The sequence below is a fragment of the Zosterops lateralis genome (assembly GCF_965231275.1).
Source record: "Zosterops lateralis genome assembly, chromosome: 33".
NCBI classification, from domain to species: Eukaryota; Metazoa; Chordata; class Aves; order Passeriformes; family Zosteropidae; genus Zosterops; species Zosterops lateralis.
In genome coordinates, this window is record NC_139793.1 from 2,710,073 (window position 1) to 2,850,953 (window position 140,881).

Sequence of the window (140,881 nt, forward strand, 5' to 3'; positions counted from 1 at the left end):
ATCAACATTTTTGGGGGAAGATCCACTTTTTTGGAGGGAAAATCTGTATTTTTGCAGGAAAAATGAGAATTTTGGGGGTAAAATAGAGATTTTTTGGGAGGAAAATGGGACATTTTAGGGGAGACTCGGGAATTTGGGGGAGAAATTCAACCATTTGGGGGGATAAATCACCAGTTTGGAGAGAAAATAGTCATTTTTCCCTCAGAAAAAGTATTTTTATGAGGGAAATTAAACTTTGGGGAGGGAAATATTAATTTTTTTCAGGAATAAAAAGAGTTTGGGGTGGAATCAGGAATTTCCAGGGGAAAGGAGCCGTTTTGGGGCAAAAAAAGGAATTTTTGGGGAAAAATTCAGGACAAAGTTTTGCTGTTTTGAGGGAAATATAAAAACACATCAAAATTTATGGAAGATTTAATTGTCTATAGAGGAAAAAAATTAAAGAGCAGATCCTTGTGAGGATGGAGAAACCTGGAGAAGGAAAAAATCCAATTTATGGCAAAAAAATGGGGTGGAAAAAGTCCCATTTTAGGGGAGGACTGACTGGATTGGGACAGAAATCTTTATTTTGGGGGCCAAATTCATCATTTTGGGGTTTTTTTGATGGGGAAAAAATGAATTGAGGGGGCAGAAATTACAAATTCTGAAGGGGGAAAATGAATTCTGGGGAAAATTCTCAGCTGGGTGGGAAAAATGGAGAGTTTTGGGGGGAAAAATGGGGAATTTTGAGGGGAAAATGGGAAATTTTGGGGGAAATTGGAATATTTTTAGCCCCACTAAAATCCCTATTTGGAGCCATTTCCCCTTTATTGGAGCAAAACTCCCATTTTTGGGGTCAAATTCTCCTTTTTTTGGGGTCAAATTCTCCTTTTTTGAGACAAATCTCCTCATTTTGGGACCAAAATCTCATTTTTGAGGCCAATCGGCCCCTTTTGGGCACCAAATTCCCCCTTTTGGAGGCCAAACTGCACCTTTTACACACAAACTCCCCCTTTTTGGTGTCAAATCCCCCATTTTTGGGTTAAAACTCCCCCACTTTTAAACCCACCCCTCCCTTATGGCCCAAATTGTCACTTTTGGGAGCCAAATCCACATTTTTAGAGACAAATTCCCTCTTTTTGGGGCTAAATTTCCCCTTTTTGGGACCAAAATCTCCATTTCGGGACCACATTTAGTGTCAAACTCCCCCTTTTTGGGCTCCAAACTCTTTTTTTTTAGTTCAAATTTCCCTTTTTGGACCCCAACCCTCCCTCCTGTCACAACCCTTCCACTTTCCGGGGCCAACTCCCCTTTTCTTTATGCCAAATTCTCCTTTTTTGGGCCAAATTCTCATTTTTTAAGGCCAACCCCACACTTTTTACCCGACCCTACCTTTTTTTTTGCCCCAAAATTCACTTTTCCAGGGGCCGACCCCTCCCTTTTTCTGCCTCCATCTCCCCTCCCTCCATCCCGCCCCATTTAGGGGGTGAAAACCCCCCAATTTCGGGTTTTAATCCCCCAATTTTGTGATAAAATCCCCCGATTTTGTGATAAAATCCCCCAGTTTGGGGGATCCCCTCCCCCCCCCCCGTTCCCGCCTGAGGTACCTGAGGGGGGGGCGCGGGGGCGGGGCCGGCGCGCGCGCGCTGCCGCAGGGGGCGGGGCCGACGCAGGGGCGTGGCCAATGAGAGGGTGCGGTTTGATTAAGGGGCGTGGCCTTAAGGGCGCGCGGGTGTGTGGGGCGCGGTTTGATTGACAAGTCGGCGTGGCATGTGTAGGGGCGGGACAGACACAGGGGCGTGGCCAATGGGAGGGCGCGATTTGGTTAAGGGGCGTGGCCTTAAGGGCGTTCCTGTGGGAGCGGTTTGAATGACAAGTGGGCGTGGCTTGTGCAGGGGCGGGACAGACGCAGAGGCGTGGCCAATGAGAGGGCGCGGTTTGATTGAGGGGCGTGGTCTTAAGGGCGCGCGGTCACTGTTTGATTGACAAGTGGGCGTGGCTTTTGCAGGGGGCGGGGCTTTGACCTCCTTTCCCTCACGCAAACCCAGAGGCGGGAACACCCAGTTCCCCCCGGATTTAAAGGAAAAATCAAAAATATTACAGGAAAAATCCATGGTTTTAGTGAGAAAATCGATATTTCTGCAGCGAAAATGTGAGTTTTGGGGCTGAAACCGTCCAGATTTTGAGGAAAAAATCAAAAATTTTTAAAGGTGAAAATCCATATTTTTAGCGGGAAAAAAAAAATCAAAACTATTTGAGGGAAGATGCGGATTTTTGGATCCGCAAATGGAGCTCCTGAGGGTGATGGGGGTGAAATGGCGCCTGTGAGGTGACATTCTCATCCAGGTGAAAACACAAAAAGAATATTTGGATAAGAATGAACTATTAACAAGAGCACTCGGATAATAAACTGTTAGTAATATTTATGTGATATCTAGAAGTAAATGAGAGTAAATTATGGTAAATTACTTTAAGTGTCACGAATACTCAGCCTATTATTCGGTTTGGCATCAATAGAATACAGTAATGTAAAAACGCTATACTACAAATACAGTAAGGCGGTGCACGATCATCTTTATCATTTATTATTCCAAGTTAAGTTATAGTTTTAGGAAGATAGAATAATTCTGATTTGAAAGAACCTCGATCAATAAATCTCGCCTCAAGGTTTTTGCTCCCGATCACCAAGGAACCCGATTTTTACCGAAAATTATTGAAAATCCCCGAAAATGCCCCAATTTGGCGTTCCCCGTTGCCATAGCGACGGGCCGGCCCATTCCGCCCCTCCCCTGCCCCCCCCTCCCTCCCCGCACACTTGGTACATTCCATGCAAATGAGCCCGCTCGCGCCACCAATCCCGCCTTCAAAACGGCGGCCAATGAGAAGCGAGAAGGCGGGATTATGGCGATGATTGACAGCGTTCAGAACCTATCGTGAAGCGTGGCGCCACAAAGCCGCCGCTGGAAACCGCCGGCCTATCAGAAGCGAGAAGGGCGGGGTTAAGGCGAAGATTGACAGCGGACAGAGCCAATCGCAGAGCGCAGCGCCCCGTCCCTCAGCGGCCGCCGCAGCAGCCGCTTTTCCCGCCCTCCGGCCGCGGCCCCGGCCCGAGACCCCCGAGAGCCCCCTCAGAGCCGGGACCCTCCCGGGACCGCCCCGGGCCCACCATGGGCTTCCTCAAGCTCATCGAGATCGAGAACTTCAAGTCGTACAAGGGCCGGCAGATCATCGGGCCCTTCCGCCGCTTCACCGCCATCATCGGCCCCAATGGCTCCGGTGAGTCCCGGGGGGGCTCCCGGGATGGTCTGAGGGGTGACCCCCGGTTCTTTACACCGCCCCGCTCCCGGTTCCTCCTCCCGCCCTGCCCGGGGGGATTCCCCGTTCCCTGGGGCTCCTCCTGAGCTTTGGGGTCCTCATCCGTTCTCTACAGCCCCCCGTTCCCTGGGGTCCCCCTGAGCTTTGGGGTCCTCATCCGTTCTCTACAGCCCCCCGTTCCCTGGGGTCCCCCTGAGCTTTGGGGTCCCCCCCATTCCCTACAGCCCCCCGTTCCCTGGGATCCTCCCTAAGCTTTGGGGTCTCCCCCCATTCCCTACAGCCCCCCGTTCCCTGGGGTCCCCCCTGAGCTTTGGGGTCCCCCCGCATTCCCTACAGCCCCCCGTTCCCTGGGATCCCCATCAATTCTCTACAGCCCCCCGTTCCCTGGGATCCCCATCAATTCTCTACAGCCCCCCGTTCCCTGGGGTCCCCCTGAGCTTTGGGGTCCCCCCCATTCCCTACAGCCCCCCGTTCCCTGAGGTCCCCCTGAGCTTTGGGGTCCCCCCCATTCCCTACAGCCCCCCATTCGCTTCCCCCACACACCCTGAGGTCCCGCCTTAGCTCTTCCCCCTCCATTCCCTGGACTCCTCCTTCACCTCCCTCCTCTTTTCCTGGGGTCTCCCCTCAATCCCCGGGGCTCCCTCTAAGCCTCCCATTCCCTGATTTCCCCCTAAACTCTCAATTATCTGGACTTTTCCCTCTTTCCCTGGGTTCCCCCCATTTCCTGGACTCCCTTCTCTTTCCCTGGGGTCCCCCTTCAATTCCCAAGATTTCTCCCAAGCCCCCCATTCCATGGGATCCCCCAATAATTCCCTGAACTCTCTCCTCTTTCCCCTGGAGTCCCTCCTCAATTCCCAGGGCTCTCGCCAAGCTCTCAATTCCCTGATTTCCCCCTAAAACCCTCCATTCCCTGAAATCCCCTCTCTTTCCTTGGTGTCCCTCCTCAATTCCCTGGGCACCCTCCAAGTCTCCCTTTCCAGGGGGTCCCCCAATAATTCCCTGGGCTCCCCCAACTCCCTGAACTCCTTCCTCTTTCCCCGGGGTCCCCCATCCCCTGGGGTCCCTCCTGTTTCCCCGGGGTCTCCCCTCAATTCCCAAAGCTCCTTCCATCCCCTGGGGTCCCCCCTCAATTCCCAGGGCTCCATCCAAGCCCCCATTCCGTGATTTCCCCTTAAAACAACTCTCCATTCCCTCAACTCCCCCCTCTTTCCTTGGGGTTCCCCCTCAACTCTTTGAACTCTCCCCATCCCATGGGACCCCCCTATAATTCCCTGGGCTCCCCCAATTCCCTGAACTCCTCCCTCTTTCCCCGGGGTCCCCCCATTCCCTGGACTCCCTCCTCTTTCCCCGGGGTCCCCCTTCAGTTCCCAAAGCTCCCCCCATTCCATGGGATCTCCCTTCAATTCCCAAGCCTCCCTCCAAGCCCTCAATTCCCTAATTTCCCCCTAAAACTCTCCATTCCCTCAACTCTCCCCTTTTCCCCTGGGGTCCCCCCATTCCCTGAACTCCCCTCTCTTTCCTTGGGGTCCTCCCAAAATTCCCAAGGCTCCCTCCAAGCCCCCCATTCCATGGGGTCCCCCAATAATTCCCTGGGCTCCCCCAACTCCCTGAACTCCTTCCTCATTTCCTGGGGTCCCCTCAATTCCCAAGGCTCCCTCCAACCCCTCAATTCCCTAATTTCCCCCTAAAACCCTCCATTCCCTGAAATCCCTCCTCTTTTCCTTGGAGTCTCCCCTCAACTCTTTGAGCTCCTCCCATCCCATGGGACCCCCCCAATAACTCCCGAGGCTCTCCCACCCCCCTAAAAAAAACCCCTAAAAACCCCCCTTTCTCAGGCAAATCCAACCTGATGGACGCCATCAGCTTCGTGCTGGGGGAGAAGACGAGCAACCTGCGGGTGAAAACGCTGCGGGACCTGATCCACGGCGCCCCCGTGGGGAAACCCGCGGCCAGCCGCGCCTTCGTCAGCATGGTCTACTCGGAGGAGGGCGCCGAGGACCGCACCTTCGCCCGCGTCATCGTCGGTGCGGCTTTGGGGCGGCTTTGGGGTGTTTTTGGGGGTTTTTTTGGGGTGTTTTGGGGTTGTTTGGGGGGCGGAGTTACAGGGGAAAGGGTGGGGTTTGTGTCGGGTGGGGTCGGTGGGTTTGGAAGGGGGATTTGGAGGGTTTAGGGGGGGTTTGGAACCCCCAAAATTTGCCTCAAAATCGGCAGGCAGCTCTCCTGTGAGGAGGAGGGTGTGAGGATACCTTTATCTGCTTCAGTGTGGGGGCATTTTTGGGGGTCCCAGAGTTTGGGGAGCACAGTTTAAGGGGTTTAGGGTTTGAGGGGCACAGTTTAGGGTGTGGGGAGCACATTTTGGGGAGTTTAGGGTTTGGGAGAGCCCCTGTGACCCCCCAAACCCCCCAGCACAGGCAGCTCCAAGGAGCACACCTTTACCTGTGTCAGTGTGGGGGCAAAGAGGACACATTTTGAAGGTGTTTAGGATTTGGGGAGCGCAGTTTAAGGGGTTTAGGGTTTGGGGGAGCCCCTCTGACCCCCCAAACCCCCCAGCACAGGCAGCTCTGAGGAGGGGATAATGAGCACACCTTTACCTGTGTCAGTGTGGGTGCAAAGAGGGTGCATTTTGGGGGTGTTTAGGATTTGGGGGGCACATTTGGGGAGTTTAGGGTTTGGGGGAGCCCCCTGACCCCCCAAAATCCCCCAAATTCCCCCCAGCACAGGCAGCTCTGAGGAGGGGCCATGAGCACACCTTTACCTGTGTCAGTGTGGGGGCAAAGGGGGCACATTTTGGGGGTCACAGAGTTTAGGGGGCACAGTTTCGAGTTTGAGGAGCACATTTTAGGGCTGTTTAGGGTTTTGGGGAACCCCCTGACCCCCCAAAATCCCCCAAACCCCCCCAGCACAGGTAGGTCTGAGGAAGAAGCCACGAGCACACCTTTACCTGTGTCAGTGTGGGTGCATTTTGGGGATCACAGAGTTTGGGGGGCACAGTTTAGGCTTTGGGGGGCACATTTTGGGGAGTTTAGGGTTTGAGGGAGCCCCTCTGACCCTCAAAATCCCCCCCAAACCCCCCAGCACAGGCAGCTCTGAGGAGGGGCCATGAGCACACCTTTACCTGTGTCAGTGTGGGTGCCAAGGGGGCACATTTTGGGGGTGTTTAGGATTTGGGGAGCGCAGTTTAAGGGGTTTAGGGTGTTGGGGGAACCCCTCTGACCCCCCAAACCCCCCAGCACAGGCAGCTCTGAGGAGGGGACAATGAGCACGCCTTTACCTGCTTCAGTGTGGGTGCATTTTTGGGGTCACAGAGTTGGGGGGGCACAGTTTAGGGTTTAGGGGACACATTTTGGGGAGTTTAGGATTTGGGGGAACCCCCTGACCCCCCAAAATCCCCCCCAAACCCCCCAGCACAGGCAGCTCCAAGGAGCACACCTGTATTTGTGTCAGTGTGGGTGCCAAGGGGACACATTTTGGGGGTGTTTAGGATTTGGGGAGCGCAGTTTAAGGGGTTTAGGGTTTGGGGGAGCCCCTGTGACCCCCCAAACCCCCCAGCACAGGCAGGTCTGAGGAAGAAGCCACAAGCACATCTTTACCTGCTTCAGTGTGGGGGCATTTTGGGGGTCACAGAGTTAGGACAAGGCACAATTGAGGGAGTTTAGGGTTTGGAGGGCACATTTTGGGGGTGTTTAGGATTTGGGGGAACCCCCTGACCCCCCAAAATCCCCCCCCAAATCCCAGGCAGCTCCTCAGAGTACAAGATCAACAACCGCGTGGTGCAGCTGAGCGAGTACAGCGAGGAGCTGGAGAAGCTGGGCATCCTCATCAAGGCCAGGAACTTCCTGGTCTTCCAGGTGAGGAGGGGGCCTGGAGAGGGGATTTGGGGAGGATTTGGGAGGTTTTGGGGAAGTTTTGAGGGGATTTTGGGGGGCTTTGTGTAACTTCAGGGGGGATTTTGTGAGGGTTTTGCGCTCTCTGCCATTGAGGGCTCCTGTGATGATTTGAGGAGAGGGGTCAAAAAAGGATCCCCCAGACCCCTGTGGGGATTTAGGGACTCCCAAGAGGATTTAGGGACCCCCCCAAGAGGATTTAGGGACTCCCAAGAGGATTTAGGGACTCCCAAGAGGATTTAGGGACCCCCCCCAAGAGGATTTAGGGACCCCCAAAAGGATTTAGGGACCCCCAAGAGGATTTAGGGACTCCCAAGAGGATTTAGGGACCCCCAAAAGGATTTAGGGACTCCCAAGAGGATTTAGGGACCCCCAAAAGGATTTAGGGACCCCCAAGAGGATTTAGGGACTCCCAAGAGGATTTAGGGACCCCCAAAAGGATTTAGGGACCCCCCAAGAGGATTTAGGGACTCCCAAGAGGATTTAGGGACCCCCAAGAGGATTTAGGGACCCCCCCAAGAGGATTTAGGGACTCCCAAAAGGATTTAGGAACCCCCCCAAGAGGATTTAGGGACTCCCAAGAGGATTTAGGGACCCCCAAAAGGATTTAGGAACCCCCCCAAGAGGATTTAGGGACTCCCAAGAGGATTTAGGGACCCCCAAGAGGATTTAGGGACCCCCCCAAGAGGATTTAGGGACTCCCAAGAGGATTTAGGGACCCCCAAGAGGATTTAGGGACCCCCCAAGAGGATTTAGGGACCCCCAAGAGGATTTAGGGACCCCCCCAAGAGGATTTAGGGACTCCCAAGAGGATTTAGGGACCCCCAAGAGGATTTAGGGACCCCCCAAGAGGATTTAGGGACTCCCAAGAGGATTTAGGGACCCCCCCAAGAGGATTTAGGGACTCCCAAGAGGATTTAGGGACCCCCCCAAGAGGATTTAGGGACTCCCAAGAGGATTTAGGGACCCCCCCCAAGAGGATTTAGGGACCCCCAAGAGGATTGAGGGACCCACAGCAGCCCCTGGTGCTGTTTGGGATCAGCTATTTCTGGGAACTGTTTTTCTCCTTTAAGATCTCCCACTCCTGGCAGGATTTGGGGATCCTCCTGGCAGGTTTTGGGGTCCAACCTTGAGGATTTTGGGTCTCTCTGATTCCCCTTTTTCCATAAAACTCATCGCCATGAGGAACCTGAAGGAGCACACGGCGCTGTTGGAGATCAGCCGTTCCCAACTGGGATTCCCCCTGACCCTACAGGGATTTAGGGATCCCTAACTCAGGTTTAATCGGTTTTTTCTCACCCGAGATTCCAAAGCTGGTGGTTCGTGTGGGCTTGAGGGAGTGATTTTCCCTCTTGACCTCTGAAGGATTTAGAGTTTGCTGTCTGATCTGTGTCTCTGTATCTGTGCTGAGCTCGGTGTTCAGTGTGAGAATGATGAGGAGTCTCAAGGTCTTGGTTTTCTGGTTTCTCGTGTTGTTTATTAGTTTTTATCTTACAATTCTCTCTGTCCAGCCAAGGTGTTCACAGCAGCCTGGACACGAGGTGACTGCCCTGTGATGGGAGGTCACTGTGCCTTTATACAGATAATTACATGCCCATTGTTTACAATTCTATTCCAGTGTCTATCACCTGCACTAACAGAGTCATTTCTATTTTGATCCAATCCACTGAAACTCCCCTGTGCCCACGTCACTGCAGACAATGGAGGCCAAGGGAGAAGGAGAAGAACCCAAGGCAGCCCCCTAAAATCACCACCTTGTCCCTTTGCATCTACATTCTAAAAACCCAAACTACAAAATCTTCTACACGGTGATAACTGCACTGCTCTCAGTAACACCTTTGTGACTTGTAATTCTTCTCTCTGTTGGATGTTTTTCTCATGGACCAAAATCAGAGCCTGTGTCCTCCTGGGCTCTGTGCCAGGGAAACCCCCCTGGGCAGACCCCAGACCCTCCTGGACAGACCCCAGACCCTCCTGCACAGACCCCAGACCCCCCTGGACAGACCCCAGACCCTCCTGCACAGACCCCAGACCCTCCTGGAGAGACCCCAGACCCCCTGGACAGACCCCAGACCCCCTGCACAGACCCCAGACCCCCTGGACAGACCCCAGACCCCCCTGCACAGACCCCACACCTCCTGCACAGACCCCCCTGCACAGACCCCAGACCCCCCTGCACAGACCCCAGACCCCCCGGACAGACCCCAGACCCTCCTGCACAGACCCCAGACCCCCCTGGACAGACCCCAGACCCTCCTGCACAGACCCCAGACCCCCTGCACAGACCCCAGACCCTCCTGCACAGACCCCAGACCCCCTGGACAGACCCTAGACCCCCCTGGACAGACCCCAAACCCCCCTGCACAGACCCCAGACCCCCCTGCACAGACCCCACACCTCCTGCACAGACCCCAGACCCCCCTGGACAGACCCCAAACCCCCTGCACAGACTCCCCTGCACAGACCCCAAACCCCCCTGCACAGACCCCACACCTCCTGCACAGACCCCCCTGCACAGACCCCAGACCCCCTGGACAGACCCCAGACCCCCCTGCACAGACCCCACACCTCCTGCACAGACCCCCCTGCACAGACCCCAGACCCCCCTGCACAGACCCCAGACCCCCCTGGACAGACCCCAGACCCCCTGCACAGACCCCACACCTCCTGCACAGACCCCAGACCCCCCTGGACAGACCCCAGACCCCCTGCACAGACCCCAAACCCCCCTGCACAGACCCCAGACCCCCCTGCACAGACCCCAAACCCCCCTGCACAGACCCCAGACCCCCTGGACAGACCCCAGACCCCCTGCACAGACCCCAGACCCTCCTGGACAGACCCCAGACCCCCTGGACAGACCCCAGACCCCCTGCACAGACCCCACACCTCCTGCACAGACCCCAGACCCCCTGCACAGACCCCAGACCCCCTGGACAGACCCCAAACCCCCCTGCACAGACCCCCCTGCACAGACCCCAGACCCCCCTGGACAGACCCCAAACCCCCCTGGGCAGACCCCAAACCCCCCTGCACAGACCCCCCTGCACAGACCCCAGACCCCCCTGGACAGACCCCAAACCCCCTGCACAGACCCCACACCTCCTGCACAGACCCCCCTGCACAGACCCCAGACCCCCTGCACAGACCCCAAACCCCCCTGCACAGACCCCAGACCCCCCTGGACAGACCCCAGACCCCCCTGCACAGACCCCAGACCCTCTTTTTCAGGTCCCAGGCCTCTCTACCAAGGTCTGTTACTTCCCAGGGCGCCCAGAGGGATCCCCTGGACTCCAACACCTAACAGGGATTTAGAGGTTTTTGGATCTCTTACAGGGATGTGGGGATTCCATTTTAGGATTTAAGGACATTTTTAATCCCGTTTTCTCAGGGAGCAGTGGAGTCCATCGCCATGAAGAACCCCAAGGAGAGAACGGCCCTGTTTGAGGAGATCAGCAGGGACTGAGGGATCCCTGTGACCCTGCAGGGATTCCCTTTTAGGATTTAAGGACATTTTTAATCCCATTTTCCCAGGGAGCAGTGGAGTCTGTAGCCTGTTTGAGGAGATCAGCAGGGACTGAGGGATCCCTGACAGGGACTGAGGGATCTCAGGGATTTAGGATTCTCTCTCAGGGATTTAAGGACATTTATGATCCCATTTTCTCAGGGAGCAGCAGAATCCATTGCCATGAAGAACCCCAAGGAGCGCACAGCCCTGTTTGAGGAGATCAGCAGGGACTGAGGGATCCCTGACAGGGATTTAGGATTCTCTCTCAGGGATGTTTTTAACCCCATTTTCTCAGGGAGCAGTGGAGTCCATAGCCATGAAGAACCCCAAGGAGAGGACGGCCCTGTTTGAGGAGATCAGCAGGGACTGAGGGATCCCTGACAGGGATTCAGGGATATTTTTGATCCTGTTTTCCAGGGAGCAGTGGAATCCATAGCCATGAAGAACCCCAAGGAGAGGACGGCCCTGTTTGAGGAGATCAGCAGGGACTGAGGGATCCCTGACAGGGATTCAGGGATATTTTTAATCCTGTTTTTTAGGGAGCAGTGGAGTCCATAGCCATGAAGAACCCCAAGGAGCGCACGGCCCTGTTTGAGGAGATCAGTGGGGACTGAGGGATCTCAGGGATTTAGGATTCTCTCTCAGGGATTTAAGGACATTTATGATCCCATTTTCTCAGGGAGCAGCAGAATCCATCGCCATGAAGAACCCCAAGGAGAGGAGGCCCCTGTTTGAGGAGATCAGCGGGGACTGAGGGATATTTTTAATCCTGTTTTCCAGGGAGCAGTGGAGTCCATCGCCATGAAGAACCCCAAGGAGAGGACAGCCCTGTTTGAGGAGATCAGCCGCTCGGGGGAACTGGCCCCCGAGTACGACAAGCGCAAGAAGGAGATGGTCAAGGCCGAGGAGGACACGCAGTTCAATTACCACCGCAAGAAAAACATCGCGGCCGAGCGCAAGGAGGCCAAGCAGGAGAAGGAGGAGGTGTGGGCAGGGCTGGGAATCACGGGAGAAATGGGGGTTTGGGGGTGAGCAGAGTCCTGGGAAAAATGGGGTTTGGGGGTGAGCAGAGTCCTGGGAAAAATGGGGTTTGGGAATGGTCAGTTCTGGGAAAAATGGGGTTTGGGGATGCTCAGAAATTGAGGAAAAGAGGGTTTCAGGAATGCTTGAAATTCTAGAAAAAGAGGGGTTTTGGAAGCCTCAAGATCCTGGGAAAAAAGGGGTTTGGGAAGGATCAGAAATCTGGGGAAATAGTTTTGGAATGATCAGGATCACAGGAAAAGAGAGAGTGCTCAGAATCCTGGGAGAAAAGGGGTTTGGGAAGGATCAGAATCCTGGGAAAAAAAGGGGGTTGGGAATGCTTGGATTCCAGGGAAAGGAGGGATTTGGGAAGGCTCAAGATCCTGGAAAAAAAAGGGGTTTGGGAAGGATCAGAATCCTGGGAAAAGAGAGAGTTGGGAAGGATCAGGATCCTGGGAAAAGAGGGGTTCGGGGAGGATCAGAAATCTGGGAAAAGAGGGGTTCGGGGAGGATCAGAAATCTGGGAAAAGAGGGGTTCGGGGAGGATCAGAAATCTGGGAAAAGAGGGGTTCGGGGAGGATCAGAATCCCAGGAAAAAAAGGGGGTTGGGAGTGCTTGGAATCCAGGGAAAAGAGAGCTTTGGGAAGGATCAGAAATCTGGGAAAAGAGAGTTTTGGAATGATCAGGATCACAGGAAAAGAGAGTTTGGGGAGTGCTCAGAATCCTTGGAAAAAAAAAGGGTTTGGGAAAAATCAGAAATTTGGGAAAAGAGGGGTTTGGGAATGCTCAGAATCCCGGGAAAAGAAGGGTTTGGGAAGGATCAGAATTGGGGGAAAAAAAAGGGGTTTGGGAAGGAGGGAGATGTCCCTGGAAAATCTTGGAGAAAGATGTGAAAAAAGTGAGGGAAATCCTTTGACTGAGTGATGAAAAAAGGGTCGGGATGGGGAAGGGGAGAAGGAAAGACAGAGACACTCACCTTGTCGTGGGGTAAAGGGAAGGATGGAAAGGGAAAGAGAGACTCAAATTAAGTCACAGAACAAAGAGAAGGATGTGAAGGAATGAGGGAAACTCATTCAACTCAAATGAGGGAGAAGAAAGATGGGAAGGAGAAAAAGGAATGAGGGAGACACTGGTGTTGAGTCACAGGAAAAGGGAAAGGGGAATGAGGCAGGTCCAGGCCTGGCTTTAGGAACCCCCAGGACAGACCCAGGGCCCAAACTGTGGCTTTTGGAATCCCCAAGGCTCAAACTCTGGCTTTGGGAATCCCCAGGGCTCAAACTCTGGCTTTAGGAATCCCCAGAGCTCAAACTCTGGCTTTGGGAATCCCCAGAGCTCAAACTCTGGCTTTGGGAATCCCCAGGACAGACCCAGGGCTCAAACCCTGGCTTTAGGAATCCCCAGTACAGAACCAAACTGGTTTAGGAACCCCCAGGACAGAGCCAGGTCTAAACTCTGGCTTTAGGAATCCCCAGGACAGACCCAGGTCTGAATTCTGGCTTTAGGAATCCCCAGGGCCCAAACTGTGGCTTTAGGAACCCCCAGGACAGACCCAGGTCTGAATTCTGGCTTTAGGAATCCCCAGGGCCCAAACTCTGGCCTTAGGAAGCCCCAGGACAGAGCCAGGTCTAAACTCTGCCTTTAGGAATCCCCAGGGCTCAAACCCTGGCTTTAGGAACCCCCAGGACAGACCCAAACTGGCTTTAGGAACCCCCAGGGCTCAAACCCTGGCTTTAGAAATCCCCAGGACAGAGCCAGGGCTCAAACCCTGGCTTTAGGAATCCCCAGTACAGAACCAAACTGGTTTAGGAATCCCCAGGACTGAACCAGGGCCAAACTCTGGCTTTAGGAATCCCCAGGACAGACCCAGGGCCCAAACTCTGGCTTTGGGAATCCCCAGAGCTCAAACTGTGGCTTTAGGAACCCCCAGGGCCCAAACTCTGGCTTTGGGAACCCCCAGGGCCCAAACTCTGGCTTTAGGAACCCCCAGGACAGACCCAAACTGGTTTTAGGAATCCCCAGAGCTCAAACCCTGGCTTTAGGAATCCCCAGGGCAGAGCCAGGGCCCAAACTCTGGCTTTAGGAATCCCCAGGGCCCAAACTCTGGCTTTGGGAATCCCCAGGGCCCAAACTCTGGCTTTGGGAATCCCCAGGGCCCAAACTCTGGCTTTAGGAATCCCCAGGGCCCAAACTCTGGCTTTGGGAATCCCCAGGGCCCAAACTCTGGCTTTGGGAATCCCCAGGGCCCAAACTCTGGCTTTGGGAATCCCCAGGGCCCAAACTCTGGCTTTGGGAATCCCCAGGGCCCAAACTCTGGCTTTGGGAATCCCCAGGGCCCAAACTGTGGCTTTAGGAATCCCCAGGGCCCAAACTCTGGCTTTGGGAATCCCCAGGGCCCAAACTGTGGCTTTGGGAATCCCCAGGGCCCAAACTCTGGCTTTGGGAATCCCCAGGGCCCAAACTCTGGCTTTGGGAATCCCCAGGGCCCAAACTCTGGCTTTGGGAATCCCCAGGGCTCAGACTCTGGCTTTAGGAACCCCCAGGGCCCAAACTCTGCCTTTAGGAACCCCCAGGACAGAACCAGGGCTCAAACCCTGGCTTTAGGAAGGGTTTAGGAATCCCCAGGACAGACCCAGAGCTCAAACTCTGCCTTTAGGAATCCCCAGGGCTCAGACTGTGGCTTTAGGAATCCCCAGGACAGACCCAAACTGGCTTTAGGAACCCCCAGGACAGACCCAAGCCTAAACTCTGGCTTTGGGAATCCCAAAGACTGAACCAAAGTGGCTTTAGGAGCCCCCAGGACAAACACAGATCCCTCCCTCCCCAGGCCGACAGGTACCAGCGCCTCAAGGACGAGGTGGTTCGGGCCCAGGTGCAGCTGCAGCTTTTCAAACTCTTCCACAACGAGGCCGAGATCGAGAAGCTGAACAAGGAGCTGGGGCTGAAGAACAGGGAGATCGACAAGGACAAGAAGAGGATGGACAGGGTGGAGGACGAGCTCAAGGACCGCAAGAAGGAGCTGGGCAAGATGATGAGGGAGCAGCAGCAGATTGAGAAGGAGATCAAGTGAGCCTGGGGGTGCTGTGGGGTTTGGAGGGGAGAATTTGTCTGGTTTCAGTCAAAAATCCCCTCTGACCTGGCCCCAGTGAGCCTGGGGGTGCTGTGGGGTTTGGGGAGTGCTGGGGTGGAGAATTTGTCTGGTTTCAATCAAAAATCCCCTCTGGCCTGGGCCAAGTGAGCCTGGGGGTCCTGGGGTGGGAAATCTGGCTGGTTCCAATCAATTCCTGATTCCAATCAATCCCTGTCCGGTTCTAATCAATCCTTGTCTGGTTCTAATCAATCCCTGTGTGGTTTTAATCAATTCTCTCTGTCCTGGGCCAAGTGAGCCTGGGGGTCCTGGGGTGGGGATGAGTCTGAGTCCAGTCAATTCCTGGTTCCAAAAGCAAAGAGGAGAAGGATTCTCCAAACCCCAAAACTGGGGAAGGCAAAGATTCACCAAACCCCAAAACTGAGGAAGGGAAGGATTCCCCAAACCCCCGAACAAGGGAAGAATTCCAAAAACCCCAAAACTGGGGAAGGATTCACTAAATCCCAAACCCAGGGAAGGAAAGATTCCCCAAGCCCCAAAACAACTCAAAGATTCACCAAACCCCAAAAGTGGGGAAGGGAAGGATTCCATAAACCCCAAACTGGGGAAGGATTCACCAAACCCTAAAACTGAGGAAGGGAAGGATTCCCCAGACCCCAAAATCAGGAAAGGAAGCATTCCAGACCCCAAAACTGGGGAAGGATTCGCCAAACCTGGGGAAGGAAAGATTCCCCAAGCTCCAAATCAAGGAAAAGATTCATCAAACCCCCAAAATAAGGGAAGAATTCAAAAAAACCCCAAACTGGGGAAGGATTCCCCAAACCCCAAAAACAAGGAAAGGATTCACCAAACCCCCAAACAAGGGAAGGATTCCCCAAACCCCAAAAACAAGGAAAGGATTCACCAAACCCCCAAACAAGGGAAGGATTCCCCAAACCCCAAAACTGAGGAAGGGAAGGTTTCCCCAAACCTGGGGAAAGAAAGATTCCCCAAGCTCCAAAACAAGGAAAGCATTCACCAAATCCCCAAACAAGGGAAGAATTCAAAAAAACTGGGTAAGTATTCCCCAAACCCCAAAACAATGAAAGGATTCCCCAAACCCCAAAACAATGAAAGGATTCCCCAAACCCCAAAAACAGGGAAGGATTCCAGACCCCAAAACCAGGGAAGGGAAGGATTCACCAAACCCCAAAACAAGGGAAGGGAAGGATTCCCCAAACCCCAAAACCAGGGAAGAATTCCATCAACCCCAAACTGGGGAAGAGAAAGATTCCCCAAAACCAGGGAAGGGAAGGATTCACCAAACCCCAAAACCAGGGAAGAATTCCATCAACCCCAAACTGGGGAAGAGAAAGATTCCCCAAAACCAGGGAAGGGAAGGATTCACCAAACCCCAAAACCAGGGAAGAATTCCATAAACCCCAAACTGGGGAAGGATTCCCCAAACCCCAAAACTGAGGAGGATTCACCAAACCCCAAAACCAGAAAGGGAAGGATTCACCAAACCCCAAACAAGGGAAGAATTCCATAAACTCCAAACTGAGGAAAGATTCCCCAAACCAAAGAAACGATCCCCCAAACCCCACCCTGCTGTTTTTGTGGTGTTTCCCCCCAGGGAGAAGGACTCGGAGCTGAACCAGAAGCGGCCCCAGTACATCAAGGCCAAGGAGAACACGTCCCACAAGATCAAGAAGCTGGAGGCAGCCAGGAAGTCCCTGCAGAACGCCCAGAAACAGTACAAGAAACGCAAGGCCGACATGGACGAGCTGGAGAAGGAAATGCTCTCCGTGGAGAAATCCCGGCAGGAGTTCGAGGAGCGCATGGAGGAGGAGAGCCAGAGCCAGGGCAGGGACCTCACCCTGGAGGAGAACCAGGTGTGGGGTGGGATTTGGGGTTTGGGGAGGGAAAAACCAGAGCCAGAGCCAGGGCAGGGACCTCACCCTGGAGGAGAACCAGGTGTGGGGGGAGATTTGGGGTTTGGGGATGGGGAAAACAGGGCCAGAGCCAGGGGAGGGACCTCACCCTGGAGGAGAACCAGGTGTAGGGGGAGATTTGGGGTTTGGGGATGGGGAAAACAGGGCCAGAGGCAGGGGAGGGACCTCACCCTGGAGGAGAACCAGGTGTGGGGTGGGATTTGGGGTTTGGGGATGGGGAAAACAGAGCCAGAGCCAGGGGAGGGACCTCACCCTGGAGGAGAACCAGGTGTGGGGTGGGATTTGGGGTTTGGGGAGGGAAAAACAGAGCCAGAGCCAGGGCAGGGACTTCGCCCTGGAGGAGAATCAGGTGTGGGGTCATTCTGTGGGATTTGGGGTTTGGAGATGGGAAAACAGGGCCAGAGCCAGGGCAGGGACCTCACCCTTGAGGAGAACCAGGTGTGGGGTCATTCTGTGGGGTTTGGGGAGGGAAAACCAGAGCCAGGGTGATCCTGTGGGGTTTTGGGGATGAAAAAACCAGAGCCAGAGCCAGGGGAGGGACCTGACCCTGGAGGAGAACCAGGTGTGGGGTCACTCTGTGGGGTTTGGGGAGGGAAAACCAGAGCCAGAGCCAGGGGAGGGACCTGACCCTGGAGGAGAACCAGGTGTGGGGTCATTCTGTGGGGTTTGGGGAGGGAAAACCAGAGCCAGGGTGATCCTGTGGGGTTTGGGGATTTGGGGAGGGACCTGACTCTCGAGGAGAACCAGGTTTGGGGTCATTCTGTGGGGTTTGGGGAGGGAAAACAGGGCCAGAGCCAGGGGAGAGATCTGGCCCTGGAGGAGAACCAGGTGTGGGGTGGGATTTGGGGTTTGGGGAGGGAAACCAGAGCCAGGGTGATCCTGTGGGGTTTGGGGATGGAAAAACAGCCAGGGGAGAGATCTCACCTTGGAGAATCAGGTGTGGGGTGGGACAGGTGGGGTTTGGGGTTTTGGGGATGGAAAAACAGAGCCAGATCAGGGATCTCACCCTCGAGGAGAACCAGGTGTGGGGTGATCTGTGGGGTTTGGGGAGGGAAAACCAGAGCCAGAGCCAGGGGAGGGACCTGACCCTCGAGGAGAACCAGGTGTGGGGTGGGATTTGGGGTTTGGGGAGGGAAAAACAGAGCCAAGGGACAGATCTCACCTTGGAGAACCAGGTATGGGGTGGGATTTGGGGTTTGGGGATGAGAAAACCAGAGCCAGGGGAGAGATCTCACCCTGGAGGAGAATCAGGTGTGGGGTGGGACAGGGGGAATTTGGGGTTTTGGGGATTTTGGGAAGATTCCCTGTCCCCCAGGTGCCCCCCAGGCTCCCTGACCCCCTGTGCCGCCCAGGTGCTCTGACCCCCCCAGGTGCCCCCCAGGTGCTGTGACCCCCTCAGGTGCCCCCCAGGTGCTCTGACCCCCCCAGGTGCTGTGACCCCCCCAGGTGCCCCCCAGGCGTGCTGACCCCCCGTTTCCCCCCAGGTGAAGAAGTACCACCGGCTGAAGGAGGAGGCCAGCAAACGCGCCGCCACGCTGGCCCAGGAGCTCGAGAAGTTCAACCGCGACCAAAAGGCCGACCAGGACCGCCTGGACCTGGAGGAGAGGAAGAAAGTGGAGACTGAGGTGGGCCACGGTGTCCCCAGGGTGTCCCCAGGGTGTCCCCAGAGCCCTGGGGGGCCCAGCTGAGGCCTGTGTCCCCTCTGTCCCCGCTGTCCCCAGGCCAAGATCAAGCAGAAGCTGCGGGAGATCGAGGAGAACCAGAAACGAATCGAGAAACTCGAGGAGTACATCGCCACCAGCAAGTGGGTGACCTGTCCCCACCGTGTCCCCAAGGGGGCTGGAGTGTCCCCAAGGGTCCCCAGAGTGTGCCCAAGGGGGCTGGAGTGTCCCTGGGGGATTGGAGTGTCCCCAAGGGGGATTGGAGTATCCCCAAGGGGGGCTGCAGTGTCCCCACAGTGTCCCCAGGGGGGCTGGAGTGTCCCCAGGGGGACTGCCATGTCCCCAAGGTGGGGTGGAATGTCCCCGAGGGTCCCCACGGTATCCCCAGGGGGGCTGCAGTGTCTCCAAGGGTCCTTAGGGTGTGCCCAAGGGGGCTGGAGTGTCCCCAAGGGTCCTTAGGGTGTCCCCAGAGGGGCTGGAGTGTCCCCAAGGGTCCCCAGGGGGCCTGCAGTGTCCCCATTCCTATCCCCAGGGTGTCCCCAAAGGGGGCTGGAGTGTCCCCAGGGTGTCCCCAAAGGTCCCTAGGGTGTCCCCAGTGTCCCCAGGGGGGTCTAGAGTGTTCCCAAGGGTCCTCAGGGTGTCCCCAAGGGGGCTGGAGTGTCCCCAAGGGTCCCCAGGGTGTCCCCAAGGTGGACGGAGTGTCCCCAGGGTGTCCCCAAGGGTCCCCAAGGGGGCTGGAGTGTCCCCAGAGTGTCCCCAGAGTGTCCCCAAAGGTCCCCAAGGGGGCTGGAGTGTCCCCAGGGTGTCCCCAAGGGGTCCCCATTCCTGTCCCCAAAGGGTCCCTGAGGGCTCCCATGTCCCGTCCCTGTCCCCACGGTGTCCCCATTCCCACAATCCATTTTTGTGCCCCCAAACAATCCCTGGAGGAGCAGGAGGGGCTGGGATTGACCCCTAAACCACACCAAAATCCCCCCAAATCCCCCTTTTTCCCCCCCAAATCACCCTTAATCCCCCCCAAACCCCCATTTCCCCCCCCCCAAACAATCCCTGGAGGAGCAGGAGGGGCTGGGATTGGCCCCTAAACCACCCCAAAATCCCCCTAAATCCCCCTTTTTCCCCCCCAAATCACCCTTAATCCCCCCCAAACCCCCATTTCCCCCCCCCAGACAATCCCTGGAGGAGCAGAAGAGGCTGGAGGGGGTGGGATTGACCCCCCAAACCCCCCAAAATCACCTCTTTTCCCTCCCAAATCCCCTCTATCCTCCCCCACGCAGTCCCTGGAGTAGGAGAAGTGACCAGAGAGTGTGGGATCAGCTCCCCAAATCCCCCCAAAATCCCCTTTCCCCCCCAAATCACCCTAAACCCCCCCCAAGTCCCCTTTTTTTTTCCCCCAAATCCCCTTTTTTCTCCCCCCAAATCACCCTTAAACCCCCCCCAAATCCTCATTTTCCCCCCCAGGCAGTCCCTGGAGGAGCAGAAGAGGCTGGAGGGGGTGGGACTGACCCCCCAAACCCCCTTTTTTCCCCCCAAATCACCCTTAAACCCCCCCCAAACCCCCATTTTCCCCCCCAGACAATCCCTGGAGGAGCAGAAGAGGCTGGAGGGGGTGGGATTGACCCCCCAAACCCCCCCCAAACCCCCATTTTTCCCCCAGGCAGTCCCTGGAGGAGCAGAAGAGGCTGGAGGGCGAGCTGACCGAGGAGGTGGAACTGGCCAAGCGCCGCATCGACGAGATCAACAAAGAGCTGAACCAGGTGAGGGTGGGACACCTCGGGGACACTGAGAGGACAGAGCCCGGGGAAAGGGACATGGGGACACTGCTGACAGCAGCTCTGTCCAGCTCAGGGTGGACACTGAGTGCTGTGTCCAGTTCTGGATGGACACTGAGTGCTGTGTCCAGTTTGGGATGGACACTGAGTGCTGTGTCCAGTTTGGGGTGGACACTGAGTGCTGTGTCCAGTTCAGGGTGGACACTGAGTGCTGTGTCCAGTTCTGGATGGACACTGAGTGCTGTGTCCAGTTCAGGGTGGACACTGAGTGCTGTGTCCAGTTCTGGATGGACACTGAGTGCTGTGTCCAGTTCTGGATGGACACTGAGTGCTGTGTCCAGCTCTGGATGGACACTGAGTGCTGTGTCCAGTTCTGGATGGACACTGAGTGCTGTGTCCAGTTTAGGGTGGACACTGAGTGCTGTGTCCAGTTTGAGATGGACACTGAGTGCTGTGTCCAGTTCAGGGTGGACACTGAGTGCTGTGTCCAGTTTGGGATGGACACTGAGTGCTGTGTCCAGTTTGGGATGGACATTGAGTGCTGTGTCCAGTTCAGGATGGACACTGAGTGCTGTGTCCAGTTTGGGATGGACACTGAGTGCTGTGTCCAGTTCAGGATGGACATTGAGTGCTGTGTCCAGTTCAGGATGGACACTGAGTGCTGTGTCCAGTTTGGGATGGACACTGAGTGCTGTGTCCAGTTCAGGATGGACATTGAGTGCTGTGTCCAGTTCAGGGTGGACACTGAGTGCTGTGTCCAGTTCAGGATGGACATTCAGTGCTCTGTCCAGTTCAGGATGGACACTGAGTGCTGTGTCCAGTTCGGGATGGACACTGAGTGCTGTGTCCAGTTCAGGATGGACACTGAGTGCTGTGTCCAGTTCAGGATGGACATTCAGTGCTCTGTCCAGTTCAGGATGGACACTGAGTGCTGTGTCCAGTTCGGGATGGACACTGAGTGCTGTGTCCAGTCTAGAATGGACACTGAGTGCTGTGTCCAGTTCAGGGTGGACACTGAGTGCTGTGTCCAGTTCAGGGTGGACACTGAGTGCTGTGTCCAGTTCAGGGTGGACACTGAGTGCTGTGTCCAGTTCAGGATGGACATTCAGTGCTGTGTCCAGTTCAGGGTGGACACTGAGTGCTGTGTCCAGTTCAGGGTGGACACTGAGTGCTGTGTCCAGTTTGGGATGGACACTGAGTGCTGTGTCCAGTTCAGGGTGGACACTGAGTGCTGTGTCCAGTTTGGGATGGACACTGAGTGCTGTGTCCAGTTCAGGATGGACACTGAGTGCTGTGTCCAGTTTGGGATGGACACTGAGTGCTGTGTCCAGTTCAGGATGGACACTGAGTGCTGTGTCCAGTTTAGAGTGGACACTGAGTGCTGTGTCCAGTGCAGGATGGACACTGAGTGCTGTGTCCAGTGCAGGATGGACACTGAGTGCTGTGTCCAGTTCAGGATGGACACTGAGTGCTGTGTCCAGTTCTGGGTGGACACTGAGTGCTGTGTCCAGTTCAGGATGGACACTGAGTGCTCTGTCCAGTTCAGGATGGACACTGAGTGCTGTGTCCAGTTTGGGATGGACACTGAGTGCTGTGTCCAGTTCAGGGTGGACACTGAGTGCTGTGTCCAGTTCAGGGTGGACACTGAGTGCTGTGTCCAGTTCAGGATGGACACTGAGTGCTGTGTCCAGTTCAGGATGGACACTGAGTGCTGTGTCCAGTTCAGGATGGACACTGAGTGCTGTGTCCAGTTCAGGGTGGACACTGAGTGCTCTGTCCAGTTCAGGATGGACACTGAGTGCTGTGTCCAGTTCAGGATGGACACTGAGTGCTGTGTCCAGTTCAGGGTGGACACTGAGTGCTCTGTCCAGTTCAGGATGGACACTCAGTGCTGTGTCCAGTTCAGGATGGACATTGAGTGCTGTGTCCAGTTCAGGATGGACACTGAGTGCTGTGTCCAGTTCAGGATGGACACTGAGTGCTGTGTCCAGTTCAGGATGGACACTGAGTGCTGTGTCCAGTTCAGGATGGACATTCAGTGCTCTGTCCAGTTCAGGATGGACACTGAGTGCTGTGTCCAGTTCGGGATGGACACTGAGTGCTGTGTCCAGTCTAGAATGGACACTGAGTGCTGTGTCCAGTTCAGGGTGGACACTGAGTGCTGTGTCCAGTTCAGGGTGGACACTGAGTGCTGTGTCCAGTTCAGGATGGACACTGAGTGCTGTGTCCAGTTCGGGATGGACACTGAGTGCTGTGTCCAGTTCAGGATGGACACTGAGTGCTGTGTCCAGTTCAGGGTGGACACTGAGTGCTGTGTCCAGTTCAGGGTGGACACTGAGTGCTGTGTCCAGTTCAGGGTGGACACTGAGTGCTGTGTCCAGTTCAGGGTGGACACTGAGTGCTGTGTCCAGTTTAGAGTGGACACTGAGTGCTGTGTCCAGTTCAGAGTGGACACTGAGTGCTGTGTCCAGTTCGGGATGGACACTGAGTGCTGTGTCCAGTTCGGGGTGGACACTGAGTGCTGTGTCCAGTTCAGGATGGACACTGAGTGCTGTGTCCAGTTCAGGGTGGACACTGAGTGCTGTGTCCAGTTCAGGGTGGACACTGAGTGCTGTGTCCAGTTCGGGATGGACATTGAGTGCTGTGTCCAGTTCTGGATGGACACTGAGTGCTGTGTCCAGTTTGGGATGGACACTGAGTGCTGTGTCCAGTTCAGGGTGGACACTGAGTGCTGTGTCCAGTTCTGGATGGACACTGAGTGCTGTGTCCAGTTCAGGATGGACACTGAGTGCTGTGTCCAGTTCGGGATGGACACTGAGTGCTGTGTCCAGTTCGGGATGGACACTGAGTGCTGTGTCCAGTTCAGGATGGACACTGAGTGCTGTGTCCAGTTCAGGATGGACACTGAGTGCTCTGTCCAGTTCAGGATGGACACTCAGTGCTGTGTCCAGTTCAGGATGGACATTGAGTGCTGTGTCCAGTTCAGGGTGGACACTGAGTGCTGTGTCCAGTTCAGGGTGGACACTGAGTGCTGTGTCCAGTTCAGGATGGACACTGAGTGCTGTGTCCAGTTCAGGATGGACACTGAGTGCTGTGTCCAGTGCAGGATGGACACTGAGTGCTGTGTCCAGTTCAGGGTGGACACTGAGTGCTGTGTCCAGTTCAGGGTGGACACTGAGTGCTGTGTCCAGTTCAGGATGGACACTGAGTGCTGTGTCCAGTTCAGGGTGGACACTCAGTGCTGTGTCCAGTTCTGGATGGACACTGAGTGCTGTGTCCAGTTTGGGATGGACACTGAGTGCTGTGTCCAGTTTAGAGTGGACACTCAGTGCTGTGTCCAGTTCGGGATGGACACTCAGTGCTGTGTCCAGTTTAGAGTGGACACTCAGTGCTGTGTCCAGTTCAGGATGGACACTGAGTGCTGTGTCCAGTTTAGAGTGGACACTGAGTGCTGTGTCCAGTTTGGGATGGACACTGAGTGCTGTGTCCAGTTCAGGATGGACACTGAGTGCTGTGTCCAGTTCAGGATGGACACTGAGTGCTGTGTCCAGTTCAGGGTGGACACTGAGTGCTGTGTCCAGTTTGGGATGGACACTGAGTGCTGTGTCCAGTTTAGAGTGGACACTGAGTGCTGTGTCCAGTTTAGGATGGACACTGAGGCTGCACTAAGGGAAATACAAGTTGGACATTAAGTTTTTCACAGAAAGATGATGAAATACTGGCGCACTCAGCCCGGGGAGGTGGTGCAGTCACATCCCTGGGGGTGTTTAAACCAGACTGGATGTGGCACTCGGGGCTGGGGTTGTGTTGAGGTGTCAGGGCTGGGCTGGACTCGAGGATTTTGAAGGTTTTTTTCAACCTGAACATTCTGTGATTGCGTGAATTGTGTGAATTCTGTGATTGCGTGAATTGTGTTATGCAGGTGATTGTGTGGATTGTATAAATTGTGTGGATTGTGTGATTGTGTGACTGAATTGTGTGGATTGTGTGAATTATGTGGATTGTGTGAATTGTGTGATTGTGTGAATTTATGAATTGTGTGATTGTGTGAATTGTGTGATTGTGTGAATTTATGAATTGTGTGATTGTGTGAATTGTGTGATTGTGTGGATTGAATTGTGTGGATTGTGTGAATTGTGTGATTGTGTGAATTTATGAATTGTGTGACTGTGTGAATTGTGTGTGTGATTGTGTGAATTGTATTAATTCTGTGACTCTGTGGATTGTGTGACCGTGGATTGTGTGGATTGTGTGATTTCTGTGATTACGTGAATTGCGTGAATTGTGTGGATTGTATGAATTGTATAAATTGTGTAATTGTGTGGATTGTGTGACTGTGTGGATTGTTGTGTGATTGTGTGGATTGTGTGATTTGTGTAAATTGTGTGACTGTGTGGATTGTGTGACCGTGAATTGTGTGGATTGTGTGACCGTGAATTGTGTGGATTGTGTGACCGTGAATTGTGTGGATTGTGTGGATTGTGTGAATTGTATGGATTGTATGAATTGTATAAATTGTGTGATTGTGTGAATTGTGTGGATTGTGTGATTTGTGTAAATTGTGTGACTGTGTGGATTGTGTGACTGTGAATTGTGTGGATTGTGTGACTGTGATTTGTGTGATTGTATGAATTGTGTGACTATGTGGATTGTGTGAATTCTGTGATTGTATGAATTGTGTGACTGTATGAATTGTATAAATTGTGTGGATTGTGTGACTGTGTGAATTGTGTGACTGTGAATTGTATGAATTGTGTGACTGTGTGCTTGTGTGGATTGTGTGACTGTGAATTGTGTGAATTGTGTGACTGTGAATTGTGTGAATTGTGTGAATTGTGTGATTGTTTGGATTGTGTGAATTGTGTGAATTGTGTGATTGTGTGGATTGTGTGATTGATTGTGTGGATTGTGTGAATTCTGTGATTGTATGAATTGTATAAATTGTGTGGATTGTGTGATTGTGTGGATTCTGTGATTGTTTGGATCGTGTGATTGTGTGACTGAATTGTGTGGATTGTGTGAATTGTGTGACTGTGGATTGTGTGAATTGTGTGAATTGTGTGGATTGTGTGAATTGTGTGGATTGTGTGAATTGTGTGACTGTGGATTGTGTGGATTGTGTGAATTGTGTGGATTGTGTGATTGATTGTGTGGATTGTGTGACTGAATTATGTGATTGTGTGAATTGTGTGATTGTATAAATTGTATGATTTCTGTGATTACGTGAATTGTGTGGATTGTGTGAATTGTATGAATTGTATGGATTGTATGAATTGTATAAATTGTGTGATTTGTGTAAATTGTGTGACTGTGTGGATTGTATGACTGTGGATTATGTGATTTGTGTGAATTGTGTGACTGTGTGGATTGTGTGAATTGTGTGAACTGTGTGATTGTATGAATTCTGTGATTGTTTGGATTGTGTGATTGTGTGACTGAATTGTGTGGATTATGTGAATTGTGTGGATTGAATTGTGTAATTGTGTGGATTATGTGATTTGTGAGATTTGTGTGATTGTGTGGGTTGTGTGATTGTGTGGATTGTGTGATTGTGTGGATTGTGTGACTGTGGATTATGTGATTTGTGTGGATTGTGTGAATTCTGTGATTGTATGAATTGTATAAATTGTGTGGATTGTGTGATTGTATGAATTCTGTGATTGTTTGGATCGTGTGATTGTGTGACTGAATTGTGTGGATTGTGTGAATTGTGTGGATTGAATTGTGTGATTGTGTGGATTGTGTGGATTGTGTGCATTGTGTGCATTGTGTGCATTGTGTGCATTGTGTGAATTGTGTGATTGTGTGATTGTGTGATTGTGTGATTGTGTGATTGTGTGAATTGTGTGATTGTGTGATTGTGTGGATTGTGTGATTGTGTGGATTGTGTGATTGTGTGGATTGTGTGATTGATTGTGTGACTGAATTATGTGATTGTGTGAATTGTGTGATGGTGTGGGTTGTGTGAATTGTGTAATTGTGTGGATCATGTGGATTGAATTATATGGTTGTGTGGATTGTGTGACTGAATTGTGTGGATTGTGTGAATTGTATGAACGGTATAAATTGTGTTATGCAAGTGATTGTGTGATTGTATAAATTGTGTGCATTGTGTGAATTGTGTGAATTATGTGACTGTGTGAATTTTGTTAATTGTGTGGAAGGTATAAATGGTGTAAATGGTGTTCCCCAGGTGATGGAGCAGCTGGGGGACGCGCGCATCGACCGCCAGGAGAGCAGCCGGCAGCAGCGCAAGGCCGAGATCATGGACAGCATCAAACGCCTCTACCCCGGCTCTGTGGTGAGGGGGGACCCCTAAACTGACCCTAAACTGACCCAAAACTGACCCCAAAACTGCCCCAAACTGACCCCAAACCCCTCAGCTCAACCCCGGATCTGTGGTGAGGGGGGACCCCAAACTGACCCTAAACTGACCCCAAACTGACCCCAAACCCCTCAGCTGAACCCCGGCTCTGTGGTGAGGGGGCACCCCAAAACTGATCCTAAAACTGACCCCAAAACTGACTCCAAACCTGCCCTGAAACCCTCAGCTCAAGCCCGGATCTGTGGTGAGAGAGCACCCCAAAACTCACCCCAAACTAACCCCAAAACTGCCCCAAAACTGACCCCAAAACTGACCCCAAACCCCTCAGCTCTACCCCGGCTCTGTGGTGAGAGAGCGCCCCAAAACTGACCCCAAAACTGACCCCAAAACTGACCCCAAAACTGACCCCAAAACTGACCCCAAAACTGACCCCAAACCCCTCAGCTCTACCCCGGATCTGTGGTGAGAGAGCGCCCCAAAACTGCCCCAAAACTGCCCCAAAACTGACCCCAAACTGACCCCAAAACTGCCCCAAACCCTCAGCTGAACCCGGATCTGTGGTGAGAGAGCACCCCAGAACTGCCCCAAAACTGCCCCCAAAACTGCCCCCAAAACTGCCCCCAAAACTGCCCCCAAAACTGCCCCCAAAACTGACCCGAAAACTGACCCCAAAACTGACCCCAAACCTCTCAGCTCTACCCCGGCTCTGTGGTGAGAGAGCACCCCAAAACTGACCCTAAACTGACCCTAAACTGACCCCAAACCTTCCCCAAAACCCTCAGCTCAACCCCGGCTCTGTGGTGAGGGGGCACCCCAAAACTGACCCCAAACTGACCCTAAACTGACCCTAAACTGACCCCAAAACTGACCTGAAACCTTCAACTGAACCCCGGCTCTGTGGTGAGAGAGCACCCCAAAACTGCCCCAGAACTGCCCCCAAAACTGCCCCAAAACTGCCCCTAAAACTGACCCCAAAACTGCCCCAAACTGACCCCAAAACTGACCCCAAAACTGACCCCAGAACTGACCCCAAAACTGCTCCAAAACTGACCCTTAACTGCCCCAAAACCCTCAGCTCTACCCCGGATCTGTGGTGAGGGGGCACCCCAAACCTGACCCCAAAACTGCCCCAAAACTGCCCCGAAACCCTCTCCTGAACCCCGGATCTGTGGTGAGAGAGCGCCCCAAAACTGCCCCAAAACTGCCCCAAAACTGCCCCAAACTGATCCTAAAACTGACCCCAAAACTGCCCCAAAACCCTCAGCTGAACCCGGATCTGTGGTGAGAGGGCACCCCAAACCTGACCCCAGAACTGCCCCCAAAACTGCCCCAAACCTTCCCCAAAACTGCCCCCAAAACTGCCCCCAAAACTGCCCCAAAACTGACCCCAGAACTGCCCCAAAACTGCCCCCAAAACTGACCCTAAAACTGACCCCAAACTGACCCCAAAACTGCCCCAAAACTGACCCCAAAACTGCCCCAAAACTGACCCCAAAACTGACCCTAAAACTGACCCCAAACTGACCCCAAAACCCTCAGTTCAACCCCGGCTCTGTGGTGAGACAGCACCCCAAAACTGATCCTAAAACTGACCCCAAAACTGACCCTAAACTGACCCCAAAACTGCCCCAAACCCCTCACCTGAACCCCAGATCTTTGGTGAGGGGAACACCCCAAAAAAGTGACACAAAACACCTGAATGTGTGACTCAAAAACTGATCCAAAACCCCAAATGTGTGTCCCAAAATCTGACCCAAAACCCCAAATGTGTGCCCCAAAAACTGACCCAAAAACTGATCCCAAAATCTAAAAATGTAAGACCCAAAAACTGCCCCAAAACCCGACCTCGAATCTAAAAATGTGTGACTCAAAATCTGACCCAAACACCGGAATATGTGACCCAAAAATTGACCTAAAAACTGCCCCAAACCCCCAAATGTGTGCCCCAAAAACTGACCCAAAAACCTGGGAATGTGTGACCACAAAACTGCCCATTTTTTGTGTCCCTGACCCCATTTATGGTGTCCCCAATCCCATTTCTGGTGTCCCTGACCCTATTTTTGATGTCCTCAGTCTCATTTCTGGTGTCCCTGACCCCATTTATGGTGTCCCCAATCCCATTTCTGGTGTCCCTGACCCCGTTTCTGGTGTCCCCGATCCCATTTTTGGTGTCCCCCACACTATGGTCACCTCACTGACCTGTCCCAGCCCACGCAGAAGAGCCCAACCCCATTTCTGGTGTCCCCAACCCCATTTTTGTTGTCCCCAAACCCATTTTTTGTGTCCCCAATCCCATTTTTGATGTCCTCTGTGCAGTATGGTCACCTCACTGACCTGTGCCAGCCCACGCAGGAGAACCCAACCCCATTTCTGGTGTCCCTGACCCCACATCTCCCGTCCCTGACCCCTTATCTCCCGTCCCTGACCCCATATCTCCTGTCCCTGACCCCATATCTCCTGTTCCTCACCCCACATCTCCCGTCCCTGACCCCTTATCTCCCGTCCCTGACCCCATATCTCCTGTCCCTGACCCCATATCTCCTGTTCCTCACCCCACATCTCCTGTCCCTGACCCCATATCTCCTGTTCCTCACCCCACATCTCCTGTCCCTGACCCCTTATCTCCCGTCCCTGACCCCATATCTCCTGTCCCTGACCCCATATCTCCTGTTCCTCACCCCACATCTCCCGTCCCTGACCCCTTATCTCCCGTCCCTGACCCCATATCTCCTGTTCCTCACCCCACATCTCCTGTCCCTGACCCCTTATCTCCCGTCCCTGACCCCATATCTCCTGTCCCTGACCCCACATCTCCTGTCCCTGACCCCATAACTCCTATCCCTGACCCCATATCTCCTGTCCCTGACCCCATGTCTCCTGTCCCTGACCCCATATCTCCCGTCCCTGACCCCATATCTCCTGTCCCTGACCCCATAACCCCTGTCCCTGACCCCACATCTCCTGTCCCTGACCCCACATCTCCTGTCCCTGACCCCATATCTCCTGTCCCTGACCCCATATCTCCCGTCCCTGACCCCACATCTCCTGTCCCTGACCCCATATCTCCTGTCCCTGACCCCATATCTCCTATCCCTGACCCCATGTCTCCTGTCCCTGACCCCATAACTCCTGTCCCTGACCCCATAACTCCTGTCCCCCACACTATGGTCGCCTCACTGACCTGTGCCAGCCCACAGAGAAGAGCCCAACCCCATTTCTGGTGTCCCCAGTCCCATTTCTGGTGTCCCTGACCCCATATCTCCTCTCCCTGACCCCATATCTGCTGTCCCTGACCCCATATCTCCTCTCCCTGACCCCATATCTCCTGTCCCTGACCCCACATCTCCTGTCCCTGACCCCATATCTCCTGTCCCTGACCCCATATCTCCTATCCCTGACCCCACATCTCCTGTCCCTGACCCCATAACTCCTGTCCCTGACCCCATAACTCCTGTCCCTGACCCCACATCTCCTGTCCCTGACCCCATAACTCCTGTCCCTGACCCCATATCTCCTGTCCCTGACCCCACATCTCCTGTCCCTGACCCCATAACTCCTGTCCCTGACCCCACATCTCCTGTCCCTGACCCCACATCTCCTGTCCCTGACCCCATATCTCCTACACCTGACCCCATAACTCCTGTCCCTGACCCCACATCTCCTGTCCCTGACCCCATAACTCCTGTCCCTGACCCCATATCTCCTACACCTGACCCCATAACTCCTGTCCCTGACCCCACATCTCCTGTCCCTGACCCCATAACCCCTGTCCCTGACCCCACATCTCCTGTCCCTGACCCCACATCTCCTGTCCCTGACCCCATAACTCCTGTCCCTGACCCCATAACTCCTGTCCCTGACCCCATATCTGCTGTCCCTGACCCCACATCTCCTGTCCCTGACCCCATAACCCCTGTCCCTGACCCCACATCTCCTGTCCCCCGCAGTATGGCAGGCTGATAGACCTGTGCCAGCCCACGCAGAAGAAGTACCAGATCGCGGTGACGAAGGTGCTGGGGAAGAACATGGACGCCATCATCGTGGACTCGGAGAAGACGGGCCGGGACTGCATCCAGTACATCAAAGAGCAGCGCGGGGAGCCCGAGACCTTCCTGCCCCTCGACTACCTCGAGGTGGGGCCTGAGTGGGGTTTGGGGTCACTGAGAACCCTAAATGGGGGGTTTGAGGTCATTGGAAACCCTACAGTGGGGTTTGGGGTCACTGAAAACCCTAAATGGGGAGTTTGAGGTCATTGGAAACCCTACAGTGGGGTTTGGGGTCACTGAAAACCCTAAATGGGGAGTTTGAGGTCATTGGAAACCCTACAGTGGGGTTTGGGGTCACTGAAAACCCTAAATGGGGAGTTTGAGGTCATTGGAAACCCTACAGTGAGGTTTGGGGTCACTGAAAACCCTAAATGGGGTTTGGGGAGCCCGAGACCTTCCTGCCCCTGGATTACCTCGAGGTGGGGTCTGAACGGGGTTTGGGGTCAACAAAAACCCTATAATGGGGTTTGGGGTCATTGGAAACCCTACAGTGGGGTTTGGGGTCACTGAAAACCCTAAATGGGGTTTGGGGAGCCCGAGACCTTCCTGCCCCTGGATTATCTCAAGGTGGGGCCTCAATGGGGTTTGGGGTCAGCAAAAACCCTACAATGGGGTTTGGGGGTCAGTAAAAACCCTACAGTGGGGTTTGGGGGGCCCGAGACCTTCCTGCCCCTGGACTACCTCGAGGTGGGGCCTTTAATGGGGTTTGGGGTCATTGAGAACCCTAAATGGGGTCACTGAAAGCCCTACAATGGGGTTTGGGGTCACTGAGAACTCTGAAATGGGGTTTGGGGAGCCCCAGACCTTCCTGCCCCTGGACTACCTCGAGGTGGGGCCTTTAATGGGGTTTGGGGTCACTGAGGAACCTAAATGGGATCAGCAAAAACCCTGAAATGGGCTTTGGGGTCACTGAGAACCCTAAAATGGGGTTTGGGGTCATTTAAAACCCTAAAATGGGGTTTGAGGTCAGCAGGAACCCTAAAATGGGGGTTGGGGTCAGTAAAAACCCTGAAACCTGAAATGAGATCAGCAACAACCCTAAAATGGGGTCATTGGAGACCCTGAAATGGGGTTTGGGGAACCCCAGACCTTCCTGCCCCTGGACTACCTCGAGGTGGGGCCTGAGTGGGGTTTGGGGTCACTGAGAACCCTAAAATGGGGTTTGGGGTCATTGAAAACCCTAAAATGGGGTCACTGAAAACCCTACAGTGGGGTCTGGGGAGCCCGAGACCTTCCTGCCCCTCGACTACTTCAAGGTGGGCCCTGAAAGGGGTTTGGGGTCATTGAGAACCCTAAATGGGGTCACTGAAAACCCTACAGTGGGGTTTGGGGTCATTGGAAACCCTAAAAGGGGGTTTGGGGTCAGCAAAAACCCTAAATGGGGTTTGGGGTCATTGAAAACCCTAAAATGGGGTTTGGGGTCAGCAGAATCCCTACAGTGGGGTTTGGGGAGCCCCAGACCTTCCTGCCCCTGGACTACCTCAAGGTGGGGCCTGAGTGGGGTTTGGGGTCACTGAGAACCCTAAATGGGGTCACTGAAAACCCTGAAATGGGGGTTGGGGTCATTGAAAACCCTACAATGGGGTTTGGGGTCATTGGAAACCCTAAAAGGGGGTTTGGGGTCATTGAAAACCCTAAATGGGGTCACTGAAAACCCTAAAAGGGGCTTTGGGGTCAGCAGGGAGCCCATGAGGGGTTTGGGGGTCCCAGTCCTGACCCCAATTTTGGGGTTTCAGGTTAAACCCACAGACAAGAAGCTGCAGGGTAGTTTGGGTGCCCATTTTTGGGGTTTTAACCCCATTTTTGGGTTTATAATCTCCTGATTTGGGATCATGACCCCTAATTTTGTGGTTTTAACCCCCAATTTTGAGTTTTTAACCCCCAATTTTGTGTTTTTAACCCCCCAGTTTTGGGTTTCTGACCCTGATTTGGGATTGTGACCCCAGTTTTGTGATTTAGGTGAAATCCAGAGACGAGAAGCTGTGGGGATGAATTCAGATACCAAATTTTGGGGTTTTAACCTCCTGATTTTGGGATTCAGATGAAACCCCCAGACGAGAAGCTGCGGGAGATGCGGGGGGTGAATTCAGTTGTTAATTTTTGTGGTTTTAACCCCCCAGTTTTAGGATTTCTGATCCCAGTTTGAGATTCTGTGCCCATTTTTGTGTTTCTAACCCCCAGTTTTAGGTTTTTAACCCCCCAAATTTGGGGTTAACCCCAATTTTGTGTTTCTAAACCCAAATTTCCTGCTTTCAGGTAAAAACCCTGGACGAGAAGCTGCAGGGGGAACTCGAGGGCCCATTTTTGGGTTTTTACCTCCGATTTTGGGATTTAACCTCATGTTTCTGGGTTTCTGACCCTAGTTTGGGATTGTGACCCCAATTTTGGCTTTCTAACCCCCAATTTTGGTTTTTAACTCCCCAATTTGGTGCTTCCAGGTCAAACCCATGGACAAGAAGCTGCGGGGAGCGATTTGGGTTCCCATTTTTGGGATTTAACCCCCCAATTTTGTGTTTCTAACCCCCAATTTTGAGATTTAATCCCCCAGTTTTGGTTTTTAACCCCCAATTTTGTGGTTCCAGGTCAAACCCACGGACAAGAAGCTGCGGGGAGCGATTTGGGTTCCCATTTTTGGGATTTAACCCCCAATTTTGTGTTTCTAACCCCCAATTTTGAGATTTAATCCCCCAGTTTTGGTTTTTAACCCCCAATTTTGTGGTTCCAGGTCAAACCCACGGACGAGAAGCTGCGGGAGCTGCGGGGGGCGTTTTTAACCCTCAATTTTGGGTTTCTAAGCCCCAATTTTGGGATTTAAACCCTCAATTCTGTGTTTCTAACCCCCTATTTTGTGACTCAGGTCAAACCCACAGACGAGAAGCTGTGGGAGCTGCGGGGGGCGCTTTTAACCCCCAATTTTGGTTTTTAACCCCCAATTTTGGGATTTAACCCCTGATTTTGTGCTTCCAGGTCAAACCCACGGACAAGAAGCTGCGGGGAGCGATTTGAGTTCCCATTTTTGGGATTTAACCCCCAATTTTATGTTTCTAACCCCCAATTTTGTGATTTAGGTGAAGCCCAGGGACGAGAAGCTGCGGGAGCTGCGGGGGGCAGTTTTAACCCCCAATTTGGGTTTTTAATGCCTGATTTTCTGTTTCCAGGTCAAACACATGGACGAGAAGCTGCAGGAGCTGCTGTGAGCGGCAGTTTGGGTGCCCAATTCTGGATTTCTAACCCGTAATTTTGGGATTTAAGACCCCAGTTTTAGGATTTAACCCAAATTCTAGGTTTCTAACCCCCATTTTTGTGTTTCTAACCCCTGTTTTTGTGATTTGAGGTCAAACCCACGGACGAGAAGCTGCGGGAGCTGCGGGGGGCCAAGCTGGTGATCGACGTGATCCGCTACGAGCCCCCGCACATCAAGAAGGCGCTGCAGTTCGCCTGCGGGAACGCCCTGGTCTGCGACAACGTGGAGGACGCGCGCAGGATCGCCTTCGGGGGCCACCAGAGGCACAAGGTCAGCCAAAAACAGCCTGAAATCACCCCAAAATACCCCCCAGGGCCTTCGGGGGCCACCAGAGACACAAGGTCAGCCAAAAACAGCCTGAAATCACCCCAAAATACCCCCCAGGGCCTTCGGGGGCCACCAGAGACACAAGGTCAGCCTGAAATATCCCCCAAAAACAGCCCTAAATACCCCCCAGAGCCTTCGGGGGCCACCAGAGGCACAAAGTGAGCCTGAAATCACCCCAAAACAGCCCCAAATCACCCCAAAATACCCCCCAGGGCCTTCGGGGGCCACCAGAGACACAAGGTGAGCCCTAAAATACCCCAAAATACCCCCCAGGGCCTTCGGGGGCCACCAGAGGCACAAAGTGAGCCTGAAATCACCCCAAAACAGCCCCAAATCACCCCAAAATACTCCCCAGAGCCTTCGGGGGCCACCAGAGGCACAAGGTGAGCCCAAAAATACCCCAAAATACCCCCCAGAGCCTTCGGGGGCCACCAGAGGCACAAGGTGAGCCCAAAAATACCCCCCAGAGCCTTCGGGGGCCACCAGAGACACAAGGTCAGCCTGAAATCAGCCCCAAAATAGCCCAAAAATGGTCTGAAATCAGACCCAAAACCACTCCAGAAATGGCCTGAAATCACTGCAAAAATACCCCAAAAATCACCCCCAGAAATGGACTGGAATCAGCCCCAAACAGCCTGAAATCACCCCAGAAATAAACCAAAACCAGCCTGAAATCACCCAAAAATACCCCAAAATACCCCCAGTGCCTTCAGGGGACACCAGAGACACAAGGTGACCCCAAAAAATGGACTGGGGTCAACCCAGAAATGACCTGAAATTGCCCCCCAAAATGGCCTGAAATCATCCCAAAAAACGTCCCAAACCAGTCCAGAAATGGCCTGAAAACACCCCAGAAATAGCCCCAAAAATGGCCTGAAATCACCCCCAAAAATGGTCTGGGATCACCCCAAAAATACCCCCACTGCCAGGGGGGCACCAGAGGCACAAGGTACCCCCAAAAACGGGCTGGGATCAACTCAAAAACAGCCCAGAAAGGGCCTGAAATCATCCCAGAAACAGACTGAAATCACTGCAAAAATACCGCAGGAAAGGCCTGGAGTCAACCCAGAAATGATCTGGAATAGGCCCCAAAACCGCCTCAGAAACAGTCTGAAATCACCCCAGAAATACCCCAGAATTTCCTGGGATCAGCCCAAAATAGCCCCAGTCACCACCCAATGCATTTGGGGGACACCAGAGGCACAAGGTGAGCCCAAAAACGGCCTGAAATCAGCCCAAAAATCACCCCCGTTTCCCCCCCGACAGTGGCTCTGGATGGGACGCTGTCCCAGCAGTCAGGGGTGACTCTGGGTGTCCCTTGGCTGTCCCCTGATGTCCCCAATGTCCCCTGTGTGTCCCCTGGCAGACCATGGCCCTGGACAGGACGCTGTTCCAGCAGTCGGGGGTGACTCTGGGTGTCCCCTGAGTGTCCCCAATGTCCCCTGGCTGTCCCTGAGTGTCCCCAATGTCCCCTGAGTGTCCCTGATGTCCCCATGTCCCCCAGACGGTGGCCCTGGACAGGACACTGTTCCATGTCCCCAGTGGATCCACTGTATGTCTCTGATGTCCCCACTGTCCCCCATGTGTCCCACAGATGGTGGTCCTGGACAGGTCCCTATTCCAGAAATCTGGGGTGGCTCTGGGTGTCCCCAATGTCCCCTGGATGTCCCCTGATGTCCCCAATGTCCCCCAGAGGGTGGCCCTGGACGGGACACTGACTCAGCAGTCTGGGGTGACCCTGGCTGTCCCCAATGGATGTCCCTGATGTCCCTAATGTCCCCTGAATGTCCCCAATGTCCCCTGTGTCCCCCCAGACAGTGGCCCTGGACAGGACACTGTTCCAGAAGTCAGGGGTGACTCTGGCTGTCCTCAATGTCCCCTGAGTGTCCCCTGTGTCCCCAATGTCCCTCTGTGTGTCCCCGCAGACGGTGGCCCTGGACGGGACGCTGTTCCAGAAGTCGGGGGTGATCTCTGGCGGGGCCAGTGACCTCAAGGCCAAGGCGCGGCGCTGGGACGAGAAGGCCGTGGACAAGCTCAAGGAGAAGAAGGAGCGGCTCACCGAGGAGCTCAAGGTGGGACCCTGAAAATCACCCCTAAAATCACCCCAAAACCGGCCCTAAAACTGACCCCAGAACCCAAAACCAACCCCAGCACAGACCTCAGAACCCAAAACAACCTAAAAACCCAAAACTGACCCCAAATTGGGCCCAAAACTGACCCCAGACAAGCTCAAGGAGGAGAAGGAGCAGCTCATCAAGGAGCTCAAGGTGGGACCCCAAAAATCGCCCTAAAAATGATGCCAAAACTGGCCCTAAAAACCCAGAACTGACCCCAAAACCCAGAACAACCTAAAAACCCAAAACTGACCCCAAATTGGCCCCAAAACTGACCCCAAAGTGACCCCAGACAAGCTCAAGGAGAAGAAGGAGCGGCTCATTGAGGAGCTCAAGGTGGGACCCCAAAAATCGCCCTAAAAATGACCCCAAAACTGGCCCTAAAAACCCAGAACCCAAAACGGACCCCAGAACTGACCCCAGAACCCAGAACAACCTGAAAACCCAAACCTGACCCCAAATTGGGCCCAAAAGTGACCTCAAAGTGACCCCAGACAAGCTCAAGGAGAAGAAGGAGCGGCTCACCGAGGAGCTCAAGGTGGGACCCCAGAAATCACCCCAAAACCAGCCCTAAAACTGGCCCTAAAAACCCAAAACGGACCCCAGAACTGACCCCAGAACCCAGAACAACCTAAAAACCCAAAACTGGCCCTAAAAACCCCAAACTGACACCAAAACTGACCCCAGACAAGCTGAAGGATAAGGAGGAGCTGCTCACCAAGGAACTCAAGGTGAGACCCTGAAAATCACCCCAAAACTGACCCCAAAACTGGCCCTAAAATCCCAAATGGCCACCAAAAATCCCAAATGGACCCCAAAACCCCAAAGAAGGAGCAGCTCACTGAGGAGCTCAACGTGAGGTCCCAAAACTGACCCCAAAACTGACCCTTAAACCCCATAACTGACCTCAGAACCCACAAGTGAACCTAAAATCCCAAACCTGGCCCTAAAAACCCTAAAACTGACCCCAGAACCCAAAACTGACCCAAAACTGATCCCAAAGTGACCCCAGACAAGCTCAAGGAGGAGAAGGAGCGGCTCATTGAGGAGCTCAAGGTGGGACCCCAAAAATCACCCTAAAAATGAGCCCAAAACTGGCCCTAAAAACCCAGAACTGACCCCAGAACCCAAAACGGACCCCAGAACTGACCCCAGAACCCAGAACAACCTGAAAACCCAAAACTGGCCCCAAATTGGGCCCAAAACTGACCCCAAAGTGACCCCAGACAAGCCCAAGGAGAAGGAGGAGCAGCTCATCGAGGAGCTCAAAATGGGACCCCAAAAATCACCCCAAAACCAGCCCATTTTTTCCCCATTTTTCCCCCAATTTTTCCCCCAATTTTTCCCCCATTTTTTCCCAATTTTTCCCCCATTTTTTCCCCCATTTTTCCCCATTTCTTTCCCTTTTCCTCCAAAAAATCCCCTTTTTTTCTGTTTTTTTTCCCCCCATTTTTCCCCATTTTTTCCCCATTTTTTCCCCCAATTTTTTCCCGTTTTCCCCCATTTCTTTCCCTTTTTCCCCCAAAAAATTCCCATTTTCCCCCCAATTTTTCCCCATTTTTCCCTGTTTTTCCCCCATTTTTTTGCATTTTTTCCCCCAATTTTTTTCCCTTTTCCCCCATTTTTTCCCCAATTTTTTCCCCCAAACCCCCATTTTTCCCCCAAATTTCCCCAAATTTGTTTTTTCCCCTTGAATCCCAGGAGCAGATGAAGGCGAAGCGGAAGGAGGCCGAGCTGCGGCAGGTGCAGTCCCAGGCCCACGGGCTCCAAATGCGCCTCAAATACTCCCAGAGTGACCTGGAACAGACCAAGACACGGCACCTCGCCCTCAACCTGCAGGTGCGACACGGATTTGGGGTGAAATCCTGAAATTTTGGGAAAAAAAAACGGGATTTTGGGAAGAAAAATAGCGATTTTTGGGGAAAAAATCTGATTTTTGGGGAAAAATCGCAGAATTTTGGGGAAATTTCCCCATTAAATGTTCCCAAAGTGACTCAAGACAGGACCTGGATCTGAACCTGCAGGTGGGACACAGATTTGGGAGAAAAACTTGGGATTTTGGGCAAAAATTGTGAATTTTGGGAGAAAAAATCCGATTTTTTGGGGAAAAATCGCGGAATTTTGGGGAAATTCCCCCATCAAATATTCCCAAAGTGACCTGGAACAGACCAAGACACGGCACCTGGCACTGAACCTGCAGGTGAATTGGGATTTTGGGGCAAAAATCTTGAAATTTTGGGCAAAAATAGCCATTTTTGGGAGAAAAAATCTGATTTTTTGGGAAAAATCGGGGTTTTTTGGGGAAATTCCCCCATCAAATATTCCCAGAGTGACCTGGAACAGACCAAGACACGGCACCTGGCACTGAACCTGCAGGTGGGACACGGATTTGGGGTGAAATCCTGAAATTTTGGGAAAAAAAACGGGATTTTGGGAAGAAAAATAGCGATTTTTGGGGAAAAAATCTGATTTTTGGGGAAAAATCGCAGAATTTTGGGGAAATTTCCCCATCAAATGTTCCCAAAGTGACTTAAAATTCAGCACCTGGCACTGAACCTGCAGGTGAATTGGGATTTTGGGGAAAAATCCCAGGATTTTGGGCAAAAATAGCGAATTTTGGGAGAAAAAATCCGATTTTTGGGCAAAAATCGCGGAATTTTGGGGAAATTCCCCCATCAAATGTTCCCAAAGTGACCTGGAACAGACCAAGATTCAGCACCTGGCACTGAACCTGCAGGTGAATTGGGATTTTGGGGTGAAATCCTGAAATTTTGGGAAAAAAATTTGATTTTTGGGAGAAAAAATCTGATTTTTGGGGAAAAAATCGGGGTTTTGAAGACAAAAATCTGGATTTTTTTTTGGAAATTCCCCATCAAATGTTCCCAAAGTGACTTAAAATTCAGCACCTGGCACTGAACCTGCAGGTGAATTGGGATTTTGGGGAAAAATCCCAGGATTTTGGGCAAAAATAGCGAATTTTGGGAGAAAAAATCCGATTTTTGGGCAAAAATCGCGGAATTTTGGGGAAATTTCCCCATTAAATGTTCCCAAAGTGACCTGGAACAGACCAAGATTCAACATCTGGATCTGAACCTGCAGGTGGGACACAGATTTGGGGTAAAATCCTGGGAATTTGGGAAAAAAATGGGATTTTGGGAAGAAAAAATGGGATTTTTGGGGAAAAAATCTGATTTTTTTGGGAAAAATCGCGGAATTTTTGGGCAAAATCTGAGAATTTTGGGGAAATTTCCCCATTAAATATTCCCAAAGTGATTTAAGTTTCATCACCTCCAGGTGAGTTGGGATTTTGGGGTGAAATCCTGAAATTTTGGCTAAAAATAGTGAATTTTGGGAGAAAAAATCTGATTTTTTTGGAAAAAATCGTGGAATTTTTGGGCAAAATCGCAAAATTTTGGGGAAATTTCCCATTAAATGTTCCCAAAGTGATTTAAGATCCAACACCTGCAGGTGGGACACGGATTTGGGGAAAAATCCTGAAATTTTGGGAAAAAAATTTGATTTTTGGGAGAAAAAATCTGATTTTTTTGAGAAAAATCGCGGAATTTTTGGGCAAAATCGCGGAATTTTGGGGAAATTTCCCCATCAAATGTTCCCAAAGTGACCTGGAAATTTCAGGAATCAAATTTTGGGGTTTAAAAATCAGATTTTGGGGTTTAAAAATCAGATTTTGGGGTTCAAATATTTATTTTTAGGTTCACTGAAGGATTTTTCTGGCTTATTTTCTGTGAATTTTGTGGATTTTAATCCAAATTTTTTCCATTTTTCCAGGAAAAATCCAAACTTGGGAATGAACTGGTCAATTTTGGGGTCCAAAAATCAGATTTTGGGGTTCAGGGATAAAATTTTTGGGTCCAGGGATGGATTTTAATCCCGTTTTTTTCTATTTTTCCAGGAAAAATTCAAATTTTGGGGTATAAAAATCAGATTTTTGGGTCCAGTGAAGGATTTTCTGTGTGAATTTTGTGGATTTTAATCCAAATTTTTCCATTTTCCCAGGAAAAATCCAAAATTGAGAATAAACTGGTGAATTTTGGGGTTCAAAAATCAGATTTTGGGGTTTTAAAATGGATTTTTTGGGTGAATTTTGTGGATTTTAATCCCATTTTTTCCATTTTCCCAGGAAAAATCCAAATTTGGGAGCAAATTAAGCAGATTTTGAGGTTTAAAAATCAGATTTTTGGGTCCAGTGAAGGATTTTTTGGGTGAAATTTGTGAATTTTAATCCCAATTTTTTCCATTTTCCAGGAAAAATCCAAACTTGGGAATGAACTGGTCAATTTTGGGGTTTAAAAATCGGATTTTTGGGTTCAAAAATCAGATTTTTGGGGTTTAAAAATCAGATTTTTGGGTTCACTGAAGGATTTTTTGGGTGAATTTTGTGGATTTTGTGGATTTAAATCCCATTTTTTTTCTCATTTTCCCAGGAAAAAATTAAATTTGGGAGCAAATTGAGCAATTTTGGGTTTAAAAATCAAATTTTGGGTTTAAAAATCAGATTTTGGGGTTTAAAAATCAGATTTTTGGGTCCAGTGAAGGATTTTTTGTGTGAATTTTGTGGATTTTGTGGATTTTAATCCCATTTTTCCATTTTTCCAGGAAAAATCCAAAATTGAGAATAAACTGGTCAATTTTGGGGTTCAAAAATCAGATTTTTGGGGTTTAAAAATCAGATTTTTGGGGTTTAAAAATCAGATTTTTGGGTCCAGTGAAGGATTTTTTGGGTGAAATTTGTGAATTTTAATCCCAATTTTTTCCATTTTTCCAGGAAAAATCCAAATTTGGGAATGAACTGGTCAATTTTGGGGTTTAAAAATCGGATTTTGGGTTCAAAAATCAGATTTTTGGGGTTTAAAAATCAGATTTTTGGGTCCAGTTAAAGATTTTTTGGGTGAATTTTGTGGATTTTAATCCCATTTTTTTCCATTTTTCCAGAAAAAAAATTAAATTTGGGAGTGAATTGGTCAATTTTGGGGTTTAAAAATCAGAATTTGGGTTTAAAAATCAGATTTTTGGGTTCACTGAAGGATTTTTTGGGTGAATTTTGTGGATTTTGTGGATTTAAATCCCATTTTTTTTTCTCATTTTCCCAGGAAAAAATTAAATTTGGGAGCAAATTGAGCAATTTTGGGGTTCAAAAATCAAATTTTGGGGTTTAAAAATCAAATTTTGGGTTTAAAAATCAGATTTTGGGGTTTAAAAATCAGATTTTTGGGTCCAGTTAAAGATTTTTTGGGTGAATTTTGTGGATTTTAATCCCATTTTTTTCCATTTTTCCAGAAAAAAAATTAAATTTGGGAGTGAATTGGTCAATTTTGGGGTTTAAAAATCAGAATTTGGGTTTAAAAATCAGATTTTTGGGTTCACTGAAGGATTTTTTGGGTGAATTTTGTGGATTTTGTGGATTTGAATCCCATTTTTTTCTCATTTTCCCAGGAAAAAATTAAATTTGGGAGCAAATTGAGCAATTTTGGGTTTAAAAATCAAATTTTGGGTTTAAAAATCAAATTTTGGGGTTTAAAAATCAGATTTTTGGGTCCAGTGAAGGATTTTTTGTGTGAATTTTGTGGATTTTGTGGATTTTAATCCCATTTTTCCAGGAAAAATCCAAAATTGAGAATAAACTGGGGAATTTTGGGGTTCAAAAATCAGAATTTGGGGTTCAAAAATCACAATTTGGGGTTCAGGGATAAAATTTTTGGGTCCAGGGCTGGATTTTAATCCCGTTTTTTTCTATTTTTCCAGGAAAAATTCAAATTTTGGGGTTTAAAAATCAGATTTTTGTGTCCAGAAATGGATTTTTTGTGTGAATTTTGTGGATTTTAATCCAAATTTTTCCATTTTTCCAGGAAAAATCCAAACTTGGGAATGAACTGGGGAATTTTGGGGTTTAAAAATCGGATTTTGGGTTCAAATATTTATTTTTAGGTTCACTGAAGGATTTTTCGGGTTTATTTTCTGTGAATTTTGTGGATTTTAATCCCAATTTTTTCCATTTTCCAGGAAAAAATTAAATTTGGGAATAAACTGGTGAATTTTGGGGTTTAAAAATCAGATTTTTGGGTCCAGTGAAGGATTTTCTGGGTGAATTTTGTGAATTTTGTGGATTTTAATCCCATTTTTCCATTTTTCCAGGAAAAATCCAAAATTGAGAATAAACTGGTGAATTTTGGGGTCCAAAAATCAGATTTTGGGGTTCAGGGATAAAATTTTTGGGTCCAGGGATGGATTTTAATCCCGTTTTTTTCTATTTTTCCAGGAAAAATCCAAATTTTGGGGTTTAAAAATCAGATTTTTGGGTCCAGTGAAGGATTTTTTGGGTGAATTTTGTGGATTTTGTGGATTTTAATTCAAATTTTTTCCATTTTTTCAGGAAAAATCCAAAATTGAGAATAAACTGGTCAATTTTGGGGTTTAAAAATCAGATTTTTGGGTCCAGTGAAGGATTTTTTGGGTGAAATTTGTGAATTTTAATCCCAATTTTTTCCATTTTCCAGGAAAAATCCAAATTTGGGAATGAACTGGTCAATTTTGGGGTTTAAAAATCGGATTTTGGGTTCAAAAATCAGATTTTTGGGGTTTAAAAATCAGATTTTTGGGTCCAGTTAAAGATTTTTTTGGTGAATTTTGTGGATTTTAATCCCATTTTTTTCAATTTTTCCAGAAAAAAAATTAAATTTGGGAGTGAATTGGTCAATTTTGGGGTTTAAAAATCAGAATTTGGGTTTAAAAATCAGATTTTTGGGTTCACTGAAGGATTTTTTGGGTGAATTTTGTGGATTTTGTGGATTTAAATCCCATTTTTTTTTTCTCATTTTCCCAGGAAAAAATTAAATTTGGGAGCAAATTGAGCAATTTTGGGGTTTAAAAATCAAATTTTGGGTTTAAAAATCAGATTTTGGGGTTTAAAAATCAGATTTTTGGGTCCAGTGGAGGATTTTTTGTGTGAATTTTGTGGATTTTGTGGATTTTAATCCCATTTTTCCATTTTTCCAGGAAAAATCCAAAATTGAGAATAAACTGGTGAATTTTGGGGTTTAAAAATCAAATTTTGGGGTTTAAAAATCAGATTTTTGGGTCCAGTTAAAGATTTTTTTGGTGAATTTTGTGGATTTTAATCCCATTTTTTTCCATTTTTCCAGAAAAAAAATTAAATTTGGGAGTGAATTGGTCAATTTTGGGGTTTAAAAATCAGAATTTGGGTTTAAAAATCAGATTTTTGGGTCCAGTGAAGGATTTTTTGTGTGAATTTTGTGGATTTTGTGGATTTTAATCCCAATTTTTTCCATTTTTCCAGGAAAAATCCAAAATTGAGAATAAACTGGTGAATTTTGGGGTTCAAAAATCAGATTTTGGGGTTTAAAAATGGATTTTTTTGGGTGAATTTTGTGGATTTTAATCCCATTTTTTCCATTTTTCCAGGAAAAATCCAAATTTGGGAGCAAATTTGTCAATTTTGGGGTCCAAAAATCAGATTTTGGGGTTCAGGGATAAAATTTTTGGGTCCAGGGATGGATTTTAATCCCATTTTTTTCTGTTTTTCCAGGAAAAATCCAAATTTTGGGGTTTAAAAATCAGATTTTTGGGTCCAGTGAAGGATTTTTTGTGTGAATTTTGTGGATTTTGTGGATTTTAATCCCATTTTTCCATTTTTCCAGGAAAAATCCAAAATTGAGAATAAACTGGTGAATTTTGGGGTTTAAAAATCAAATTTTGGGGTTTAGGGATAAAATTTTTGGGTCCAGGGATGGATTTTAATCCCATTTTTTCCATTTTTCCAGGAAAAATCCAAATTTGGGAGCAAATTAAGCAGATTTTGAGGTTTAAAAATCAGATTTTTGGGTCCAGTGAAGGATTTTTTGTGTGAATTTTGTGGATTTTGTGGATTTTAATTCAAATTTTTCCCATTTTTCCAGGAAAAGTCCAAACTGGAGTCGGAACTGGCCAATTTCGGGCCCCGGATCAACGACATCAAACGGATCATTCAGGGCCGGGAGAGGGAGATGAGGGACCTCAAAGAGAAAATGAACCAGGTTTGGGAAAAAATTCCACCTTGGGGGGAGAAATTCCAACAGATTTGGGAAAAAATCTGAATTTTTAACAAAATTTTTCCGAATTTTGGGGAAAAAAAATGAATTTTAATGAAAGTTACCCCAATTTTGGGAAAAAATCCTGAATTTTAACAAAAAATTTCCCAAATTTTGGGGAAAAAAACTGAATTTTTAAGAAAAATTCCCCCAATTTTGGGAAAAAATCCTGAATTTTAACCAAAAATTCTTCTAATTTTGGGAAATAAACTGAATTTTAGGAATAATTCCCCCAATTTTAACAAAAATTCCCCCAATTTTGGGAAAAATCCTGAATTTTTATAAAAATTCCCCCAATTTTGGGATAAATTGCCCCAATTTGGGGAAAAAATCCTGAATTTTTAACAAAAATTTCTCCAATTTTGGGAAATAAACAGAATTTTAGGAAAAATTCCCCCAATTTTGGAAAAAAATTCCCCCAGTTTTGGGAAAAATCTTGAATTTTTACAAAAATTCGCCCAATTTTGGGATAAATTCCCCCAATTTTGGGGAAAAAACCTGAATTTTAATGAAAATTCCCCCAATTTTGGGAAAAAATTGTGATTTTTAATAAAAATTCCCCCAATTTTAATAAAATTCCCCCAATTTTGGGAAATAAAAACTGAATTTTAACGAAAATTCCCTCAATTTTGGGGAAAAAATCTGAATTTTAATGAAAATTCCACCAATTTTGGGGGAAAAAACTGAATTTTTAACAAAATTTCCCAAATTTGGGACAAAAATTCTGAATTTTAACAAAAAAAAATTCCCAATTTTGGAAAAAAAATTCCCCCAAATTTGGGAAATAAAAACTAAATTTTAACAAAAATTCCTCAATTTTAATAAAAATTCCCCCAATTTTGGGACAAATTTCCCCCAATTTTGGGAAAAATCCTGAATTTTAATAAAAATTCCCCCAATTTTGGGAAATAAAAATTAAATTTTAGGAAAATTTTCCCCAATTTTGGGAAATAAAAACTGAATTTTAATGAAAATTCCCCCAAATTTTGGGAAAATTCTGAATTTTTAACAAAAATTTCTCCAATTTTGGGAAATAAACTGAATTTTAGGAATAATTCCCCCAATTTTGGAAAAAAATTCCCCCAGTTTTGGGAAAAATCTTGAATTTTTACAAAAATTTGCCCAATTTTGGGAAAAAATCCCCCAATTTTGGGAAAATTTATGATTTTTAATAAAAATTCCCCCAATTTTGGGAAAAAATTCTGAATTTTAATGAAAATTCCTCCGATTTTGGGAAAAAAACCTGAACTTTAATAAAAATTCTCCCAATTTTGGGAAATAAACTGAATTTTAATGAAAATTCCCTCAATTTTGGGGGAAAATTCTGAATTTTAATGAAAATTCCCCCAATTTTGGGGAAAAAATCCTGAATTTTAATGAAAATTTCCCCAATTTTAACAAAAATTCCCCAATTTGGGAAAAAATCTTCAATTTTAACAAAAAATTTCACCCAATTTTGGGGAAAAAATCTGAATTTTAATGAAAATTCCTCCAATTTTGGGGAAAAATCCTGAATTTTGACAAAAATTTCCCAAATTTTGGAAAAAAATTGTGATTTTTAACAAAAATTCCCCCAATTTGGGGAAAAAAATCCTGAATTTTAACAAAAATCTCCCTTTTTTGAAGAGAAATTCCCCCAATTTGAGGAAAAATCCCCCAAATTTGGGGGGAAAAAAAATCCTGTATTTTAAATAAAATTCCCTGTTTTGGGGAGAAATTCCCTCATTTTTTGGGAAGGAGACGATTAATCAAATTTGGGGGATTTTGGGGGAATTTTGGGGAGATTTTGGAGGATTTTTGGAGGATTTGGGGGGAATTTTGGGGGGATTTTTGGGGTAATTTAGGGGGATTTTGGGGAGATTTTGGAGGATTTTGGAGGTATTTTTGGAGTATTTTTGAGGGGGATTTGGGGGCAATTTGTGGGGGGATTTTGGGGCATTTTTGGGGGAATTTTGGAGCATTTTAGGGGAGATTTGGGAGAATTTTGGGGGATTTTGGGGAGATTTTTGAGGATTTTGGAGGATTTGGGGGTGATTTTGGTGTTTTGGGGTATTTTAGGGGGATTTTGGGGGGATATTGGAGGATTTTTGGAGGATTTTGGGGGTATTTTAGGGGGGATTTGTGGAATTTTGGGGGATTTGGGGAGAATTTTGGAGGATTTTGGAGGATTTTGGGGGTGATTTTGAGGATTTTGGAGAATTTGGGGGAGATTTTGGGGGATTTTAGGGGGATTTTGGGAGGATTTTGGGGGGATTTGGGGGAATTTTGGGGGGATTTGGGGGGAATTTTGGGGGATTTTTGAGAGGAATTTGGGGGCAATTTGTGTGGGGGGATTTTTGGGGGAATTTGAGTATTTTAGGGGGGCTTTGGGTGGATTTGGAGGCTTTTGGGGGGGATTTTGGGGGATTTTGGGGGATTTTTGGGGTATTTTAGGGGAATTTTGGGGAGTTTTTGGAGGATTTTGGGGGAATTTTGGGGATATTTTTGGAGTATTTTTGAGGGGGATTTGGGGGCAATTTGTGGGGGGATTTTGGGGGCATTTTGGGGGAAATTTGGAGGATTTTGGGGGATTTTAGGGGGATTTTGGGAGGATTTTGGAGGATTTTTGGAGGATTTTTGAGGGGTATTTTAGAGGTATTTTGAGGGGCATTTTGGGAGGATTTTGAGAGGATTTGGGGGAATTTTGGAGGATTTTGGGGTATTTTAGGGGTATTTTGGGGGGATTTTGGAGGATTTTGGGGGAATTTTAGAGGATTTTGAGGGTTTTGCTCCCCCCAGGTGGAGGACGAGGTGTTCGAGGAGTTCTGCCAGGAAATTTGGGGATTTAGGAGAATTTTGGGAGGATTTTGGGATAATTTTGGAGGATTTTGGGATAATTTTGGAGGATTTGGGGGAATTTTGGAGGATTTGGGGGGTGATTTTGGAGAATCTAGGGGGGATTTGGGGGATTTTAGGGGGAATTTGGGAGGATTTTGGGGCTGATTTTGGAGGATTTTGGAGAATCTAGGGGGGATTTGGGGGATTTTAGGGGGAATTTGGGAGGATTTTGGGGTATTTTTGAGGGGGATTTGGGGGCAATTTGTGGGGGGATTTTGGGGCATTTTTGGGGGAATTTTGGAGCATTTTAGGGGAGATTTGGGAGAATTTTGGGGGATTTTGGGGAGATTTTTGAGGATTTTGGAGGATTTGGGGGGTGATTTTGGTGTTTTGGGGTATTTTAGGGGGATTTTGGGGGGATTTTGGAGGATTTTGGGGGTATTTTAGGGGGGATTTGGGGAGAATTTTGGAGGATTTGGGGAGATTTTTGAGGATTTTGGGAGAGGATTTTGGGGGTGATTTTGGTGTTTTGGGGTATTTTAGGGGGATTTTGGGGGGATTTTGGAGGATTTTTGGAGGATTTTGGGGGTATTTTAGGGGGGATTTGGGGAGAATTTTGGAGGATTTGGGGAGATTTTTGAGGATTTTGGGGGAGGATTTTGGGGGTGATTTTGGTGGTTTGGAGAATTTGGGGGAGATTTTGGGGTATTTTAGGGTGATTTTGGGGGGATTTTGGAGGATTTTTGGAGGATTTTGTGGAATTTTGGGGGGATTTTCGAGATTTTGGGGGAATTTTGGGAGGATTTTGGGGGAATTTTGGGGGTATTTTGATGATTTTGGGATGATTTTGGGGGATTTGGGGTATTTTGAGGGGTATTTTGGAAGGATTTTGAAAGATTTTGGGGATGATTTTGAGGATTTGGAGAATTTGGGGGGGATTTGGGGGTATTTTAGGGGGATTTTGGGGGAATTTTGGAGGATTTTGGAGGATTTGGGGGTGATTTTGGTGATTTGGAGAATTTTGGGGGATTTTGGGGTATTTTGGGGAGATTTTGGGGAGATTTTGGAGGATTTTTGGAGGATTTGGGGGGAAATTTGGGGGGATTTTTGGAGTATTTTTGAGGGGGATTTTAGAGGTATTTTGAGGGGGATTTTGGGAGGATTTTGGGGAGATTTTGGAGGATTTTGGGAGGATTTTGGGGAGATTTTGGAGGATTTTGGGGAATTTTGGAGGATTTTGGGGGTGATTTTGGAGGATTTTGGAGAATCTAGGGGGGATTTGGGGGTATTTTAGGGGGATTTTGAGGATTTTGGGAGGATTTTGGGGCCCTGACTCTCCCCCCAGGTGGAGGATGAGGGTTTTGAGGAGTTCTGCCAGGAAATTTGGGGATTTAGGAGAATTTTGGGAGGATTTTGGGATAATTTTGGAGGATTTGGGGGAATTTTGGAGGATTTTGGGGGTGATTTTGGAGAATCTAGGGGGGATTTGGGGGATTTTAGGGGGAATTTGGGAGGATTTTGGGGTATTTTTGAGGGGGATTTGGGGGCAATTTGTGGGGGGATTTTGGGGCATTTTTGGGGGAATTTTGGAGCATTTTAGGGGAGATTTGGGAGAATTTTGGGGGATTTTGGGGAGATTTTTGAGGATTTTGGAGGATTTGGGGGGTGATTTTGGTGTTTTGGGGTATTTTAGGGGGATTTTGGGGGGATTTTGGGGGAATTTTGGAGGATTTTGGGGCCCTGACTCTCCCCCCAGTAGAGGACGAGGTTTTTGAGGAAATGGGGAGATTTGGGGAATTTTGGGGGGACTTTGGGGTATTTTAGGGGTGTTTTGGGTGGATTTGGAGGCTTTTGGGGGGATTTTGGAGGATTTTGGGAAATTTGGGAGGATTTTGGGAGGATTTTGAGGATTTTGCCTCTGTCCCCCAGGTGGAGGACGAGGTGTTTGAGGAGTTCTGCCGGGAAATTGGGGGATTTGGGGGTGATTTGGGGTATTTTGAGGGGGATTTTGGGAGGATTTTGGGGGATTTTGGAGGATTTTGGGAGGATTTTGAGGGTTTTGCTCCCTCAGGTGGAGGACGAGGTGTTCGAGGAGTTCTGCCGGGAAATTGGGGGATTTGGGGAATTTTGGAGGATTTTGGGGGGATTTTGAGGGTTTTGCTCCCCCAGGTGGAGGACGAGGTGTTCGAGGAGTTCTGCCGGGAGATCGGCGTCAGGAACATCCGCGAGTTCGAGGAGGAAAAGGTGAAGAGGCAGAACGAGATCGCCAAGAAAAGGTCAGAGCCCCCCAAAATCCTCCAAGGGACCCCAAAAAACTCATCAGGGACCCCCAAAACCCCTCAGGGACCCCAAAAAAACCTCAGGGACCCCAAAAAAACCTCTCAGGGACCCCCAAAACCCTCAGGGACCCCAAAACACCTCAGGGACCACCCAAAACTCCTCAAGGACACCCTAAAACCCCATCAGGGATTCCCCAAACCCCCTCAAGGACCCTCCAAAACCCCTCAGGGACCCCCAAAAACCCTCAAAGATTCTCCAAAACCCCTCAAGGAGCCCAAAAGCTCCTCAAGGAGCCCCAAAATCCCTCAGGGACACCCCAAAACCCCTGAAGGACCCCCAAAACCCCCCAGTGACCCCCAAAACCCCCTCAGGGACCCCCCAAAACCCCTCGAGGACCCCCAAAATCCCTCAGGGATCCCCCAAAGCTCCTCAAGGACCCCCCCAAAACTCCTCAAAGATCCCCCAAACCCCCTCAGGGATCCCTCAAACTCCCCAGGAACCCAAAAACTCCCTCAAGGACCCCCAAAACCCCTCAAGGACACCCCCAAACCCCCTTAAGGACCCCCAAAACCCCCTTGAGGACCCCTCAAAACCCCTCAGAGATCCCCCAAACTCCCCAGAGACCCCAAAACCCCCCTCAGGGATTCCCCCAAACTCCCCAGAGACCCCCAAAACCCCTCAGGGACTCTTCAGAACCTTCCCCAAACCCCCCCGGGACCTCCCAAAACTCCTCAAGGACCCCCAAAACTCCCTCAGGGAGCCCCCAAACCCCCTCAAGGACCCCCAAAACTCCCCTCAGGGAGCCCCCGAACTCCCCAAAGACCCCAAAACTCCTCAAAGATCCCCCAAAACCCCCAGGGACCCCCCAAAACCACTCAAGGACCCCCAAAACCCCTCAAGGACCCCCTGAAACCCCTCAGGGACCCCAAAACCCTTCAAGACACCTCCCCAAATGAAACCAGCCCCCCCCCCCCCCCAAAATCCCCCAGGGACCCCCAAAATCCTTAATGGACCTCCCCAAACACCAGAGACCCCAAAATCCCTCAAGGATCCCCCAAAACTCCCTGAAGGACCCCCCAAAACCCCTCGAGGACCTCCCAAACCCCCTGAGGGATCCCCCAAACTCCCCAGAGACCCCAAAACTCCCCAAAGACCCCCAAACCCCCTCAAGGACCCCCCAAACCCCCTCAGGGATCCCCCAAACTCCCCAGGAACCCAAAAACTCCCTCAAGGAACCCCCAAAACCCCCCAGGGACCACCCAAAACCCCTCAAGGACCTCCCAAAACCCCCTTGAGGACCCCTCAAAAACCTCTCAAGGACCCCCCAAAACCCTCCAGAGACCCCCCAAAGCTCCTCAAGGAGCCCCAAAACTCCTCAAGGATCCCCCAAACCCCCTCAGGGACCCCTCAAACTCCCCAGGAACCCAAAAACTCCCTCAAGGACCCCCAAACCCCCCAGAGACCCCCAAAACCCATTGAGGACCCCCCCAAACCCCCTCAAGGACCCCCAAAACTCCTCAAGGACCCCCAAACACTTCAGAGACCCCTAAAGGTCCCTCAAACACCTCCCAAAACCCCTCAGGGATCCCCCAAACCCCCTCAAGGATCCCCCAAAACCCCTCAGGGATCCCCCAAACTCCCCAGAGACCCCCAAAACTCCCTCAAGGACCCTCCAAAACCCCTCGGGGACCCCCCAAACCCCCTTGAGGACCCCCCAAATCCCCCCAGAGACCCCCAAACCCCCTCAGGGATCACTCAAACTCCCCAGAGACCCCAAAACTCCCTCAAGGACCCCCCAAAACCCCTCAAGGACACCCTAAAACCCCTCAAGGACACCCTAAAAACCCTCATGGACCCCTGAAACCCCCTCAGGGACCTCCCCAAACACTTCAGAGACACCAAAACTCCCCTCAGGGACCCCCCAAAACCCCTCAAGGACCCCCAAAAACTCCTCAGGGACCCCCCAAACTCCCCAGAGACCCCAAAGACCCCCCAAACCCACCCCCCCTGACCCTTTTGGGTCCCCCAGGCTGGAGTTTGAGAACCAGAAGACGAGGTTGGGGATCCAGCTGGACTTTGAGAGGAACCAGCTGCGGGAGGACCAGGAGAAGGTGCTGATGTGGGAGCAGGGCGTGCGCAAGGACGAGGCCGAGATCGAGAAACTCAAAAAGGTTTGGGGTTTTTTTAGAGTTTTTAGGGGTTTGGGGTTTTTTCTGATTTTTTTGGGGTTTTTTTCTGATTTTTTGGGATTTTTTTTCTGATTTTTGGGGGGTTTTGGGGGGGGTTTGGGATGTTTTTTGGGGGGAGTTTTGGGGTTTTGGGGGCAGGGAGTGAGCAAGGACGAGGCCGAGATCGAGAAACTCAAAAAGGTTTGGGGTTTTTTTGGGGTTTTTAGGGGTTTTTTGGGGTTTGGGGTATTTTCTGACTTTTTGGGGTTTTTTTCTGATTTTTTGGGATTTTTTTCTGATTTTTCTGGGTGTTTTGGGTGGTTTTTGAGGGGAGTTTTGGGGTTTTGGGAGCAGGGAGTGAGAAAGGACGAGGCCGAGATCGAGAAACTCAAAAAGGTTTGGGGTTTTTTTAGGGTTTTTTGGGGTTTGGGATTTTTTCTGATTTTTTGAGGGTTTTTTCTGATTTTTTGGGATTTTTTTCTGATTTTTTAGGGTTTTTTTGGGGGGGTTTGGGATGTTTTTTGAGGGGAGTTTTGGGGTTTTGGGAGCAGGGAGTGAGAAAGGACGAGGCTGAGATCGAGAAACTCAAAAAGTTTTGGGGTTTTTTAGAGTTTTTTAGGGGTTTTTTGGGGTTGGGGTATTTTCTGACTTTTTGGGGTTTTTTTCTGATTTTTTTGGATTTTTTTCTGATTTTTCTGGGGTGTTTTGGGTGGTTTTTGAGGGGGGTTTTGGGGGCAGGGAATGAGAAAGGACGAGGCTGAGATCGAGAAACTCAAAAAGGTTTGGGGTTTTTTTTAGGGTTTTTTGGGGTTTGGGATTTTTTCTGATTTTTTGGGATTTTTTTCTGATTTTTTTAGGGTTTTTTTGGGGGGGTTTGGGATGTTTTTTGAGGGGAGTTTTGGGGTTTTGGGGGCAGGGAGTGAGAAAGGACGAGGCTGAGATTGAGAAACTCAAAAAGGTTTGGGGTTTTTTAGGGTTTTTTTGGGTTTTTTAGGGTTTTGGGGTTTTTTTCTGATTTTTTGGGATTTTTTTCTGATTTTTTAGTGTTTTTTGGGGGTGTTTTGGGTGGTTTTTGAGGGGAGTTTTGGAGTTTTGGGAGCAGAGCGTGAGCAAGGACGAGGCCGAGATCGAGAAACTCAAAAAGGTTTGGGGTTTTTTTGGGTTTTTTGGGGTTTTGGGGTTTTTTTCTGATTTTTTGGGATTTTTTTCTGATTTTTCTGGGGTGTTTTGGGATGTTTTTTGAGAGGAGTTTTGGGGTTTTGGGGGCAGGGAGTGAGAAAGGACGAGGCCGAGATCGAGAAACTCAAAAAGTTTTGGGTTTTTTTAGGGTTTTTTAGGGGTTTTTTGGGGTTTGGGGTATTTTCTGACTTTTTGGGGTTTTTTTCTGATTTTTTTGGATTTTTTTCTGATTTTTCTGGGGTGTTTTGGGTGGTTTTTGAGGGGGGTTTTGGGGTTTTGGGGGCAGGGAATGAGAAAGGACGAGGCCGAGATCGAGAAACTCAAAAAGGTTTGGGGGTGTTTTTAGGGGTTTTTGGGGTTTTTTAGAGTTTTTAGGGGTTTTCGGTTTTTTCTGACTTTTTGGGGTTTTTTTCTGATTTTTTGGGATTTTTTTCTGATTTTTCTGGGGTGTTTTGGGTGGTTTTTCAGGGGAGTTTTGGGGTTTTGGGCGCAGGGAATGAGAGGATGAGGCTGAGATCGAGAAACTCAAAAAGGTTTGGGGGGTTTTTAGGGGTTTTTAGAGTTTTAGGGGGTTTTGGGGGTTTTTTCTGATTTTTCTGGGTGTTTTGGGTGGTTTTTGAGGGGGGTTTTGGGGTTTTGGGGGCAGGGAATGAGAAGGGACGAGGCCGAGATCGAGAAACTCAAAAAGGTTTGGGGTTTTTTAGGGTTTTTTGGGGTTTGGGATTTTTTCTGATTTTTTGAGGGTTTTTTCTGATTTTTTGGGATTTTTTTCTGATTTTTTTAGGGTTTTTTTGGGGGGTTTGGGATGTTTTTTGAGGGGAGTTTTGGGGTTTTGGGAGCAGGGCGTGAGCAAGGACGCAGCTGAGATCGAGAAACTCAAAAAGGTTTGGGGTTTTGGGGGGAATTTTTGGGTAATTTTGGGCTGATTTTGGATGTTTTTTGCCCCCAGGAGGAGCAGAGGCACATGAAGACCATTGTCAGTTCTGGCTGATTTTTGAGCTGGTTTTTGGGCTGATTTTGGATGTTTTTTGCCCTCAGGAGGAGCAGAGGCACATGAAGATCATCGACGAGACGATGGCGCAGCTGCAGGACCTCAAGAACCAACACCTGGCCAAGAAGTCGGAGGTGAACGACAAAAACCACGAGATGGACGAGATCCGCAAGAAGCTGGGCGGGGCCAACAAGTGAGGGCGGGGCCAATGAGAGGGGCGGGGCCAATGAGAGGGGCGGGGCCAACAAGTGGGGGCAGGGCCAATGAGAGGGGCGGGGCCAACAAGTGAGGGCGGGGCCAATGAGATGGGCGGGGCCAACAAGTGGGGGCGGGGCCAATGAGAGGGGCGGGGCCAACAAGTGGGGGCGGGGCCAATGAGAGGGGCGGGGCCAACAAGTGAGGGCGGGGCCAATGAGAGGGGCGGGGCCAACAAGTGAGGGCGGGGCCAATGAGAGGGGCGGGGCCAACAAGTGAGGGCGGGGGCAATGAGGGGGTGGGGCCAATGAGAGGGGCGTGGTCAGTGAGGGGGCGGGGCCACGGAGTGGGCAGGGCAATGAGAGGGGTGGGGCCAATGAGAGGGGCGGGGCCAACAAGTGGGGGCGGTGCCAATGAGAGGGGCGGGGCCAACAAGTGAGGGCGGGGCCAATGAGAGGGGCGGGGCCAACAAGTGAGGGCGGTGCCAAGGAGGGGGCGGGGCCAATGAGAGCGGTGAGGGCATGGGCTGGACCAATGAGAGGGGCGGGGCCAATGAGAGGGCGGGGTCAGTGAGAAGGTGGGGCCAATGAGAGGGGTGGGACCAATGAGGGGGTGGGGCCAATGAGAGGGGTGGGGCCAATGAGGGGGCAGGGTCAATGAGAGAGGCGTGGTCAGTGAGGGGGCAGGGCCACGGAGTGGGCAGGGCAATGAGAGGGGTGGGGCCAATGAGAGGGGCGGGGTCAATGAGAGGACAGGCCAATGAGAGGGGCGGGGCCAATGAGTGAGGGTGGGACCAATGAGGGGGCGGGGCCAATGAGAGGGGCAGGACAATGAGAGGGGTGGGGCCAATGAGAGGGGCGGGGTCAGTGAGAGGGGTGGGGCCAATGAGAGGGTGGAGCCAATGAGAGGGTGGGGCCAATGAGAGGGTGGGGCCAATGAGAGGGGCAAGACAATGAGAGGGGTGGGGTCAACAACTGAGGGCGGGGCCAAGGGGCAGGACTGACACATGAGGGTGGGGCCAATGAGAGGGGGCAGAAATGAGGGGCGGGGCTAGAAAGCGAGGGTGGGGTTAATAAATGGGGTGGGGCCAATGGGAGGGGTGGGGTCAACAGGTGAGGGCAGAGCCAATGAGTGAGCAGGACTAATGGGTGGGGGCGGGGCCAATGGGGTGGGGCCAATGAGTGAGGGCAGGTCTAAAGGGGGTGGGGCTAAAGGGGGTGACCCCATGACTGTGTCCCCATACCCAATGTCCTCATGCCCAATGTCCCCATGCCCAATGTCCCCATGCCGTGTCCCCATGCCATGTCCCATACCCAATGTCCTCATGCCCAATGTCCCCATGCCCTGTCCCCATGCCGTGTCCCCATGCCACGTCCCATACCCAATGTCCCCATGCCGTGTCCCCATGCCCTGTCCCCATGCCATGTCCCATACCCGATGTCCCCATGCCATGTCCCCATGCCCTGTCCCCATGCCATGTCCCATACCCAATGTCCCCATGCCGTGTCCCCATGCCATGTCCCCATGCCATGTCCCATACCCAATGTCCCCATGCCGTGTCCCCATGCCCTGTCCCCATGCCATGTCCCGTACCCAATGTCCTCATACCCAATGTCCCCATGCCCTGTCCCCATGCCGTGTCCCCATGCCATGTCCCATACCCAATGTCCTCATGCCGTGTCCCCATACCCAGTGTCCCCATGCCATGTGTCTATTCCGTGTCCCCATGCCGTGTCCCCATACCTGATGTCCCCATGGCCATGTCCCCATGCCGTGCCCCCATAACCATGTCCCCATACCTGATGTCCCCATTCCATGTTCCCCTGCCCTGTCCCCATGCCACGTCCCCATGCCATGTCCATGTCCCTGTGCTGTGTCCCCATGCCCTGTCCCCATAACCATGTCCCCATGCCATGTCCCCATGCCTGTCTCCATGCCTGTCTCCATGCCGTGTCCCCATGGCTGTGTCCCCATGGCTGTGTCTCCATGCCGTGTGTCCACTCCCTGTCCACATGGCTGTGTCCCCATACTGTGTCCCCATGCCATGTCCCCATGCCCTGTCCCCATTCTGTGTCCCCATAACCATGTCCCCATAACCATGTCCCCATAACCATGTTGCCATGCCGTGTCCCCATGCTGTGTCCATGTCCATGTCCCCATTCCATAACCGTGTCCCCATGCCATGTTCCCATACCTGATGTCCCCATAACCATGTCCCTATAACCATGTCCCCATTCTGTGTCCCCATGCCTGTCCCCATGTCCATGTCCCCATTCCATAACCATGTCCCCATGCCTGTCCCCATTCCCTGTCCCCACACCCGATGTCCCCACGCCGTGTCCTCACAGCTGTCCCCCGGCTGTCCCTCAGGGAGATGACACACCTGCAGAAGGAGGTGACGGCCATCGAGACCAAGCTGGAGCAGAAGCGCAGCGACCGCCACAACCTGCTGCAGGCCTGCAAGATGCAGGACATCCGCCTGCCGCTGGCCCGCGGCTCCATGGACGACATCAGCCAGGAGGAGGTGGGGACAGCCCTGTGTCACCCCTGTGTCCCCCAGTGTCCCCTGGGTCACCCCTGTGTCCCCCAGTGTCCCCTGGGTCACCCCTGTGTCCCCTGGGTCACCCCTGTGTCACCCCCTGTCCCCCCGCCTGCCGCTGGCCCGCGGCTCCATGGACGACATCAGCCAGGAGGAGGTGGGGACAGCCCTGTGTCACCCCTGTGTCACCTAGTGTCCCCTGGGTCACCCCTGTGTCCCCCAGTGTCCCCTGGGTCACCCCTGTGTCACCCCCTGTCCCCTCACCTGCCGCTGGCCCGCGGCTCCATGGACGACATCAGCCAGGAGGAGGTGGGGACAGGGACTGGGGACATCCCTGGGCCACCCCTGTGTCCCTGAGCCACCCCCAGTGTCCCCCAGTGTCCCCATGGGTCACCCCTCCAAACCCCTGTGTCCTCTGATTGTCCCTTGTGTCCCCTCAGGGCGGTGGCACTGGGGAGGACCCGAGGGCAGCTCCAGCCGTGTCCCCTGTGTCCCCTGACCCCTGGATTGTCCCCTGAGCCCTGGATTGTCCCCTGACCTCTGGATTGTCCCCCGACCCTGGGATTGTCCCCTCAGGGCGGTGGCACTGGGGAGGACCCTGGGGCAGCTCCCCCTGTGTCCCCTGTGACCCCTGAGCCCTGGATTGTCCCTTGTGTCCCCTCAGGGCGGTGGCACCGGGGAGGAGCCCGGGGGCAGCTCCCAGCGCAGCTCCAGCCTCTACGCCCGCGAGGCGCTGATCGAGATCGACTACAGCGACCTGCCCGAGGAGCTCAAGGTGAGACACGCCCCGCGCACCTGGGCACGCCCCAGCACACCTGGGCACACACCTGGACATGCCCTGTCCACCTGGGCACACACCTGGATACGCCCCCAGCACACCTGGACACACCTGGACACACCCCAGTGCACCTGGACACACCCAGCACACCTGGGCACACCCCAACACACCTGGGAACACCCCGGTGCACCTGGAGACACACCTGGATACACACCTGGACACACCCAACACACCTGGGAACACCCTGGTGCACCTGTGCACACACCTGGATGCACACCTGGACACACCCAGCACACCTGGGAACACCCTGGTGCACCTGGGCACACACCTGAATGCACACCTGGACACACCCAGCACACCTGGGAACACCCTGGTGCACCTGGGCACACACCTGGATGCACACCTGGACACACCCAGCACACCTGGGAACACCCTGGTGCACCTGGGCACACACCTGGATGCACACCTGGACACACCCAGCACACCTGGGAACACCCTGGTGCACCTGGGCACACACCTGGATACACACCTGGACACACCCAGCACACCTGGACGTGCCCCAACACACCTGGGAACACCCCGGTGCACCTGGGGACACACCTGGATACACACCTGGACACACCCAGCACACCTGGCCACGCCCTGACCCCATCCTGAGACCAGGACCCGCCCACTCTGCCCCTCCCATGTTCTGGCCCCTCCCATTCACTGAGGCCCCTCCCATGTCCCCCGGCTGTCGCTGCGGTGCCCCACCCCTGGGCTGTGTCCCCATGTCCCCACATGTCCCCACATGTCCCCATGTCTGTGTCCCCCAGCCCTGAGCTCTGTCCCTGTCCCTGTGACCCACCCAAGCCATCTTCTCATGTCCCCTCGTGTCCTGCGTCCCCATGTCCCTGTAGCCTCATGTCCTCATGTGTCCCCATGTCCCGTGTCCCCATGTCCCATGCACCTCATGCCCCCATATGCTCATGTCCCGTGTCCCCGTGTCCTGTGTCCCCGTATCCCCCCATGTCCCATGTCCTTCCTGTGTCCTCCCCATGTCCCCATGTGTCCCCTCATCTCCCCATGTGTCCCCTCATATCCCCATGTCCCATGTCCCCATGTCCTGTGTCCCCACATCCCCTCAAGTTCCCATGTCCCCTCATGTCCTGTGTCCCCATGTCCCCTCAAGTCCCCATATCCCTGTGTCCCCATGTCCCCATATTCCCCCATGTCCCCACGTCCCATGTCCCTTCACATCCTCATGTCCCCTCACATCCCCATGGTGCCCCCATGTCCCCTGGTGTCCCCTCATGTCCCCAAGTGTCCCCACGTGTCCCCTGGTGTCCCCACGTGTCCCCTGATGTCCCCTGGTGTCCCCACATGTCCCCTGATGTCCCCGTGTGTCCCCAGGACGCACAGGCGGAGGAGGAGATCCGGCAGGAGATGTCGGCCCTGTGTGTCCCCTCATGTTCCCATGTGTCCCCACATGTCCCCTGGTGTCCCCACATGTCCCCTGCTGTCCCCTGATGTCCCCTGATGTCCCCGTGTGTCCCCAGGACGCGCAGGCGGAGGAGGAGATCCGGCAGGAGATGTCGGTGCTGTGTGTCCCCTCCTGTCCCCGTGTGTCCCCACATCTCCCCTCATGTCCCCACATGTCCCCTGGTGTCCCCACATGTCCCCTGATGTCCCCACGTGTCCCCACATGTCCCCTGATGTCCCCGTGTGTCCCCAGGACGCACAGGCGGAGGAGGAGATCCGTCAGGAGATGTCGGCGCTGTGTGTCCCCTGGTGTCCCCATGTCCCCTGGTGTCCCCGCGTGTCCCCTGGTGTCCCCACATCTCCCCTGATGTCCCCACATGTCCCCTGATGTCCCCACATGTCCCCTGATGTCCCCGTGTGTCCCCAGGACGCGCAGGCGGAGGAGGAGATCCGTCAGGAGATGTCGGTGCTGTGTGTCCCCTGGTGTCCCCATGTCCCCTGATGTCCCCACATATCCCCTGGTGTCCCCGTGTGTCCCCTGATGTCCCCGTGTGTCCCCACATCTCCCCTCATGTCCCCACATGTCCCCTGGTGTCCCCACGTGTCCCCTGGTGTCCCCACGTGTCCCCTGATGTCCCCGTGTGTCCCCAGGACGCGCAGGCGGAGGAGGAGATCCGTCAGGAGATGTCGGCGCTGCAGCAGCGGCTGACGGAGCAGCAGAGCGTCCTGCAGCGCATCGCCGCGCCCAACATGAAGGCCATGGAGAAACTGGAGAGCGTCAGGGACAAGTTCCAGGAGACCTCTGACGGTGGGACACCACGGGGACATGATGGGGGACACTATGGGGACGTGGTGGGGACATGGGGCACCATCCGTGACAAGTTCCAGGAGACCTCTGATGGTGGGACACCATGGGGACACTGGGGAGTGTCAGGGACAAGTTCCAGGAGAACTCAGATGGTGGGACATGATGGGGACACCTTGGGGACATGGTGGACACCATGGAGAAGCTGGAGACCATCAGGGACAAGTTCCAGGAGACCTCAGATGGTGGGACACCCTGGGGACACAGAGGGACATGATGGGGGACACCATGGGGACGTGGTGGGGACGTGGGGCAGCATCCGTGACAAGTTCCAGGAGACCTCTGATGGTGGGACACCATGGGGACATGGTGGGGACATGGGGCAGTGTCTGTGACAAGGTCCAGGAGACCTCTGACAGTGGGACACCCTGGGGACACTGGGGGACATGGTGGGGACACGGGCCAGCATCTGTGACAAGTTCCAGGAGACCTCGGATGGTGGGACACCACAGGGACATCATGGGGGACACCATGGGGACATGATGGGGACACAATGGGGACACCTGAGGGTCATGGGGGGGACATGGGGCAGCATCCGCGACAAGTTCCAGGAGACCTCCAACAGTGGGACACCCTGGGGACACCCTGGGGACATGACGGGCACACGGGGCAATGTCTGTGACAAGTTTTGGGAGACCTCTGACAGTGGGACACCCTGGGGACACCTTGGGGACACCTTGGGGACACTGTAGGGACACAGAAGTGTCCAGGACAGAGCCCTCCCCTCCCTGTGCCCTGCACTGTGGAGACCCCAAAACCCAGGAGAGAACCCCGAAAACCCCAGGGCGGGACAGACGGGTGTTCCCTGGCTGGCCCTGATGTCCCCAGTGTCCCCTGATGTCCCCAATGTCCCACCCTGACCGTCTCTGATGTCCTCAATGTCCCCACATGTCCCCAGTGTCCCACCCTGACCGTCTCTGATGTCCCCAGTGTCCCCACATGTCCCCAATGTCCCACCCTGACCGTCTCTGATGTCCCCAATGTCCCCACATGTCCCCAATGTCCCACCCTGACCATCTCTGATGTCCCCAGTGTCCCCTGATGTCCCCAATGTCCCACCCTGACCGTCTCTGATGTCCCCAATGTCCCCACATGTCCCCAATGTCCCACCCTGACCGTCTCTGATGTCCCCAATGTCCCCTGATGTCCCCAGTGTCCCACCCTGACCGTCTCTGATGTCCCCAATGTCCCCACATGTCCCCAGTGTCCCACCCTGACCATCTCTGATGTCCCCAATGTCCCCACATGTCCCCAGTGTCCCACCCTGACCATCTCTGATGTCCCCAATGTCCCCACGTGTCCCCAGTGTCCCACCCTGACCGTCTCTGATGTCCCCAATGTCCCCTGATGTCCCCAATGTCCCACCCTGACCGTCTCTGATGTCCCCAATGTCCCCACATGTCCCCAATGTCCCACCCTGACCGTCTCTGATCTCCCCAATGTCCCCACATGTCCCCAATGTCCCACCCTGACCATCTCTGATGTCCCCAATGTCCCCACATGTCCCCAGTGTCCCACCCTGACCATCTCTGATGTCCCCAATGTCCCCACATGTCCCCAGTGTCCCACCCTGACCATCTCTGATGTCCCCAATGTCCCCACATGTCCCCAATGTCCCACCCTGACCGTCTCTGATGTCCCCAATGTCCCCAATGTCCCACCCTGACCATCTCTGATGTCCCCAATGTCCCCTGGTGTCCCCAGTGTCCCTCTGACTGTCCCCTGACCATCCCTGATGTCCCCAGTGTCCCCTGGTGTCCTCAGTGCCCCTCTGGCTGTCCCCTGACCATCCCTGATGTCCCCAGTGTCCCCTGGTGTCCTCAGTGTCCCTCTGACTGTCCCCTGACCATCCCTGATGTCCCCAGTGTCCCCTGGTGTCCTCAGTGCCCCTCTGGCTGTCCCCTGATGTCCCTGTCGCTGTCCCCAGAGTTTGAGGCTGCCCACAAGTGCACCAAGAAGGCCAGGCAGGAGTGTCCTGCCCTCTGACCCCAATGTCCCCATGGCTGTCCCCAGCTGTCCCCTGATGTCCTCCTGGCTGTCCCCAGCTGTCCCCAGCTGTCCCTGATGTCCCTGTCGCTGTCCCCAGAGTTCGAGGCTGCCCGCAAACGCGCCAAGAAGGCCAAGCAAGCGTGTCCTGCCCCCCTGACCCCAATGTCCCCATGGCTGTCCCCAATGTCCCCATGGCTGTCCCCAATGTCCCCAGCTGTCCCCTGATGTCCTCCTGGCTGTCCCTGATGTCCCCTGCTGTCCCCTGATGTCCCTGTTGATGTCCCCAGAGTTCAAGGCCGCCCACAAACAGGCCAAGCAGGCGTGTCCTGACCCCAGTGTCCCTGTGACTGTCCCCAACTGTCCCCTGGTGTCCCCAGCTGTCCCTGATGTCCCTGTCGCTGTCCCCAGAGTTCGAGGCCGCCCGCAAACGCGCCAAGAAGGCCAAGCAGGCGTTTGAGCAGATGAAGAAGGAGCGATTCGACCGTTTCAACTCCTGCTTCGAGGCCGTGGCCACCAACATCGACGAGATCTACAAAGCCCTGAGCCGCAACAGCAGCGCCCAGGTGAGGGACACCTGTGTGACACACCTGTGTGACACCTGTGTGACAGTGACACACCTGTGTGGGGTCACACCTGTGTGACAGTGACACACCTGTGTGACACCTGTGTGACAGTGACACACCTGTGTGACACCTGTGTGACAGTGACACACCTGTGTGGGGTCACACCTGTGTGACAGTGACACACCTGTGTGGGGTCACACCTGTGTGACAGTGACACACCTGTGTGACACCTGTGTGACAGTGACACACCTGAGCCGCAACAGCAGCGCCCAGGTGAGTGACACCTGTGTGACACACCTGTGTGACACCTGTGTGACAGTGACACACCTGTGTGGGGTCACACCTGTGTGACAGTGACACACCTGTGTGGGGTCACACCTGTGTGACAGTGACACACCTGTATGGGGTCACACCTGTGTGACAGTGACACACCTGAGCCGCAACAGCAGCGCCCAGGTGAGTGACACACCTGGGTGACACACCTGTGTGACACCTGTGTGACAGTGACACACCTGTGTGGGGTCATACTGACAGCCCTGAGCCGCAACAGCAGCGCCCAGGTGAGGGGACACCTGTGTGACACACCTGTGTGACAGTGACACACCTGTGTGACACACCTGTGTGACAGTGACACACCTGTACAGTGCTGAGCTGCAACAGCAGCGCCCAGGTGAGGGGACACCTGTGTGACACACCTGTGTGACACCTGTGTGACAGTGACACACCTGTGTGGGGTCACACCTGTGTGACAGTGACACACCTGTGTGGGGTCACACCTGTGTGACAGTGACACACCTGAGCCGCAACAGCAGCGCCCAGGTGAGGGGACACCTGTGTGACAGTGACACACCTGTGTGACAGTGACACACCTGTGTGAGTGACACACCTGTATGAGAGTGACACCTGTGTGAGTGACACACCTGGACAGGTATGGCACACCTGTGTGACAGTGACACATCTGTGTGACAGTGACACACCTGTGTGACAGTGACACACCTGTATGGGGTCACACACACCTGTGTGGGGTCACACACACCTGTACAGGGGTCACACACACCTGTGTGGGGTCACACACACCTGTACAGGGGTCACACACACCTTTACAGGGGTCACACACACCTGTGTGGGGTCACACACACCTGTACAGGGGTCACACACACCTGTATAGGGGTCACACACACCTGTATAGGGGACATACACACCTGTATAGGGGTCACACACCTGTGTGGGGTCACACACACCTGTACAGGGGTCACACACTTGTGTGGGGTCACACACACCTGTACAGGGGTCACACACACCTGTACAGGGGTCACACACCTGTGTGGGGTCACACACACCTGTGTGGGGTCACACACACCTGTACAGGGGTCACACACCTGTGTGGGGTCACACACACCTGTATAGGGGTCACACACCTGGATGGGCTGGCACTTGGCCACACCCCCCCATCTCCCAGGTGTTCCTGGGCCCCGAGAACCCCGAGGAGCCCCCCCGTGTCCCCAATGTCACCCCAATGTCCCCCCAGGCGTTCCTGGGCCCCGAGAACCCCGAGGAGCCCCCCCGTGTCCCCAATGTCCCCTCAGTGTCCCCATTGTCCCCCCAGGCGTTCCTGGGCCCCGAGAACCCCGAGGAGCCCCTGCTGTGTCCCCAGTGTCCCCAAATGTCCCCTCTCCTGTCCCCAGGCGTTCCTGGGCCCCGAGAACCCCGAGGAGCCGTACCTGGACGGGATCAATTACAATTGTGTCGCCCCCGGGAAACGTTTCCGCCCCATGGACAACCTGTCCGGGGGGGAGAAAACCGTGGCTGCGCTGGCCCTGCTCTTTGCCATACACAGGTGAGACCCCAAAACACCCCAAAATATCCACAGGGACCCCAAAAAACCCCAAATCCCCTCTGGCTGCCCTGGCCCTGCTCTTTGCCATACACAGGTGGGACCCCAAAACACCCACAGGGACCCCAAAAAACCCCCACAGGGACCCCAAAAAAACCCAAATCCCCACTGGGACCCCAAAAAACCCCAAATCCCCACAGGGACCCCAAAAAACCCCAAATCCCCTCTGGCTGCCCTGGCCCTGCTCTTTGCCATACACAGGTGGGACCCCAAAACACCCACAGGGACCCCAAAAAACCCCAAAATCCCCATAGGAACCCCAAATTCCCCACAGGGACCCAAAAACACCCTAAAAAATAACCTGGGGAAATCCTAAAATCCAGGGGGACCCCAAATCCCCACAGGGACCCCAAAAACACCTGGAGGGAGCCCAAAACACCCACAGGGACCCCCAAAACACCCAGGGAAACCCCAAAATCCACACAGGGACCCCCAAAAAAACCCCAAAATTCTCTGAGGAGATCCCAAAAACCCCTGAGGAACCCTAAAATCCAGGGAGATCCTAAAAGCCCCAAAATCCCCTGGGGAGACCCAAAAAAATCCCCTCTGGCTGCTCCGGCCCTGCTCTTTGCCATCCACAGGTGGGACCCCAAAACACCCCAAAACACCCACAGGGACCCCAAAACACCCTAAAAAATAACCTGGGGAAGTCCTAAAATCCAGGGGGACCCCAAATCCCCACAGGGACCCTGAAACACCCACAGGGACCCCAAAAACACCTGGAGGGAGCCCAAAATCCACACAGGGACCCCCCAAAATCCCCACAGGGACCCCAAAACACCCACAGGGACCCCAAAACACCCCAAAATCCCCACAGGGACCCCAAAACACCCCAAAATCCCCCCAGGGACCCCCAAAAACACCTGGGGGAGCCCAGAACACCCCACAGGGACCCCAAAACACCCCAAAATCCCCACAGGGACCCCAAAACACCCTAAAAAATAACCTGGGGAAGTCCTAAAATCCAGAGGGACCCCAAATCCCCACAGGGACCCCAAAAACACCTGGAGGGAGCCCAAAACACCCACAGGGACCCCCAAAACACCCAGGGAAACCCCAAAATCCACACAGGGACCCCCAAAAAAACCCCAAAATTCTCTGAGGAGATCCCAAAAACCCCCTGAGGAACCCTAAAATCCAGGGAGATCCTAAAAGCCCCAAAATCCCCTGGGGAGACCCAAAAAAATCCCCTCTGGCTGCTCCGGCCCTGCTCTTTGCCATCCACAGGTGGGACCCCAAAACACCCCAAAATACCCTGGGGAGACCCCAAAACCCTACAGGGACCCCAAAAACACCTGGGGAACCCAAAACACCCCACAGGGACCCTTAAATCCCCACAGGGACCCCAAAACACCTGGGGAAACCCCAAAATCCCCCCAGGGACCCCCAAAAACACCTGGGGGGAGCCCAGAACACCCCACAGGGACCCCAAAACACCCCAAAATCCCCACAGGGACCCCAAAACACCCTAAAAAATAACCTGGGGAAGTCCTAAAATCCAGGGGGACCCCAAATCCCCACAGGGACCCTGAAACACCCACAGGGACCCCAAAAACACCTGGAGGGAGCCCAAAATCCACACAGGGACCCCCCAAAACACCTGGGGGGACCCCAAAACACCCCACAGGGACCCCAAAACACCCCAAAATCCCCACAGGGACCCCAAAACACCCACAGGGACCCCAAAAGCCCCTAAAATACTCTGGGGGGGGACCCCAAAAAACACCTCTGGCTGTGCTGGCCCTTCCCATACACAGGTGGGACCCTAAAATACCCCAAAACCCCCACAGGGACCCCAGAAAACCCCACAGGGACCCCAAAACCCCCACAGGGACCCCAGAAAACCCCACAGGGACCCCAGAAAACCCCACAGGGACCCCAAAACCCCCACAGGGACCCCAGAAAACCCCAGGGGAAATAAAAAAAAAACCCCTAAAATCCCCTCAGGAAATCCCAGAAACCTCAAAAAAACCCCAGGAGAAACCCCAAAACACAGGGAAACTCAAAAACCCAGGGGAAGATCCCAAAACCACTAAAAAAACCGCTAAAACCCCAGGGGATATCCCAAAAAACTCAAGAAAATCCCCTCCAAAATCCCCAAAACCCCCAGGCGAAATCCCAAAAATGGCAAAAAGCCTCAAAAAATCCAAAAAAAAACCCCCATGGGAAATCCCAAAACCCAAAAAAAAAAAAAAAAAATCTCAAAAAAAACCAACCCAAAAAATCCCCATGGGAAATCCCAAAAACCCTCAAAAAATCCCAAAAAAACCTTCAAACACTTTCCCCCCCTCCCAAAAATCCCAAAACACCTCAGGGGAAATCCCAAAACCACCAAAAAAAAAAAAACCCCAAAGAAATCCCCAAACCCAAGGGGAAGTCCCAAAAAAAACCTCAAAAAATCCCCCCAAAAACCCCATGGGAAATCCCAAAACCCCCAAAACTCCTCCAAAAATCCAAAAAAAAACCCTCAAACACTCCCACCCCTCCCAAAATCCCAAAAAACACCCCAGGGGAAATCCCCAAACCCCCCAAAACCCTCAAAAAAAAAAAAAAAAAAATCCCCAAAATCCCCAAAAAAAAACCCCACGGGAAATCCCCAAACCCTCAAAAAAAAAAACCCTCCAAAATCCCCAAAACCCCATGGGAAATCCCAAAAACCCCAAAAAAAAACCCTCAAAAAATCCCCAGGGGAAATCCCCAAACCCCAAAACCCCCAAAAAACCTCCAAAAATCCCCCTAAAATCCCCAAAACCCTCAAAAAAACCCCTCCAAAATCCCCAAAACCCCAAAAAACCCCCAAAAAATCCCCAAAAACCCTAAAAAAAAATCCCCAAAATCTCCCAAAAAACCCCCACAGAAAATCCCCAAAAAAACCCCAAAAAAACCCCAAAAAATCCCCAAAAACCCCCAAAAAAACCCTCAAAAAATCCCCATGGGAAATCTCAAAACCCCAAAAACCCTCATAAAAATCCCCAAAAACCCTCATAAAAATCCCCAAAAACCCCCCCAAAAAAACCCACGGAAAATCCCTAAAAAAACCTCCCAGAAAATCCCCAAAAACCCCATGGGAAATCCCCAAAAACCCCCCAAAAAACCCCCAAAAATCCCCCTAAAAACCCCACAGGAAATCCCCAAAAAGCCCCAAAAAAACCTCCCAGAAAATCCCCAAAAATCCCCCCAAAAAACCCCAAAAAATCCCCCAAAAACCCCAAAAAATCCCCAAAAAACCCCAAAAAAATCCCCCAAAAACCCCAAAAAATCCCCCAAAAACCCCCAAATTTCCCCCAACCCCAGAAATCCCCTTTAGGGCCGCCCTGGGTGGGATTTGGCCCTTTGGGGTCGCCCAGTTTTGGGCTCTGATCCCATTTTGACCCCCCAGTTACAAACCGGCCCCGTTCTTCGTGCTGGACGAGATCGACGCCGCGCTGGACAACACCAACATCGGCAAGGTCAGACTGGGGGGTCCTTCCCTGGTTTGGGGGACCCCTGGGTGGTTTTGGGGTCTGGGGGTGTCACCCCAACCTCCCCCAGTCCCCAATTTTGGGATTTTCCACCCCATTTTTGAGATTTCTCACCCCATTTTGGGATTTCTCACCCCATTTTGGGGTCTCCCATCCATATTTGGGGCACCTTCCCCATTTTGGGGGTCCCTTCCTGTTTGGGGGGACCCCTGGATGGTTTTGGGGTCTGGGGGTGTCACCCCAACCTCCCCCAGTCCCCAATTTTGGGATTTTCCACCCCATTTTTGGGATTTCTCACCTCAATTTTGAGGTTTTGCACCTGATTTTTGGGGTCCCCCATCCATTCTTGGGGCACCTTCTGGCTTTGGGGGGTCCCTCCCTGGTTTTGGGGGGTCTCTTCCTGTTTTGGGGGGTCCTTTCCTGGTTTGGGGACCCCTGGGTGGTTTTGGGGTCTGGGGGTGTCACCCCAACCTCCCCCAGCCCCCAATTTTGGGATTTTCCACCCCATTTTTGGGATTTCTCACCCCATTTTTGAGATTTTTCACCCCATTTTAGGGTTTTCCACCTGATTTTTGGGGTCCCACATTCATTTTTGGGGCACCTTCCCCATTTGGGGGACCCCTGGATGGTTTTGGGGTCTGGGGGTGTCACCCCAACATCCCCCACCCTCTAATTTTGGGGTTTTCCAGCCCATTTTGGGGTTTCTCACCCCATTTTGGGGTCTCCCATTCATTTTTGGGGCACCCTCCCCATTTTGGGGGGTCCCTCCCTGGTTTTGGGGGGTCCTTTCCTGGTTTTGGGGGTCCCTCCCTGGTTTGGGGGACCCCTGGGTGGTTTTGGGGTCTGGGGGTGTCACCCCAACATCCCCCACCCTCTAATTTTGGGGTTTTCCACCCCATTTTGGGGTCTCCCCATTAATTTTTGGGGCACTCACCTCATTTTGGGGGGTCCCTCCCTGGTTTTGGGGACCCCTGGATGGTTTTGGGGTCTGGGGGTGTCATCCCAACATCCCCCAGCCCCCAATTTTGGGATTTTCCACCCCAATTTTGGGATTTCTCACCCCATTTTTGAGATTTTTCACCCCATTTTAGGGTTTTCCACCTGATTTTTGGGGTCCCCCATTCATTTTTGGGGCACCTTCCCCATTTGGGGGACCCCTGAACAATTTTGGGGTCTGGGGGTGTCACCCCAACCTCCCCCAGCCCCATTTTCCTGCCCCAAGGAGGGATTTTGTTACCCCAGCCCCCAAATTTTGGGGTTTTCCACCCCATTTTTGGGATTTCTCACCCCATTTTTGGGGGTCCTACATTCATTTTTGGGGGTTCCAGGTCCATTTTTGGGGTACAAGATCCATTTTTTGGGGCACCAAGTCCTTTTTTTAGGGTGCCAGATCCATTTTTGGGGCACCAACTCCATTTTTTGGGGTGCCAACCCCATTTCTGGGGTGCCAGACCCATTTTTAGGGGTGCCAAACCCATTTTTTGGGGCACCAAGTCCATTTTTCAGGTGCCAAACCCATTTTTTTTTGGTCCCAAACTCATTTTTTGGGGCACCAACTCCATTTTTTGGAATGCCAGATCCATTTTTTGTGTCTCAGACCCATTTTTTGGGGTCCCAAACTCATTTTTTGGGGTCCCAGCCCCATTTTTAGGGATGCCAGATCCATTTTTAGGGCTCCCCACTCCATTTCTGGGGCCCCAAATCCATCTTTGAGGTGCCAGACCCATTTTTTTGGGGCGCCAGACCCATTTTTTTGGGTGCCAAACCCATTTTTTGGGGCACCAAGTCCATTCTTGGGGCTCCCGACCCATTTTTAGAGGTTCCAGGTCCATTTTTGGGGTACAAGATCCATTTTTGGGGGTACCAAGTCTGTTTTAGGGGTGTCAGATCCAGTTTTAGGGGTGCCAAACCCATTATTTGGGGCACCAACTCCATTTTTCAGGTGCCAAACCCATTTTTTTTGGGCCCCAGACCCATTTTTTGGGGTGCCAGATCCATTTTTTGGGGCACCAAGTCCATTTTTAGGACTCCCAACCCCATTTTTTGGGGTGCCAGATCCACTTTTTGGGTCCCAAACCCATTTTTTGTGGTCCCAACCCCATTTTTTGGGTGCCAAACCCATTTTTTGGGTCCCAGACCCATTTTTTGGGGTCCCAACCCCATTTTTTGGGTCCCAGACCCATTTTTTGGGGTGCCAAACCCATTTTTGGGGCTCCCAACCCCATTTTTTTTGGTCCCAAACCCATTTTTCGGGGTCCCAAACCCGTTTTTGGTGTCCCCAGGTGGCCAATTACATCAAGGAGCAGTCGGCTGCCAATTTCCAGGCCATCGTCATCTCCCTCAAGGAGGAGTTTTACACCAAGGCCCAGAGTCTCATCGGCGTCTACCCCGAGGTACCAAAAATACCCAAAAAACACCCAAAAAACACCCAAAATGCCCCAAAAATGCCTCAGAATGCCCCAAAAACACCCAAAATGCCAAAAAAAATAGCCTGAAACACACAAAAACACCTAAAAACTGTCCCAAAAATGCCCCAAAAATACCCAAAAATGCCCCAAAATGCACCAAAAATGCCCCCAAAACACCCTGAAATGCCCCCAAAATAACCTGAAATGCCCCAAAAATACCCAAAATGCACCAAAATAACCTGAAATGCCCCAAAAATACCCAAAATGCACCAAAAACACCCTGAAATGCCCCAAAAATGCCCCAAAAATGCATAAAACTGCCCCAAAAATGCCCTGAAATGCCCCAAAAATACCAAAAATGCTCCTAAAATACCCAAAATGCCCCAAAAACACCCAAAAATGCCCCAAAATGCACCAAAAATACACAAAAATGCCCCAAAACACCCAAAAATACCCCAAAATGCCCCAAAAGTACCCAAAACCACCCCAAAAATACCTTGAAATGCCCCAAAAACACCCCAAAATGCACCAAAAAAACCCAAAAATGCCCCAAAAATGCCCCCAAAATGCCCCAAAAATGCCCTGAAATGCCCCAAAAATACCAAAAATGCTCCTAAAATACCCAAAAATGCCCCAAAACCACCCAAAAATACCCTGAAACACACAAAACCACCTAAAAACCACCCCAAAAATGCCCAAAATAACCTGAAATGCCCAAAAAACACCCAAAAATGCCAAAAAAATACCCTGAAACACACAAAACCACCTAAAAAACGCCCCAAAAACACCCAAAAATGCACCAAAAATACCCCAAAATGCACAAAAAAACCCCAAAAATGCCCCAAAAATACCCAAAAATGCCCCAAAAATGCCCTGAAATGCCCCAAAAATACCCAAAACGACCCAAAAACACCCCAAAATTCAACAAAAAAACCCAAAAATGCCCCAAAAATACACAAAAATGTCCCAAAAATACACAAAATGCACCAAAAATGCCCCAAAATGCACCAAAAAAAACCAAAAATGCTCCAAAAATGCCCAAAACACCCTGAAATGCCCCAAAAACACCCAAAACTGCCCCAAAACCCCCCAAAATGCACCAAAAAAAACCCTTAAATGCTCAAAAAAACACCCCAAAATGCCCCAAAAATACCCTGAAACACAAAAACACCTAAAAAACGCACCAAAAACACCCAAAAATGCCCCAAAAATACCCAAAAATGCCCCCAAAACACCCAGAAATGCCCCAAAAACACAAAAAACTGCCCCAAAAATACCCAAAACCGCCCCAAAAATGCCCTGAAATGCCCCAAAATGCCCTGAAATGCCCCAAAAACACCAAAAAAATGCCCCAAAAACACCCAAAAATGACCCAAAAATACACAAAACTGCCCCAAAAACACCCAAAAATACCCTGAATTGCCCCAAAACGCACCAAAAACACCAAAAAATGCCCCAAAAAACGCCCTTAAATGCCCCAAAACACCCAAAATGCCCCAAAACACCCAAAAATGCCCCTAAAATACCCCAAAAATGCCTCAAAATGCCCCAAAAACGCCCCAAAGATGCCCCAAAAACACCCAAAACATTCTGAAACGTCCCAAAAATACCAAAAAATGCCCCAAAATGGTCCTAAAACAGCAAAAAATCCCCCTGGGACATCAATAAATGCCCCAAAATGGTCCTAAAATATCCCCTAAATACCCCAAAGTGCCTCAAATATCCCAAATATCCCCAAAATCACCAAAATACCCCAAAAATACCTTAAAATATTTCCCAAATACCCCAAAATAACACCCAAAAAATCTGAAATATCCAAAAAATATCCCCAAAAACACCCTAAAATAGCCCCCGAAAAATCAAATGGCCCCAAAATAAACCCAAATACCCTCAAATATCCCCAAAATTACCCAAAAAAAATCTCAAATACCCAAAATTATCACCAAAAATATCCCCAAAAATACCCCAAAAATAAAATAATCCCTAAATTACCTCAAATATCCCCAAAATAACCCCAAAAATATCTCAAATACCCCAAAATATCCCCCAAATTACCTCAAATATTCCCCAAAAACCCTCAAATATCCCCAAACCCTCAAATATCCCCAAAATAACCAAATAAATACCCCAAAAAACCCTCAAATTACCCCAAAAATACCCAAAAAATTCCTTAAATACCCAAAAATATCCCAAAATAATAAATAAAAACCTCAAATACCCAAAAATATCCCCAAAAATATCCCCAAAATACCCCAAAAATATCCCAAATATCCCCAAAATAACCCAAATATCCCCAAAATAACCCAAAAAAATACTTCAAATACCCAAAAAACCCTCAAATACCCAAAAAATATCACCAAAAATATCCCCAAAAATACCCCAAAAATAAAATAATCCCTAAATTACCTCAAATAGCCCCAAAATAACCCCAAAAATACTTTAAATACCCCAAAATATCCCCAAAATTACCTCAAATATTCCCCAAAAATTCCTCAAATATCCCCAGACCCTCAAATATCCCCAAAATAACCAAATAAATACCCCAAAAAACCCTCAAATTACCCCAAAAATACCCAAAAAATTCCTTAAATATCCAAAAATATCCCAAAATAATAAATAAAAACCTCAAATACCCAAAAATATCCCCAAAAATATCCCAAATATCCCCAAAATTACCTCAAATATCCCCAAAATAACCCAAAAAACCCCTCAAATATCCCCAAAATTATCACCAAAAATACCCCAAAAATAAAATAAACCCTAAATTACCTCAAATAGCCCCAAAATAACCCAAAAAACCCCTCAAATATCCCCAAAATAACAAAAAAAATCTCAAATTACCCCTAAAATACCCCAAAAAAACCCTCAAATATCCCCAAAATAAACCCTAAATTATCTCAAATACCCCAAAAATCCCCCAAAATTGAGGGTTTTATGGGGGAAAAGGGAAATATTCAGATGGGGGGGAACAGAAATAACCAGGGGGGGCTCAAAAAACCCCCCAAAAAACCCCAAAATTTAAAAAAAAAAAAAAAAAAAATCCCCCCAAAAAAACCCCAAAATTAAAAAAAAACCAACCCAAAATCCCCCCAAAAAACCCCAAAATCCCCCCAAAAAACCCCAAAACCCCCAAAAAAACCCCCAAAATCCCAAAAAAAACCCCGAAATCCCCCCAAAAACCCCCAAAATTTTAAAAAAAAAACAAAATCCCCCCAAAAAAACCCAAAATTCAAAAAAAAAATCCAAAAATTGGGGAGGGAGGGTCACAAAAAAACCCCAAAATTTGGGAAATTTTTATTTTGGGGGAGGGATTTTTTGGAGGGGAAAATTTGAGCAGTTTTGGGGTTCAGGATTTTGGGATTTTTATGGGGAAGGGTCTCAAAAAAACCAAAAAAAAATCCAAAAATTTGGGAGGGAGAGTCACAAAAAAACCCAAAAAAATCCAAATTTGGGAGTTTTTTGGGGAGGGATTTTTTTTGGGGAATTTTGAGCAGTTTTGGGGTTTGGGAATTTGGGATTTTTATGGGGAGGGTCTCAAAAAAAACCCAAAAAAATCCAAAAAATTGGGAGGGAGGGTCACAAAAAAACCCAAAAAAATCCAAATTTGGGAGTTTTTTGGGGAGGGATTTTTTTTGGGGAATTTTGAGCAGTTTTGGGGTTTGGGAATTTGGGATTTTTATGGGGAGGGTCTCAAAAAAACCCAAAAAATCCAAAAAATTGGGAGGGAGGGTCGCAAAAAAAAATCCCCAAAAAATCCAAATTTGGGAGTTTTTTGGGGAAGGAGTTTTTGGGGGGAAATTTGAGCAGTTTTGGGGTTTCAGGGCTGGTTTGGGGTTCAGGATTTTGGGATTTTTATGGGGAAGGGTCTCAAAAAAAACCCAAAAAAATCCAAAAATTGAGGAGGGAGAGTCACAAAAAAATCCCCAAAAAATCCCAAAAAAACCCCCAAAATTTGGGAAGGATTTTTATTTTGGGGGAGGGTTTTTTTGGGGGGAATTTGAGGAGTTTTGGGGTTTCAGGGCTGGTTTGGGGTTTCAGGAATTTGGGATTTTTAGGGGGAAAGGGGCGTGGCCTCTCCTGGCCCCGCCCCCACTCGCTGCCCCTCCCCCCAGCAAGGCGATTGCGTCATCAGCAAAGTGCTGACCTTTGACCTCACCAAGTACCCGGACACCAACCCCGCCCCCAACGAGCAGTGACCCCCCAAAAACATCATCGGGGACCCCAAAAACATCAGCGGGGACCCCAAAAACATCATCAGGACACCCCAGGACACCCCAAAAATCATCGTGACCTACCCCAGGAGCCCCAAAAAATCATCGGGACCCCCCAAAAAATTCATCGGGACCTGCCCTGGGACCCCCAAAAAAATCGAGGATCCCCCAAAAATCATCGGGACCCCCCCAGGACCCCCAAAAATCTTCAGGACCCCCTGGGATACCCCAAAAAAACACCAGGACCCCCCCCAAAATCATCGGGATTCCCCCAGGACCCCCCAAAAAATCATTGGGGACCCCAAAAACACCATCGGGACCCCCCAAAAGTCATCAGGACCCACCCTGGGACCTCCCAAAGTTATCGGGACCCCCCAGGGACCCCCAAAAAACCACCAGGACCCCCAAAATCATTGTGACTCCTCCCAGGACACCCCAAAAATCATCGGGACCCCTCCAGGACCCCCCAAAGTCATTGGGAGCCCCCAAAAATCTTGGGGACCCCCAAAGTCGTCGGGACCCCCCTGGGAGCCCCCAAAAACCATTGGGACCCCCCAAAAAAACACCAGGAGCCCCCAAATCATTGTGACCCCACCCGGGACAGCCCCAAAAATCATCAGGACCCTCCAAAAACCCGGGGGACCCCAAAAATCATCAGGGACCCCCACCAGGACCCCCCAAAATCCTCGGGAGCCCCAAATGCCCCAGGAACCCCCTGGAATCCCCAAAAATCATTGGGAACCCCCAAAAACCCCGGGAAGCCCCCCCAAGATCCCCCAAAATCATCATGAGCCCCCCCAAAATCATCGTGACACCCAAAAATCTTGGGGACCCCCCCCAAAAGTCATCGGGACCCGCCCTGGGACCCCCCAAAAAACCACCAGGACCCCCCTGGGACCCCCCAAAAAACCACCAGGACCCCCCAGAAATCATCATGACCCACCCCGGGACCCCCCAAAAATCTTGGGGAACCCCCTGAAAATCACCGGGACCTGCCCCAGGAGCCCCCAAAAATCATCAGGGCACCCCAAAAACACCGGGACACCCCAAAGTCCCCTGGGAGCCCCAAAAATCCATCAGGACCCCCCAAAAAACCACCAGGACCCCCCCCCAAAATCATTGGGATTCCCCCAGGAGCCCCAAAAAATCATTGGGGACCCCCCAGGACCCCCCAAAACACCATCGGGACCCCCCAAAAGTCATCAGGACCCCACCCTGGGACCCCAAAAATCATCGGGACCCCCCAAAAAAATCATCGGGACCTGCCCTGGGACCCCAAAAATCATCACGACACCCCAAAAAAATCATTGGAGACACCCCAGAGATCATCAGGGCACCCCAAAATCATTGGAGACCCCCCCAAAGATCATCAGGACCCCCCAAAAAAATCACCAGGACCCCTGAAAAATCATCAGGACCCCCCAAAAATCATCGTGACCCACCCCAGGACCCCCCAAAGTCATTGGGGCCCCCCAGGAAAACCCCAAAAATCATCAGGACCCCCCAGGACACCCCGAAAATCATTGAGAACCCTCTGGGACCCCAAAAATCATCGGGACCCCCCAAAAAAATCATCGAGACCTGCCCTGGGACCCCCCAAAAAATTGAGGATCCCCCAAAAATCATCGGGACCCCCTGGGACCCCCCAAAAAAACACCAGGACCCCCCAAAAATCATTGGGATTCCCCCAGGAGCCCCAAAAAAATCATTGGGGACCCCCCAGGACCCCCCAAAACACCATCGGGACCCCCCCAAAATCATCAGGATGCCCCAAAAAACCATCGGGACCCCCCAAAAGTCGTCGGGACCCCCCTGGGAGCCCCAAAAACCCCAGGAACCCTCTGGGACCCCCAAAAAGTCACTGGGAACCCCCAAAAACTTCGGGAAGCCCTCCCAAGACCCCCCAAAATCATTGTGACACACCCTGGGACCCCCCAAATTCCTGGGGACCCCCTGGGACCCCCCAAAATCCCCAGGACCCCCCCAAAATCATCGTGACCCCTCCCCAATTCATGGGACCCCCCCCCGAGTTCCCCCCACCCCAAATTTTGGGGTCCCCCCAAAGGTCCCTCAGGTGGGTGGGAACCCCCAAAATCTCTGAGACCCCCCCAGGACCCCCCAAAATCATCTTGACCCCCCAAAAAAATATCTGGGACCCCCCACCCCAAATTTTGGGGTCTCTGGGTGTTTCTCCCCAAAATTTTGGGGTCCCCCAAAAATGTCTCGGGTTTTGGGACCCCCAAAATTCTCCCCCCCCCCCCCCCCCAAATTTTGGGGTCTCCCCAAATTTTGATTCCCCCCCAAAAAAAAATTTTGGGGTTCTTTCCCCTCCCCCCCCTCCCCCCCCCTCGCGGTTTTTATGGAATTTCTCGGGATTTTGGAACCCGAAAATATTAAAAAATAAAAATAAAAATAAAGGATTGGGATCGCCCCTCCCCCACCCTGTGTGCTCTGTCCGGGGGGGGAGGGGCTATAGGGGATCTATAGGGGCTGTGAGACCCCCAGGGGGGCTGGGGGGGATTGGGGGGGGTTATAGGGGATTTGGGGCCTATGGGGGATTGGGGGCGCTATAGGGGCACCCCAGGGGGGTTATAGGGGATTTGGGGGATTTTAGGGGATTTTTGCGGGGGTTATCGGGGATTTGGGGGGGTTATAGGGGAACTGGGGGCCTATGGGGGATTTAGAGGTAGGTATAGGGGATTTTAGGGGGGGCTTATAGGGGATTTGGGGGGGTATAGGGACCCCCAGGGAGGTTATAGGGGGGCTATAGGGGATTTTGGGGGGGGTTATAGGGGATTTTGGGGGCCTATGGGGGATTTAGGGGGGCTATAGGGGCACCTTGGGGGGCTCTAGGGGCTCTATAGGGGATTTGGGGGGCCTATAGGAGACCCCCAGGGGGGTTATAGGGGATTTGGGGGGCTCTATAGGGGCACCCCGGGGGGGCTATAGGGGCTCTACAGGGGCTGTGGGACCCCCGGGAAGGTTATAGGGGATTTGGGGGGCTATAGGGGCTCTCTAGGGGCTATGGGATCCCCAGGGGGGCTGTGGGGGATTGAGGGGGGGCTATAGGGACAACCCAGGGGAGCTATAGGGGCGCTATAGGGGCACCCCGGGGGGCTATAGGGGGGATTTGGGGGATTTTAGGGGATTTGGGGGAGCAGCTATAGGGGCTCTATAGGGGATTGGAGGCTATAGGAGACCCCTAGAGGGGTTACAGGGGATTTGGGGGGCTCTATAGGGGCACCCCAGGGGGGCTATAGGGACCCCCAGGGAGGCTGTAGGGGGGCTATAGGGGATTTGGGGCCCATGGGGGATTTGGGGGGGCTATAGGAGACCCCAGGGGGGTTATAGGGGGTCTATAGGGACTGTGGGACCCCCGGGGAGCTTATAGGGGATTGGGGGGGGTGGCTATAGGGGCACCCCAGGGAGGGGCTATAGGGGCTCTATAAGGGCACCCTGGTGGGCTATAGGGCATTTGGGGTGGGGGGTTAGAGGGGGTTTGGGGGGGTATAGGAGACTCCCAGGGGGGCTATAGGGGATTGGGGGGGGCTATAGGGGCACCCTGGGGGGGCTGTGGGGGATTCGGGGGGGGTTATAGGGACCCCTGAGGGGTTATGGGGGTTCCATAGGGGCTCTGTAGGGGCTCTGGGACCCCCGGGGGGGGCTGTGGGACCCTTCTGAGGGGGTTATAGGGGGTCTATAGGGGCACCCAGGGGGGTATAGGGTGTGTGGGGGGGGCTATAGGGGGCACCTCTGGGGGGGCTATGGGGGCTGTGGGACCCCTGGGGGCTATAGGGGATCTGGGGGGGCTATAGGGGCTCTATAGGGGCACCCCTGGGGGGGCTGTGGGGGATTTGGGGGAGGGAATAGAGACCCCCGTGGGGGGGCTGTAGGGGGTCTATAGGGGCACCCCTGGGGGGGCTGTGGGGGATTTTGGGGAGGTTATAGGGTCCCCCAGGGGGGCTATAGGGGACTTGGGGGGGGGGCTATAGGGGCACCCCGGGGGGGGCTGTGGGACCCTTTTGGGGGGTCCAGGGGGGGCCGCTATAGGATCTCTATAGGGGTGTCCCTTGGGGGGGGGGGGGCTCTGTGGGGGTCCCTGAGGGGTTTTAGGGGGCTCTATAGGGGCTGTGGGACCCCCGGGGAGGCTATAGGGGTTTGGGGGGGCTCTATAGGGACCCCCGGGGGGGTCACAGCCCTCGGGCTTTGGGGGGGCTCAAAAGCTCTGGGGGGCTCGGGGGGGGCTGAGAGGGGTCTGGGGGGTCTTTGAGGGGCCTGGGAGGGGTCTGGGGGCTCTCGGGGGCTTTGGGGGCTCCGTGAGGATCTGAGGGCGCGGGGAGGGGTCTGGGGGGTCTTTGAGGGGCCTGGGAGGGGTCTGGGGGCTCTCGGGGGCTTTGGGGGGTCCCGGCAGGTTCTGGGGGGGCCTGGGGGGGCTCTGGGGGTCTTTGGGGGCTCCGTGAGGATCTGAGGGCGCTGGGAGGGGTCTGGGGGCTTTGGGGGGGGGGGTCTGGGGGTGTCCAGGGGGCTCTGGGGGGTCCGAGGGTCCCGACAGGATTTTGGGGGGATCCAGAGGGGGCTTTGGGGGGGTCTGAGTGTGATGGGGGTCTCCGGGAGGGTCTGGGGGGGCTCTGGGGGGTCCGGGGGGTCCAAAGGTCCCAAGAGGGTCTGGGGGGGCCCATAGCAGGCTTTGGGGGGGTCTGGGGGTCTTTGGGGGCTCCGGGGGGGTCTGGGGGCTCTTGGGGGCTTTGGGGGAGTCCCGGGGGGTCCCGGCAGGTTCTGGGGGGGTCCGGAGGAGACTCGGGGGGGTCCGGGGGTCTTTGGGGGCTCCGTGAGGATCCGAGGGCGCTGGGAGGGGTCTGGGGGCTCTCGGGGGCTCTGGGGGGTCTGTCCGGGGCTGCCCGGGGGGGGTTTGGGGCTCTCAGGGGGTCTGGGGGCTCTGGGGGTCTCTCGGGGGTTTTGGGGCTGTCGGGGGTGCCCGGGGGGGCTCCGGGGGGCTCTGGGGGGGCGGGGGTCCCTCCCCGTGCGGCGGCCGAACCCCAATCACAGCCCGAGTTATTTGTGACCCGTTCCCATGGAAACACCGCGGGGCCGGGCGGAGCCCGGGAGAGAGGGGGGGGGACAGGGGGGGCGGGGGGGATGGGGGGGACAGGGGGGACACATGGGGGACACAGGGGTGGCACCTGGGGGGGGACGGGGGGGGGGACATCAAATTGGGGGGGGGACAGGGGGGGACACACGGGGGGGGAAAAGGGGAGGGGACACACGGGAGGGGGGGGACACATGGGGGGGCATGGGGGACGTTGGGGGGGGGACAGGGGGTGGCACCAGGGGGTCACGGGGGGGGGACAGGGAGGGGACACGGGGGGGGACGAGGGGGGGGACACTGGGGGGGGGACACACGGGGGGGGGACATGGGGGGGACAGGGAGGGGACACACAGGGGGTGGACACACTGGGGGGGGACATCAAATTGGGGGGGGGACAGGGGGGGGACACGGGGGGGGGGGACATGGGGGGTGACACAGGGGGGGGTGACAGGGGGGGACAGGGGGGACACAGGGGGGGTCTGGGAGGGGACAGCAAATTGAGGGGGGGACACACATGCGGGACACTGAGGTGACACAGGGGGGACACTGAGGTGACACCGGGGGGTCACACACACAGGGGGGGGGGCGGTGTCACCCCCAGGGGTCGCGGGGGGGTCACAAAGTTGGGAGGGGGAAACGCCCCTGGGGAGGGGTTTGGGTGCCCCTCCCCCCCCTTTGGGGGGTCCCGAGGGAGTTTTTTTGGGGGGAGGGGGGAGGGGTCAAGCCCAGCCCCTCCCCCCGCCCACTTTGTGTTGTTAATTAAGTTAATGAAGGGGGCGGGGCGGGACTTTGGGGGGTCCCTTTGGGGGGGGGAGGGGGCGGTTCATGGCCCGGGGGGGGGGAGGGGTCGGGTGGGAGGGGGGGTGGGGTTTGGGGAAAAGGGGGGAGGGGCTCCCTTAGCCCCGCCCCCGCCCCGCCCCCACCCGCTTCGCCTCCTCCCTCCGAGCTCCGCGCCCGGACCGGGCCCCCCCCGAGCCGCCCCCCCACCCCCCCCGCCCCCGCCACCCCCCGGCCTGGGGCGCCCCCTCCCCCCATTTCCCTCCATCAACACTCGGGGCCCCCCCTCCCCATCACCCCCCTCCCCATCACCCCCACCACCCCCATCCCATCATCATCATCATCATCATCATCAACATCCCCCCACCCACCCAGGGCCCCCCCAGACCCCCCCACCCCACCGGAGCGCCCCCCCCCCTTAATTTACTACCCCCCCCCATTTTACACCCCCCCCCAAATTTTAATTCTAAATTTTTAAATAATTTAAATTTTAACATTTTTTAACACCCACCCACACCCCCAAAATTTTTAACTCACCCCCCCCTCCCCTCCCCATGCCAGACCCCCCCCCCAATTAAACCCCCCCCTTCATTAACACCCCATTGAGAGCCGGGGGGGGCCATGGAGGGCGCGGGGGGCGGCGGGGCCCCCCCGGGGGGTTCCGAGCCCCCCGATCGGGCAGTGGAGTACCTGCTGGAGCTCAACCGGATTATCGCGACTCAGCGACATCTCCTGGCCTCGCAGCGCCGCCGCATCGCGCAGCTCGAGGGGCAACTGCAGCGCCTGGCCCGGGAGAACCGGCACCTGCGGCAGCGGGGGGCGCCCGGGGGGGCGCGGCACGCGGTGAGACCCCCACCCGCCCTGGGGGGATTGGGGGGGTTTGGGGGCGCCCGGGGGGGGCGCGGCACGCGGTGAGACCCCCACCCACCCTGGGGGGATTGGGGGGCGCCCGGGGGGGCGCGGCACGCGGTGAGACCCCCACCCACCCTGGGGGATTGGGGGGTTTAGGGGGTTTGGGGGGCGCGGCACGCGGTGAGACCCCCACCCGCCCTGGGGGGATTGGGGGGATATAGGAATTATGGGGAGGGATTGGGGAGTTATGGGGATTTGGGGGGATTGGGGGATTTGGGGGGTTTATGGGGGTTTGGGGGGGTTTAGGGGCCTTGGGGGTCGTGGGGAGTTATGGAGGTTTTGGGGGAATATGGGGGGTTTGGGGGGTTTTGGGGGATATGGGGGTTTGGGGGGATTATGGGGGTTTGAGGGGTTTTAGGGTTATGGAGGTTTTGGGGGGGATTATGGGGATATGGGGGGATATGGGGGTTTTAGGGTTATAGGGGGATTATGGGGGGTTTGGGGGGGTTTAGGGTTATGGGGGGGTTATGGGGGGTTTTAGGGTTATGGGGGATATGGGGGATTATGGGGGTTTGGGGGGATTGGGGGGTAATGGGGGTTTTAGGGTTATAAGGGGATTATGGGGGTTTGGGGGGTTTAGGGTTATGGGGATTATGGGGGGGTTATGGGGGTTTAGGGGGCTTGGGGGTCGTGGGGAGTTATGGAGGTTTTGGGGGGTCTGGGAGGATTGAGGAGTTTTAGGGTAATGGAGGTTTTGGGGGGATTAGGGGGGTTTGGGAGGTTTTAGGGTTATGGAGGTTTTGGGGGGATTGGGGGGTAATGGGGATTTTAGGGTTATAGGGGCTTGGGGATTATGGGGCAGGGGGCGCTGGGATGGGGGTTTGGGGGGGTTATGGGGGATATGGGGGGCGTGGGCTTCCCCCGGCACACGGTGAGATTGGGGGGCCTGGGGGGATTGGGGGTTGTGGGGGAATTATGGGGGTTTGGGGGGTTTGAGGGTTGTGGGGAGTTATGGAGGTTTTGGGGGGCGTGGGGAGTTTTAGGGTTTTGGGGATTATGGGGGGATATGGGGGTTTGGGGGGTTATAGGGGGATATGGGAGTTTGGGGGGCGTGGGGCCCCCCCCGGCACACGCTGAGACTGGGGGGCTTGGGAGGTTTGGAGGGTTTGGGGAGATATGGGGGTTTGGGGGGTTTTAGGGTTATGGGGGGATATGGGGGGCGTGGGGCCCCCCCGGCACACGCTGAGACTGGGGGGGCTTCGGAGGTGTAGGAGGTTATGGGGGGATATGGGGGTTTGGGGGGTTTATGGGTTATGGGGGTTTCGGTGGCTTGGGAGTCGTGGGGAGTTATGGAGGTTTTAGGGTTATGGGGGCTTGGAGGTTATGGGGGATATGGGGGGCTATGGGGGCTATGGGGCTTTTGGGGGCATTATAGGGGCTTGAGGGGTTATGGGGGTTATAGGGCAGGGGGTGCTGGGATGGGGGATATGGGGGTTTGGGGGGCTATGGGGGCTATGGGGCTTTTGGGGGCATTATAGGGGCTTGAGGGGTTATGGGGGTTATAGGGCAGGGGGCGCTGGGATGGGGGATATGGGGGTTTGGGGGGTTATGGGGGATATGGGGGGTGTGGGACCCCCCGGCACACGGTGAGATGGGGGAGCCCTGGGCGCCTTGGGGGATATGGGGGGCTCGGGGGATGTGGGAGTTATGGGGTTTATGGGGGTTTTGGGGTTATGGGGGGCTTGGGATGTTTGGGGGGTTATGGGGAATTATGGGGGATATGCAGGTTATGGGATTTGTGGGGGATATGGGGGGGTTTTGGGGGTGTTTTTGGGGGGTTTGGGGGTTTTTGGGGGGTTTTAGGGGGTTTTAGGGGGTTATGGGGTCTTTGGGGTGTAGCGATGTTTTGGGGGGGCTGCAGCAGCCCGGGGTCACGGGGGGGTCACGGGGGGGTCACGGCGTGGGGGAGGGGCGGTCACGGAGGGGTCACCGGGATTGGGGGATGGGGGGGGGGGGGGTCACAGGGGGGTCATGGGGTGAGGACCCCGATTTTGGGGGATTCACAGAGTGGGGAGGGGCTTTGGGGAGCCAAAGTTTGGGGTGTAGGGGGGGATTTGGGGGAGGGTCCTGAGCGGGGACCCCCAGGTTTGAGGGTCATGGGGGTCATGGGGGGTGTGGCCCAGGAACCCCCAAATTGGGGGGGGGGTCTGGAGACAAAAGTCAGGGGGGAATATGGAGCGGGACCCCCACGGGGGGCTGGGCTGGGGTCAGGGGGGCTCAGGGCTATAGGGGACACTTGGGGGGAGTCCGGACAATTGAGGGGGGTCCCGGGGCCATATGGGGCAGGTCAGGGGGTCCCGGGGCCATATGGGGCAGGTGAAGGGGTCTCAGAATTTGTGGGATTAGCTCAGGGGTCCCAGGACTGTCCAGATCCGGGCAGGGGTTTTCAGGAATGTCCAGACCGAGTTGGGGGTCCCAGGGCCATATGGGGCAGGTCAGGGGGTCTCAAGACTATATGGGGCAGGTCAGGGGGTCCTGGGGCCATGTGGGGCAGGTCAGTGGGGTCCCAGATTTTGTGGGGTTGGCTCAGGGGGTCCCAGGACTGCCCAAACCCTGTCAGGGGGTCCTAGGCTGATATGGGGCAGGTCAAGGGGTCCCAGAATTTGTGGGATTGGGTCAGGGGGTCCTGGGGCCATATGGGGCAGATCAGAGGGTTCCGGGGCCATATGGGGTTGAGTCAGAGGGTCCCAGGACTGTCCAGACCTGGCCAGGGGGTCTCAGGAATGTCCAGACCGAGTTGGGGGTCCCAGGGCCATATGAGGAAGGTCAGGGGGCCCCAAGACTGTATGGGGCAGGTCAGGGGGTCGCAGAACTTGTGGGATTGAGTCAGGGGGTCCCAGGGTCATATAGGGAAGGTCAGGGGGTCCTGGGGCCATATGGGGCAGGTCAGGGAGTCCCACAATTTGTGGGGTTGGCTCAGGGGGTCCCAGGACTGCCCAAACCCAGTCAGGGGGTCCCGGGCTGACATGGCTCAGCTCAGGGGGTCCCATACAGACCCCAAACCCAGTCAGGGGGTCCCAGGACTGCCCAAACCCAGTCAGGGGGTCCTGGGCTGACATGGCTCAGCTCAGGGGGTCCCACACAGACCCCAAACCCAGTCAGGGGGTCCCAGGACTGCCCAAACCCAGTCAGGGGGTCCCAGGACTGTCCAAACCCTGTCAGGGGGTCCCGGGCTGATATGGATCAGGTCAGGGGGTCCCAGGACTGTCCAAACCCAGTCAGGGGGTCCCATACAGACCCCAAACCCTGTCAGGGGGTCCTGGGCTGACATGGCTCAGCTCAGGGGGTCCCACACAGACCCCAAACCCAGTCAGGGGGTCCCGGGCTGACGTGGCTCGGCTCAGGGGGTCCCACACAGACCTCAAACCCAGTCAGGGGGTCCCATACAGACCCCAAACCCAGTCAGGGGGTCCCGGGCTGACATGGCTCGGCTCAGGGGGTCCCACACAGACCCCCAAACCCAGGCAGGGGGTCCCACACAGACCCCAAACCCTGTCAGGGGGTCCCGGGCTGACGTGGCTCGGCTCAGGGGGTCCCACACAGACCTCAAACCCAGTCAGGGGGTCCCATACAGACCCCAAACCCAGTCAGGGGGTCCCGGGCTGACGTGGCTCGGCTCAGGGGGTCCCACACAGACCCCAAACCCCCATCCCTGACCCTCAGTGTCCCCCCCACACCCCCCAGGCCCACGCTGACCCCGAGGGTCAGTACCAAAACCACCTGGAGAGCGAAGGGCTCTACGGGGACCCCGAACTGCCCTACCCGGGCCACGGCGACCCCGACGGCGCTTACCCGGCTCACCTGGAGCGCGACGGGACCTACCCCGAGCACCTGGAACACGACGGGGCCTACCCCGAGCACCTGGACAGGGAGAGGCCTTACCCCTCTCACCTGGAACGGGACACGCAGTTCGAGGCTCTGAGCGAACACGAGCGGCCGTACCCGGGCAGGAAGGAACGGGAACGGCCGTACCTGGGCCGGGCCGAGCGCGACGGGCCCTACGGGGCTCGAGTGGAGCAGGAGGGGCAGTTCCACGGGTGTCTGGAGCGGGAACTCCAGTACCAGCCACACCTGGAGAGAGAGGGGCAGTACGGGGGGCGGATGGAGCAGGATGGACAATTCCCCGGGAGAGATGGACAATACACCGGGAGGATGGAGCAGGATGGACAATTCCCCGGGAGAGATGGACAATACCCTGGGAGAGATGGACAATACCCTGGAAGGGATGGACAATACCCCGGGAGGATGGACCAGGATGGACAATACCCTGGTAGGATGGAGAGGGATGGACAATACTCCAGCAGGATGGACCAAGATGGACAATACCCCGGTAGAGATGGACAATACCCCGGTAGAATGGACCAGGATGGACAATACCCCAGTAGGATGGACCAAGATGGACAATACCCCAGCAGGGATGGACAATACTCCAGCAGGATGGACCAAGATGGACAATACCCTGGAAGAGATGGACAATACCCCAGTAGGATGGACCAGGATGGACAATTCCCCAGCAGGATGGAGCGGGAAGGGCCGTTCCGGGCCCGGGAAGGACCCTTCGGGCCCTGCTGGGAGCGGGACTGGGCGCGGGGGCAGCTGAGCCGAGGCCCCTCCCGCAGCTCCAGCCCCGGCGGGGGGCACAGCACCAGCGCCAGCACCAGCCCCGCCACCACCCTGCAGCGCAAGTATGGGAGGGGGAGTGGGGTGTGGGGTGGGGATGGTCTTAAAAATGGGATTTGAGGGGTCAGGAATGGTCCTAAAAATGGGATTTGGGGTGGGGATGGGGCTGGGAATGGGGTGTGGGGTGGGGATGGGGCTGGGAATGGGGTGTGGGGTGGGGATGGGGATGGGAATGGGGTTTGGGGTGGGGAATGGTCCTGGAAATGGGGTTTGGGATGGGAGTGGTCTTAAAGATGGGATTTGTGGTGGGGAGTGGTCTTAAAAACAGGGATTGGGGGTCGGGAATGGTCCTGGAAATGGGATTTGGGGTAGGGAATGGTCCTAAAGATGGGATGTGGGATGGGAATGGTCCTAAAGACAGGGATTGGGGGGGTCGGGGATGGTCCTGGAAATGGGGTGTGGGGTGGGGATGGTCTTAAAGATGGGATTTGGGGTGGGGAGGGGCCTGGGAATGGGATTTAGGGATGGAGAATGGCCCTAAAGACAGGGATTGGGGGTCAGGAATGGTCCTGGAAATGGGGTTTGGGGTGGGGATGGTCTTAAAAATGGGATTTGGAGTGGGGAGGGGCTGGGAATGGGGTTTGGGGTGGGGAGGGTCCTAAAGACAGGGATTAGGGGATCGGGAATGGTCCTGGAAATGGGGATTTGGAGTAGGAAATGGTCTTAAAATGGGATTTGGAGATGGGAACAGCACTAAAAACAGGATTTGGGGTAGGGAATGGCCCTAAAAATGGGATTGGGGATGGGAACAGACCTAAAAATGGGATTTGGGGTAGGGAATGGTCCTAAAAATGAGCTTGGGATCAGGAATGGCCTAAAAATAGAGATCACGGATGGGGAATAGCAGCAAAATCAGGGATTTGGGGTTGGGAACGGTCTTAAAAATGGGATTTGGGGTCGGGAACAGCCCTGAAAATGGGATTGGGGATGGAGAATGGCTCTAAAAATGGAATTGTGGGTCAGGAATGGCCTAAAAATGGGATTGGGAACGGCCCCAAAGGCACGGATTGGGGGAGGATTGGGGAGATTCAGGAACATCCCCCTAAAATCTGGGATTGGGGGTCAAGAATGGCCCCAAAATCCGGGACGGGGGTGAAGGGGTTTGGGACATCCATCCCCAACATCTGGGATTTGGGATTCCAAAAATCGGGAATTTGGGGATCTGGAATTTCCCAAAATTGGGGATTTGGGATTTCCAAAATCAGGGATTTTTGGGATTTGGGATTTCCAAAAATCAGGAATTTGGGATTCTGAAAATTGGGGATTTGGGGATCTGGAATTTCCCAAAATCAGGGATTTTTGGGATTCAGGATTTCCAAAAATCAGGATTTTGTGATTCCAAAAATTGGGGATTTGTGGATCCAGGATTCCTCAAAATCGGGGATTTGGGATTCCTCAAAATCAGGAATTTGAGATTCCAAAAATCCGGGATTTGGGGATCTGGGACTTCCCAAAACCAGGGATTTGTAGGATTCGGGATTTCCAAAAAATCAGGAATTTGGGATTCCAAAAATTGGAGATTTCTGGATCTGGGATTCCTCAAAATCAGGGATTTGGGATTCCAGAAATTGGGGATTTGTGAATCTGGGATTTCCCAAAATCAGGGATTTCTGGGATTTGGGACTTCCCAAAATCAGGGATTTCTGGGATTCAGGATTTCCAAAAATCAGGATTTTGTGATTCCAAAAATTGGGGATTTCTGGATCTGGAATTCCCCCAAATTGGGGATTTGGGATTCCTCAAAATCAGGAATTTGGGATTCCAAAAATCGGGGATTTGTGGATCTGGAATTTCCCAAAATCAGGAATTTGGGATTCTGAAAATTGGGGATTTCTGGATCCAGGATTCCCCCAAATTGGGGATTTGGGATTCCCCAAAACCTGGGATTTGTGGATTCAGGATTTCCAAAAATCAGGAATTTGGGATTCTGAAAATTGGGGATTTCTGGATCTGGGATTCCCCAAAATCAGGGATTTCTGGGCTCCACAAATTCAGAAATTCCCAAAAAAAAGTGGATTATTTTGGATGCGGCCCCTCCCTTTGGGGGTGGGGGAGGGGCGGGGGGGGGGGAGCAGGTGCAGGACCCGCGGGGGGGCCCCGTGACGTCACAGCCCCGTCTGTCGCTGCGGGGACATTTGGGGACATTTGGGGACATTGGGGGGGGGGATGGGAATTTTTTGGGAAATTTTGGGGAGATTTGGGGGGGTCTTTGCCCCTCATTAAAACCCCCTTTTCCCCTCCCCCCCCCCAGGTCGGATCGCGACAGTTCCAGGACAGTGAGGTCAGTGCTGCCCCTCCCCCACCCGCTGTGTCCCCTCCCCCCCCTCCCCCCCCTCCCCTCCCCGACGCCTGGGTCCCCCCCCGGGGGTGGGAAGTAGCGGGTGAGTCGCGACTATCGCGACAGAGCAGTTCTAACCCCCCCTCCCCACCCTCCTCTGTGAGTGTCGCGATAACTCCCGCGATGGGAGGGGCGATATATCGCGATAGGGCCGATATATCACGGCGGCGGCGTGTCGCGATAGGGGTGACATGTCACAGCCTTGTCGTGTGTGTGACATGTCGCGACAGTCCCCACCCCTCCCCCCCGGCGGGCGTGTCGCGGCGGGCCCGTCATGTCGCGACAGGCGGTGGCGGGGCGGCGTTGCCGGGAGACGCCGCGGGCGGTGACGGCGGTGACAGCCCGGAGGAGGTGACAGTGACAGTGACAAAGGGGGGGGGCGTTGTCATGGAAACGGGACCCGCCCCCGGCGCCAAAAAAACCAAAAAATACCGAAATGGCCCCAAAATTCACCCCGGGATTGGGGGGGGTGACATGGCAGGGGACAAGAGGGGACAGTGAGGGGACAGGAGGGGACAGGAGGGGACAGGAGGGGACAGGAGGGGACAGGGCCGGGCAAGGGCAGGGCCGGGGTGTGACAGGACACGTGTGTGTGACACTGGGACACGTGACACCAGTGTGACATCATGTGACGCTGGGTGTGTGACACCGCGTGACGCTGGGTGTGTGACACTGTGCGTGTGTGACACTGTGACATGTGACACCGGGTGTGACGTCATGTGATTGTGTGACACCAGGTGACACTGGGTGTGTGACACTGTGACATGTGACACCGGGTGTGACACCGTGTGACTGTGTCTGTGACATTGGGTGTGACACTGTGTGTGACACTGTAACATGTGACACTGTGAGTGTGACATCATGTGATTGTGTGTGTGACACCGGGTGTGACACTGTGACATCATGGGACACTGGGTGTGTGACACTGCATGTGACATCATGTCATTGTGTGTGTGACACCGTGTGGCACTGGGTGTGACACCGTGAGGTCATGTGGCACCGTGTGTGACACCGTGGCACCGCATGTGACATAGTGACATTGGGTGTGACATCGTGTGATTGTGTGACACTGGGTGACACTGGGTGTGACACTGAGGTCATGTGGCACCGTGTGTGACACCATGGCACCGCATGTGACATAGTGACATTGGGTGTGACATCATGTGACACCGGGTGTGGCCCTGTGTGTGTGACACTGTGACATGTGACACTGGGTGTGGCACTGTGACATCATGTTTCACTGGGTGTGTGACACTGTGGCATGTGACACCGGGTGTGACATCATGTGATTGTGTGACACCAGGTGACACTGGGTGTGGCACTGTGACATCATGTGACACTGTGTGTGTGACACCATGTGACATTGGGTGTGGCACTGTGTGTGTGACACTGGGACATGTGACACCGGATGTGACACTGTGTGACACTGGGTGTGACACCGTGTGACACTGGGTGTGACACTGTGTGACACTGTGACATGTGACACCGGGTGTGACATCATGTGATTGTGTGACACTGGGTGTGACACCGTGAGGTCATGTGGCACCGTGTGTGACACCATGACACCACATGTGACATAATGACATTGTGTGTGACACCATGTGATTGTGTGTGACACCGTGTGTGGCACTGTGTGTGTGACACTGTGACATGTGACACCAGGTGTGACATCGCGTGACTGTGTGACACCGAGTGACACGGGGTGTGACACTGTGAGGTCATGTGGCACCGTGTGACACCACATGTGACATAGTGACATTGGGTGTGACACTAAGTGTGACACTGGGTGTGACATTGTGACATTATGTGACTGCGTGTGTGACACCCTGTGACTCTGGATGTGACACTGGGTGTGACACCATGTGACTCTGTGACATCATGTGACATCATGTGACTGTGTGTGACACCGTGTGGCACTGGGTGTGACATCATGTGACACTGTATGTGACATTGTGTGTGACACTGTATGTGACACCATGTGACAGTGTGTGACATGACATTGTGTGACACTGGGTGTGACACTGTGTGACATTGTGTGACACTGTGTGTGACACCATGTGCAACCCCGTGCAGGAGCATGTGACAGCAGGTGACACCGTGCCAGGGGGTGACAGCCACCTGTCACCTCTGTGCCAGAGCATGTGACAGCGCGTGTGACACCAGGGGCTGTGTGACACTGGGTGTGACACTGGGAGTGTCACTGTGCCACCCTCGTGTGACACCGGGTGTGACACCAGGGGCTGTGTGACACTGGGTGTGACACTGGGAGTGTCACTGGGCCACCCTCATGTGACACTGGGTGTGACACCGGGTGTGACACCAGGGGCTGTGTGACACTGGGAGTGACACTGGGAGTGTCACTGTGCCACCCTCGTGTGACACCAGGTGTGACACCAGGGGCTGTGTGACATTGGGTGTGACACTGGGAGTGTCACTGTGCCACCCTCGTGTGACACCGGGTGTGACACCGCGCGGGGCAGTGCCGGGGTGTGCAAGGGCGTGTGACAGCGGTGACACCGCGTGTGACACCGTGCCAGGGTGTGACACCCTCGTGTGACCCCTGTGCCAGGGCAGTGCCGGGGTGTGCAAGGACATGTGACAATGGTGACACCGCGTTTGTCACCAGGGTGTGACACTGCAACCCCGTGCGAGGGCGTGTGACACTGTGTGTGACACCAGGTGTGACACCGGGTGTGACACCGTGCCGGGGTTGTGCCGGGGTGTGCAAGGGCCGTGTGACACCGTGTGTGACACTGGGTGACACCGTGTGTGACACTGGGTGACACCGTGTGTGACACTGCACCAGGTGGTGGCACCCCCGTGCCAGGGCCGTGTGTCCTCGTGTGTCCTCGTGCGGGGCTGTGCGCGTGTGCCGGGCTGTCCCCTCCCTGTCCTTGTCCCCTCCTTGTCCCCTCCTTGTCCCTGTGCAGGGCTGTGTCCCCTGTCCCCTCCCTGTCCTAGGCCATGTCCTGTCCCTGTCCCTGTCCCTGTGCAGGGCTGTGTCCCCTCCCTGTCCCCTCCCTGTCCCTGTGCAGGGCTCTGTCCCCTTGTCCCCTCCCTGTCCCTGTCCTCGTGCAGGGCTGTGTCCCCTCCCTGTCCCCTCCCTGTCCCTGTGCAGGGCTGTGTCCCCCTGTCCCCATCCCAGGCCGTGTGTCCCTGTCCCCGGCCGTGTCCTTGTCCCAGGCTATGTCCCCTCCCTGTCCCTGTGCAGGGCTGTGACCCCTGTCCCCTCCCTGTCCCTGTCCCCTCCCTGTCCCTGTCCCCTCCCTGTCCCTGGCCATGTCTTTGTCCCAGGCTGTGTCCTGTCCCTGTCCCCTCCCCATCCCTGTCCCCTGCAGGGCTGTGTCCCCCTGTCCCCTCCCTATCCCTGTCCCCTCCCTGTCCCCGTCCCAGGCCGTGTCCCCCCTGTCCCAGGCCGTGTCCTGTCCCTGTCCCCATCCCTGTCCCCATCCCTGTCCCCAGGTCCCCAAGGTCCGGCGGGGCCGGAATTCCGCCCGGGCCTTCCGGACTGGGGGGCAGGAAAGGGGGGGAGGGGCTGCCCTGAGCCCGCCGGGTCCAGCGCCCGGAGCCCCCGGGACCCCCCAGAGCCCCCTGGACCACCCAGAGATCCCCCAGAGCCCCCGGGACCCCCCAGAGCCCCCTGGACCACCCAGGGACCCCCCAGGGACCCCCACGGGACCCCCAGAGCCCCCCGGACCTCCCTGGACCCCCCCGGGACCCCCCTGGATCTCCCAAGGACCCTCCCAGACCACCCCAGATTCCCTGGACACCCCCAGACCCCCCTCCCGGACCTCCCTGGAACTCTCCGGACACCCCTGGGATCCCCCAGGACACTCCCAGACCCCTCCAGACCCTCCTCACACCCCCAGACCCCCCTGGGACCCCCCCAGGGCACCCCTGGACCCCCCTGGGCCCTTTCAGGACCCCCTGGACTCCCCCAGATTCTTCTGGGACCCCCCCAGGGCCCTCAGGACACCTCTGGAACCCCCCCTGGACCCCAGGACGCCCCCAGACCCTTTCAGGGCCCCCCTGGACACCCTCAGACCCTTTCAGGACCCCCCCCCCTGGAGCCCCCCAGACACCCCCAGATTCTTCTGAGACCCCCCGGACCCCTCCCCAGCTCGGACCCCCCCTGATGTGAGTGTGGGACCCTGGGGACACCTGGGACCCCCCCGGGTGGGCTCAGGGGGGTGGGGGCACCCCCAGGACCCCCCCCAAGGTGGGATTTTGGGTGGGGGGTCCCACCCTGGGGGGGTTTGGGGGGTCAGGGCTGGACCCGCCGCCATGGGGCCCCTCCCCCACCCCGGGGATCCACTGGATCCCTCCCCCCTCCCCTCCCCCCCCCCCGGCTCGTGTCCCCCCCCCCCCCACTCGTGTCCGTGTGTCCGTCCCCCCCCTCCGGCTCTTGACTCGTTTCTCTCCTCTCTCTCCTCCCTGTCCGTGTCCGTCTGTCCGTGTTCCCCCCGTGTCCGTCTGTCCATCTGTGTCCTCTCCATGTCTGTTTGTCTGTCCATGTCCCCCCGTGTCCGTCTGTCCATCTGTGTCCTCTCCATGTCTGTCTGTCTGTCCATGTCCTCTGTGTCCATCTGTCTGTGTTCCCCCTGTGTCTGTCTGTCCGTGTCCTCCCCATGTCTGTCTGTCCGTCCATGTGCCCTCGGTGTCCATCTGTCCATCCGTGTGCCCCTCCGTGTCCGTCTGTCTGTCCATGTCCCCTGTGTCCATCCGTCCATCCATGCCCCACCCCCCATGTCCATCTGTCCCCCCACTGTCCGTCTGTCCGTGCCCCCTGCTGTCCATCCCTGTCCATCTGTCCGTCCCTGTCCGTCCCCTGTCTGTCTGTCTGTCTGTCCCCTGCTGTCCATCCCTGTCCATCCCTGTCCGTCTGTCTGTCCCTGCTGTCCATCCCTGTCCATCCCTGTCCATCCCTGTCTGTCTGTCTGTCTGTCCCCTGCTGTCCATCCCTGTCCATCTGTCCGTCCCTGTCCGTCCCTGTCTGTCTGTCTGTCTGTCCCCTGCTGTCCATCCCTGTCCATCTGTCCATCCCTGTCCATCCCTGTCTGTCTGTCTGTCTGTCCCCTGCTGTCCATCCCTGTCCATCTGTCCATCCCTGTCCGTCTGTCTATCCCTGTCCATCCCACCACAGTGACCCGTAGCCATCTGTCCCCTCCCGCCCGTCACCCCCTGGCCACTGTCCCCACGTCTGTCTGTCCCCCGGTGTCCCCTCTGTCTGTCTGTCCCGCTGTCACTCATCCCTCTGTCCCCCGTTGTCCCCTGTCTGTCCCTGTGTCCCCCTCACCCGCTGACCCCGTGTGTCCGTCTGTCCCCCGTTGTCCCCCATCCACCTGACTGTCCCCTCTGTCCGTCTGTCCCCACCCTGTGTCCTCCCCTCTATCACCCCTGTCCATTGTCCCTTGTCCATCTCTGTGTCCCCTTGTCCACTGTCCCATCTGTCCCTTGTCCATCTGTGTCTCCTGTCCACTGTCCCCTGTCCATCCCTGTGTCCCCCTGTCCTTTGTCCCCTCTCCATCTGTCCATTGTCTCCTGTCCATCTCAGTGTCCCCTGTGTGTCCCCTGTCCATTGTCCCCTGTCCATCCCTGTGCCCCCCTGTCCATCCCTGTGCCCCCCTGTCCATCTCAGTGTCCCCTGTCCATTGTCCCCTGTGTGTCCCCTGTGTGTCCCCCTGTCCATTGTCCCCTGTGTGTCCCCTGTGTGTCCCCTGTGTGTCCCCTGTCCATTGTCCCCTGTGTGTCCCCTGTGTGTCCCCTGTCCATCTCTGTGTCCCCTGTGTGTCCCCTGTCCATTGTCCCCTGTGTGTCCCCTGTGTGTCCCCTGTCCCCTCCAGGTGCCACCCTCAGGTGCTTTGGCTGCTCCAACTTCCCCCCGCCCGCAGGTAAGAGCTGCCCCTCCCCCGGACCCCTATAGGGGCCACAGGGACCCCAGGGACATATAGGGGCTATAGGGGCCATAGAAAACCCCTATAGGGGCCACAGGGACCCCAGGGACATATAGGGGCTATAGGGCCCATATAAAACCCCTATAGGGGCCATAGGGGCCCCAGCAGAGCCCTGGGGGGAGTTTAGGGGCTCTATGGATCCCATAGGGACCCCAGGGCTCTATAGGGGCCTGTACAGGTGTCCCTGGCCCTACAGACCCAGGGCTGTGTAGGGGCCTGTAGGGGCCCATATAAGGTCCCTATAGGGGCCATATGGACCCCAGGGATATATAGGGGACATGCAGACTCAAGGGACTGGTAGGGGCCCTATAGATCCCTATAGGGGCCATACAAATCCCAGGGCCCTATAGGGCCCCTATAGACTGCTATAGGGGCCTTGCAGACCCCAGGACCCTATAGGGCCCATATAGATCCCTATAGGGGCCATGCAGACCCCAGGGCCCTATAGGGCCCCTATAGATCCCTATAGGGGCTATACAGACCCCAGGGCCCTATAGGGACCCATATAAACTGCTATAGGGGCTATACAGACCCCAGGGCTTTATAGGGCCCGTATAGATGCCTATAGGGCTGTACAGACCCCAGAGCCCTATAGGGGCCATATAAACCCCTATAGGGGCTGTACGGACCCCAGGGCTCTATAGAGGCCCATATAAACCACTATAGGGGCTGTACAGACCCCAGGGCCCTATAGGGGTCCATATAAACTGTTATAGGGGCTATACAGACCCCAGGGCTCTATAGGCCCATATAAACTGCTATAGGGGCTGTACAGCCCCCAGGGCTCTATAGGGCCCCTATAGGGACCATACAGCCCCCAGGGCTCTATAGGGCCCCTATAGGCGCCGCCCGCTCCTCCCCCGGCCGCTGTTTGGGGGCGGTTGCCATGGCAACGCCTCCATCATGGCGCCTCCTCGCTCTATTTTGGGGAGGGGGCGGTGCCGGGGTTGGGGGGGGGGGAGGGGGGACCCCGCGGCCTCGCCCCTCCCCCCGGGGGAACCCCCCCTTCCCCTCCCCCCCTCCATCCCCCGCCGCGTTTCCATGGCAACCGCCGCCCCCCGCCCGCCGCGTCGCCATGGCAACCGCCATCCATCGGGGGGGGGCTCTGCGCATGCGCAGCGGGACAGGGGACACCCCCCCCCCCCCCCCAACACAACCCCCCCCACCTTTGGGGGGGGAATCCCCTCCTCATTAGGGACCCCCCAATTAATGCGAGGGGGTTCCCTAATTTTAGCGGCTATTTTATTTATTTATTTGGGGAGGGGGACACACACACGACCCCCCCATTCCTTATCAGAGGGACCCAGGCGTCCTCCCCCCCCCGCCCCCCACCCAGGACCCTCCCCCCAACCCCAACCCCTCCCCACCCCCACCCAGGGGGGTCTCGCTTTTCGGGCACGCGCAGAGCGGGGTGGGGGGGGCATGGGGGGGGTGGGGGAAGGAGGGGGGGGGTCGTTCCTCGGCTCCTCCCCCACCCCCCCATCCCCCCCCCTCCCCCCCCCCCCCCGCCCCGCCCGGCCGGGCCCTGGTTGTGCTGCGGAGGCGCCGGGGGTTTCCCCCGCCCCCGAGCCGGGACCCCCAATCCCCTCCCCAAAATCCGCCACCCCTTCCCGGGGGGGTCCCCAGTGTGTGTGTCCCCCTCCCCACCTTTAATTTAGGGGGTGTCCCCCCCCCCCTTTGCCCAAAATGTGGTGCCTGCAGTGCACGGCCGACCGGCGGCGGGGGCCGCTCCGGCAGCGGCTGCTGCACGGGTGAGTCGGGGACCCCCCCCGGGACCCCCCCAGGCACTCCCCGAGACCCCCCCGGGACCCCCCAAACCTTCCCCTTCTCCTCCTCCTCCTCCTCCTGCGTGGTGAGACCCCCCCCCCACCCCATCCCCTTCCTCTTTCCTTCCCCCCCCACCTGTCCGGGACCCCCCCCCCTGGAGTTTTGGGGTGTTTTTTTTGGGGGGGGGGGTCTCTGCTCTGCCCCTCCCTCCCCCCCCCCCGATGTGACGCTGGGTCCCCGCGGGGTTGGGGGAGGGGATGTGTCTGTCCCTGTGTCTGTGTGTCCCCCCCCGTGGCTGTGTGTGCGCATGTCTGTACGGCTGATTGTCCCCTGTCCGTGTGTCCGTCTGTCTGTGTGTCCATATGGCTCATGTCCCTGTGTCCCCATGTCCCTGTGTCCCCATGTCTGTGTGTCCATATGGCTCATGTCCCCCTGTCCCCATGTCTGAATGGCTGATGTCCCCATGTCCGTGTGTCCCCATGTCCGTGTGTCCCCATGTCTGTGTGTCCCCATGTCTGTGTGTCCGTGTGTCCGTGTGTCCCCATGTCCATGTGGCTGATGTCCCCATGTCCCCATCTCCATATGTCCCCATGTCTATATGGCTGACGTCCCTATGTCTCCATGTCCATATGTCCGTGTGTCCATATGGCTGATGTCCCCATGTCTGTATGTCCACAGGGTCCATGTCCCCTTGTCCGTGTGTCCCCATGTCCATATGGCTGACGTCCCCACGTCCGTGTGTCCGTGTATCTATATGGCTGATGTCCCCATGTCCCCATGTCCATGTGTCCATGTGTTCCAATGTCCATAGGGTCCACGTCCCCATGTCTGTGTGTCCCCATGTCCATGTGGCTGATGTCCCCATGTCTGTGTGTCTGTGTGTCCATGCGTTCCACTGTCCATAGGGTCCATGTCCCCTTGTCCGTGTGTCCCCATGTCCATATGGCTGACATCCCCATGTCCGTGTGTCCGTGTATATATAGGGCTGATGTCCCCATGTCTGTGTGTCTGTGTGTCCATGTGTCCCAATGTCCATAGGGTCCATGTCCCCTTGACCATGTGTCCCCATGTCCATAAGGCTGATGTCCCTGTGTCCATATGTCTGTGTGTCCATGTGTCCATATGGCTGATGTCCCCATGTCTGAAAGGCTGATGTCCCCATGTCCCCTTGTCCACATGTACATGTGTCCCCATGTCCGTGTGTCCCCATGTCCGTGTGTCCCAATGTCCATATAGCTAATGGCCTCATGTCCCCATGTCCATGTGTCCATGTGTTCCAATGTCCATGGGGTCCACGTCCCCATGTCTGTGTGTCCCCATGTCCATGTGGCTGATGTCCCCATGTCTGTGTGTCTGTGTGTCCATGCGTTCCACTGTCCATAGGGTCCATGTCCCCTTGTCCGTGTGTCCCCATGTCCATATGGCTGATGTCCTCGTGTCCATATGTCCATGTGTCCGTGTGTCCATATGGCTGATGTCCCCATATCTGAAAGGCTGATGTCCCCATGTCCCCTTGTCCACATGTACATGTGTCCCAATGTCCATATGTCTGATGTCCTCATGTCCCCATGTCCATGTGTCCATATGGGCTGATGTCCCCATGTCTGAATGGCTGATGTCCAGGTGTCCCCATGTCCACATGTCCCCATGTCCATATGGCTGATGTCCCCATGTCCCCATGCCCAGGTGTCCCCATGTCCATGTGTCCATGTGTCCATATGGGCTGATGTCCCCATGTCCGTGTGTCCCCATGTCCGTGTGTCCCCATCTACCTGTGTCCATGTGTCCCCATGTCCCCATGTCCAGATGTCCCCGTGCTCATGTGTCCCCATGTACATATGGCTGATGTCCCTGTCTGTGTGTCCCCATGTCCATGTGTCCATATGGGCTGATGTCCCCATGTCTGAATGGCTGATGTCCAGGTGTCCCCATGTCCACATGTCCTCATGTCCATATGGCTGATGTCCCTGTCTGTGTGTCCCCATGTCCGTGTGTCCCTGTGTCCCCATGTCTGTTCCCCATGTCCTTCTGTCCCATGTCCCTGTGTCCATGTTCCTTTGTCCCAATGTCTGTATGTCCCATCTCCATGTGTCCCTGTGTCTGTGTCCCCCATGTGTCCCATGTCTGTCATTTCCATGTGTCCCCATGTCCCTGTGTCCCTATGTGTCCCCTGTCCCTGTCCCCATACCTGTCATGCACAGGTGTCCCTGTGTCCCCCATGTGTCCCCATGTCCCTCTGTCCCTATGTGTCCCCTGTCCCTGTCCCCATGTCTGTCATTTCCATGTGTCCCCATGTCCCTGTGTCCCCCGCTGGCCATGTCCATCTGTCCCACATCCATGTCCCTATGTCTGTGTCCTTCTGTCCATGTCCCTATGTCCCATCTCTGTGTGTCCCCAGTTCCCTGTGTCCCCACATCGTATGTCCATCTGTCCCCGTGTCCCCAAGTTGTGTCCACGTGTCCCATGTCCACGTGTCTCTGTCCTCATGTCCCACGTCCATGTGTCTGTCTGTCCCCTTGTCTCTGCGTCCCCATGTCAGACATACACACTTCTGTCTGTCCCCTTGTCCTATGTCCCTGTGTCCCCATGTCCCCGTGGTTCCCACCTTGGTGCCTCCAGACTCTTTGAGGGGTCTTGGGGTGACCTGTGGTGGTCTCGGGGAGGTTTAGGGGGGGTCCTGGGGTGATTTGGGGTCAATTTGGGGTGTCCTGGGGTGTTTTTGGGGTGGTTTTGGGGTGTCCTGGGGTGGTTTGGGGTCAGTTTGGGGGATCCTGAGGTGGGTTTTGGGGTGTCCTGGGGTGGTTTGGGGTGTCCCGTGGTGGGTTTTGGGGGGTCCCAGCCTGGGGGTGACGCGGTGTCCCCGCAGCGTGGACGGCGAAGCCCCGGGCAGCGAGGGGGGGGGTCCGGTGCCTGACAGCCCCGGGAGACCCCCCCCATACCGGGGCCTCCCCCAGCCGGCCCCCCAAGGCCCAGGAGGGGCTGGGGGCGGCCCCGGGGGGGGCTCCTCGGGCGTGGCCTGGCCCCGGCTGCCCCCCCAGCCCGCCAGCGTGGCCCTGCGCAAGCAGGAGGAGGAGGAGGAGAGCAAGAGGCCGAAGGCTCTGAGCGACAGCTACGAGCTCTCCACCGACCTGCAGGACAAGAAGGTACTTGGGGACACCTTGGGGACACTTGGGGACACCCCTGGGATGGGTCCTGGCCGTGTGGGCCACATGTGATGGTCATAGACCGTGTGTGATGGTCACAGACCGTGTGTGATGGTCACCAGCCACGTGTGACAGTCCCCAGGCTGTGTGATGGTCCCCAGACCCTTATCATGGTCCCCAGACCTGTGTCATGGTCCCCAAACCCATGTCATGGTCCCCAAACCCATGTCGTGGTCCTCACACCCATGTGATGGTCCCCAGACCTGTCATGGTCCCTGTCCCCATATGAGGCCACCGTGTCCCCTCTCTCTGCTGCCAACCCTCCTTCCCTGGTGTTGCCTCCCCTGTGTCCTTCTCTTGCCCTGTCCCCTCTCTGTCCCCTCCTGGTCCCCATGGCCACATGTCCCCATCCATGTTTTGATGTCCCCATCCCTGTGTTCCCATCCGTGTCCCCATCCCCATGTCCTGATCCATGTCCCTGTGTCCCCATCCCCTGTCCCCCATCCCTGTGTGCTCATCCACATCTCCATGTCCTCATCCTCATGTCCCCCGTCTCCATCCATGTCCCCATCCTCGTCTCCACCCTTGTTTCCATGTCCCCACCCATGTCCTCATCCATGTCCCCATCCCCATGTCCCCACCCATGTCCTCATCCTCATCTGTGTCCCCATGTCCCCTTTCACATCCCCATGTCTTCATGTCCCCATGTCTCTACCTGTGTCTCCCTCATGTCCCCATCCGTGTCTCCATCAATGTCCCCATGTCCCCATCAATGTCCTCATCCTCTTCCATGTCCCCACCCATGTCCCTACATCCATGTCCCTACATCACCACCCATGTCCCCATCATCATCCATGTCCCCATGTTCCCAACCCCACGTTCTTATCCACATGTCCATGTCCCTGTGTCCCCACCCGTGTCCCTATCTTCATCCATGTCCCCATGTCCCCACCCATGTTCTCATCATCATCCCTGTCCCCACATCCCCATGTCCCCACCTGTGTCCCCATGTCCCCATCCTCATCTCCACATCCCCACGTCCCCATCCTCATCCACGTCCCCATGCGCATCCCCATCTCTCCATCCTCATCCCTGTCCCCATGTCCCCATCCTCATCCATGTCCCCGTGTCCCCACCCATGTCCCCCCCATGTCCCCACACATGTCCCTATGTCCCCACCCATGTTCCCATCATCATCCTTGTCCCCAAGGCCCCATCCTCATGTCCCCACGCATGTCTCCATTATCATCCTTGTCCCCAACCCCACGTTCTCATCCAGCCTCCATGTCCCCATGTCCCCATGGCCATCCATGTCTCCATGTCCTCACATTCCCACCCATGTCCCCATCCTCATCCACGTTCCTCATGTTCCCCATGTCCCTGTGTCCCCATCCATGTCCCCATGTCCCCACCCTCATCTGCGTCCCCACATGTGTCCCCATATCCCCATGTCCCCGTGTCCCCACCCTCATCCATGTCCCCATGCACATCCCCATGTGCCCAACCTCATCCATGTCCCCATGCGTGTCCCCATCCTCACCCGCATCCCCGTGTCCCCATCCTCACCCCACATCTCCATCCTTGTCCCCATGTCCCCACCCTCATCTGCATCCCCACATGTGTCCCCACGTCCCCATGTCCCCACGTGAGTCCCCACATCCCCACCCTCATCCATGTCCCTGTGTCCCCATGTCCCCATCCTCATCCATGTCCCCATGTCCCCACCCATGTTCTCATCCAACCTCTACGTCCCCACATCCCCGCCTGTGTCCTCGTGTCCCCATCCTCATCCTCATGTCCCCACGCATGTCTCCATTATCATCCGTGTCCCCAACCCCATGTTCTCATCCAACCTCCATGTCCCCATGTCCCCATGGTCATCCATGTCCCCATGTCCCCATGGTCATCCATGTCCCCACGTGTCCCCATGTCCCCATCCTTCTCCCCACATCCCCATGCACATCTCCATGTCCCCATCCCCATCCATGTCCCTGTGTCCCCATTCTCACCCCACACCCCCATCCATGTCACCTCATCCCCACCCTCATCCCCACATCCCCATGTCCCCACCCTCATCCCCGTCCCCACGTGTGTGTGTCCCCACGTCCCCATGTGTGTCTCTGTGTCCCCATCCCCATCCGTGTCCCCGTGTCCCCACCCTCATCCATGTCCCCATCCATGTCCCCATGTCCCCACCCTCACCCATGTCCCCGTGTCCCCATCCTCACCCCACATCCTCATCCATGTTCCCCATGTCCCCACATCCTCATCCATGTCCGTGTGTCCCCACCCTCACCCCACATCCCCATCCATGTCTCCCTGTGTGTCCCCATGTCCACACCCTCCTCCCCACATCCCCATGCACATCCCCATGTCCCCACCCTCATCCATGTCCCTATGCATGTCCCCATCCTCCTCCATGTCACCATGTCCCCAACCCCACGTTCTTATCCAACCTCCATGTCTCCACGTCCCCACCTGTGTTCCCATGTCCCCACACGTGCCCCTATCTTCATCCATGTCCCCATGTCCCCAGCCCCACATTCCATCCAACCTCCATGTCCCTGTGTCCCCACCCATGTCCCCATCCTCATCGATGTCCCCATGTCCCCACCCTCATCTGCATCCCCACATGTGTCCTCACGTCCCCATGTGTGTCCCCACGTGTGTCCCCACATCCCCACCCTCATCCCCACATCCCCATGCACATCCCCATGTCCCCACCCTCATCCGCGTCCCCGTGTCCCCGTCCTCACCCCACATCCCCACCCATGTCCCCATGTCCCCACCCTCATCCGTGTCCCCATCCATGTCCCCATGTCCTCACCTTCATCCGCATCCCCATGTGTGTCCCCACGTCCCCATGTCCCCATCCCTGTCCCCATGTCCCCATCCTCACCCATGTCCCCGTGCCCCCATCCTCACCCCACATCCCCATCCATGTTCCCCATGTCCCTACATCCCCATCCATGTCCCCACATCCCCACATCCCCCCCCACATCCCCCCCCACGTCCCCACGCGTGTCCCGGTGTCCCGCAGGTGGAGATGCTGGAGCGCAAATACGGCGGCTATTTCCGCTCGCGGCGGGCGGCCCGCACCATCCAGGCGGCGTTCCGGCGGTACCGGATGGCGCAGAAATTCGAGCGGCTCCGCAGCGAGGGCGGCCGGGCTCGGCGCCTGGCGCTGCCGGGGCTGCGCCTGCAGTTCTCCTTCGAGGAGTACGACCGCGGGCCGCCCGCCCCCGCCCCGGGGCCGCCCCCGCCGCCGCCCCCCTATTTCCAGGGCAAACCGGCCTCGCTGGACGAGGGGGTCCTGGGGGGGCCCCGCCGAGCCCCCCGTTACGGGGGGTCCTGCAGGGCCGGCCTGGATGGGGGCGGGGGTCCCGGCGAGGGGGCGGCGGTGGGGGGCGGCTCGGGGGTGGGGGGCGCAGGGAGCCCCCCCCGGCAGCTCTCGGCGTCCGCTGATTTCGGGCCAGGAGGGGCCGATCTGGAGGAGGCGTTTGCGCAGCAGGTGGGGGGCCAGGGGGGTCGTATGGGGGGTATGGGGTCAGGGGGGTTGTATGGGGGGTATGGGGGTTATGGGGGTATGGGGTCAGGGGGGTCACAGCGTCCAGGGGGGGTTGTATGGGGGGTTTGGGGTCAGGGGGGTCATGGGGGTTATGGGGGTTGTGAAGTCAGGGGAGGTTATGGGGTCAGAGGGGTCAGGGAGGTCCTGGGGGGTTATGGGGTCAGGGGGGTCAGGGAGGTCCTGGGGGGTTTTGAGGATTATGGAGTCGGGGGGGGTTATGGGGTCAAGGGGATTATATGGGGGTTATGGGGTCAGGGAGGTCCTGGGGGGTTATGAAGGTTATGGAGTCGGGGGGGTTATGGGGTCAAGGGGGTTATATGGGGGTTATGGGGTCAGGGAGGTCCTGGGGGGTTATGAAGGTTATGGAGTCAGGGGGGGTTATGGGGTCAAGGGGGTTATATGGGGGTTATGGGGTCAGGGAGGTCCTGGGGGGTTATGAAGGTTATGGAGTCGGGGGGGTTATGGGGTCAAGGGGGTTGTGTGGGGAATTTGGGGTCAGGGGAGTCATGGGGGTTATGGGGGTTATGGGGTTAAGGGGGGTCAGAGAGGTCCTGGGGGGTTATGAGGGTTATGAGGGTTATGGAGTCAGGAGGGTTATGGGGTCAGGGAGCTCAGAGGGTCAAGGGGTCAGGGGGGTCCCTGGGGGGTCACAGGGTCAGGGGGGTAATGGGGGTCACAGATTCAGAGGGGTCATGGGGGTCAGAGGGTCAAGGGGGTCAGGGGGGTCCTGAGGGTCAGAGGGGTCAGGGAGGTCACAGGGTCAGGGGGGTCACAGGGTCAGGGGGGTCACGGGGTCATGGGGTTTACAGGGTCAGGGGGTCCTGGGGGTTATGGGGTCAAGGGGATCATGAGGGTTAAAGGGTCATAGGGGACACAGGGGTCATGGGGGGGTCACAGGGATTTGGGGGTCTTGGGGGGATCATTGGGGGTCACAGGGGCCATGGGGGGGGTCACAGGGATTTGGGGGTCTTGGGGAGGTCATGGGGGTCACAGGGGCCATGGGGGGGTCACAGGGATTTGGGGGTCTTGGGGAGGTCATGGGGGTCACAGGGGCCATGGGGGGGTCACAGGGATTTGGGGGTCTTGGGGGTCAGAGGGGCCATGGAGGGGGTCACAGGGATTTGGGGGTCTTGGGGAGGTCATGAAGGTCACAGGGGCCATGGGGGGGGGTCAGAGGGATTTGGGGGTCTTGGGGAGGTCATTGGGGGTCACAGGGGCCATGGGGGGGTCACAGGGATTTGGGGGTCTTGGGGGTCACAGGGGTCAGTATGGGGGTCTGCAGCCCATGGGGGTGCACAGAGGGTCCGGGGGCTCACGGGGGTCTCCTGTCCCTGCAGGTGAAATCCTTGGCCGCCTCCATTGATGAGGCGCTGGGGGGGGGTCGCGGGGTCCCCCCCGGCGCCCCGGCCCCCCCCGCGGGGGACAGCGCGGCCACCTCGGCCAGTGACGTCACCCTGTACATGGACGAGGGGCTCCCCGGCTCCCCCCGCTCCCCCGAGAGACCCCCCAGCCCCGAGCCCCCCCCGGACACCGGGGGTCCGCCGCCCCCTCCCGCCCCTCCGCCCCCTCCGCCGCCCCCCTCCAACCCCCCGGGCCCGGCCGAGCGCTGGGGGGGTCCCGAGGAGCCCCCCCGGAGGGGCCCCCCGTGCCTGGAGTGCCGGGGGCGGGGGGCCGGGGGGGGACATCCCCCGTTGCTGACCGTGGAGCCGCCCAGCGACAGCTCGGCCGACCTGAGTGACCGCTCGGACCGCGGCTCCATCAACCGGGGGGGTCCCTACGAGCCCGAGGGCACCGGGGGGGGCACCTTACCCCGCTCCGGACCCCCCCACCGCTGCTTCCACCCCGAGGGACCCCCCCCGCCGCCCCCCGGCCCCCCGCCACCGCCGGCGGCCGAGGAAGGCTCCGAGGGGGACAACGAGAGCCTGGGCAGCAGCTCCAACTCCAACGAGACCCTGAACTGCTCCTCGGGCTCCTCGTCCCGGGACAGCCTCCGGAGACCCCCCCCGCCGCCCCCCCCGCCCCCCAGCGCCCCCCCGCAGCCCCCCGGCGCCGCCGGGCCCCCCGGGAAGGCCACGTACCAACGGGAGCCGCGGCAGAGCTGGGACTCGCCGGCGCTCAACAACGACGTGGTGCAGCGGCGGCAGTACCGCATCGGCCTCAACCTCTTCAACAAGTGAGGGGTGGGATGTGGGGGATGTGGGGGGTGTGGGGTGGGGTCTGGGGGTCCGGCAGTGGGGTTGTGGTCACCCGGGAAAGGATGGGGTGGGATTGTTGATGAGGGCTGGGTGATGTTCTAGGTGACCCTATAACGAGGATGGGAGGATGTTCCAGGTGACCCTATGGCGAGGATGGGGGGATGTTCTAGGTGTCCCTATAACGAGGATGGGGAGGTGTTCTAGGTGACCCTATAGCAAAGGCAAGGTGATGTTCTAGGTGTCCTTATAACAAGAATGGGGGGATGTTCGAGGTGACCCTATAGTGAGGGTGGGGGGATGTTCTAGGTGACCCTATAGTGAGGGTGGGGGGATGTTCTAGGTGACCCTATAATGAAGATGGGGGGATGTTCTAGGTGACCCTATAGCAAGGACAGGGGGTGTTTGAGGTGACCCTGTAGAACCCCACAGTGATGTTCTAGGCAGCCCTACGGTGACATTCCAGGTCACCCAGTGCACAAGACATGACAACGTTCCAGGTGACCCTTTAGGGACACAGACGTCACCTTAGGTGACCCCGAACCAGGGTGACCCTCAGGTGACCCCGTAGATGACCAGGTGGCTCTAGAGCCGGGGTCAGGTGACGTTCTAGAGCCAGAGTGACCACCACGGGTGACCACCTGCAGGAAGCCGGAGAAGGGGATCCAGTACCTGATCGAGAGGGGCTTCCTGTCGGACACGCCCGTGGGCGTGGCCCACTTCATCCTGGAGCGGAAGGGGCTGAGCCGGCAGATGATCGGCGAGTTCCTGGGGAACCGCCAGAAACAGTTCAACCGCGACGTCCTCGAGTAAGGGGGGGGGGACAGGGGGGACCCCAGACCCATCCCGGGACCCCTCCTGGGACCCCCAGACATATCCTGGGACCCCAGACCTATTCCAGACCCATCTCAGGATCCCAGACCCATCCCGGGACCCCAGACCCATCCCAGACACACCTCAGGACCCCCAGACCCATCCTGGGACCCCCAAACCCACCTCAGGACCCCCAGACCCATCCCAAGATCTCCAGACGCATCCCGGGATCCCAGACCCATCCCAGGATCCCAGACCTATCCTGGGACCCCAGACCCACCTCAAGACCCCCAGACCCATCCCACGACCCCAGACCCATCCTGGGACCCCTCCTGGGACCCCAGAACCATTGTGGGACCCCAGACCCACCTCAGGACCCCCAGACTGATCCCAGGACCTCAAACGAATCCCAGGACCCCAGACCCATCCCAGGACCCCAGACCCATCCCGGGACTCCAGACCCACCTCAAGACCCCCAGACCCATCCAGGTACCCCAGACCCATCCCAGGACCTCCAGACCCATCTCAGGACTCTAAACCCCTCCTGGGACCCCAGACCCACCTCGAGACCCCCAGACCCATCCCAGGACCCCAGACTCATCCTGAGACCCCAGACCCATCCCGGGACCCCAGACCCATCCCAGAAACCCCAGACCCACTTCAGGACCCCCAGACCCATCCCAGGACCCCAGACTCATCCTGAGACCCCAGACCCATCCCAGGACCCCAGACCCATCCTGAGACCCCAGACCCATCCCGGGACCCCAGACCCATCCCAGAAACCCCAGACCCACTTCAGGACCCCCAGACCCATACTGAGACCCCAGACCCATCCCGGGACCCCAGACCCATACTGAGACCCCAGACCCATCCCAGAACCCCCAGACCCATACTGAGACCCCAGACCCATCCCGGGACCCCAGACCCATCCCAGGACCCCGAGGCCCATCCCAGGACCCCCAGACCCACCCCAGACTCATCCTGGAACCCCCAGACCCATCCCGGGACCCCAGACCCATCCCAGGACCCCAGACCCATTTGGTTTTGGCAGCTGCGTGGTGGACGAGATGGATTTCTCCGGGATGGAGCTGGACGAGGCCCTGCGGAAGTTCCAGTCCCACATCCGGGTGCAGGGGGAGGCGCAGAAGGTCGAGCGCTTGATCGAGGCCTTCAGGTGAGGGGTGGGTCCCTGTCCCTGTGTCCCTGTGTCCCCATGTCCCCACATTCCCATGTCCCTGTGTCACCATGTCCCTGTGTCCCCGTGTCCCCGTGTCCCTGTGTCCCCATGTCCCCGTGTCCCTGTGTCCCCATGTCCCCACATTCCCATGTCCCTGTGTCACCATGTCCCCGTGTCCCTGTGTCACCATGTCCCCATGTCCCCACATCTCCATGTCCCTGTGTCCCCATGTCCCCGTGTCCCTGTGTCCTCATGTCTCCATGTCCCCATGTCCCTGTGTCCTCACATTCCCATGTCCCCATGTCCCCACATCCTCCTGTCCCTGTGTCCCTGTGTCCCCATGCCCCCACGTCCCTGTGTTCCCATGTCTCTGTGTCCCCACGTCCCTGTGTCCCTGTGTCCCTATGTCCCCACATCTCCCTGTCCTTGTGTCCCTGTGTCCCCATGTTCCCATGTCCCTGTGTCCCCGTGTCCCCGTGTCCCCATGTCCCCACATCCCTGTGTCCCCACGTCCCCGTGTCCCTGTGTTCCATTGTCCCCATGTCCCCACATCCCCATGTCTGTCCCCATGTTCTCGTGTCCCCACATTTCCATGTCCCCGTGTCCCCACGTCCCCACATCCCCATGTTCCCACATCCCCATGTTCCCACATCCCCGTGTCCCCACGTCTCCATGTCCCGGTGTCCTCACATTTCCGGGACTGTGGGGTGGTGTCTCTGTGTCCCCATGTCCCTGTGTCCCCACATCCCCATGTCCCCATGTTCCCACATCCCCATGTCCCCATGTCCTTGTGTCCCCACATTTCCGTGTCCCCATGTCCCCACATGCCCTCTGAACTGTCCCTGCCACCAGCAGCACACAGTGGTTTGGTCACCACATGGTGACATTCTAGGTGACCCTATGGACTGAGGGCTTGGTGGCACCTGTGGGACCCGGGGCTGTTCCAGGTGACCCTATGGACTGAGGAGGGACACAAGGGGGTGGTGGCGCCTGTGGGACCAGGTGACTGTGGACTGAGAGGGGACACAAGGGGGTGGTGGCACCCGTGGGACCATGTGGGACTGTTCTAGGTGACTCTATGGACTGGCAGGACATGGGGGGATGACCCCTGGACCACAGGGTGACATTCTAGGTGACCCTGTGGGTCACAGAGGAGCTGTGGGGTGGTGGCCCATGTTCTAGGTGACCTTCCATGTTCTAGGTGACCCTATGGATCACAGAGGGGCTGTGGGGTGGTGGCCCATGTTCTAGGTGACCCTATAGATCACAGAGGGACCATGGGGCGGTGGCCCATGTTCTAGATGACCCTGTGGAGTCACAGGGTGGTGGCCCATGTTCTAGATGACCCTACACCCCTCAGGTCTCTGCCCCACCCTCAGGGGGGGCTGTGGGGTGCAGAGGTCCCCCCGCGGGGCGTGGGGCACGCCGCGGGGCGCCGTGACCCCATTGGGCCGTGGGGGTTGTCCGCCCCGCAGCCAGCGCTACTGCGTGTGTAACGCGGCCCTGCTGCGCCAGTTCCGCAACCCGGACACCATCTTCATCCTGGCCTTCGCCATCATCCTCCTCAACACCGACATGTACAGCCCCAGCGTCAAGGCCGAGCGCAAGATGAAGCTCGAGGACTTCATCAAGAACCTGCGAGGTGAGGCCTTGCTGGGTTCTAGAGCAGGGTTGGGTGTCCTGGGTTCTAGAAATGGGCCTGGGTGTCGCAGGTTCTGGAGCAGGGCCAGAGGTTGCAGGTCCTAGAGCAGGTCTGGTCTATCAGGTTCTGGAGTAGGTCCTGGTGATGAGGGTTCTAGGGCAGAGTTGGGTATTGGGGGTTCTAGAATAGGTCCAGGTGTCACAAGACCTGGATTCAGACTGGATGTTGCAGGTTCTAGAGCTGAGCAGGTTCCAGAGTTGGTCAAGGCACAATGTGGTCTAGAGCCACCAGTGAGTATCGAGTTCTGGAGCAGGATGAAGAGTTGTGGGTTCTAGAGTGGGGTCAGCTGGTGCAGGTTCTAGATCGTGGGGGTGGTTGTGGGTTCTGGAGCGGTGTCACAGGTTCTAGAGCAGGCCCGGGTGTCACGCAGGGGTGGACAACGGCGAGGACATCCCCCGGGACATGCTGGTGGGAATCTACCAGCGCATCCAGAGCCGCGAGCTGCGCACCAACGACGACCACGTGTCCCAGGTCCAGGCCGTGGAGAGAATGATCGTCGGCAAGAAACCGGTGGGTCATCGCGGGGTGGGACAGGGACCGGGGCACCCATGGGGGTGTCACAGGTGACCCATGGGGGTGTCACAGGTGACTCACGGGGGGTGTCACAGGTGACCCATGGGGGGTGTCACAGGTGACCCGTAAGGGGTGTCACAGGTGACCCATGGGGGTGTCACAGGTGACCCAAAGGGGTGTCACAGGTGGCCCATAGGGGGTGTCACAGGTGACCCAAGGGGGGTGTCACAGCTGACCCAAGGGGTGTCACAGGTGACCCAAGGGGGGTGTCACAGGTGACCCAAAGGGGTGTCACAGGTGGCCCATAGGGGGTGTCACAGGTGACCCAAGGGGGGTGTCACAGGTGACCCAAGGGGGGTGTCACAGCTGACCCAAGGGGTGTCACAGGTGACCCAAGGGGGGTGTCACAGGTGACCCATGGGGCTGTCACAGGTGGCCCATAGGGGGTGTCACAGGTGACCCAAGGGGGGTGTCACAGGTGGCCCATGGGGGTGTCACTGGTGACCCAAGGGGGGTGTCACAGGTGGCCCATGGGGGTGTCACAGGTGACCCATGGGGGGTGTCACAGGTGATCCAAGGGGGGTGTCACAGGTGACTCACAGGGGGTGTCACAGGTGACCCATGGGGGTGTCACAGGTGACCCAAGGGGGGTGTCACAGGTGGCCCATGGGGGTGTCACAGGTGACCCATGGGGGGTGTCACAGGTGATCCAAGGGGGGTGTCACAGGTGACTCACAGGGGGTGTCACAGGTGACCCATGGAGGGTGTCACAGGTGACCCACGGGGGGTGTCACAGGTGACCCGTGGGGGTGTCACAGGTGATCCAAGGGGGGTGTCACAGGTGACCCATGGGGGTGTCACTGGTGGTCCACAGGGAGTGTCACAGGTGACCCAAAGGGGGTGTCACAGGTGACCCAAAGAGGTGTCACAGGTGACCCACGGGGGGTGTCACAGGTGACCCATGGGGGTGTCACAGGTGACCCACGGGGGGTGTCACAGGTGGCCCATGGGGGTGTCACAGGTGACCCAAAGGGGGTGTCACAGGTGACCCACGGGGGGTGTCACAGGTGGCCCAAGGGGGTGTCACAGGTGACCCAAAGGGGGTGTCACAGGTGACCCAAAGAGGTGTCACAGGTGACCCACGGGGGGTGTCACAGGTGACCCATGGGGGTGTCACAGGTGACCCGTGGGGTGTCATAGGTGACCCATGGAGGGTGTCACAGGTGACCCATGGGGGTGTCACAGGTGACCCGTGGGGTGTCACAGGTGACCCATGGAGGGTGTCACAGGTGACCCATGGGGGTGTCACAGGTGACCCGTGGGGTGTCACAGGTGACCCATGGAGGGTGTCACAGGTGGCCCATGGGGGTGTCACGGGTGACCCATGGGGGTGTCACAGGTGACCCATGGGGGTGTCACAGGTGATCCAAAGGGGTATCACAGGTGACCCGTAAGGGGTGTCACAGGTGACCCGTGGGGGTGTCACAGGTGACCCAAAGGGGGGTGTCACAGGTGACCCACGGGGGTGTCACAGGTGACCCAAGGAAAACATTCCAGGTGACCCACGGGGGACTTTCTATGGGACCCATGTGGGACATTTGGGGTGACCCATGTGGGATGTTTGGGGTGACTCATGTGGGACACTCAAAGTGACCCATATGGGACATTCAGGGTCACCTGTGGGGGACACTCAAAGTGACCCACATAGGATATTTGGGGTGACCCATGTGGGACATTTGGGATGACCTGTGAAGGACACTCAAAGTGATCCTTGTGGGACATTCAGGGTGACTTGTGGGGGACATTCAAAGTGACCCCTGTGGGGGACGCTCAAAGTGACCCTTGTGGGACGTTTGGGGTGACCTACGTGAGACATTTGGGGTGACCCACATGGGACATTCAGGGTGACCCCATGTGGGACATTCAGGGTGACCCATGTGGGATACTCAAAGTGAACCATGTGGGATATTTGTGGTGACCCATGTGGGACACTCGAAGTGACCTTTGTGGAACATTTGGGGTGACCTGTGAAGGACACTCAAAGTGACCCATGTGGGACCTTTGAGGTGACCCCTGTGGGACATTTGGGGTGACTTGTGGGGGACACTCAAAGTGACCCATGTGGGATATTTGTGGTGACCCATGTGGGACATTTAGGGTGACCCATGTGGGATATTTGGGGTGACCCCTGTGGGACATTCAAAGTGACTCATGTGGGACATTTGGGGTGACCCATGTGGGACGTTTGGGGTCAATTGTGAGGGACACTCAAAGTGACCCCTGTGGGACACTTGAAGTGACCCTTGTGGGACACTTGTGACCCATGTGGGACACTCAAGGTGACCCTTGTGGGACATTTGGGGTGACCCATGTGGGACATTCAGGGTGACCCATGTGGGATGTTTGGGGTCATCTGTGAGGGACGTTCAGGGTGACTTGTGGGGGACATTCAAAGTGACCCATTTGGGACAGTCAAAGTGACCATTGTGGGACATTTGGGGTGACCTATGTGGGATGTTTGGGGTCACCTGTAGGGGACACTCAAAGTGACCCCTGTGGGACATTCAGCGTGACTTGTGGGGGACATTCAAAGTGACCCTTGTGGGACACTTGAAGTGACCCTTATGGGACACTTGTGACTCATGTGGGACATTTGGGGTGACCCATGTGGAACGTTTGGGGTCACCTGTGAGAGACACTCGAAGTGACCCCTGTAGGACATTTGGGGTGACCCTTGTGAGACATTTGGGGTGACCCACATGGGACATTCAGGGTGACCCATGTGGGACATTTGAGGTGACCCACATGGGACATTCAGGGTGACTTGTGGGGGACACTCAAAGTGACCCATGTGGGACCTTTGAGGTGACCCCTGTGGGACATTTGGGGTGACTTGTGGGGGACACTCAAAGTGACCCATGTGGGACACTCAAAGTGACCCTTGTGGGACCTTTGAGGTGACCCCTGTGGGACATTTGGGGTGACTTGTGGGGGACACTCAAAGTGACCCATGTGGGATATTTGTGGTGACCCATGTGGGATGTTTGGGGTCATTTGTGGAGGACACTCAAAATGACCCCATGGGACATTCAGGGTCACCCAACAGCTCCGGGTGACCCCAGTGCAGGTCCAAGGCCACCATCCCCACCCCGGGGCGTGGCTGTGTGTTCTGGGCGTGGCCGTGTCCCCCCCCAGGTGTGACCCCACACTGTCCCCAGGTGCTGTCCCTGCCCCACCGGCGCCTGGTCTGCTGCTGCCAACTCTACGAGGTGCCCGACCCCAACCGGCCCCAGCGCCTGGGGCTGCACCAGCGCGAGGTTTTCCTCTTCAACGACCTGCTGGTGGTGAGTGGGGGGTCCTGGGGGGTCCTTGGGGTGGGCTCAGCCATGGGGGGGGTCCTGGGGGGCTCCTTGGTGACCCCGTGGCCTCGGCAGGTGACGAAGATCTTCCAGAAGAAGAAGATCCTGGTGACCTACAGCTTCCGGCAGAGCTTCCCGCTGGTGGAGATGCACATGCAGCTCTTCCAGAACGCCTGTGAGCCCCACGGCGCCCCACACCGCACCCTGGGGGCCCTATGGCACCCCACAGCACCCTACAGAACCCCACAGCACCCTGGGGGGCCCTATGGCACCCTAAAGAACATCCAGTGCCCCCCTATGGCACCCTGGGGGCCCTATGGCACCCCAAAGAACCCCACAGCACCCTGGGGGACCCTACAGCACCCCAAAGAACCCCACAGCACCCTGGGGGGCCCTATGGCACCCCAAAGAACTCCACAGAACCCCACAGCACCCTGGGGGGCCCTACAGCACCCCACAGAACCCCACAGCACCCTGGGGGGCCCTACGGCACCCCACAGAACCCCACAGCACCCTGGGGGGCCCTACAGCACCCCAAAGAACCCCCAGTGCCCCACAGCACCCTATGGCACCCTGGGGGGGCCTACAGTACCCCAAAGAACCCCACAGCACCCTATGGCATCCTACAGCACCCTAAAGAACCCCACGGCACCCCACATGGCACCCTGTGCCCAGGGGATGTCCCAGGGGATGTCCCTGTCCCCAGTGTCCCCCTGTGTCCCCCCCAGATTACCAGTTTGGGATCAAGCTGCTGTCAGTGACCCTGTGGGGATGTCCCTGACCCCGAGGGGTGTCCCTGTCACCTCCCAGATTACCAGTTTGGGATCCAGCTGGGTGTCCCTGACCCCCCTGTCCCCCCAGATTACCAGTTTGGGATCCAGCTGGGTGTCCCTGACCCCCTGACCCCCCTGTCCCCCCAGATTACCAGTTTGGGATCAAGCTGGATGTCTCTGACCCTGTGGGGTGTCCCTGACCCCCGTGTCCCCCCAGATTACCAGTTTGGGATCCAGCTGGGTGTCCCTGACCCCCCTTGTCCCCCCCAGATTACCAGTTTGGGATCCAGCTGGGTGTCCCTGACCCCCCTGTCCCCCCAGATTACCAGTTTGGGATCAAGCTGCTGTCGGCGGCGCCGGGGGGCGAGCGGAAGGTGCTGATCGTGTTCAACGCCCCGAGCCCCCAGGACCGGCTGCGCTTCGCCAGCGACCTGCGGGAGTCCGTGGCCGAGGTGCAGGAGATGGAGAAATACCGAGTGGAGGGTGAGCGGGGCCGCGGCACTGGGGGCACTGGGAGCACCAACATGGGCACTGGGGGAACTGGGAGCACCAACATGGGCACTGGGGGAACTGGGAGGGGCACTGGAAGCACTTGGAAGGGCACATGGGGCACCAGTGTGGACACTGGGAGCACTGGGAGGGGCACTGGGGACACTGAGAGGGGCACTGGGAGCACCTACATGGGCACTGGGAGCACTGGGAAGGAGTTTAGGGACACTCAAGCACTTGGAAGGGCACTGGGAACATTGGGAGGAGCACTGGGAGCAGGACTGGGGACAGTGGGAGCAATGGGAGGAGCACTGGAAGCACTTGGAAGGGCACTGGGAGCACTGGGGAGCACTTGGAGTGGGACTGGGGACATTGGGAGCACTGGGACCACCAACGTGGGCCCTGGGAGGGACACTGGGAGCACTGGGAGTGCTGGGAGGGGCACTGGGAGAACTGGGAGAACTGGAAGCACTTGGAAGGGCACTAGGGGCACCAGTGTGGACACTGGGAGGGACACTGGGAGCACCAACATGGGCACTGGGAGCGCTGGGAAGGGCACTGGGAGCACTGGAAGGGCCACTGAGGGCACTGGGAGCGCTGGGAAGGGCACTGGGAGCACTGGAAGGGCCACTGAGGGCACTGGGAGCACTGGGAAGGGCATTGGGAGCACTGGGAAAGGGGCCTGGGGATGCTGGGAGTGCACTGGTGGTCACTGGGCTGACTAGGGGGCCCTGGTTGGCACTGGGGGTCACTGGTGTGACTGGGGGGTCACTGGTGCGACCAGTGTAACCCCCCAGCGGAGCTGGAGAAGCAGAGGGGCATGGGGCCCCCCTGGGGGTGCTGCTGGGCACTGGGCTGACTGGGAAAGCACTGGGGGGCACTGGTGGTCACTTGTCTGACCGGTGGCCACTGGTGGGCGATGGTCAGCATTGGTGGGCACTGGTGGGCACTGGTGGGCACTGGTGGGCACTGGTGGGTACTGGTGGGCACTGGGCTGACTAGGGGCACTGGGCTCGCACTGGTCTGACTGGGGGTCACTGGTCTGGCTGGGGGTCACTGGTCTGGCTGGGGGGTCACTGGTGGTCACTGGTGTGACTGGTCTGACCCCCAGCGGAGCTGGAGAAGCAGAAGGGCGTGGCGGGGCCATGGGATGTGGGACCCCCCTGGGGGTTACTGGGCTGACTGGGGGGACACTGGTGTGACTGGTGTGACCCCCCAGCGGAGCTGGAGAAGCAGAAGGGCGTGGCGGGGCCATGGGATGTGGGACCCCCTGGGGGTCACTGGGGGAGCACTGGTGGTCACTGGTGTGACCGGTGTGACCCCCCAGCGGAGCTGGAGAAGCAGAAGGGCGTGGCGGGGCCGCGGGGCGCGGGGCCCCCTCGGGAGGCGCTGAACGGGCTCAGCCGGAGCAGCCTGGAGGAGGCGTTCGGGGCCGAGGGGCTCAAACGCAGCGCCCTGAGCAGCTCCCTGCGAGACCTGTCCGACAGCGGTGAGGCTGGGGGCCGCTGGGGGGGGGCTGGGATGGGATTGGGAGAGGCTGGGAGGGGCTGGGGAGGGGCTGGGGAGGGGCTGGGGAGGGACTGGGGAAGGGCTGAGAGGGGCTGGAATGGATTGGGCAGGGCTGGGAGGGGCTGGGAGGGGGATTGGGAGGGACTGGGAGCCACTGGGAGCCACTGGGATAGGGACTAGGAGCGACTGGGATGGGACTGGGAGGGGCTGGGAGGGACTGGGGAGGGGCTGGGAGGGGCTGGAATGGATTGAGCGGGGCTGGGAGGGACTGGGAGCACTGGGATAGGGACTGGGAGCGACTGGGATGGGACTGGGAGGGACTGGGAGGCACTAAGAGGCGCTGGGAGGGGATTGGGGGGATCAGGAGGGACTGGAAGCGACTGGGAGGAGGATTGGGGTGGACTGGGAGGGACTGGGAGGGGATAGGGAGGAACTGGGAGGATCCTGGAGGTGCTGGGAGGGACTGGGAGGGACTGGGAGCACCGGGACAGGGACTGGGAGGGAGTTTGGAGTCTCCACGAGGCGGGTTTGGGGTCTCTTGGGGGCTTTGGGGTGTCCAGGGAGGGCTCTGGGTTGTTCACGAGTGGGTTTGAGGTGTCCAGGGGGAGTTTCGGGGTGTCCAGGGGGTGCTTTGGGGTCCCCTGGGGGGGTCTCCTGAGGTATTTGGGGGTCCCAGGGGTGATTTAGGGTGCCCTGTGGGGGGTCTCCTGAGGTATTTGAGGGTCCCAGGGGTAATTGGGGGTCCCCTGGGGGGGTCTCCTGGGGTATTTGTGGGTCCTGGGGCCAACTTAGGGTGCCCTGGGGGTCTCCTGTGGCATTTTGGGGGTCCCGGGGGTGATTTGGGGTGCTCTGAGGGGTGTCCTGAGGGATTTGCGGTGATTTGGGGTCTCCTGGGGGTCTTCCCTCACTCCCCCCCCTCACTGCTCCCCTCCAGGCAAGCGGGGCCGGCGGAACAGCGTGGGGTCCCTGGACAGCACCATCGAGGTGAGGGGACAGTGCCACACCCCTGAGTGCCACACCCCTGAGTGCCACACCCTGAGTGCCACACCCCCTAATGTCACACCCCCTAATGTCACACCCCTTAGTGCCACACCCCTGAGTGCCACACCCCTTAGTGCCACACCCCATCACACTTAAGTGCCACACTGAGTGCCACCCCCTGTCACACCCCAGAGCCACACCCCTTTGTGCCACACCCCATCACACTTAAGTGCTACACCCTGAGTGCCACACCCATCTCACCCCTGAGTGTCACACCTCTGAGTGTCACCCCCCTGATGCCACCCCCAGTGCCACCCCCCCTGGTTGTCACACCCCTGAATGTCACACCCCCGAATGTCACACCCCCAATGCCACCCTCCCAATGTCACACCCCAGAGCCACACCCCTCCATGTCACACCCAAACCCCGCCCACTTTAGCCCCGCCCCAGGTTCCCAAATGACCAATCACATTGGAAAAGGGGCGTGGCCTGTGTGGGTGGGGCGGGGCTTGCACTTGGTCTGGGGGTGGGGCCAATGGTGTGATGGATGCTCTTATCCACCAATAGGAGCTCAGCTTGTGGTTTGGGGGCGGTGCTTTCTCACTGATGGGCGGGGCTTTCTCACTGATGGGCGGGGCTTTCTCACTAATGGGCGGGGCTTTCTCAATGATGGGCGGGAGTTTCTCACCGATGGGCGGGGCTTGTACACTGAAGGGCGGGGTTTTCTCACTGATGGGCGGGACTTTCTCACCGATGGGCGGGGTTTTCTCACCGATGGGCGGGGATTTCTCACTGATGGGCGGGGATTTCTCACTGGTGGGCGGGGGCACTGCTCGAGATGGGCGCGTCTTCCCCACCCTGACTCCGCCCCCTTTCAGGGCTCCATCATCAGCAGCCCCCGGCCGCAGGCTCGGGGGGGCCCTGGCGGGCCTGGGGGCGCCCCCGAGGGTTACAAACCCCCCGCCCGGCCGGTCTCCAACTCCTCCTCCTTCCTGGGCTCCCTGTTCGGCAGCCGCCGCGGGAAAGGCCCCTCCGGGCCCCCTCCCGGCGCGGGGGGTCCCACCTCGGCCTCGGCCTCCTCCTCCTCGGCGTCTTCATCGCATCACCACCACCACCCCCCGCCCGCGGCGCCCCCCGAGGGCCCCTCCAAGCTGCAGGCGCTGCACGCCCAGTACTGCCACGGCCCCGGGGGGGGCTCGGCTGGGGCGGGGGGCGGCCCGGGCCCTCCGCCGCCCCCCCCGTACCCGCAGCAGCCGCCCCCCCCCAGCCGCCCCGCGCCCCCCCCGCCGCTGCCGGCCATCGCCGCCGGGGCCCCCCCGCGTTTCCACGGCGGGCCCACCCCCCCTTTATCGGCGCCCCCCCAGCAGCACGGCCCCCCCGGCGGGGGGTTCCCCCCCCCGCACCCGCATTACACCCTCCACCGGCCCGGCAAGAGGGGGGGGGCTCCGCCCGGCGCCCCCCGGCAGCCGCTGTCCCCCCTGCCCCTCTACAGCCCCGCGCCCGCCCACCACGGGCTGTCCCACGCGTACCCCCCCGGGCCGCCCCCGCACCACCACCCCCCGCCGCCCCCCGCCCCCGCCAAGCATTTCGTGTTCGGGGGGGGCGGCGGAGGAGGAGTGGGGGGTCCGGCCGGGGGACCCCTCCGGGGGGGCGGCGGGGGGGCGGCGCCCCCTCCCCATCACCACCATCATCACCATCACCACCACCACGCGCCCCCCCACTCGCCCATCCCCCCCCACCCTTCCTACCCCCCCCTGCCGCCCCCCTCGCCCCACACCCCCCTCAGCCCCCACTCGCCCGCCGGCCCCACCTCGCCCCTGGCCCAGGCCGGCCAGGGCCCCCCCAAACCCAAGGGGGGGAACCGCATCAGCACGGTGGTCTGAGCCCCCCACGCCCCCCGGCAGAGCCCGGACACGACTCGTGGCAGCGATGGACGGCGCCGGCCTGCTGGACGCGGTGGTTATTTTTGTAACCCCCCCAAATTTCCCCCTACCCCCCAAAATTCCCACCTCACCCCCCAAAAAACCCCCCAACCCTGCACGTGGCTCGTGTTTGGCTGCTCGCTCCCCCCCCCGGGGGTGAGGAGGGGGGTCCCCGGATAACCGAGTGTCCCTCCCGCCATCCCGGGGGTCTGGCGGTGATGCTGCCCCCTCCCCAAATCCCCCCCAATCCCCCCGTTCCCAGCTCAGGCTGAATGTCACACGGCACTTTAACCTCCCCTCCCTCCTTCCCCCGTCCCCCCCCCCCGGCCGCCTGGGGTCCCCCCGGGGGTTTTTGTTTTGGGGAGGGGGTCCCAGGCGGCCGGGCCCCCCCCCGGGGAGCCCCCCAGGCACCCGCATGCGCCCGTGCCGGGCCCTGTATATAAGAGACTGTATATTTGATGCTTCATAAACGGACCGGCCGGCCCCGCCCGACAGAGATCTTTATTTTTGGGGAGGGGGCGCGTTCCTATTATAGGGGCTATAGGGGGTGGGTGGTGGGGAGAAGGGCAGGGGGTTTAAGGGGATTGGGAGGTATAGGGGCCGTAATAGGGACCATGGTGCTCTGGAGGTCTTGGGGCTTATAGGGGCAACAGAGGTTATAGGGGTGATGGGGGTTGTAGGTTCTATGGGGGTTATAGGGGTTATAGGGGTCCTAGGGGCCATAGAGGCCATGGGGGCTATAGGGGCCATGGGGGCTATAGGGGTTATGGGGGTTATCAAGGTTCTCGGGGCTATAGGGGTCATGGGGGTTATAGGGGTTCTGGAGGTTTTAGGGGTCCTGGGGGTTTTAGGGGCTATGGGGGTTATAGAGGTCCTGGAAGCTATAGGGGCCATGGGGGCTATGGGGGCCATGGGGGTTTATAGGGGCAATGGGGGTTGTAGGTTCTATGGGGGTTATGGGAGTTATAGGGGTTATAGGGGTCCTGGGGGCTATAGAGGCCATGGGGGCTATGGGGATTTAGAGGTTCTGGGGGTTATAGGGGCCATGGGGGTTTATAGGGATGACAGGGGTTGTAGATTCTATGGGGGTTATAGGGGTTCTGAGAGTTATAGGGGTCCTGGAAGCTATAGAGGCCATGGGGGCTGTAGGGGCCATGGGGGTTTATAGGGGTGACAGGGGTTGTAGGTTCTGTGGGGGTTATAGGGGTTCTGGGGGCTATAGAGGCCATGGAGGCTATAGGGGCTATGGGGGTTATCGAGGTTCTGAGGGTTATAGAGGCCATGGGGGCTATTGAGGCTATGGGGGCTATAGGGGTTCTGGGGGTTATAGGGGTTCTTGGGGCTATAGGGTCTATTGGGGTTATAGGGGTGATGAGGGTTGTAGGTTCTATGGGGGTTATTGGGGTTCTGGGAGCTATAGAGGCCATGGGGCTATAGGGGCCCTGGAAGCTATAGAGGCCATGGGGGCTATAGGGGTGATGGGGGTTATAGGGGTCCTGGAAGCTATAGAGGCCATGGAGTCCATAGGGGCTATGGGGGTTATCAGGGTTCTGGGGGCTATAGAGGCCATGGGGGTTATAGGGGTCATGGGGGCTATAAGAGGGTATGCAGGCAATAAAGGCCATGGAGGATATACGGATTCTGGGGGCTATAGGGTCTGTGGGGGTTATAGCGCCCATGGGGGCTATAAAGGTCCTGGGGATCCTTAGGGGCTGCAGGGCTATAGGAGACACAGAGGTTCTGTGGGTCTATGGGGTCCAGGGGGCCCCATGGGGGGGTGGGGGCTTATAGGGATCCATAGGGTTCCTGGGAGTCCATAGGGGTGGGGGAGTCTCCAAATGATTCCGAGGGGGTCTGTATGTTCTACAGGGGTCCTGGGGTCCTATAGGGCCCATAGGATTCCAGGGGGTCCACAGGGATTCATGGAGGGTCCATAGGCGTGGGAGTCTATACGTTTCATGGGGGTCCATAGAGGTCTATAGGATCCATAAGGGTCCCTAGGGGTCCATAGGGGTCTATAAGGTGCATGGGGGTCCCTTGGGGTCTGTAGGGTACATGGGGGTCCCTGAGGGTCCATAGGGGTCTATAGGATCCATGGGGGTCCCTGGGGGTCCATGGGGCTCTATAGGATCCATGGGGGTCTCAGAGAATCCATAGGGGTCTATAGGGTCCATGGGGGTCCCTGAGGGTCCCTAGGGGTCTGTAGGGTCCATGGGGCTCTATAAGATCCATGGGGCTCTATAGGATCCACGGGGGTCCCGAGAAGGGGGCGGATGACCTGGTGGGCGTGGCCTAAAAAGGGGCGTGGCTAACCACCCGCCCCTGCGCGCGGCCCCGCCCCCCGCGGCCGCCGGGGGCGCATGCGCGGTGCGTCCCTTTAAACGTGCACAACAAGTCCCGGCCGCTTCGCTGACCCAGCCGCGGAGGCGAGCGGTACCGTGGATCCCTCCGCCTCGGAGGGGGCGGAGCCTGAGGACTATTTCTCCTTCCCACACCGCCTCCCGCCACCCGGCCCGCGGCGGGGGGGTTTCCGGTCCTGTTATCCCCTCTCTCCGTTCCCTTTATTGCCGGCGGTCGCGGCGCTGTGGCGGAACTCAGTGCCCGTCCCGGTCCCGCGGCGGAAGGACACAGAGTCTAATCGCACCTCCTGGGGCGGCGTGCGAAGCCGCGCCTGCGCAGTGCGCGCGTGAGCGCGGGCGGGGGGCGGGCGGCAGGAGGAGGAGGATCCAAGATGGCGGCGGCGGCCCGGCCGGGGGGACCGGGCAGGCCTGGGCTGTGAGGCGGGCGGAGCGCGGGGCGCCGGGGCTGGACGGGCCGGAAAGGCGGCGCAGAGGGCGCGGAGGGGCCGGCGGGTCGGCGGAGCTCGCGGGCGCTGTCTCGACCCCCCTAATCCCCGCGGCTCGGGGAGGGGGGGGCGGCCCGCGGCCTGTGAGGGGGCGGCGCGGGGGCGGCGGGGCCTCCATGGCCCCCTGAGGGGGTCCCCGCGGGCAGCCCGGGAACCCCCCGCTCCCCTCGCTAGGCGGGATGGAGGAGGGGGAGCAGCAGCGCGCAGGGGGCGGCTGGGCCGAGTGGGGGCCCGGCCCGGGGGGGTCCCCGCCGTGGGTCCCCCCAGCGCCGCCCGACGGGGACGAGGAGCCCAAACGCGGCCGCGGTTCGGAGTGGGGGGGAACGGAGCCCCCCGGGGACTCGGGGCCGTCCCGACCGGCGGCTCCCAAAGCGGCGGGGGACGAGAAGACCGCCAGCGCCCCGCGCCCGCCCCGGGCCGGGGCCGAACCGCGGGGTAAGGGCGGGGGGGGACCCGGCAAAGGGCCCGGGGGGCGCCCCCCGGCCGAGGAGCGGAGCCCCCGCAAAGGCCCGGAGGATCGCGGGGCCCGCGGCGGGGAGCGGCCCGGCCCCGAGGACAAGGCCCGGCGGCCTCTCGGGGGTCCCCGCGGCGGGGCCGGCGCGGAGCAGCGCGGGGAATGGGGCTCGCCCTGGCTCTCGGCCGAAGCGGAGCCCCCCGAGGACTTTCTGCCCCCGCCCGAGTGTCCCGTGTTCGAGCCCAGCTGGGCCGAGTTCAGCGACCCCCTGGGTTACATCGCCAAGATCCGCCCGATCGCCGAGAAAAGCGGCATCTGCAAGATCCGACCCCCGGCCGTGAGTACGGGGAGGGGGTTTTGGGGGGCTGGGGGACCCCCCTGGCCGTGGGGAACCCCCGTCCCGGGCCGGGCTGCGCCTCCTGCCCCGCCGGGGTCAGAGTCCCGCGGCCTGGGGTTGGAGTAGGGACAGAATTGTCCCCTTGCTGAGGTCATTTCTTAATTTGGGGGGTGATAATTGCCTCCCCCCCACACCTTTGGGAGCATTTTGATATTTAGGGGTTATTTATCTCCCCGGAAGAAGAATGTTTTCTATTTTGGGGGGAATAATTGCTTTTTTTGGAGATGTTTTGTGATTACCCCAATGGGGTGGGACATTCTTAGTTTGGGGTGGGGGGAGGATTAATTCTCCTCCTCCCGGAGTAATTTCTCATTTAAGGGGATTGATTAACCCCACCAGTGCTACTGCTGCATCCTCGGGGTGGGAGATACCCCGGGGGGGGTGTGGAAATACCCCGGGGGGGGGGGGGGTGGAAATACCCCAGGGGGGGCAATTTTGGACTCGGGGGTTGAGGTGACCCCTCTGTGGGGGGGTAAATACCCACTGGAGGAGGAGGTTTAAAAGCCCCCTCCTCCTTTTAGGGATAACCCCGGGGTGGGGAGGGGGCGCATACGAGTCTCCCCTAATGTGGGGTAACCCCGGGGGGGGGTTGGGGGGATTTTTTTGGGGGATGTGGATTTTTTTGGGGGTGAGGAGGGTCCTGCACAACCCAAACCTCATGGTGGGGGAGGGGGCTCAAGGGGGTACCCCCCCTCCCCAAAGACCCCCCCACGGGGGGGAGGGGGATGAAGTCCGGGGGTGTCCCCGCGGGCTCCGGGGGGGTCTCGATGCCTCTCCCGGTGTATTTTGGGGGTCTCCCTGCGCCCCCCCCGGCCCCCCCCAGCGGCCTCACAACAACAACAGTGACACGGCCAATATGGCGCCAGCGCCCAGCCTTTGTCTGCGGGCTCGGGGGGGCTCCGGCCGCTCCGGGGGGGCCCCGGCTGGGCCAGCGACCCCCGGGATGGGCGGAGAACCGGGGGGGGGGCAATGCAGGGGGGGCAGGTGTTGGCTGAACCCCCCCCCAGTCTGTTCATCCTCACCGAACGCGCTCCCCCCGCTTCCCCTTTCCCGGTTTGTTTCCTGTTTGTGCACTGGGGGGGGGTCGCGTTTTGTCCCCGCGGTTAAAGGGGGGAGGGTTTTCTCCTCATGGCCGGTTTGGGGGCGCCCTGGAGGTTCTGGCTGTGAAAGGGGGGGGGGGACAGGACGAGCCGGTCCCCCCAGCTCGGCGAGGGAAGGGTTTCCGGGAGGGCCGGGCCGGGCTGGGCCGTGCTGGTGTCACCGGCCCCGCGGGGCTCCCCCGGTGTCCCCCGGCCTGGGGACTGCGGGGGTGGCCCTGGATAGGGGAGAGGACCCCGAATTTGGGGCTGTGTCCCCCCCGGTTTTACCCCAGCCTTCATGGGGGTTGAGCTTCCTGTGGGAGGTTGTGGCTGCTGATCCTCCCTGTACCTCAGATTTGGGCTGTGTGTTCTCTGTGGTCTCAGAATTTGGGTTGTGTGTTCTCTGTGCCCCCAAAATTTGAGTTATGTGTTCTCTGTGCCCCCCAAAATTTGGGCTGTGTGTTCTTTGTGTCCCCCAAATTTGGGTTGTGTGTTCTCCGTGCCCCCAAAATTTGAGTTGTGTGTTCTTTGTGCCCTCAAAATTTGGGTTGTGTGTTCTCTGTGCCCCCAAAATTTGGGTTGTATGTTCTTTGTGCCTCTAAAATTTGGGTTGTGTGTTCTCTGTGTCCCCAAAATTTGGATTGTGTATTCTCCGTGCCCCCAAAATTTGAGTTATGTGTTCTCTGTGCCCCCAAAATTTGAGTTATGTGTTCTCTGTGCCCCCAAAATTTGGGTTGTGTGTTCTCTGTGCCCCCAAAATTTGGGTTGTGTGTTCTCCCTGCCCATGCAGAATGGGGGAGACCATGGCTGCTGATCCCCCTGGCCCCCCAAATTTGGGTTGTGTGTTCTTTGTGCCCCCAAAATTTGGGTTGTGTGTTCTCTGTGCTCCCAAAATTTGGGTTGTATATTATTTGTGCCCCCAAAATTTGGGTTGTGTGTTCTTTGTGTCCCCCAAATTTGGGTTGTGTGTTCTCTGTGCCCCCAAAATTTGGGTTGTGTGTTCTCTGTGCCCCCCAAATTTGGGTTGTGTGTTCTTTGTGCCCCCCAAATTTGGGTTGTGTGTTCTCTGTGCCCCCCAAATTTGAGTTGTGTGTTTTCTGTGCCCTGAAAATTTGGGTTGTATGTTCTCCCTGCCCATGCAGAATGGGAGGGACCATGGCTGCTGATCCTCCTGGCTCCCCAAAATTGGGTTGTGTGGTCTCTGTGCCCCCAAAATTTGGATTGTGTGTTCTCTGTGCCCCCAAAATTTGGGTTGTGTCGTCTCCCTGCCCATGCAGGACTTGGGAGGGCATTACTTCTAATTCCTTCCCCCCCCAAATTTGGGGTTTGTTCCCCCTTTTCCCCTGTGGAGCTCCCAGGGCTGCCCTGCCTGTGCCACACTGGAGGGCCCCACAGCTGCTGACCCCCCAAATTCGGGTTCTGTACCCCTCTGACCCCCCCTTTGCCCCCACCCAGGACTGGCAGCCCCCCTTTGCTGTCGAGGTCGACAACTTCAGGTTCACCCCCCGCATCCAGCGGCTCAACGAGCTGGAGGTGAGTGGTTTGGAGGGGATTTTGGGGCTGATTTTGGGGTGTGCACAGGTCTCACCCCCATCTTTACTCTCCCCTTCAAGGCGCAGACCAGGGTGAAGCTGAACTACCTGGACCAGATCGCCAAATTTTGGGAGATCCAGGGCTCCTCCCTCAAGATTCCCAACGTGGAGCGGCGCATCCTCGACCTCTACAGCCTCAGCAAGGTAAAAATGGGGGGCAAAATGGGGACCCCCAGCCCTGCCTGGGGGTCACACCTGGGTGTGAGGTCAGGAAATGTGCCTCCCACAGTGGTAATTGTCTCATTGGTGAGGTGTTTTTCCTATTTTGAGGGTTAATTCCCCCCAAAATTAGGAGTGTTTTCTTATCTGGGGGAAGATTGGTGCTCTGGGGGTGTATTTTTTTGTTGAGGGGGTTATTGTCCTCATGGGGGTCGTGTTCTCCTTTGGGGGGGTTAATTGTCCTCCTTGGGGGTATTTTTCCCTTTAGAAGTTTGTCATTTTGGGGGAGTATTTCGTTACTTTTGAAGGTATTTTCTTATTTAGGGAGCTAATTGCCCCTGCATGGGGGAATCTTTTTATTTAGGGGGTAATTGTTTTTCCTGGGGTATCATTTTCTAACCAGAGAATTAATTACTTCTGTGTGTGGAGGGGGAGGAATATTCTAATTTAGGGGAGTTAACTGCCCCCATGGTGGGGGGTAAATTCCCATTTAGGGGGTCATGTCCCCGTTTTTGGGGGAATGTGCCCAGGTCTGGGGTGCTCAGTGTCCCCTCACAAGTGGAGATGGAGGAAGGGGGGTACAAATACCAGCTGTGGGTGTCCCTGGGGTGTCCCTCAGCACTCAGTGTTCCCTCACAGCTGGTGATGGAGAAGGAAGGGTAAAAACACCAGCTGTGGGTGTCCCTGAGGTGTCCCTGGGGTGTTCCTGAGCACTCAGTGTCCCCTCACAGCTGGTGATGGAGGAAGGGGGGTACAAATACCAGCTGTGGGTGTCCCTGGGGTGTCCCTGAGCCCTCACTGTCCCCTCACAGCTGGTGGTAGAGGAGGAGGGGTACAAATACCAGCTGTGGGTGTCCCTGGGGTGTCCCTGAGCCCTCACTGTCCCCTCACAGCTGGTGGTAGAGGAGGAGGGGTACAAATACCAGCCATGGCTGTGGGTGGCCCTCAGTGGCTCTGGGTGTCCCTGGGGTGACCCTGAGTGCTCAGTGTCCCCTCACAGGTGGTGATGGTGGCTATGAGGCCATCTGCAGGGACTGGCAGCACGCATGGGTGGCTCTGAGTGTCCCCTGGGGTGGCTCTGGGTGTCCCTGGGGTGGCTGTGAGTGGCCCTGGGTGACTCTGGGTGTCCCTGGGATGACCCTGAGCCCTCAGTGTCCCCTCACAGCTGGTGGTGGTGGAAGGGGGCTACGAGGCGATCTGTAAGGACTGGCAGTGGACGTGGGTGGCTGTGGGTGACTCTGAGTGTCCCTGGGGTGACTCTGAGTGTCCCTGGGGTGACTCTGGGTGTCCCTGGGATGTCCCTGAGCCCTCAGTGTCCCCCACAGGTGGTGATGGAGGAGGGGGGCTACGAGGCCATCTGCAAGGACCGTGGGCGGCCTTGGGTGGCTCTAGGTGTCCCCTGGGGTGGCTGTGAGTGGCTCTGGGGTGGCTCTGGGTGTCCCTGGGGTGTCCCTGAGCCCTCAGTGTCCCCTCCCAGGTCATGATGGAGGAAAGGGCTACAAGGCCATCTATAAGAACTGCTGGTGGGCACTGGTGGCCCTTGGTTGTTGTGGATGTCCCTGAGCACTCACTGTCCCCTCACAGCTGGTGATGGTGGCTATGAGGCCATCTGCAAGGATCACAGGTGGCCCTTGGTGGCTCTGGGTGTCCCTGAGCTCTCAGTGTCCCCTCCCAGGTGGTGATGAAGGAAGGGGGCTACGAGGCCATCTGCAAGGACCGCCGGTGGGCGTGGGTGGTCCTCATTGACTCTGAGGTGGCTGTGGGTGTCCCTGGGGTGTCCCTGAGCCCTCAGTGTCCCCTCCCAGGTGGTGATGGAGGAGGGGGGCTACGAGGCCATCTGCAAGGACCGGCGGTGGGCGCGGGTGGTCCTCATTGACTCTGGGTGTCCCTGGGGTCGCTGTGAGTGGCCCTGGGGTGACACTGAGTGTTCCTGGGGTGTCCCTGAGCCCTCAGTGTCCCCCTCCAGGTAGTGATGGAAGAAGGGGGCTACGAGGCCATCTGCAAGGACCGGCGGTGGGCGCGGGTGGCGCAGCGCCTGTCGTACCCGTCGGGGAAGAACATCGGCTCCCTGCTGCGGGCGCACTACGAGCGCATCATCTACCCCTACGAGATGTACCAGTCTGGGGCCAACCTGGTGGTGAGTGCGGGGCTTTGGGGGGGTCTGGGGGACCCCCAGGGCCACGCTGAGGGTCCCCCAATCCCTCCAGCAGTGCCACGCGAGGCCCTTTGAGAGCGAGGAGAAGGACAGGGAGTACAAACCCCACAGCATCCCCCTGCGGCAGTCCGTGCAGCCCTCCAAGATCAACAGCTACGGCCGGCGGGCCAAGCGCCTGCAGCAGGAGGTGGGCACCCCTAAAATTGCCCCTGGCACCCTGAAACCTCCCCCTGGTATCCCCAAAACTGCCCCCTGGCATCCCAGAACCCTCCCACACCCCAAACTCTGCCCTGGCACCCCTAAAACTGCCCCCTGGCACCCCTAAAACTGCCCCTGGTACCCCTAAAACTGCCCCCTGGCACCCCTAAAACTGCCCCCTGGCATCCCAGAACCCTCCTACACCTCAAACTCTGCCCTAGCACCCCTAAAACTGCCCCCTGGCACCCCAAAACCTCCTCCTGGTACCCCTAAAACTGCCCCCTGGCACCCCAAAACCCTACCTGGTACCCCTAAAACTGCCCCCTGGCACCCCAAAACCTCCTCCTGGTACCCCTAAAACTGCCCCCTGGCACCCTAAAACCTCCCCCTGGTACCCCTAAAACTGCCCCCTGGCACCCCAAAACCTCCTCCTGGTACCCCTAAAACTGCCCCCTGGCATCCCAGAACCCTCCCACACCTCAAACTCTGCCCTGGTACCCCTAAAACTGCCCCTGGTACCCCTAAAACTGCCCCCTGGCAGCCCAGAATCCTGCCCTGGCTCCCCCAGAACCTCCCTTGGCACCCCCAAAACCTCCCCCTGGCAGCCCAGAATCTTGCCCTGGCACGCCAAAACTCTCCCTGGCAGCCCCAGAACCACTCCCAGCACCCCAAAACCTCCCCCTGGCACCCCCAAAACCTCCCCCTGGCAGCCCGGAATCCTGCCCTGGTACCCCAAAACTTTTCCTGGCACCCCAGAACCACCCCTGGCACTTGCAGAACCTCCCCCAGCACCTCCAAAACCCCCTCTGGCACCCGAAAACCTCCCCCTGGCACCTCAAAACCTCCCCCTGGCACCCCAAATCCCCCAGGGGATCCCCAAAACCTCCCCTGGCACCCCAAATCCCCCGAGGGCTCCCCCTGAGTGTGCTGTCCCACAGCCCGAGCCCACAGAGGAGGACATTGAGAAGAACCCTGAGCTGAAGAAGCTGCAGATTTACGGGGCTGGGCCCAAAATGTTGGGCTTGGGGCTGGTGGCCAAGGACAAGACCCTGAGGAAAAAAGGTATTGGGGGGCTTCTCATGTGGGGGTGCAGGGGTGGTTGGGACTCCCTAAATCTTTCTGGGAAGTTTTGTGTGGTTTGGGGATTTTTTATTTTTTTTTTTAATTTGTGGCATAAATTCATAGTTCTTTTGGGAGCCTGTTTGCCCACAGTTTGTTGGGTACAAAAATCCAAATTCTTTTGGATTCTTCAGGACCCTCTTCCCTTCCTCTCCCCTCTCTCTTTGAGTCACATCCCCCAGAGTTTCTAGGTACCCCTCATTCTTTTGGGGTGCTTTCCCACACCTACAGGTTTTCTGGGATGTTTCCTCCTCAGTTCTTTAGGAACTTTCTCTCCCCAGTTATTTATGGACAGACTTCTCCAGTGTGGGACAAACACCCTTCTCCCAGTCTTTAGGGACCCTTTTTCCCTCAGTTCTTTAGGGACCCCCTCCCCTTTCTTCCCCAGTTTTAAGGGACCCCCTTTTCCCCCATTTCTTTGGGGCCTCCCACCCCAATTCTTCTGACCCTGTCCTGTTTTTCAGGAGCCTTTTCCCTGTTGTCCAATAACCCCCCAATGGTTCAGAATTCCCCCAATAATTCAGGAGTCCCCCAATTGTTCTGTAACTCCCCCAATGGCTCAATAATTCCACAATTTCTCAGTGACTCCCCCAATAGTTCAATAATCCCCAAATAATTCTGTAAACCCCCCCAAGAGTTCAATAACCCCCGAATTGTTCTGTAACCCCCCAATGGTTCAGAACTCCCCCAATGGCTCAGCACCCCCCAATAGTTCAATAACCCCCCAATAGTTCAGCACCCTCCAGTGGTTTAGGACCCTCCAATTGTTCTGTAAACCCCCAATGGTTCAATAACTCCATAATTGATCAGTAACCCCCAATAGTTTTGTAACCCCCCTAACAGTTCAATAATCCTCCAGTAGTTCAATAACCATGAATTGTTCTGTAACCCACTGATGGTTCAGCACCCCCCAATAATTCAATAACTCCCCAATAGTTCAACAACCCCCCAACAGTTCTATAATCCCCCAATAGTTTAATAACCCCCCAATGGTTCAGCACCCCCAACAGTTCAGCACCCCAAATTGTTTTGTAACCCCCTAACAGTTCAGTAACCCCCTCAATGGTTCTGTAACCCCCAATAGTTTAATGACCCCCCCAGTGGTTCAGCACCCCCAATAGTTCAGTAACCTCCCCAGTGGTTCAGCACCCCAAATTGTTCAATAACCCCCCAAATTGTTCTGTAACCCCCAATAGTTCAACAACCCCCCAATGGTTCAGCACCCCCAGTAGTTCAATTACCCCCCAAATTGTTCAGTAACCCCCCAATAGTTCAACAACCCCCCAATGGTTCAGCACCCCCAGTAGTTCAATTACCCCCCCCAGTGGTTCAGCACCCCAAATTGTTCAATAACCCCCCAATGGTTCAATAACTCTGTAATTACTCGGTAACCCCAATGGTTCAATAACCCCCCAATGGTTCAGCACCCCAAATTATTCAATAACCCCCCATTGTTCTGTAACCCCCCCAATAATTCAGCATCCCCCAATTGTTTTGTAACCCCCAATGGTTGAGCACCCCCCAATGGCTCAACATCCCCCAATTGTTTTGTAACCCCCAATGGTTGAGCACCCCCCAATGGCTCAACATCCCCCAATTGTTTTGTAACCCCCCAATGGTTGAGCACCCCCAACAGTTCAATAACCCTCCCAACGGTTCTGTAACTCGCAATAATTTAATAACCACCCAATGGTTCATCACCCCCCAACAGTTCGATAACCCCCCATTGGTTCTGTAACCCCCAATAATTTAATAACCCCCGATAGTTCAGCACCCCACAATGGCTCAGCACCCCCCAATCACTCAGCACCCCCCACTCTCCCCCTCCCCACAGACAAGGAGGGCCCCGAGTGTCCCCCCACGGTGGTGGTGAAGGAGGAGCCTCCGGGGGAGCCGCGGGGGTCCCCGGTGTCGCCGGGGGCGCGGGACGGGCGCGAGGAGCTGCGCCACAGCCCCGAGCCCTGCACCAAGATGACCATGAGGCTGCGCCGCAGCCACAGCAACAGCCAGTTCGTGAGTAGGGGGTCTCTTTGGGGCTTGGGGCTGGACCCCCCACCCAAAATCCACCCCTAAAATGCCCCCTAAAAACAATCCCTGCCCTCAGGTGGATTCCTACATCTGCCGGATCTGCTCGCGGGGTGACGAGGACGACAAGCTGCTGCTGTGTGACGGCTGCGATGACAATTACCACATCTTCTGCCTGCTGCCCCCCCTGCCCGAGATCCCCAAGGGCATCTGGCGCTGCCCCAAATGCGTCATGGCGGTGAGGGGGACATGGGGACACCCCCCGGGACCCCCACAGTGTGCCAGTTGTGGGGCTGGGACCACCCCCTGATGTGGTGTGTGAGGGGGGCTTGAGTCTGTCTGATCTGGGGGATGGGAGCTCCCAAATCTCATTCAGGCTTGTCTGTGGGGCTGGGACCCCCTGATCTGTGGGGCTGGGAGCCTCCTGATCTGTGGGGCTGGGACCCCCCCTGATCTGTGAGGTTGGAACCCCCTGATCTATGGGGTTGGGACCGCCCTGATCTGTGGGGCTGGGACCCCCTGATTTGTGGGGCTGAGACCCCCTGATCTATGGGTTTGGGACCCCCCCCCAGTGTCACATCATCTCCTGTATGTCCAGGGAGTCAGGGACCTCCCCACTCATGGTCCAGCCAATTTGGGGCCCCCCAAATCTCCTCCAGGCCTGTTTGTGGGGCTGGGGACCCCCCTGATCTGTGGGGCTGGGGACCCTCTGATCTGTGGGGTTAGAGACCCCCTGAGGTGCTTTTTGTGGGCTGCCTCAAGTACCTGGAGCTGTTTTTGGTGTGCCCCACACACCTGGATCCCTTTGTGGGTGTCCCCTGACCCCCAGTGGTCCCAGTGCCCCCTTCTGGTGTCCCCAATGCCCCCTCCCGGTGTCCTCTGACCCCCAGTGTTCCCAATGCCCCTCCTGGTGTCCCCAATGTCCCTCCCAGTGTCCCTGGTGTCCCCTGATCCCTTCTGGTGTCCCCAAGCCACCCTCACCCCTCCTGGTGTTCCCTGGCCCTCTCCAGGTGTCCCCTGACCTCTCCCAGTGTCCCCAATGCCACCTCCCAGTGTTCTCAGTGTCCCTCTTGGTGTCCCTGACCCCTGGTGTCCCCAGTGTCCCTCCTGGTGTCCCCAAGCCTTCCTGACCCTTCTGGTGTCCCCAAGCCGCCCTCACCCCTCCTGGTGTTCCCTGGCCCTCTCCAGGTGTCCCCTGACCTCTCCCAGTGTCCCCAATGCCACCTCCCAGTGTTCTCAGTGTCCCTCTTGGTGTCCCTGACCCCTGGTGTCCCCAGTGTCCCTCCTGGTGTCCCCAAGCCTTCCTGACCCTTCTGGTGTCCCCAAGCCGCCCTCACCACTCCTGGTGTTCCCTGGCCCTCTCCAAGTGTCCCCTGACCCCTCCCAGTGTCCCTCCTGGTGTCCCCTCACCCCTCCCAGTGTCCCCAATTCCCCCTCCCAATGTTCCCAGTGTCCCTCCTGGTGTCCCCAATGCTCGTCCCAGTGTCCCCAATGCCCCTCCTGGTGTCCCAAATGCCCCTCCTGGTGTCCCAAATGCCCCTCCTGGTGTCCCTGACCCGTCCTGGTGTCCCCCAGGAGTGCAAGCGGCCCCCGGAGGCGTTTGGTTTCGAGCAGGCGACGCGGGAGTACACACTGCAGAGCTTCGGGGAGATGGCTGACGCCTTCAAGGCCGACTACTTCAACATGCCCGTCCATGTGAGCCCCCAAAAACTCCTCTGGACCCCCCCCAAAACCCCCCAGACCCCTATGGATCCCCCCCAACCCTCCAGGCACCCTCTGAGCCCCCCACACCTTCCTCCTTTCGATGAGATGGGCAATGAGTTCAAGGCCGATACTTCAACATGCCGTGTCCATGTGAGCCCCCAAAAACTCCTCTGGACCCCCCCAAAACCCCCCAGACCCCTATGGATCCCCCCCAACCCTCCAGGCACCCTCTGAGCCCCCCACACCTTCCTCCTTTCGATGAGATGGGCAATGAGTTCAAGGCCGATACTTCAACATGCCTTGTCCATGTGAGCCCCCAAAAACTCCTCTGGACCCTCCAGAATTTCCCAGATCATTCTGGATCCTCCTCCAAAAGCCCCCAGACTCCTCTGGAGCCCCTCAAAACCCCCCTGAGCTCCCCGGACCTCCCTCACTTCAGTGAAATGGGCGATGCCTTCAAGGCCAACTAGTTCAATGTGTCTGTCCATGTGAGGCCCTCAAAACTCCTCTGGACCCCCCCCCCCAAAACACTCTGGATCCCCCCCAAAACCCCCCAGGCCCCCTTGAGGCCCCCCAGACTCTTCTGGAACCCCCCAGAATCCTCCAGGCATGCCCTGAGCCCCCCAGATCTCCTGCCCTTCAATGAAACTGGCAATGCCTTCAAGGCTGACTGCTTCAAAGTGCCTGTCCCTGTGACCCCCAAAACCCCCAAAAACTCCTCTGGATCCCCCCCAACCCCCCCAGACCCCTCTGGACCCCCCTAGAACTCCTCAGGATCCCCCCTGAGCCCCCCAAGGCTGACTACTTCAACATGCCTGTCCATGTGAGCCCCCAGAACTCTCACGATCCCCCCCAAATCCTCCTCTGGGCCCCCCCAGAGCTCTCAGATCCCCCTTCTTTTGGCAAGGTGGGTGACACCTTCAAGGCTGAACCCCCAAATGACTTTACATGAACCCCCAAATCCTTCCTAAACCCCCTGAAATCCCCTAAATCCTGTCCTTGAAGCCTCCTGCCCATAGATGGTGCCCATGGAGCTGGAGAACAAGTTCTGTCACTTGGTGAACAGCCTCCAAAAACCCCCAAACCCCCCTCAAAAATCACCCCAGCCCCTCAAACCCCCCCCAAATCCCTTCCCTGCCTGCAGATGGTGCCCATGGAGCTGGTGGGAGAATTCTGGGGCCTGGTGAACAGCCTCCAAAAACCCCCAAATCTCCCCTAAAGCCCCTCAAATCCCCCTTAAGCCCCCCAAATCCCCTCCCTGCCCGCAGATGGTGCCCAGGGAGGTGGAGAAGGAGTTGTGTCACCTGGTGAACAGCCTCCAAAAATCCCCAAACCTGCCTAAACACCCTTCAAATCCTCCTGAAACCCCCCCAAACCCTCCTCAAAAACCCTGAACTCCCCCAGGTTGCCCCAGATCCCTTCCTTTCCCCTCCTGAAGCCCCCTGCCCACAGATGGTGCCCACGGAGCTGGAGAAGGAGTTCCGGTGGCTGGCGAACAGCCTTGAAAAACCCCCAAACCTCCCCAAATCCCCCCCAAACCCCCCTAAATTTCCCCAAATCCCCCCTAAAGCCCCCCAAATCCCCTCCCTGCCCACAGATGGTGCCCACGGAGCTGGTGGAGAAGGAGTTCTGGCGGCTGGTGAACAGCATCGAGGAGGACGTGACGGTGGAGTACGGGGCCGACATCCACTCCAAGGAGTTCGGCTCCGGCTTCCCCGTGCGCGACGGCAAACGGCGCCTGTCCCCCGAGGAGGAGGTGGGGACGGGTCACTGCCACCTCCCCTGGGGACACGGGCACCTGGGGGGGTGGCACAGGGTCCCCTGGGCCCATGGGCGGTGACACAGTGATCTCTGTCCCCCTCAGGGGTGGCACAGGGTCCCCTGGACCCGTGGGGGGTGACACGGTGATCTCTGTCCCCATGGGGGTGGCACAGGGTCCCCTGGACCCATGGGGGGTGATGCTCTCCTGGGGATGTCCCTGTCCCCTTGGTGACACTGTCCCCACTGTCCTCATGGGATGCTGTACCTGGGGGTGTCCCTGTCCCCTTGGGAAGGTGATGCTTTGTCCCTGTCACCTTTGGTGTCCCTGTCCCCATGGGGGATGATGCCATGCCCCTGTCCCCATGAGGGGTGACACAGTGTTCCCTGTCCCTGCGGGGGGTGACACAGGGTCCCCTGTCCCCATGGGGGGTGACACAGTGTCCCCTGTCCCCATGGGGGGTGATGCTGTCCCTGGGAGTGTCCCTGTCCCCTTGGGAAGGTGATGCTGTGTCTCTGTCCCCTCTGGTGTCCCTGTCCCCACGGGGGGTGACACAGTGATCTCTGTCCCCATGGGGGATGATGCTGTCCCTGGGAGTGTCCTTGTCCCCTTGGGAAGTTGATGCTGTGTCTCTGTCCCCTCTGGTATCCCTGTCCCCATGGGGGGTGACACAGGGCCCCCTGTCCCCATGGGGGGTGATGCTGTCCCTGGGAGTGTCCCTGTCCCCTCTGGTGTCTCTGTCCTCATGGGGGATGATGCCATTCCCCTGTCCCCATGGGGGGTGACACAGTGTCCCCTGTCCCCATGGGGGATGATGCCATTCCCCTGTCCCCATGGGGGGTGACACAGTGTCCCCTGTCCCCATGGGGGATGATGCCATTCCCCTGTCCCCATGAGGGGTGACACAGTGTCCCCTGTCCCCATGGGTGGTGCTGCTGTCCTGGGACTGTCCCCGTCCCCTGGGTGATGTTGTCCCCACTGTCCCTGTGGGTGGTGACACCGTCCTGTGGCTGTCCCCATGAGAGGATGATGCCATTCCCCTGTCCCCTGGGTGATGCTGTCCCTGTGGGTGGTGGCAGTGTCCAGGTGCTGTCCCTGTCCCCTGAGTGACGCAGTCCCCTCTGTCCCCTTGGGTGGTGCTGTTGTCCAGGGTCTGTCCCCATGAAGGGTGACGCTCTCCTGTGGCTGCTCCAGTCCCCTGGGTGACACTGTCCCCACTGTCTCCATGGTGGGGTGTTGCTCTCCTGGGAGTGTCCTGTTGTCCCCATGGGTGGTGACACTGTCCCCACTGTCCCTGCTGTCCCCTGTCCTGTGGCTGTCCCCATGGGGGTGACCCTGTCCCTGCTGTCCCCGTGGGAGCTCACCCTGTCCTTGCTGTCCCCATGGAGGTGACACTGTCCCATGTCCCTGCTGTCCCCACGGGGCTGACCCTGTCCCCATTGTCCCCATGGTGGTGACACTATCCCCACTGTCCCTGTTATCCCCACGGGGGTGACACTGTCCCCACGGGGCTGGCCCTGTCCCTACTGTCCCCATGGGGAGTGACCCTGCTTTGTCCCCATGGGGGGTGACACTGTCCCCTGTCCCCACGGGGCTGACCCTGTCCCCTGTCCCCACGGGGCTGACCCTGTCCCTGCTGTCCCCATGGAGGTGACACTGTCCCCTGTCCCCACGGGGCTGACCCTGTCCCTGCTGTCCCCATGGAGGTGACACTGTCCCTGACCCTGTCCCCGCTGTCCCCATGGAGGTGACACTGTCCGCTGACCCTGTCCCCGCTGTCCCCATGGAGGTGACACTGTCCCCTGTCCCCATGGGGCTGACCCTGTCCCCTGTTCTCCACTGTCCCCACGGGGCTGACCCTGTCCCCTGTCCCCATGGGGCTGACCCTGTCCCTGTCCCCAGGAGTACGCGGGCAGCGGGTGGAACCTGAACGTGATGCCGGTGCTGCAGCAGTCGGTGCTGTGCCACATCAACGCCGACATCTCGGGCATGAAGGTGCCCTGGCTCTACGTGGGCATGGTGTTCTCAGCCTTCTGCTGGCACATCGAGGACCACTGGAGCTACTCCATCAACTACCTCCACTGGTGGGCACTGGGGGGTGACTTTGGGGTGTCTGGGGGGCCTTTGGGTGCCCAGGGGGGTGCCTTCAGGGTGTTTGGGTGCCCAGGGGGGTGACTTCGGGGTGTTTGGGGAGTCAGAGAGTGAGTATGGGGGGCCAGGGGGGCAACTAAGGTGTTCGGGGGTCCGTGGGGGGTGACTTTGGGGTGTTTAGAGGCTCAGGAGGGTGACTTTGGGGTGCCCAGAGGGGTGACTTTGGGGTGTTTGAGTTCCCAGGGGGTGACTTTGGGGTGTTTGAGGAGTCAGGGAGTGAGTTTGGGGGGCCATGGGAGGTGACTTTGGGGTGTTTGGGGGCCGTGGGGGTGACTTTGGGGTGTTTGGGGGGTGACTTTGGGGCATTTGGAGGCTAAGAGGGTGACTTTGGGGTGTTTGGGAGGTGCCTGGGAGGCCAGGGAGGCATTTTTGGGGTGTTCGAGGGGCCAGGGGGGTGACTTTGGGGCATTTGGGGTGCCCAGAGGGGTGACTTTGGGGTGTTTGGGTGCCCAGGGTGGGGTGATTTGGGGCCAGCAGGAAGTTTTGGGGTTCCCTTACCCCCCTACACCCCCAGGGGGGAGCCCAGGACATGGTATGGAGTGAGATCAGGAGGTTTTTGGGAAGGAATAAAGAAGTTTTTGGAGTTCCCTGACCCCCCTTTTCCCCAGGGGCGAGCCCAAGACGGGGTAGGGGGTGGGATGAGGAGGTTTTTGGGATGGAATGAGGAGGTTTTGGGGTGCAATAGAGTGGGATCAGGAGATTTTTGGGGTGGAATAAGGAGGTTTTTGGGGTTCCCTGACCCCTCTTTCCCCAAGGCATGGTATGGGGTGGGATGAGGAAGTTTTTGGGGTGGTACAGGATGGGATAAGGAGGTTTTTGGGCTGAAATAAGGAGGTTTTTGGGGTGCCCCATCCCCAAGGGCGAGCCCAAGACATGGTACAGAGTGGGATGAGGTTTTTGGTGTGGGATGAGGAGGTTTTGGGGTGTAACAGGATGAGATAAGAAAGTTTTTGGGGTGGAAAGAGGAGGTTTTTGGGGTTCCCTGATCCCCCTTTTCCCCAGGGGTGAGCCCAAGACGTGGTATGGGGTGGGATGAGGAGGTTTTTGGGGTTCCCTGACCCCCCATTTCCCCAGGGGCGGGCCCAAGATGTGGTACAGGGTGGGATGAGGAGGTTTTTGGGATGGAACAAGGAGATTTTTGGGGTTCCCTGACCCTCATGTCCCCCAGGGGTGAGCCCAAGACATGGTACGGGGTGAGATCAGATTTTTGGGATGGAATGAGGAGGTTTTTGGGGTTCTCTGACCCCCCATTTCCCCAGGGGCGAGCCCAAGACGTGGTACGGGGTCCCGTCGTTCGCGGCCGAGCACCTGGAGGAGGTGATGAAGAAACTGACGCCGGAGCTGTTCGAGAGCCAGCCCGACCTCCTGCACCAGCTCGTCACCCTGATGAACCCCAACACCCTGATGGCCCACGGCGTCCCCGTGAGTTGGGGGTGTCCCTGAGCCCCTGCCAGGCCCTGTCACAGGCCAGGTGTGAGCCCAGGTGTGTCCCCTCAGGTGGTGAGGACCAACCAATGCGCCGGCGAGTTCGTCATCACCTTCCCCCGCGCCTACCACAGCGGCTTCAACCAGGGGTACAACTTTGCCGAGGCTGTCAACTTCTGCACGGCCGACTGGGTGAGCTCTGGGGGCTCCAAAATACCCGGGGAGGGCAGAAAATATACCTGGGGAGGTGTAAAAATATCTGGGAGATTGAGGGAATAAACAAAAAAATTCTTGGGGGGATGCGAAAAAAAAAGAAGCTCAGAGAGAGCAGTGAAATCTGAGGGTGTAAAGGGGACAGCAGGTGGAGATCTCAAAATTCGTGGGGGACAAAAATATACCTGGAGAGGCATAGAAATATCTGGGGGCCTGAAGGAATAAGCAAAAAAAATCCTGGGGGATTGCAAAAAAAAAAAAAAAAAAAAAAAAAAAAAAAAAAAAAAAAGTTCATGAAGAATGGTGAAATCTGCAGGTGGAGGGTGTAAAGGAGAAGCCAAAATTCAGGGGGACACAAAATGTGCCTGCAGGGATATAAAATATATCTGAGGGGGCATAAAAATGCCTGGGGGAATAAACAAACAAATTCCTGGGGGAATGAAAAATACCTAAAAAGTTCCTAGAGAACAGCAAAATGTGAGGGTGGAGGGTGTAAAGGAGAAACCAGAATTTTGGGGGACACAAAATGTGCCTGCAGAGATATAAAATATATTTTAAAGGCCACAAAAATACCTGGGAGGAGGCACGGAATATTTGGAGGGATCAAAAATCTGGGGGAATGCAAAAAAAAAAAAAAAAAAACTCAGAGGAAACAGCAGAATCTGCAGATGGAAGGCCTTAAAGAGCAACAGGAGAAGCCAAAATTCAGGAGGACACAAAATCTGCCTGCAGGGACATAAAATGTACCTGAGGGTCCACAAAAATACTGGGGAGAATCAAAAATTTGCGTTTAGGGGTACAGGGTGTCCCCCAGGTTTGGGGGTTCAGCACTGGGGGTACCCAGCTGGGTTCAGGGCTGTGTTTAGGGGTTTGGGGGGGTCCCCTGGTTTTTGGGGAGCCCCCTGACCCCCTGTGCAGCTCCCTGCAGGCAGGCAGTGCATCGAGCACTACTCAGTTCAGGGAGACAGAGTTCCCAGGTTTGGGGGTTCAGCACTGGGGGGGCCCAGCTGGGTTCAGGGCTGTATTTAGGGGTTTGGGGGGGTCCCCTGGTTTTTGGGGAGCCCCTGACCCCCTGTTCAGCTCCCTGCAGGCAGGCAGTGCATCGAGCACTACATGATTCAAGGGTTCCCCAGGTTTGGGGGTTCAGCCCCACGGTTTGAGCAGCATTTCCCCAGCTGGGTGAGGGATTTATTTAGGGTGTCTGGGGGGTCCCCCAGTTTTTGGGGAGCCCCCTGACCCCCTGTTCAGCTCCCTGCAGGCAGGCAGTGCATCGAGCACTATCCAGTTCAGTTCAGGGCTGTGTTTAGGGTATTCCCAGGCTTGGGGGTTCAGCACTGGGGGTGCCCAGCTGGGTTCAGGGCTGTATTTAGAGTGTCTGGGGGGTCCCCCTGTTTTTGGGGAGCCCCCTGACCCCCGGTGCAGCTCCCTGCAGGCAGGCAGTGCATCAAGCACTACCCAGTTCAGTTCAGTTCTGTGTTTAGGGGGTTCCCAGGTTTGGGGGTTCAGCACTGGGGGTGCCCAGCTGGGTGAGGGATTGGTTTGGGGTGTCTGGGGGGTCCCCCGGTTTTTGGGGGCCCCCTGACCCCCAGTGCAGCTCCCTGCAGGCAGGCAGCGCATCGAGCACTTGGTTCAGGGGTATGGGGTGTTACCAGGTTTGGGGTTTTAGCCCTGCAGTTTTGGCCATGTTTCCCCAGCTGGGTTCAGGGCCGTGTTTAGGGGGTTTGGGGTTCCCCCGGTTTTTGGGGAGCCCCCTGACCCCCCCCTGTGCAGCTCCCTGCAGGCAGACAGTGCATCGAGCACTACCCAGTTCAGTTCAGTGCTGTGTTTAGGGTATTCCCAGGTTTGGGGGTTCAGCACTGGGGGTACCCAGCTGGGCTCAGGGCTGTGTTTAGGGGTTTGGGGGGGTCCCCTGGTTTTTGGGGAGCCCCTGACCCCCTGTGCAGCTCCCTGCAGGCAGGCAGTGCATGGAGCACTATCCAGTTCATTTCAGGGCTGTGTTTAGGGTATTCCCAGGTTTGGGGGCTCAGCACTGGGGGTACCCAGCTGGGTTCAGGGCTGTATTTAGGGGGTCTGGGGGGGTCCCCCGTTTTTGGGGAGCCCCCTGACCCCCCCCAGTGCAGCTCCCTGCAGGCAGGCAGTGCATCGAGCACTACCCAGTTCAGTTCAGTTCTGTGTTTAGGGGGTTCCCAGGTTTGGGGGCTCAGCACCGGGGACGCTCAGCTGGGTTCAGGGCTGTATTTAGGGGGTCTGGGGGGTCCCCCGTTTTTGGGGGCCCCCTGACCCCCTGTGCAGCTCCCTGCAGGCAGGCAGTGCATCGAGCACTTGGTTCAGAGATATGGGGTGTTCCCAGGTTTGGGGTTTCAGCCCTGCAGTTTTGGCCATGTTTCCTCAGCCGGGTTCAGGGCTGTATTTAGGGGGTCTAGGGGGGGGTCCCCTGGTTTTTGGGGAGCCCCCTGACCCCCTGTGCAGCTCCCTGCAGGCAGACAGTGCATCGAGCACTTGGTTCAGGGATATGGAGTGTTCCCAGGTTTGGGGGTTCAGCCCTGCAGTTTTGGCCATGTTTCCCCAGCTGGGTTCAGGGCCGTGTTTAGGGGGTTTGGGGTTCCCCCGGTTTTTGGGGAGCCCCTGACCCCCTGTGCAGCTCCCTGCAGGCAGACAGTGCATCGAGCACTACCCAGTTCAGTTCAGTGCTGTGTTTAGGGGGTTCCCAGGTTTGGGGGCTCAGCACTGGGGACGCTCAGCTGGGTTCAGGGCTGTATTTAGGGGGTCTGGGGGTGTCCCCCGGTTTTTGGGGGCCCCCTGACCCCCTGTTCAGCTCCCTGCAGGCAGGCAGTGCATGGAGCACTTGGTTCAGGGGTATGGGGTGTTCCCAGGTTTGGGGTTTCAGCCCTGCAGTTTTGGCCATGTTTCCTCAGCTGGGTTCAGGGCCGTGTTTAGGGTGTCTGGGGGGTTCCCCCGGTTTTTGGGGAGCCCCCTGACCCCCTGTTCAGCTCCCTGCAGGCAGGCAGTGCATCGAGCACTACCCAGTTCAGGTGCAGAGAGGAGTTCCCAAGTTTGGGGACTGAGCACTGGGGGTGCCAGCTGGGTGAAGGATTGGTTTGGAGGGTTCCCCAGTTTTTGGGGAGCCCCCTGACCCCCTGTTCAGCTCCCTGCAGGCAGGCAGTGCATCGAGCACTACCCTGTCAAAGACAGAGAGGGATTCCCATGTTTGCAACACCCAGAATTGAGGGTGCCCAGCTGGGTTTAGGGGTCCCTAGCTGGGTTGGGGATTGGTTTAGGGGTCTGGGGGGGTCCCCCGTTTTTGGGGAGCCCCCTGACCCCCTGTTCAGCTCCCTGCAGGCAGGCAGTGCATCGAGCACTACCGGCGGCTGCGCCGTTACTGCGTCTTCTCGCACGAGGAGCTGATCTGTAAGATGGCAGCCAGCCCCGAGAAGCTGGACCTGAACCTGGCGGCCGCCGTGCACAAGGAGATGTTCGTGCTGGTGCAGGAGGAGCGCAAGCTGCGCAAGGCCCTGCTGGAAAAGGTGAGGGGAAAACCACAGAAAAATGAGGGGTGGGAGGTGACCTCAAAAAATGGGAGGCGAAGGGAATTCCAGGGGTTGTGTTTGGGGTATTTTCAGGGGGTTGTGGAGGGGTTTGGGCACCCCAGGAGCTCTGGGGAGGAAGGGGTGAGGGTTGTGTTTGGTGTTTGGCCCCTCAGGGGGTTATGAAGACTTTGAGGGGTACAGGGGCACCCCAAAATCCCCATGGAGGGGTCTGATGGTCATTTTTTCACCCCCCAGGGTATCACAGAGGCTGAACGGGAGGTCTTTGAGCTGAAAGGGGGAGTCTGACAGAAT

At 56.2% G+C, this 140,881-nt stretch overlaps 3 protein-coding genes across 3 annotated transcripts in view; all 3 read left to right on the forward strand.

Annotated features, from left to right (window-relative positions):
• Positions 1-3,084: 3,084 nt before the first annotated feature.
• On the forward strand, positions 3,085-74,161 carry SMC1A (structural maintenance of chromosomes 1A). Its single transcript, XM_083881411.1, has 26 exons — positions 3,085-3,252; positions 5,127-5,315; positions 7,027-7,139; positions 11,464-11,667; positions 14,528-14,766; positions 16,404-16,662; positions 18,207-18,347; positions 18,444-18,526; positions 20,038-20,137; positions 26,346-26,453; positions 30,425-30,610; positions 33,858-34,037; positions 36,020-36,166; positions 37,910-38,047; positions 44,143-44,259; positions 49,300-49,406; positions 51,440-51,581; positions 53,796-53,941; positions 56,314-56,467; positions 57,147-57,257; positions 59,373-59,529; positions 61,984-62,138; positions 63,824-63,975; positions 67,412-67,481; positions 69,776-69,886; positions 74,014-74,161. The coding sequence occupies exons 1-26, from the start codon at positions 3,144-3,146 to the stop codon at positions 74,095-74,097; spliced, it is 3,702 nt and encodes a 1,233-aa protein (XP_083737537.1). The 5' UTR covers positions 3,085-3,143; the 3' UTR covers positions 74,098-74,161.
• Positions 74,162-80,596: 6,435 nt separating this feature from the next.
• Positions 80,597-117,728, forward strand: LOC310921185 (IQ motif and SEC7 domain-containing protein 2-like; the record flags this gene model as incomplete). The annotated part of the gene is made up of 16 exons (XM_083881294.1): positions 80,597-80,818; positions 84,572-85,572; positions 87,819-87,848; positions 98,493-98,769; positions 101,810-102,280; positions 103,675-104,510; positions 105,177-105,338; positions 106,394-106,516; positions 107,995-108,161; positions 108,592-108,731; positions 111,953-112,078; positions 112,169-112,268; positions 113,188-113,349; positions 114,683-114,844; positions 115,799-115,848; positions 116,724-117,728. The coding sequence occupies 16 exons, from the start codon at positions 80,597-80,599 to the stop codon at positions 117,726-117,728; spliced, it is 5,034 nt and encodes a 1,677-aa protein (XP_083737420.1).
• A 2,967-nt stretch (positions 117,729-120,695) lies between these two features.
• Positions 120,696-140,881, forward strand: part of KDM5C (lysine demethylase 5C) — a 36,737-nt gene continuing 16,551 nt past the window's right edge. Inside the window, exons 1-14 of the mRNA XM_083881410.1 lie at positions 120,696-121,403; positions 123,998-124,075; positions 124,156-124,278; positions 126,260-126,430; positions 126,501-126,635; positions 127,585-127,708; positions 129,600-129,778; positions 129,870-130,028; positions 131,366-131,485; positions 133,092-133,250; positions 135,156-135,337; positions 136,664-136,826; positions 136,902-137,021; positions 140,372-140,566. Of these exons, the coding sequence (XP_083737536.1) occupies positions 120,792-121,403; positions 123,998-124,075; positions 124,156-124,278; positions 126,260-126,430; positions 126,501-126,635; positions 127,585-127,708; positions 129,600-129,778; positions 129,870-130,028; positions 131,366-131,485; positions 133,092-133,250; positions 135,156-135,337; positions 136,664-136,826; positions 136,902-137,021; positions 140,372-140,566 (2,520 nt within the window). The 5' untranslated portion in view covers positions 120,696-120,791. The remainder of the gene's footprint in view (positions 121,404-123,997; positions 124,076-124,155; positions 124,279-126,259; positions 126,431-126,500; positions 126,636-127,584; positions 127,709-129,599; positions 129,779-129,869; positions 130,029-131,365; positions 131,486-133,091; positions 133,251-135,155; positions 135,338-136,663; positions 136,827-136,901; positions 137,022-140,371; positions 140,567-140,881) is intronic.

Bases quoted from the DNA above. Each gene is read 5' to 3' on its own strand.
- SMC1A (XM_083881411.1), top strand. From the start codon at position 3,144: ATGGGCTTCCTCAAGCTCATCGAGATCGAGAACTTCAAGTCGTACAAG. The intron at 36,167-37,909 runs GTGGGACCCTGA...CTTGAATCCCAG, and splicing joins GGCTCACCGAGGAGCTCAAG to GAGCAGATGAAGGCGAAGCG. The intron at 44,260-49,299 runs GTTTGGGAAAAA...TTGCTCCCCCAG, and splicing joins TCAAAGAGAAAATGAACCAG to GTGGAGGACGAGGTGTTCGA.